Consider the following 124,283-nt stretch of genomic DNA (forward strand, 5'->3'; position numbering starts at 1 on the left):
TATGTCTAGCCTCTCTTTTATTCAAATTGTAAACGTGCCGAGCAGCCTGATGATATTTAGAATGAGTGCTATTTTGGAAAAGGGTATTGACCAACATAGTTAGAAGGCTATCTGCCTTTTGAATTGCCATCAATATGGGACCTGGAAGTCCACTATGAGAAATGGACATGTAAATATAGATCTTACCTGGATGCTTTCTCACTTTTCTGAAGTTTCTTAAAGAGCTGATATATATTAGAGGCTGCAAATTTTATTTGGGCTGTGGCAATTCTTTGTACCACACCTATTGAATACTGAATCAGATATTATATTTATGTCTCCTGGATAATAAGTAGAGCTAGAATGATGATACAATTCATTCTGCTGAGTGGACTGAAAAGGAGTTCTGACTACTCTCTTTATAGTTAGATCATGAGAGTACACAGCACAAATATTATGTGTGGATGCATCCGTGAAGATAGTTGGCCTTTAAGAGGAACTTTAGAAACTTTTTCTTCAAGAGTCCATCGCCAATTATGTAATAGTCTGGTTATTGTTAATGGAGACCCATGTAAAAAAATTGGAGCCATGGCTAATAAAATTTGCCACTCTGGGATGGTCTCACAACACACATTAATTTGTGTATTGGTATAAAAGGTGTATATCTTCTCAGGTCTTGTCCCAGATAATTGTACTGCTTGCTTAGTGGCCTTTAATAAAATTCTAGCCACAAGCACTGGGTAAGGAGTAAGGCTTTGTTCTGGTTGTGCCGGGAGGTTCACCCACTCTATCACACTGTCTCCTTGATGAAGGACTGCTGTGGGTGCCTCTTGTGTGGCAAAAACTGATATCTCCAAGGGTTTTTGAGTGACTCTTTCAACCACATTGGATAAAGCCAGTTCAACTTCTCTCAAAGCCTCTTGAGCTTCTTTTGTAAGCTGGCTGGTGAATTTAAAGCACTGTCTCCCCTTAAAATGTCATATAACGGTTGTAACTTAGGTAGTCAAACCTAACACTGGTCGCATCCATTGGATATTTCCTATCAATTTCTGAAAATCATTCAATATGTTTAGCTTCTCTGTTCTTAAGGACAGTTTTTGAACTGTAAGCACCTTAGGGTATACTTCATATCCTAAATATTGAAAAGGAGCATGTCTTGAATTTTTCTGGTTATGTATAATTTGTAATTCCTTAGTGTTTCTATGGTCTTTTGTAGACATCCTCTAACATTTGTTCTCAGGTGACATCCCAAAATGTCATCCATGTAATGTAATAGCATAACTTTTGGAATGCTTTTCTTACTGGAGCAAGAAGCAGCAAATACATTTGACACATAGTAGGGCTGTTTTTCATTTCCTGTGGCAAAACTGTCCATTCATATTTTTATAAGGCTCAGCTAAGTTACGCTGAGCACTGAAAACAAATCTTTTCATATCCTCCTTATCCAGAGGGATGAATAGAAACAATCCTTAATATCTAATGACCCAAAGGGCCATTCTCTAGGCAACTGAGTAGGAGATGGAAGTCCAGGCTGAAGAGTTCCCATAGTTTCCATCTGTTCATTCACTTTTCTTAAATGTTAACATCCTCCATTTTCCAGATTTCTTTTTTACACAAACACTGGGAATTCAAGGACTTAGAGAATGGTTTAAGTGTCCTTGGTCAAGCTGCTCCTGTACTATATCTAATAAGGCCTGAATTTTATCTTTACTTAAGGCCACTGCTCTATCCACACTGGTGTATCAGTTTTCCATTGGATAGGAACAGGTGAGAGTGTTGGAGGCCTTCAACAGCAGCCTGCTTAAAAACCAAAGTACTCATTTTTAACCCTAATCTGTAAAACGTCTTTCCCTACAGATTGATGGGGATTTTTCAACTATAAAAGGAGTAAAACTCCTGTTTTGCCTTCAAAGTCCATCTCATAGGGCAGCACTCAACTTCAGCTGCTATTGATCCTCCTACACTAGACATGTAGGTGTCTGCTTTAATCTTTGGCCAGTGACTGGACCAGCTGCCCTCTAGACCTCGATCTGCCAATTGTACCAATCCTTCCAATGGAAGGCCATTTATATAGATTGTGAGCATAGGTCGGTCAGTTGTTACAGCTGCTGTCCAGTAAATTGCTGGATTTTTTTTTATTGTACAATTAGCTTGTGAAGGAAATCAAAAATGCAGGTGGGCATAAATATAGGGATTGGGAATTCAATGTAATTGTTTTTAGTCATCTCCCAGAGTTCTTTTTCTGGGCATACTAGTTCAGTTCATTCTGTCCATTAGAAATGATTTGGTTGATCTCGTTGTTGAGGATGGCCTGATCCATCAGGACTGGTCACATCTAGTATTGTTGTTGAAGTATATAATGCTCTCCTGGTCCTGCCATTTCACTAGCATCAGTTCGTGTAATGTCTCAGGCCTTTCTGAAATCATCCTGTTGGTCATTTCTTATAGAACAGTAATATTCCATAATTTTCATATACCACAATTTATTCAGCCATTCTCCAACTGATGGACATCCATTCAGTTTCCAGTTTTTAGCCACTACAAAAAGGGCTGCCACAAACATTCGTAAATTGCTGGATTTTGTGATCTGGAATCAGAATCTGGGGGACTATTACCAAGCTGCTTATTAGGATTCTCTATGAGTAAACCTGATGCTACTATTTCTCCTGGGTGATAAGTCACACATTGTATGCCTGTATTGGTGACTGGGATATTATCTACACATTCCCCAGTTTCCCACATCAGTATGTGGATGGACACTGTTTTGTACGTACTCTCAGGAGGTAAAATGGTCAAGCCTACTGTGCCTGGAGGCAAGGGATCCATAAGCTGGAGAGGAACAGATTTCACCCCTCCAGGGGGTATCTCAGTTGTCTCAGCTGCATACAACTCTATTCTCCCTAATTGTAATCCCTTTCTTCCATCAGGTTGCTTCCTGGCTGATTGATTGTGTAATCCCTTTCTGCCATCATATGGCTTCCTGGCTGATTGGTCATATTGGGTCATTGGCCATCTAGGCACTCTCTGGGTGCACCATTGGCTGCCATCATGCCCCAAGTGTTTTTTGCCTGGGGCCCTGGGGCTGGGCCCCTCATCCCGTTTCCCTGAACCTGTCTACATTCTGAGGCCCAATGGAAGCCTCTGTTGCATTTTGGACATGGCGTACTGGGTCTTGTTCTCCCACCCTGCTTTCTCACTCTGCCTCTATACCAACACTGAGCTTTCAGATGCCCTACTTTACCACACTGAAAGCATTGACGTGTCTCTCTAGAAGTCCCTTGCCGGAAGGGACCCTGTCTATCCATGTTGGGACCTTGGGAAATCTGCATCATAGTCTGTCTATAAAAGGCATTTGCGCCCACTGTGGCACAGCGTCTTATGAACTCCTCTAAAGGAGCATCCTTGCGCAGTCCTAGTATAATCCTTCTGCACACCTCATTAGCATTTTCCTTAGCAAGTTGCCTTATTAAAACATCTGTTGATGGATTTTCCCCATTAGTTCTTGTGATAGCAGTCTGCAAACGTCCCACAAAGTCAGCAAAGGGCTCATCTGGCCCTTGCGTTATTTTTGTGAAGGCCTCACCTTTGTCATTTTTATTGTGAATCGAAGCCCACGCTTTGATAGCATTAGCAGCAATTTGCTCATATGCTGCTACTGAATAATTAATCTGTGCTGTGACGTCTGCATATGGACCTATACCTTGTAGTAGGTCATAGGTGATCGCAGCATGAACAGCATTTTGACTATTTTGTTGGGCTTGTATCCTACAGAACTCACTATATTCAGAAAGCCACATGTAATTTTGTCCAGGTTCTAGGCATACCCTTGCTATAGATTTCCAGTCATCAGGAGTCAAGATTTCAAAAGCCAAATTCTGTAATAGCATCTTAACATAAGCTGATGTAGCCCCATAAAGAGTGCAAGCCTTTTTAAGATCTTTAATGATTTCTATGTTAAAAGGGGCGTATCTTCGACTTTGTTGACCGGAGGCATTAAACTGGGAAATTACAGGAAACATAAGTGGCTGGAGCTCCCGGATGTCCACGCCCTTTTCTTTGGCCTTCATTAAGCCCTCTTGCAGTCTACTCAAAATTGGTGCTGTCACTGCCCCCCCCCCCCACTGTCCCTCCTCCCTCCATCCCGGAGGGTGGAGTTGGTGGAGGAGAGTCAATCACTTGCTCCTGAGGTGGGGCTGAAGCTGCCTCCTGAGGTGGAAAGTCACCACACCCTTGCTCACTTAAGTCTCCATGCCCTGTGGGGATATGGTCATTAATCTCTTCATTGTCTTCCTCCTTAATATCATGGCTACTTTGAGAAGGAGTAGAAGGAGCCACGGGTTTTTTCTTTCTTCTAGGGATAGGGTTTCTTAGTGCTAACTGAATTATATTGTATAAATAAAATGCCTTGATGGAAATTGAATGAGGACCATTTTCTCTGAAATACGTGGACATCTCTTGTCCAACCAGGGACCAGTTATCTCGAGAGATCTGCTCCTCCTCTACGAACCAAGGGGAGATGCAGTTTAATGTACCCACAAGTCTAGCTACCTGTTCCCAAGTTATAAGTAGCCCTTGTCTTTCTATCAGCTTAAGCATGCTTTCTATAGCACCACTCTTGGGTGGGGTTGGGGGCGGGGATGGAGAGTCTTTAGCTAGCATTTGTCCCATTTTAGCCAAAAAAAGATTACTGGTTTAGTTTTTAAGAAAATAAGTTCCTTATTTGTCTATTAACAATACTCACCCAAGTTCCTGGTCACCAGAGACTTCTTCAGTCCTTGGTTCCCACCGTTGGGCGCCAAATGTGAAGATCGTGTATTTTTAAATCAGCAGGAGTCAGGAATTCAGGTTAGGGGAAAATCGTCAGTCTTTATTCTCAGTGAAGAAGGATCGGAGGTGGAAGAGAATCGGTGATAGCAATGTGTGCAGCTGAGTCAAGAAGCTAGCTCGACCAGCAGCCACACAACCAGCAGCTCGGAGTCTCAAACCCAGGCCCAATCTCTCCCAGCTTCTCTTCCTGTCTCTCTCTCTCTGCCTCCACCCACCAAAATCGTCATTTCCTATACAACACATCAGGACTTGCACGGAGAGTGGGCAGGGACCATTCTTTATCCAATCATGTATATTAATAGAGTATAGCCCAATTACTATTTAGCCTCACGTACTTGGGACCTCAGTGCATCAACTCAAACCTCAGCCCATTACATTTGCCACTCTAGAATTTTTTAAAGAGACAGTGTTTAAAGGAATTTAGAAGCGTTTGGGGGAGAACGCAGGCTAGACCTTGACATTATTCCACCATATTGGCTCTGCCTCAGTAAATATAATAGGCTGGTTTTCAAAAAGTCAGAGAAAGTAGAGACCAAATTGGCAACATTGACTGGATTATGAAAAAAGCAAGGAAGTTCCCGAAAAAATCTATTTCTGCTTCACTGACTACACTAAAGCCTTTGATTATGGGGATCAGAACAAAATGTGGCAAGTCCTCAAAGAGATGGGAGTACCAGATCATCTTACTTGTTTTTTGAAGACCAAGAATTAACAATTAGAATATGGAACAACTTTTTAGTTTAAGATAAGAAAAAGAGTTTGACAAGGCTGTATATGATCATCTTATTTATGTAACATATAGACAGAGTACATGCTGTGAAATGCCAGATTGGATGAATCAAAAGCCAGAATTAAGATTGGCAGGAGAAATATTTACAATCTCAGATGCACAGATGATAGATACCACTCTGATGACTGAAAGTGAAGAAGACTTCAGAAGCTTCTTGAGGAAGGTGAAAAAAAGGATGTATAAAAACTGGCTTGAAGCTTAACATTTACAAAACTAAGCTCTTGGTTCTATCACTTCCTGGCAAACAGAGGAAGAAAAAATGGAAACTGTTTCAGATTTTATATTCTTGGACTCCAAGATCACTGCAGATGGAGACTATAGTCCTGAAATTAAAAGATGCTTGCTTCTCGTAAGGAAAGCTACGGTAAATACTAAAAAGCAGGGACGACATCTTTCTGACAAGATTCTGTCTAATCTAAGCTCGAGTTTTTCTAGTAGCAGCGTATGGCCGGAAGAGTTGGACTATTAGGGAAACTGAGCAACTGCAGAATCAATGCTTTCCAGCTGCGATGCTGGAGAAGATTTTTGCAATTCCCTTAAAAAGCAAGGAGATCAAATCAGTCAGTACTTGTAGAAATTAATTTAGATCATTTACATCAAGGTCGAATACTGAAGTTCAAATACTTTGGCCACATAACGAGAAGAGAAGACTCATTAGAAATGTCCTGATGTTGGGAAAGATTGAAGGCAAAAGGAGATGACAGAGGATGAGATGGAGACACGGTGTCATGTAAACAATGAACGTGAGCTTGGACAGATTTTGAGAGATAATGGAGGAATGGAAGGGCTTGGGGTGCTGTGGTCCGTGGAGTCATAAAGAGCTGGACATGAGTGAATGACTAAACTACAAGTTTAGTTGGAGCAGATAACTGAGGTAATGAAGGGCTTATGTGTTAAATTAAGTATTTCTGCTACTACTGTTATTGCTGTTGTTTTAAACTTGGCTCCATATCATCTCTAGAGTCAAATGCGAAATGCTGTTTGATATTTCAAGCCCGCCATATAATCAAGTTCCCTCTCCCTCCAGTTTCCTTACACCTTACTCCCAACCAGGTACTCTCTGATCTATTGGTGTGGATTCCCCCCAGTGTCTCAGTCATGATCCTTCATTTCTGCTGCAGAATATTCTCTGATCCCCACGTGTGGGATGTTCTCCCTGCTCAGCTGTGTCTCCTGGTTTATCTGGCTTCCTTCAAGCTCCAATTGAAATCCACCTTGTACAGGAAGCCTTTCCTTCTGAATTCTAGTGCCTTTCCTCCGTCAAATATTTGTTATAATATTATTAAATCATCCCCATAAATATTATAATTAGTATATTATAATATTATTGATGTGGATATTATTAGTATTATAACTGTAGTTTGGACATATTTGATTGTATATTGTCTCTCCCATTATAGTATGAACTTCTTGGGGCAGGGATTATCTTTTATCTTTCTTTGTATCCCCAATCTTAGCACAGGGCCTGGCACATAGTAGGTGCTTAATAAATGCTTATTGATTAATTGGCTGATTAAGGCGGAAATTTGTTTTGTTTCACTTTTCATACTTGTAGCAGGGAGGGAAAGGTAAGAGAATTTGGAGTTGAAAATGAGATAAAAAATGAATTTAATTTTAAAATATAACAAGAAAAGCTTACATTTGAAAAAAAATTAATTTAAATTAATTCTAAATTATTTGAATGGATAACAAATTGCATATTATTATTGAGAAGATATTTAATAAAGAATAATTAGTTAATAGAAATTTTAATTGTTTTAATTAAAAAAGAATAAGAATAAAGTATCTCTGTCCTATTATCTCTTTATGAAGTATGAAAGAAATTTCCCTGATTGAATTGAAAGAGGGGGTTGATGTTGGCTTCCTGAAGATTGCCATGATGGCCCTTCAAACACAAGTCTCTTAGACCTGGGAGCCATCAGCCAAAATTCAAATCAGGTCACTACTATGTGGAGTATGACTCCTGAGTCTTCCCTAGAAGAGAGGGGGGAATTTTCTCTCATTGCCCCAGCACTAACCGGGAGAAGTTCTGCCTCCCATATTTGTTCCCCTAATAGTTCTGACCACCTCCTCCTGGCTTAGCCCAACCAGTATATAGCTATGATTCTCCTCAGGAAGGAAGGCTCGATGGAGAAATCCAAAGGCAGTATAGCTGATAATTTTACGGATGAGGAAATACAGAAATATATAAAGTACCATAATTTAGTAATGTAAGTAATAAAGCAAGTATTTGAGGAGAGATTTGAACTTTGCTATTCCTGATTTCCAGTCCAGTACACTCTACTGCCTCTCATATAAGTCAGTAGTTATCATTATCAGTATTAATTATTAAATTATGAATATTGTTAATTCATGATTATATTATGTTATATTTATATCATAGATAATTGTATTATATGTAATATAATTATTTAACTTATAAGTATTATTAAATATTATTATCAATGAGAGCAGTGATGACATTGTTGTCATGAGCAGCATTAATCCCAGACTCCTGGGCAGCTCAGGAGTTTTGAGTTGATTCCCTTCACAAAAGTTTGGATGGGAGTACCCAAATCATTCCACACCTATGATTTCAAAATTAACAGTCCTTGGTGAATGGATCCCAAAGTCAGGAGGACTGACGATGGCCTGGGATGCGGCGGATCACCTCAGCATCTCAGTGTCTTGGCCAAGCTCTAAGTGCTCCATTGCCCGGCTTCAGCCTCCTTCAGGGCCTTTGAACAAATTGTTCTAATTCACCCAGTCTGTTGGGGGAAGTCATCCCAAGCTTGAGGTAGCGCCACTCTCCTTGCTCCCCAATGGATTTGAGGCTCTTGTTACCCTCAACCTGCTTTAATCTGTCTGCCAGGGAGATTTTCCCAGGGTGTGGCTACAGCTTCTTGGAGCCACAGGTGAGAGTTAAGTGCCAGGTGGACACCAAAAATGGATGAGCCGCCTCAAGAAAGGTTCCCAGCCGAAGTGCTAGTCCTCTGATCACTCCAAGAAGGTGTTTAAATCAACGTCTGTTGTCTCCCTGGGAGAACCAAGAAAAAGCAACCCCAGCCCCAGTCTTCAAGGAGCTTGCACCCTATGGGGGAGAGGAGTTTTGTGAATCAGTGCATTCAAGAAAAATGTAGAAGAGGTGGAAAGTGAGGGAGATCATTTTAGCGAGCACGGTGGCTTTGGTCAAGCTGGCCTTTTGTCCCAGAAGTAGCCAAATGTCCTCTGGTCCCTGTGGAAAGGAACCTTTTATATAAATAACTTCCTCTTGTTTCAGAAATTTACTCTCATCATAATTTGGGGGACAAAATTTATCATCCTGCACTAGCAGGTACTAGGAGGAAAGTTAGCTGAAATTTTATAATTAAGAAATAAAAAATGACTTCTAATTCCTAATGAGAAATGCCCAAGCTGTCTCAGAACTTGGGGAAACCCAGCAGAGTCCAATTTGCACCCTTGATTTGTGAAGAGGAGATTTCTAACTATACAGAAAAAGGATGGGAAGGATCCCATGGATGAAAATTCTATAAGAAAGTTGGCCCAAGAAGGATGGGATGGCTTCATGGGGTTCTGTGATCATTCTGGGACAAATTTCCTCCCCAGTCCTGCCTGCCTGATTTTATCTCTCCACTGTCCCAGTTTTGCCCTCTGGGGCGGAATCCCCTTCCCACACCGATAGTTTTTTTAGACAACAAATGGTAGCCACTATTTGTTATATTCATCCCTGATTTGCTTCTTTCTCTTTCCCAGTTTTTTGAGGCAGGGTGTGTCTGCCAGCACCCCCAGCACTCAAACAAGGCACTGAATACTATAGAATAATACCAATATTTATGCTGTGTGCCAGGTCACAGACCAAGAACTTCACAAATGTTTTCTCATTTGCTTCTCACAATTACCCTGGGAAATAGGAACTATTACTTTCCCTATTTTACAGGTGAACAAACTGAGGCACAGAAACTAGCAAGCATCTGAAACTCAGGTCTCCCCATCTTTAGGCTTTAGATGATCCGAGCTGGCGCCTCCTAGCTGTCTAATGTGATTGTAGGAACCAAATCCATTTTTTGCAAAACTGGCCCATACAAGGAGATGTTAAAGGAAGCTCAGAATGTGGCAGTCACCCCACTCAGTCACCCCACTCCACGTACCTGGGACTTTGGCCGCTCTGAGCTGCCTTCTGAGCCTGAGTCACGCTCTCTGCATCCCAGGCCATTTCCTAAATCTCTTCACCCCTTCCTTGCCTGTGGCTTTGCTTACCATACTTTAAAGCTGAACTCCAATAATAGTTTGCCCGGGAGGTCTCCCCTGGTCCCCTTGATTAGTATAACCTTCCCTCTCAAACCTCCCAAAGCATTTTGCCTACATTTCTTTCTAATGCACTTAAAGTTGTAAGTAGATCATAGAAATTGGCATCCTCCGGCAGCTGCCGCTCTCACAAGCCATTTGGGTCCCTAATCAACTGTGTCTCCCTTTCATGGTTTTAGAGGTATCCATAAGAAGGTTGGGGTGTCTTTCTGCCATTTGGCTCAGCTCTTCCCCACCCCCCATTCTTGTATGTTTCGTCTACTGTTAATGGGCGATGGATGCTCCAACATCATTTAACCGAGAAGCACCTCTTAGCTTTTACAAAGGGATCTTTGCTGAGAAAAGGTAGCAAGAACAGACACAGACATTTCCTGCAGCACTAGGGCAGCGGCTGGGGAACGTGCCCCAGAAAGGCCTAATAGACTATGTGAGTGTCACGCTTTTACAGAGTAGTTCCATTGAAGACACCTACCCTGTGGGGAGCTGGAAGACACTGCAGGTCCATTGACTGAAGCAAGACCTATATGGGTAACTCCAAAATTTACATATCTAGCTCTAATCTTTTATTATTATTATTTATTTTTTAAAACACGCATGGACAATTCTTCAACATTAACCCTTGCAAAACCTTGTGCTCCAATTTTCCTGCCCTTCCCCCACATCCTCCCCTAAATTATCCCTAATCTTTTAGGGTAATTAAGCAAGTTGGTGGGGAAGTGGGAAAAGGGAAGGGTGAAATTAATGGGAGTTTCTTGCAAGGCTGGAGGGGAACTGGGAGTGGCAGGGGCTTTGGACTGTGGAGGTAAAGCAAAGAAATCTGAGTTGGGGGTTGAGATGGTTTGTAAAATCCATTATATTGTAAAAGTTCCAACCAGGTGCTTAGGGGTGAATTTAGATGCCCCTAAGTGGCTCAAAGAACCATTATGAAAAATGATGGAAATTGGGCAGCAACTAGTGTCCTGGTCCTGGTGCATGGGGGCTGATCTCTTCCTGGGGAGACCTTGAAGAAGTCTGAAGAGCTCCTAACACCTAGAAGGTGCCCGACAAATACTTGTTGACTGATTGACTAACGCGATAGCATCATGTTCCAAAAGGCACTTTACAGGTTTGAGCATTGGACTGAATCCAATATGTGTAAATGTAAAGTCTTGCACAAGCACAAACCAATCAACTTCACAAGTAGAAGAGGGAGCAGGTTACTTGAGGATGTTCTGGAAAGTGGTTGGCAGTTTGGATCACTGCAATCTCAGTGAGTCAACAGTATAATATGGGAACCAAAAAAATATTTAATGCGATGCACCGAGAGGTGGAGCTTCCCAGAAGGTAGAGATGATTGTCTCAATGCCTTGGGCCCTGATTGGCTCTCACCTGGGAGTACTGGATTCAATTCTGGACCTCGTGATTAAGAAAGACTTTGAGAAGCTAGTGAAGAGAGGGCACAGTCCAGGACAGAAGAGGAGGGGCTGTAGAAACCGGGTACAGTTATCCTGGAGAAGAAAAGACCTAGGGGGGACATGACAGGTCCCTTCAAGTATTTAAAAGGTTCTTATGTAAAGGAGGGGTGAGCTTTCTTCTTTTGGGACCCTGAAGACTTGAGAACCAGAAGAAATAGGAAGGAGTTCCAAAGGGGTGAATTTATACCTCATGGACAAGAAAAAAGTTCTTTGCAGTAATGAGCTTCCCAAAGCTTTGTGAAGGTCTTCAAGCAGTGTCTGAACTACCCCTTGTTAGGTAGGCTGCAGAGGGAACTTTTGCCCACACCAATAGTGGGTCTTGTTGAAGATCCTTTCAATTATCACATTCTGTGAGTCCCACGTTACCAATTACCTGCTCGATATCTCCACTTGGACATCTCAAACTCAACGTAACCTATATAGCCTCATCTTCTTCCCCCAATCGACTAGTATTCATTTCTGCCACCATGTTGAAAATCTCAGGAGGTAATTTCAAGTTTCTTCTCCTTCCTGTAAAATGAAAGAGTCATTCATGTCTCTTCATTCTTTTCCTCCCACCCCCTCAGCTACCATATCTCAACATTTCTGCCTCCATGACATCCATATCTGTTCCTTTCTCCCATGGCCACCCCCTTGTTCAAATCCTCATTTCCTGAAATATTGCAATTGAATTGCAAAAACGAAAATATCCTTGAAATGCCTTCCAATGGATTCCTGTTCTTCAAACTCTTACCTTTACAATCAATCTTTTGTTCAGCTATTAAAATAATAATTTCTCTTTCTTTAGCAGAGGACTCAGAACATAGTAAGAAAAGTAAATGAATAAAGTAATAAATAAACTAATAAGTAAATATAAGTAAACTGATGAATATTTATTAATTTCCTAAAACACATATAATGATCAGCTCTCTTATACAGATCAACAAGGCTTTGGTTGCCTAGGGAGGAAAGAGAGAGACATTTTTATTCAGGGCAAAGAATAAAGCGCAAAGAGGCTCATTTTGACTTTCTTTGGAAAGGTGCTTCCCTTTTGCCAAGTTCCCATAACTGAGAGTCAGTGAAATATTTCAAATTTAGGATAGAAGTGGGGGCTCAGAGCTAACCTAGTTGGAAAGATACTTCCATTATTGCAAGATCTTACATCTGGGAGCCAGTGAAATATTTTAAATTTGGGGGAAAGGTGGGGGCTCAGAGCTACTTTACTTGGATCAGCCTACACGAGCCACATCTTAGGCTGACAAGCTGACATGACCACGTAGAAGGAGGGGAACAAAGGGAAAAGAAGGTGATCTCTTTCTCTGAGAAGGGGACACTTTCCCAACATGTCACTCAGTGCTGCTATGTGAGTGTGGGATCACCCAGCACCTGATCCTTCCTGTTGGATGGGATAACGGTAGCAGTTTGCAGCACCATTTAGTGATGGAAACATGGTCCTGATCATCCCTTGCTCTCCCTGAAGGACCTTTGGGTGCCCTATTACCTCTGGAACAAAGTTCCAACTGCTGTGTCATTTAAAGCTCCTCGCAGACCAGCTCCAAGCTGCGTTTCCAAATGTATTTAACACTTCTTTCTTTTGGGCACTCTCCATTCCAGCCAAGCTGGATTATCAGTATTCCTTGAACTTACCATTGCATCCATCATCTCCTTGTCTTTGCCCAAGCTGTGCCCCATGCCTGGGATGCATCTCTTCCAATTCTTAGCTTTCCTCGTAGCTCAAGGGCTCCCTCCTCCATCCTGTCCTAATTTCTGTATCCCCCCCCACCCCCAAAGCTGGCTTTACTATTTATTCCTACCTTAATTTACCTAGCATTTACTTAGGTTTCATATATTCTAGTACAGTGGAAACTCCTTAAAAAGCCAGGAGTTGTTTCATTTTTGTCTTTGGACCCCTCTCCCATGCCTGGCACACAGTAGGTGCTAAAATAAATATTTGTCGGATTGAATCAAAGAGCTTTTTAAAATATAAAACATTAGGTGGCCACACTCTGCGGCACAGAGAGAAGGACTTGATTGAGGCAGAATTTGAACCTAGGACCAGACTCACGTTTCTGTACTTTTCCCCAGTGCTTCCCTCTTAAAGCTTCCCTGGGGAGCCGGTCTCCGAACCTTGCGGTGCCCGCCGGAGGTCCTGCTTGGTATTCATGAGTCAGCTCTTTGTTCATTCAAAAGCCTGGGCTTGGGAGGCAGAGCTGTGGGCAGGGCCCGGCTTGTGGGGAGGATCTGGAGGACGGGCATGGGTTTGCCAAGCTACAAGAGTCAGTCTCCCCCGGGGAGAGATTGATTCTCGGGGCTTGGCAGGCTAAGCTGAGGAGTCTGACATGTCTGCAACGAAGGGAAAGAGCTGCGACCAGCAGCCGAAGCCCGAGCCCGGACCACAGTAGGTGCCCTCGGCAGAGGGAGTGGGTACAGGGGAGGGCAGTACGCCTGGGCTAGGAGGCTCACCCCTTGTCTGGGGCAGGGTGGCAAGCCAGAGGCCGCAGGGGGGCAAGCCAGAGGCCACAGGCTCTGCTTCAGGTTCAGGAGGTGCTGAGGTGCTGAGTCCAGATCCTGGCTCTACAAAACTCACTCCCAGGTGCTTTCCACCCTTGCCCCTGCCCAGGAGGCTGGAAGTCTGGCGGGGATTATTCATCTCATTTGAGAGAGGGGGAAAGGGAATAGAAAAGAATATACATTTTTCAGAGCAGTGCTAGACAGCTACACAAAAACTGACTATATATTAGGAAATAAAAATCTCACCAACAAATATAATAAACATGTCCTTTTCAGATCATAATGCAATAAAAATTACATTCAGTAATGGACAATGAAAAGAGAGATTAAAATTAATTGGGATTTAAATTGAAATTAGATAATCTAATCTAAACAATGAGTGCGTCAGAGAACAAATCATAGAAATAATTGATAATTTCGTTAAAGACTATGACAATAATGAGACAACCTCCCAAAATGTGTGGGATGCAACCAAAGTGATTCTTAGGGGAAAATTTATATCTCTAGTTGATTACATCAATAAAATAGAGAAAAAGCAGATCTGTGAGTTGGGCATTGCAATTTAAAAAAATAGAAAAAACCAAATTAAAATCTCCAATTAAACTCTGGAAATCCTGAAAATCAAAGTACAGACTAAGAAAACTGAAAGCAAGAAAATCAATGAACTAATAAAATAAAACTAAGAGCTGGTTTTATGGAGAGGAAATAATAAAGCAGATAAGCCATTGGTTATTTTATTTTAAAAAGAAAAAAAAGAAAATGAAATTACTAGCATCAGAAATGAAGAGGGTAAACTCATGAGCAATTCAGAGAAAACTAATACAATTGTTAGGAGCTATTTTGTCCAATTATATGATAATAAATTTAACAAAATCTAACTGAAATGAATGAATATCTACAAAAATATAAATTATTAAGATTAACAGAAGAAAAATAAAATACTAAAAAAATCCAATCTTAGAAAAAGACATTGAACAAATCATTAATGAACTTCGTAAGAAAAATTTCCCAGAACCAGATGGATTCACAATCAAATTCTATCAAACATTAAAAAAAATCCCAATATTATATAAACTATTTTGAAAAATCGGTGGAGTCCTACCACACTCCTTTTATGACATAAATTTGGTGCTGATACCTAAACCAGAGAGAACCAAAACAGAGAAAAAAATTATAGACTAATTTATCTAATTATTATTGATGTAAAGATTTTGAATAATATACTAGCAAAGAGATTGCAGCAATTTATCATAAGGACAATATTCTATGACCTAGTAGGATTTACACCAGTAATGCAGGCTTGGTTTAATATATTAGGAAAACTATCAGCATAATGGAACAAACATATCAACAGCAAAACCAACAGAAATCATATGATTGTCTCAATAGATGCAGAAAAACTTTGATAAAATACATCATACATTTCTATTAAAAACACTAGAGAGCATAGGAATAAATGGAGTTTATCTTAAGATGATAAGTAATATTTATCTAAAACCATTAGCAAGCATTATCTGTTGGGTTTTGTTGGTAGTAGATAGAAATGCTGATAATTTATATAGGTTTATTTTGTATCTTACGACTTTTCTGGAGTTAATTGTTTCTCTGAGTATACCATCATATCTACAGAGTGATAATTTTGTTTCTTCATTGCCTATTTTTATTTCTTCAATTGTTTTTTCTTGTCTTATGGCTATAGATAGCATTTCTAGTACAAGATTAAATAATAGTGGTGATAATGAACATCCTTGCTTCACTCGTGGTCTTACTGGAAAGACTTCTAGCTTATCCCTGTTACATATAGTGTTTGCTTATGGTTTTAGATAGATACTACTTATCATTTTTAAAAAAGGTTTCATTAATTTATGATGGAAAAAGTGCTTTTCACTTCCAGAGAAAATATCTGTGGTATTGAAATACAGATCAAAGCAGACTATTTTTTTATTTTATTTTTGTTTGTTTGTTTTTCAGTTGTTGGTTTGGTTTTATCCCACAAATTTTAGAACATGGTCTCATTGTCATCATTCTGAAATTAATGAATTTATTGATTGTTTCTATGATTTGTTATTTGACCCACTTGGTATAGATTATATATGTGCAATTATATAAAACACATTTATATTGGATATGTTATGAAGGAAAACACAGACCTAAAAAAAAAACTCATGAAAAAAATAAGGTGAAAAGTTACATACTTTATTCTGCATTCAGACTTATCAGTTCATCCCCTCTCTTTATATAGAATCCTTTTAACTGCCCTAATAAGGATAAAGTTCTTAGACGATACATGTACTATCTTCTCACATTGAAAAATAAACGATTTTACTTTATTGAGTCCCTTATGATTTCTCTTTCATCTTTAACTTTTTATGCTTCTCTTAAGTCTTAATTTTGAGCTATGATCTTTTCATCAAAAATGCTTAACAGTCCTCAATTTCATTAAATATTCATTTTTTTTTTTTTTACCTTTGGAGGATTATACTCAGTTTTGCTGAGTAGGTGATTGTTAGTCGCAATCCCAGCTCTTTTACTTTCTGGAATATCATATCGTAAGCACTTCACTCCCTTAATGTGGTAGCTACTAAATCTTTTGTGACCCTGGTTTATTTTCATCAATGAAGGAGAAACTAGGTGGTGCAGTGGATAGAATGCAGCACCTGGAGTCAGGAAGACGAATCTTCCCGAGTTCAATTACTAGTTGTGTGATCCTAGATAAGTCACTTAATCCTGTTTGATTCAGTTTATTTGTAAAAATGATCTGCAGACCTCTTCAGTATCTTTGTCAAGAAAATCCCAAATTTATTAACACAGAGTTGGGCAACTCATCAATCACAGCAACAAAATATTATCAGTGAATTTTTGTACCTCTTATTCCATTTGGCCATTTTGTTTTTTTAAGATGTTTTTTTCTTCCATTTTTTTGCGTGTGTACCTCTTTCCAAACTATTAATTGACTTTTCACAATTTTTTCCTTCTATTTCATTTCTTTATCTGTTTTTTCCTTTACCACTCTTATTGAATTTTGAAAATAATTTTTTAACAGTGCCAGGAATTTTTGTTGTGCCTATGTCCAATTCATTTTTTTCCTTTAAAGCTTTGCTTACTTTTTTTAGACTTCATTGTCTTTTTCTCAGTTTGTGTCTTAAAGTGTAGGGTACCCTGCTGTCTCTTTCTAAACAGTTGCCAGGTCCTTTTACTTTCTCTGGCCTGAGAGTTCCCAATATTGCTGCTGCTTCTGTCACCACCACCTAGTCCTACCATATGGGCTCCAGATCAGCCTTCCTGCCATGTCATAGATCTCTCTTTTTAGTCTCCTATGTTGTCTTGAGCTGGAAATATGTCTCATTTTGATTTTTTTCTTGGCTCAGCTATTCCAGAATTCAATGTAAAGGATTACTTAAAAGTCTTTTGGAGGAGAATGCTGAGTGCTTTCTCTTATTCTGCCATCTTGGCTCTGTCCCCAGAAGCCTTTTGCACCTTTTCTTATAGCACTATAGTATTTCATCACAATCACATACTACAACTTCTTCAGCCATTACTCAATTCAAGGGCATCGTCTCAATTTCCAATTCTTTGCCACCACAGAAAGAGCTGCTGTTAATATTTTTGTACATGAAGGTCTTTTCCCTCTTTCCTAATCTTTTTGGAGCATAGAGCTAGAACTACTATAGCCAATTCATAGGAGTATATCCTATGAGTTCTAAATATATCCAAATGATATAGAACCATAGGGGTATAGTTCTGGAATTCTCCAGAATGGTTGGTACAATTCACAGCTCCATCAACAATGCATTATTATGCCTATTTCCCCATAATCTCTCCCATTGTTGTCATTTTCCATGAGTGACATCTGATATAAATGAGGTTGAATTTAAGAGTGACTAATTTGAATTTTAAAAATTATTAATGCTGTGAATTTTTTTCATATAGCCATAATTTCTTTTTTCAAAAACAGCTTGTTCATATTCTTTTTTTTTTAATTTAATAGCCTTTTATTTACAGGATATATACATGGGTAACTTTACAGCATTAACAATTGCCAAACCTCTTGTTCCAATTTTTCACCTCTTACCCCCCCACCCCCTCCCCTAGATGGCAGGATGACCAGTAGATGTTAAATATATTAAAATATAAATTAGATACACAATAAGTATACCTGACCAAAACGTTATTTTGCTGTAGAAAAAGAATCAGACTCTGAAATATTGTACAATTAGCTTGTGAAGGAAATCAAAAATGCAGGTGTGCATAAATATAGGGATTGGGAATTCAATGTAATGGTTTTTAGTCATCTCCCAGAGTTCTTTTTCTGGGCATAGCTAGTTCAGTTCATTACTGCTCCATTAGAAATGATTTGGTTGATCTCGTTGCTGAGGATGGCCTGGTCCATCAGAACTGGTCATCATATAGTATTGTTGTTGAAGTATATAATGATCTCCTGGTCCTGCTCATTTCACCCAGCATCAGTTCGTGTAAGTCTCTCCAGGCCTTTCTGAAATCATCCTGTTGGTCATTTCTTACAGAACAGTAATATTCCATAATATTCATATACCACAATTTATTCAGCCATTCTCCAACTGATGGACATCCATTCAGTTTCCAGTTTTTAGCCACTACAAAAAGGGCTGCCACAAACATTCGTGCACATACAGGTCCCTTTCCCTTCTTTATAATCTCTTTGGGATATAATCCCAGTAGTAACACTGCTGGATCAAAGGGTATGCACAGTTTGATAACTTTTTGAGCATAGTTCCAAACTACTCTCCAAAATGGTTGGATTCGTTCACAACTCCACCAACAATGAATCAATGTCCCAGTTTTCCCACATCCCCTCCAACAATCATCATTATTTTTTCCTGTCATCTTAGCCAATCTGACAGGTGTGTAGTGGTATCTTAGAGTTGTCTTAATTTGCATTTCTCTGATTAATAATGACTTGGAGCATCTTTTCATATGACTAGAAATAGTTTCAATTTCTTCATCTGAGAATTGTCTGTTCATATCCTTTGACCATTTTTCAATTGGAGAATGGCTTGATTTTTTATAAATTAGAGTTAATTCTCTATATATTTTGGAAATGAGGCCTTTATCAGAACCTTTGACTGTAAAAATATTTTCCCAGTTTATTGCTTCCCTTCTAATCTTGTCTGCATTAGTTTTGTTTGTACAAAAACTTTTCAGTTTGGTATAATCGAAATTTTCTATTTTGTGATCAGTAATGATCTCTAGTTCTGCTTTGGTCATAAAGACCTTCCCCTTCCACAGGTCTGAGAGGTAAACTATCCTATGTTCCTCTAATTTATTAATAATTTCATTCTTTATGCCTAGGTCATGAACCCATTTTGACCTTATCTTGGTGTACGGCGTTAAGTATGGATCAATGCCTAGTTTCTGCCATATTAGTTTCCAATTTTCCCAGCAATTTTTATCAAACAGTAAGTTCTTATCCCAAAAGCTGGGATCTTTGGGTTTGTCAAAGACTAGGTTGCTATATTTGTTGACTGTTTTATCCCTTGAACCTAATCTATTCCACTGATCAACTAATCTATTCCTTAGCCAATACCAAATAGTTTTGGTAACTGCTGCTCTATAATATAATTTTAGATCTGGTACAGCTAAGCCACCATCATTTGATTTTTTTTTCATTAATTCCCTTGAAATTCTTGACCTTTTGTTTTTCCATATGAACTTTGTTGTTATTTTTTCTAGGTCATTAAAATAGTTTTTTGGGAGTCTGATTGGTATAGCGCTAAATAAATAGATTAGTTTAGGTAATATTGTCATCTTTATTATATTTGCTCGCCCTATCCAAGAGCATTTAATATTTTTCCAATTGGTTAGATCAGACTTAATTTGTGTGAAAAGTGGTCTGTAATTTTGCTCATAAAGTTTCTGATTTTCCCTTGGCAGATAGATTCCTAAATATTTTATATTATCAGTAGTTACTTTAAATGGAATTTCTCTTTGTAACTCTGACTGTTGGATTTTGTTAGTGATATATAAGAATGCTGATGACTTATGTGGGTTTATTTTATAACCAGCAACTTTGCTAAAGTTGTGGATTATTTCTAATAACTTTTTAGCAGAATCTCTGGGGTTCTCTAAGTATACCATCATGTCATCGGCAAAGAGTGATAATTTGGCTTCCTCATTGCCTATTCTTATTCCTTTAATCTCTTTCTCAGCTCTTATTGCTATAGCTAGCGTTTCTAATACAATATTAAATAGTAACGGTGATAGTGGGCAACCTTGTTTCACTCCAGATCTTATTGGGAATGGTTGCAGTTTGTCTCCATTACATATGATGCTTACTGATGGTTTTAAATAGATGCTGCTGATTATTTTAAGGAAAAGTCCATTTATTCCTATACTCTCAAGTGTTTTTAATAGGAATGGATGTTGGATTTTATCAAATGCTTTTTCTGCATCTATTGAGATGATCATATGGTTTTTGTTAATTTGGTTATTAACATGGCCAATTATATTGATAGTTTTCCTAATATTGAACCAGCCCTGCATTCCTGGTATAAATCCTACTTGATCATAGTGTATTATCTTGGAGATGATTTTCTGTAGTCTTTTTGCTAATATCTTATTTAAGATTTTAGCATCAATATTCATTAGGGAGATTGGTCTATAATTTTCTTTCTCTGTTTTCAGCCTACCTGGTTTAGGTATCAGTACCATGTCTGTGTCATAGAAGGAATTTGGTAGGACTCCTTCATTCCCTATTTTATCAAATAATTTATATAGCATTGGGGCCAATTGTTCTTTAAATGTTTGGTAAAATTCACATGTAAATCCATCTGGTCCTGGGGATTTTTTCTTAGGGAGTTGTTTAATTGCCTGTTCTATTTCTTTTTCTGAAATGGGACTATTCAAGCAATTTACTTCCTCCTCTGTTAGTCTGGGAAGTCTATATTTTTGGAGGTAGTCATCCATTTCACTTAGGTTATCAAATTTATTGGCATAAAGTTGAGCAAAATAACTCCTTATTATTTCTCTAATTTCCTCTTCATTGGTGGAAAGTTCTCCCTTTTCATTTTTAAGACTACTAATTTCATTTTCCTCCCTCCTTTTTCTAATCAGATTTACCAAAGGCTTATCTATTTTATTGGCTTTTTCATAGAACCAACTCTTAGTTTTATTAATTAGTTCAATAGTTTTTTTACTTTCAATATTTTTAATTTCTCCTTTTAATTTTAGAATTTCCAATTTAGTATTTGATTGGGGGTTTTTAATTTGGTCTTTTTTTAGTTTTTTTAGTTGCAAGCCCAATTCATTAATCTTTTCTTTCTCTGTTTTATTCAAGTAAGCCTCTAAGGATATAAAATTCCCTCTTATTACCGCTTTGGCTGCATCCCACAAATTTTGGTATGATGTCTCATCCTTGTCATTATCTTGAGTGAAATTATTAATTGTATCTATAATTTGCTGCTTCACCCAATCATTCTTTAAGATGAGATTGTTTAGTTTCCAATTACTTTTTGGTCTATTTCCCCCTAACTTTTTGTTGAATGTAGTTTTTATTGCATCATGATCTGAAAAGAAAGCATTTACTATTTCTGCTTTCTTGCATTTAATTTTGAGGTCTTTATGTCCTAATATATGGTCAATTTTTGAATAGGTTCCATGAACTGCTGAGAAGAAAGTATATTCCTTTCTATCTCCATTCAATTTTCTCCAAAGATCCAACATACCTAATTTTTCTAATATTCTATTTACTTCTTTAATTTCTTTCTTATTTGTTTTGTGGTTTGATTTGTCTAATTCTGAGAGTGCAAGGTTGAGATAGAGTCGGGAGTCTTATAATTTTTATTCAGTTTCTTTTATGTCTTTGATCTCAGATCTTTATCAGAGAAACTTACTGCAAAACTCTTTCCTCCAACTTTCTTTTCAAATCTTAGCTGCATTGATTTTATGTGTGCAAAAATTTTAAATTTTATGTCATCAATTTGTCTTTTATTTTCTGTTATCCTCTGCCCATCATTTGTTTGGTCATTCATTTTTCCCCCATCTCATAGTTCTGAAAGGATTTTTTCCCCCTTTTCTTCCTATTCGTTTATGATATGACTTTTTTATGTCTAAATCATGTTCCCACTCACAACTTATCATGGTATATGATGGGAAGTGTTGTTCTAAACTTAATTTCTGTCAGACTGCTTTCCAGTTTTTTAGTAGCTTTAGTGAAGTAGTAAGATTTTCCCCCTGAAGCTGGGGTCTTTGATTTATCAAAGAATGAGCCACTGTAGTGTTCAGACTGACTTTCTGTCAATAGTCTCACCAGTCTCCTCCAGAAGTCTGACAGTCTGACAGTCTCAACCAGTTCTTTCTGAATCTGACCTTGTCCCCAGTTTAAATACCCTATTACAATTACATCATTACAATATACTGAGTATAAGCCAATCTAGAGTGATTCTATCATTATATCAAACTAGAGTGATTATTTATATTATATTATACTAGATATATGTGAACTAGAGAACCATTATTTCATCAATTCCACTGAGTTAACACCTTGTTTCAAGTGTACTTCTCCATAGTTCCAGCCCTCTACAAGCCACTAAGTTTATGTGGTTTTGAATGCTACAGACCTAATCTGTTAATGTCATCTGTTGTTAATAATACTGGAGAGACATTAAGAACTGCAGGACATCCTGTCCCTTCTGTGCTGAGGATTATCCTGACATCACCAGGGAAATCTTGCTATGGCCTCGTCTCAGTCTGGTAGGAGGGAAAGAGCAAGGACATGCTGTCTTGCTCTGAACCTGAGGAGGGAGTTCACTAGGGACTTCATGTTCTTGGGGGTGGAGGGACATCTAATTTGCGACTCAAAATCTCTAGGTCCCACAGTTGGACAGTCGGGTAAAACTCCTTCCCTATGAGGGTTTCAATTTCCTTAGTTCTAAAATGAGAGACTTAAATGAAATGCTTTTTAAAGTCCTTCACAGCTCTGATGTTCTACATTCTAAATTCCTTTTCCAATATGAAATTTTATGTTCTAAGGACCACCTCAGCTCTGATAGTCTAAGTCAAATTAATTGTCTACTAGGTTTCTTCCTTCAGGTCATGCTCCCCAACCATGAGTGCCCCTCCCCACCAAAGCTCTGCCCTGGGTTCTCTTCCCTGTCCATACTCTCTAGCCTGGAGATCTCATCAGCTCTCAGGTGACATTCTCATGGAGTACTTATAGGTCTGAGTTGCCAGATGTCCTTTTCTCTCATTTGTGAAGGGCCCAAGAAGGTCCCTTCAGGCATGGTTTGGCTTCTTTGCTGTGCTTTTTTTGGAGCCATAGCTTTCTATCCAGTCTGTCCTTTACCAAAATGGACAATGACATTAACTGATCCCTGGATGCCTTAGGGCCATCAGTGGGAAAATAGGATGAAATAGCATCCTCTGGACCCCTGGAATCTTCCAAGGACATGCTCTGACAAAAGGAGTGGGGAGGAGGGGACATATTTCCTCTTTTGGGATTCCATCAGAATTCCATGCTTGATACAATCTCTGAAATGATTCTTATGAACTCACTTGTTAATTTGCAGATGTTCTCTAGGTTTCGAGCAAATTTTCCAGCTTAGTCAAATTCTCTTTCTAAGAAATGTCACTGGAGTTTCAAGTACCTTCCACAATTGGGCTAAAACCTCTGAATGAGATTGACTGATTGTTTACATCTGGTTAAGATCAATGAAATGTGTTTTTAAGTGCTCAGCGCAGAGACTAGTACATCAAGCATGACTAAGTGACTTGCACAGGGTCATATAGCTAGTAGGTATCTGATGTTGGATTTGAACTCTAGCCCTGGCACTCTATCCACTGCACCACTTAGCCATTCCTTTTTTAGACTATCAACAAACTTCATTTTGGTGGTTGATCTTCTAACCGTGAGGTTCTTGTCCAAGATCAATCAGTAGATATATTGCTGGAGAAAGAAGCTGCATTTCCGTGGAAGGATGGCCCCTAAGTCTTCCCTGGAGAGACAAAAAAAGGGAGTTGATGGGTTTTATGATATGCCTCTATAACATGACATTTTATGGGACATTTGATCATTCTATGTTAATATATATTTTTGCAAAAAGATAATCATGAAAAATGAAGTGGTTGAGAAATTCTATAAAGAAGAAAAAGACCCTCCAGATCAAATCAAAATACAAACTGACACTTAGCATGTAGCAAGTGATTAATACATGCTTGTTGACTGATAAATTGAATTTCATTTGCTTAGACTAAATCCAATGTTCAGTCATTCAAAAGCCCATTGGATTCTGACTCAATTATTCATTGTTGCAGCTATCCCTTGTGATTTTCTGTCATCTCTCATATCATTTATCCCTTTCTCTAAGTCATTGACAGAAAGCTGAAGCTACCCTATGCCAAGCCCAGGTTCCTGGGACCACCTGCAACATTGACATTGAACCATTAACAGTGTTTGACTTTCCACACAAATTAAGTCTGAGCTAATCAACTGGAAAAAATATTAAATGCTCTTGGATAGGGCGAGCAAATATAATAAAGATGACAATACTGCCTAAACTAATATATTTATTTAGTGCTATGCCAGACTCCCCAAAAACTATTTTAATAACCTAGAAAAAATAACAACAAAGTTCATATGGAAAACAAAAGGTCAAGAATTTCAAGGGAATTAATGGAAAAAAAATCAAATCAAGGTGGCCTCGCTGTACCAGATCTAAAATTATATTATAAAGCAGTGGTTACTAAAACCATCTGGTATTGGCTAAGAAATAGACTAGTTGATCAATGGAATAGCTTAGGTTCAAAGGACAAAACAGCCAATAACTAATTGTTACGCCCCTATGAACTACTCTAACCTGGTAGCTCCTCTTTGAGCTACTCTTAATGCCCGTTTGTCAACGGCACATCTAGGCCACACTTAATCCGTCTTCAGGCACCAACCCGGATCCCATAGAGACAGACCACCAGGAGATAGGGGTGAAGCAAAAGAGAACTTTATTCTTAGATAGCACATATTTATACTCCCTTGAGTTTCTGGGGGAAGGGGAGGTCCTCTAGGAACCTGGCATAATGGGATTGGCCTGAGAAGGAGGAGGGAGGTGTGCTAGGCTTTGAGAGCACTAAGGAGGGAGACGTAGTACCTGGGGTCAGACACCGCCTCCTGGGGCTATGCCCCACCTCCATGTAGGACTCGTCTGCACCTTGGAACCTCTCATCCCTCAGGTCCTCCCACATGCCTTGAACTGGATTCCTTGCTTCTAGAGGCTTTTTAACCCTTACATTAATAATCTAGTGTTTGACAAACTCAAAGACCCCAGTTTTTAGAATAAGAGCTCACTATTTGACAAAAATTGCTGGGAAAATTGGAAATTAGTATGGCAGAAACTAAACATTGACCCACACTTAACATCAAGATAAGGTCAAAATGGGTTCATGACCTAGGCATAAAGAATGAGATTATAAATAAATTGGAAGAGCATAGAATAGTTGACCTCTCAGACCTGTGGAAGAGGAAGGAATTTATGACCAAAGAAGAACTAGAGATCATTATTGATCACAAAATAGAAAATTTTGATTATATCAGATTGAGAAGTTTTTGTACAAACAAAACTAATGCAAACAATTAGTGTTTGAGTCCAGCCGTGCAACTAGTTCTTAAGTCCTCTGATTCTGTTCTAATCTAATCCAAATCTCACCATCTTCTCCCCAAGAATAGTAGGAGATATTTAACCAAAAAGCTTTGCTAAAATCTGGAGCAAACTTTTCACAGCCTTCCTCTCATCTACTGGCTTGGTAATTCTGTCCAAAAAGGAACTGAAGTTGGTCTGGCAAGATCTGTTCTTGAGGAAGCCATGATGGCTCTTTGTCATGATCACTTTCCTATTTGGATATTCACCTTTAAGAACCAACTCAAAACATCACTTCCTCCAGGAAGCTTTCCTTATAATCCTTATTATCCACATCATTAATGATCTCCTTCCTAAGGCTTGATATTGTACTTTGGGGATTTATTAGCATCTGTAATAGCATCTTATCTCCCTACTAGACCTCAGGCAACTCACAACACAGCCCAACTGCACAGGATTTTGGGACCTGATCCTTGGAAATCAGCATATTACACCCCCCCCCCCCCCCCGGAGTCTTTTTAAGAGTTTTCCTAAACACTTCAGAGAAGTGGAGGGCACTTCCCATGTCCCTCCACATGGGCAGGTCCCATGTCTTACCTTCATTTTATACCTCCTCCAGTACCCAGCATAGGATTCTGTACACAAAAGCAGGAGCTCAATAGATGACTACTGAAACCTTTCCCAATTCCTCTTCATTCAAACGCCTTCCTTCTATTGATTATTTTCTATTTATCCTGAAGATAACTTGTTTGTACATATTTGTTGTTATATTCTCTCTCCTATTCGATTATAAGCTCCTTGAGGGCAAGGTCTCTCTCTTTATATCCCCAGTACAGTGCCAGGGCACACAGGAGGTGCTTAATAAATGCTTATTGACCACCTAACTAAATTGAAATGAGATGAAACAAGGAAAGAGACAGTGAGAACTCTTCGTGGCCTAAGTAATGGAATAGAATATCTATGGAAGTCTAAGATTCCTGGGTGACTTCCTTATGGTGATTTCCTGCATTTTGCTCGTAACAGGGCTGGCAGTACAGAGAGTGTGGCCCAGTGAAGGGGACAAGGGCACATGCTCAGTTCCATTAATCACACATACACACAGCCCATGACATGTGTCCCGGGAAAAATACTGTGCAGTTGGGCTGTGCTGTGAGTTGCCTGAGATCTTAGACACAGAAGAGATATAGGGAGAATTTGCCGCTTCTCAGCATTGACCCAAAACATTGTCCTTTATTTCTGGTGTTTGTGAGGGAGGAGCCAAAAATGAGACCTGGTAATTGGCTAGAGGCAAATTCTTCATCCAAGCTGAGGAGAGCTGAGTGTTAAATTAATTATAATGATAATAAATTAAATATAACTTTTTGAGAATTAAAAAAAATCAAATGTGGGTAGTAGAATATTGACAAGATTGATGGACACATAGTTTATAGGGTTCCACAGCACAGTGGGGAGCTGTGATCGGAACATTCTGGGAATAAATCCTGAAAGCTGAGCAAGTTTTCCATCCTGCTACCTAACACATAGGAAACTTCAATAATTATTTCATTTCTATCAAGAGGCATGGAAATTTTCCCTGTTGGAAAGCCAATTTCCCATGATTCTTCAGTGTTTCCATATCTAGCCTTTTCAGTAGTATTTTCATCAATGGGAGGCTGCGGCTCAGTAGTATTAGCTAAAGAGCTCAGCAGAATAAGGCAGGGCTAAAGTCCTGATTGCAGTTACAAGAGGTTGCTGGGTGGTTACTCTATGCACATAGTAGCTACTTAGCACAGTGCTTGGCACACAGTAAGTGCTTAATAAATGTTGATTTAGTCCTTCACATCACTTTCTGAGATCTCAGTGATCTTAGATTGTAGAAAGTTTCTCTGGAGTGTTTAGGAAAACTCTTAAAAAGACTGGGGTGGGGTGGGGTGTAATATGCTGATTTCCAAGGATCAGGTCCCAAGACAGGGGAAAACCTCAAGCTTCTTGTAGTGGGGGAAGGAGAGGTCATCCCCCCGCTAAGGGGAAGTCCCTTCAGGTAGGAAGGGATTGGTAAGCAGCCATGTCCAGAGATTCCCTGGGAGGAAAAGGGGGTTCCAAAGAGGGCTCAACAATGGCGGATGGAGCTGGGTCATCGTGGAAGTGTGGTGAGCCCTCACTGAGTTCGGGCCACTCTCTGGCACAGGATGAATCCCTACGCGGGCACCCTGAAGCGCCTCCAGGACGCCTTCTACTCTGGGATAACCCGTCCAATAAAATTCCGAATTAGTCAGCTACGGGGCTTGAGCCGCTTCCTGAAGGAAAATCGAAACTTACTGCTGGATACCCTGGCCCGGGATCTAAACAAGGTGGGAAGGGAGGTGATGGCGAATAAAGAGGAAGGGGACTCTGGGGAGGGGACCAGAGGGATGGCCGGGTCCCCGGAAAGCAGGAGGCCAGAGGGACGGCCGGGCCCCTGGGAGGGCAGGAGGCCAGAGGGACGGCTGGGCTCCTGGGAAAGAGGCCAAACTGAAATGGGAAACTGGGCAAGTAATGGACTGGAGAAACCGGGGCAGGAGCTGGGTTTGAGTCCACACCCTCACTAAGGATGGGCCGACTCTGGGCCCTCTCTGGGATGATGGGCGGAAGGAATTTGGGGATTGTAGCAGATGACCTCGCGGTCCCCCCCAAGTCCTTGCCCTCCCAGCATCCATCTGGCTCCTCGCTTTCCCAGCCCAGTTTTGAAGCTGAGATTTCTGAGATTGTCTTATGCGAAGAGGAAATCCAGCTCGCCCTGAACAATCTCCACAAGTGGGTGAAGGATGAGCCAGTGGAGAAGAATCTGGTGAGTGGGGAGAAGGGAAGGGGAGGAGGGAAGGCCCGGGAGGACACCGGCCCCTGTGTCTGGGACCCTTGGGTCCTTCAGAGAGGGAGCAAAGGCTGGGCTGGGAGACCGCCCTGGCTTCCAGCCCTCAGGGATGCTCCCCCACGGGGGGACGTGTTGTTGCCCCAGTAACCAGGATGAGAACCCTCCCTCTGGCTCCCTTAGATAGTAATGAAGACTAGATGAGGAAAAGCGGATGGGGAAGCACTGAAAGATGACAGGTATCAGGCAGGAAAGGCCCCAGCACTCTGGAAGGGCCTTGGAAGTGAGGGCCTGGAGGCCAGTGTCCTTGCAGTAAGGACGGCCCACAGAAGAACATGTTGGGGGAGTGAGCCTCCCATCATTGGAAGTCACTACGTGGAAACCTTAGGACCATCTGGGTAGGCTCCAAGGGTGCTGTCTGCTCGAGGTAGGAGGATGCTGCCTCAGTTACTGGGTCCTGGCCCCTCAATCTGTCTTTCCCTCTCTCTCATCTCCCTTCCTCCCAAACTCCCACCGCCCAAGTGAGCAGCAGGGGGGGGGAAGGGGATGGCACCCCCGCCCCACCTTCCCTCATTTCTTCAGGGGGCTTTCCTGCCTTCGGGGCTGGGACGTCCATCTGGCCTGAGCTCGGAGAGCCCTCTAGCCCCTCCTCCCCCATCCCCAGGTCACCCAGCTGGACTCGGCCTTCATCAGGAAGGAGCCCTACGGCGTGGCCCTCATCATCGCCCCCTGGAATTACCCTTTGAATCTCTTGCTGGTACCTTTGGTGGGGGCCATCGCTGCAGGTGAGACCAGGCTCCAGGCCCCTTCTCTGAGGCAGCTTCCTCTCCTGAGCCTTCCTGACCTGGCCTTTACCTCTCTGACCTTCAGTATCTTCCTCTGTTGCTGGGATCGTTCCCGTTACCCTTGTGCTACCTACCCCATGGGGCCCAGAGGCCAGCAGGCCTTCACCAGGTAGTGTGGTACACTGGGTAGAGCTCTGGCCTTGGCCCCATTCACAGTGCTCAGAGACTTCCAGCTGAGAGTCATTTCTGCCTGTTCCTCAGTTTCCTTCTCTATAAACTAGAAAGATTGGACTAGACAATATCAGGCCCTTCTGACTCTAGGATCTCTTCAAGACCACTTTGTATCCATGGTCACATTTGAGTCCTATGGAGCTCCATTTTACAGATGAGGAAACTGAGTTCCTGGAGGAGGAGTTGCTTACTTCCCCAGGGTCCCACGACCAGTGAGGAACAGGACAGGACTTGACTCATTTCTACCTGATTCTAGGTTCATCGCTCTAACCCCTACCCCATGTTGTCTCCTGAAGTCTCATCCTTCCCCCAGATTCCCAGATGCTCCCGGTGCAAGGAAAGTGCTTTGTAAACCTTAGACTCTGGCCACGGGTTCTTTTTTTTTTTTTTAGCCAAGATATTTATTTATTTATTTATTTTATTTAATAGCCTTTTATTTACAGGTTATATGTATGAGTAACTTTACAGCATTAACAATTGCCAAACCTCTTGTTCCAATTTTTCACCTCTTACCCCCCACCCCCTCCCCCATGGCAGGATGACCAGTAGATGTTAAATATATTAAAATATAACTGAGATACACAATAAGTACACATGACCAAAACGTTATTTTGCTGTACAAAAAGAATCAGACTCTGAATTATTGTACAATTAGCTTGTGAAGGAAATCAAAAATGCAGGTGTGCATAAATATAGGGATTGGGAATTCAATGTAATGGTTCTTAGTCATCTCCCAGAGTTCTTTCTCTGGGCGTAGCTGGTTCAGTTCATTACTGCTCCATTGGAAATGATTTGGTTGATCTCGTTGCTGAGGATGGCCTGATCCATCAGAACTGGTCATCATCTAGTATTGTTGTTGAAGTATAGAATGATCTCTTGCTGGCCACGGGTTCTAAAGGCGGGGCTCCCTGCGTTCCCCCAGCACGCTGGTGCCCGGCTGGGCGGAGGACGTGTCTCGGAACTCGTAGTCCCGGCGGAGGCTCTGGGGAACAGCGCCACAGCGCGCCCGCCCCTGTCCCGGGGAGACTTTGGTTCTTGCCCGGAGCGGAGCAGGAGAGCGCCACAAACCTGGCCACTGTTCTCCCCAGAAGAGCATAGAATCGGAGCTCTCTGCCCCCGTCCCGCCCCCAACCATGAGGAGACTGGGAGAATGGCGGCTCTTATCTTTCCATCGTTTTCTGTTCCTTATCCCTTAAGGAGGAAAGGGCCCCTCAGGCCTGTCCAAAAACTTGACCCCTTCTCACCTAAAGCAATTCACCAAAAAAAAAAAAAACCATTCCCGGAATCCCATACGTCCAAACAGAAGTCAGGGAAGCCAATAAGAATTTATTAAGCACTTATTACATGCCGGGCTCTGTACCAAGCCCCAGGGAAACAAAGGGGGCCAAAAAGAGGTCCCTGCCCTCAAGGAGTTTAAAATTGAGTGAATAATTTACATTTATCTAGTGCTTTTAGATTCACAAAACAGCTTACAAATGTTATCTCGTTTGATCCTCACATCCACCCTGGGAGAGAGGTGCTATTATTATCCCCATTTTACAGATGAGGAAACCAAGGCAGCTGAGAGTCTCTTATTCAGAGTCACCCTGCTAGTGTTTAAAATCACATTTTAATTCAGGTCTCCCCAGCTCCCAGTCCAATATTCTAGGTGCTGCTCTAACTAGAGTGTCTGTCTACAAGTAGGAGCATATCAGATAATACAGAGGGAATGAATTTTCTGAGGGAGATGTGTCACATCAGCAGACAGAGACACAGAAACAGAGCAGATGGAGAGGGATGGAGAGACACACACAGAGACAGACAGAAACAGAGACAAACAAGAGACAGAAACAGAGACAGTGATGGAGAGACAGAGAGATAGAGAAGGATGGAGAGACATGCACAGAGACAGAGACAGAAAGAGAGACACAGAGATAGAGAGGGATGGAGAGACACACATAGAGACAGAGAGAAACAGGCAGACAAGAGATAGAAGAGACAGACAAGAGACCGAAGAGACAGAAACAGAGACAGACAAGAGACAGAAGAGACAGACAAGAGACAGAAGAGACAGAAACAGAGACAGACAAGAGACAGAAGAGACAGACAAGAGACAGAAGAGACAGAAACAGAGACAGACAAGAGACAGAAACAGAGACAAATAGCTAGAGAGGCATACACAGAGACAGGCAGAAACAGAAACAGAAGAGACAAAAACAGAGACAGAGAGAAAGGAAGAGACAAGAGACACAGTGAGAAATACACACACACACACACACACACACACACACACACATACACACACGCACACATACAGAGCACCCTTGATCTTACTCTAGGGGGAATTACTCTCAGTCTCTCAGGAGGCAAGATGGAACTCAGAATCAGGCAGAGGAGCCGTTTTCCCCTCCTCCCCCTCTTCCCTTCAGTCGTTCCACAAAGCAGCGGTCACTCCCAAGCATCTCCTTTCTCCAGCAGGAAGGGAGCCTTATGCAGAAGGTCCAGGGGGGAGACCCGGCTTCCCTCACCAGCCTTCTCTGTCCCTCTGTCTCTGTCCCTCTCTCTGTGTCCCTCTCTCTCTGTCCCCCAGTGTATGGGGAGGACCTCCAGCAGGGCTCTGGAAACAGGAAGTTCTTCCCCTTTGCTCTCCACTCACCCCCCTCCTCCTCGTGGCCAGGCAGTCTGGGAGATGCTTGGGGGTGATGGGGCCAGCAGAGCAGGGGAAAAGGGGGGCAGAGAAAAGGGCGGTGGGGCCTTCACCCCTGAAGAGGAGGGCCGGCCAGCCGGGATCAGAAGCCGCCTCTCACCCTCCCTCTTGGCAGGTAACTATGTGGTTCTGAAGCCCTTGGAAATCAGCAAGAGCATGGAGCGGGTCATGGCTGAGGTGCTGCCCCGCTATCTGGACCAGGTGAGGGGCCTGACTTAGGCCACATTCTCCCAGCAAGCTCGGGACTCCCCTTCTACAGAACCCCCAGACCTGGAGAGCCTCAGCTCCCGCCGGGGCCTCTCCCTGGCCTCCAAAGGAGGCAGATGTCAGGAGCTCCGACTCCCTCCCTGTTCCTTCTCAAGGGGACATTTGGGCTTTGGAGGAGGTGGCCAAGGGAAGGGGATCTGGCTGGCTGAGGGGGACTGAATGGTCCCCAATTCTGGGATGATCCTTGGATGGGAGGGTGTGAGGGGGCAGGGAGCCAAGTGTTTGGGCACTGAGGAAGCTCTAGCCTCAGCTTTTGCATCTGTATAATGGAGGGGCTGGAAGTCCCTTCAGCTCTGACTATATATTGTGCATGGTGACCATGTAGCTGAGCCAGACCCCCAGGCCCCATCCACTCTACCCCTCCTGTCCTCACCTCCAAGGCTTCTCTTCCCTTGGAAGGAGTCACTCTGGACTTTCCTCTGCCTCATCACACACCAGATGCATGAGTTCTCCCTCAGCCATTTAGGGTAGTTGAGTCCAAGCAGGAGTCCAGAGTTCTGGGTTCCAGTTCTGCCTCTCCTACATAATTCCTGTGGGACCTGTTTGAACCTTTGCTCAAGAGATAAATCTAAGCCCTAGATTGGATGATTATGTCCTGGCCTTTGGGCGATGGCCTGAGGGAGGAGATCCTGGACTCCCCCTCCAGGGTCCTCCAGGCCTCCAGCAGCTCTGTCCTGGCTTCCAGAACTGCTTCACCATGGTGCTGGGAGGTCCCCGGGAGGCCACACTTCTGCTCAAGAACAAATTTGATTACATCTTCTTCACAGGTGAGCAGCCCGTTCCGGGAAATGGGCCTCTGGCCTCCCCACCTGCCGGCCCCAAGAGGGCTCAGACTAGGACCTCGGCCCCTCCCTTGCTCTTCCTGGGTCCAAGGGCAGGGGGTGGGGGGGGGGAGAGAGAGCCCGGACAGTGCCCCTGAACCTAGACCTGTCATTGCCTGACTTTGGGGACTATGGGAGGGGGAGAGGTCAGGTTGGGGAATAGAGGGGCGGGTTCCAGGTCCCAAACCTTAGAGGCCAGCTGGTCCTCCCTCATTTAATAGAGAAACAGGACAGTGGGGGGAGGCCCCGCAGGACTCTGGGAAGGTTATTTTTCCCCGGATCTTTCTTCAGCAGCTCCAGGCTCACCCCCCCTCCCCCAAGCATTCTCACCACCATGAGGTGTGCAGAACCTGGCACCTCTGGGAGCATTTTCACACCTATTAGCTCAGCTGATTGACTGGGGAGGGAGGGAGGGAAGGGGGAGGAAGGGAGGGAGAGAGGAGAGAGGGAAAGAGGGAGGGGGGAAGAGAGAGAGGGAGGGGGGAAGAGAGAGAGGGAGGGGGAAGAAAGAGAGAGAGGGAGAGGGAAGAAAGAGAGAGAGGGAGGGGGGAAGAGAGAGGGGGGGAAGAAAGAGAGAGAGGGAGGGGGGAAGAAAGAGAGAGAGGGAGGGGGGAAGAGAGAGAGAGAGGGAGGAAGAAAGAGAGGGAGGGGGGAAGAAAGGGCGACCCCATTTGAAAGACAATGAAACTGAGGTCCAGAAAGGGGAAGCAGGACTCGGGGCTGAAGACTAACTTTTGGGGGTGAAGGGATCGTAGCTGTCAAAGCCGGGAGGGCCTTACAAGGACAGAGAAGGGGTGGGGGTAAGGAGGGGCCACCTGGCCACCAGTCTTAGAACAGCGGGCACAGGGCCCGGGGCCAAGGACGGGCTTTTCCTTCCCGTCCGTCCCCAGGGAGCCCCGCCGTGGGTGGATCGTCATGGCCGCAGCCTCCCAGCACCTGACCCCCATCACCCTGGAGCTGGGGGGCAAGAACCCCTGCTATGTGGACGACAACTGCGACCTCCAGAATGTGGCCAACCGCGTGGCCTGGTTCCGCTTCTTCAACGCGGGCCAGACGTGCGTGGCCCCGGACTACGTGCTGTGCAGCCCGGAGATGCGTGAGAAGCTGCTGCCCGCCCTGCAGCACGCGGTGACCCAGTTCTATGGGAAGGACCCCCAGAGCTCCCCGGACCTGGCCCGCATCATCAGCCCCAAGCACTTCCTCAGGGCCCGGGGCCTGTTGGGCAGCGGCCGTGTGGCCTTCGGTGGCCAGTCGGACGAGCAGGAACGCTACATCGGTGAGTGCTCCCCTCCCCCCTCTGGGGGCCCTGGACTGCTCGGGAGGAGTCTCCGGGTGACCAGGACCCCAGGACCCTCTGGCCCCTGGTCTCCATGGCTGGCAGCATGAGCTCTCCAATCCCCCCCCCCCCGCCCCCGATCCCTGTGGGTCCCCGGCCTGAGGGTCCGAGGCAGCCCCCACGGTGCTGGTGGATGTGAAGGAGACGGACCCGGTGATGCAGGAAGAGATCTTTGGGCCCATTTTGCCCATCCTGACCGTGAGTGGGGTGGAGGAGGCGATCGCCTTCATCAGGAAGAGGGAGAAGCCCCTGGCTCTGTTCGCCTTCTCCAATGACTGGAAGGTAAGGGTGGGGTGGGGAGGGGGGGGGTGGCAAAGTGGGGTCAGGGCCAACCCTGGGGGGTGGGACCAGAGAGATTATGGATGCCTGGGGGGTGGGGCCAGGCTGCCCACCTGACTCTGGGTGGGGCAATACTTTAAACTTTACTGTTAGCTCGGCCCCTTCCACCCCCCCCCCAGCACCCTTGGGTCCCCGGGCCTCAGTTTTGGGATGTTTGAGAGACCTTTGCCTCCGGGGGGCCTCCCATCCTGCCCCGGTGTAGCGCGTGCAGCGGCAGCTTCTCCCTTTTATCCCGTTGGATGCCTTGGGGGTGGGGGTGGGGCTCAGCGACCCCCTGCCTCTCCTGCTTGCTCCCTGTCTCTCCCAGGTGGTGAATAAAGTCCTGGACCAGACCAGCAGCGGCACCTTCGCGGGGAACGACGGCTTCACGTTTATGACAATCATATCCATGCCTTTTGGGGGCGTCGGTATGTGTCAGGCTGCTCAGCTGGCCATAAGCCCTGGCCCGAGGCCTGATCACTTCGGGGCCCTGAAGGACAGGACAAGGATAATTCAGTCTGTCTGAGACTCCAGGCTCAAGCTGGGGTCCCAAGCGCGGCCCCAATTCTATACTCGGCCCGAGCTCAGTCTATCCCAGGGCTGGGACCACTCTACCTTTAGGCTCAGGGCTTAGTCTGGGGCCATAGTTCAGGCTGCTCCTAGGATCAGGGATCAGGTTGGGGATGGGGAGGGCTCACCTCCCCCTGGATCTGGGGGGGCAGCTATAGTTGAGCTTTAATTAGGTTATCACCTACACCGAAGCATGGTGGACCCCACTTGATCTAGAGGGGTCCCAGCTAGAGCAGGGCCCTGTAGGGCCAGAGTGTGGGGCAGGAAATGTATGAGAATGAAAAGTGGATCCCCGGAGATCCCTGGGGGTCTGAAGAGGGACCTGGGGCCCTTGGATTGATTAATTGGTATTTATGGAAGATAAGTGGAGCAAGGAAGGTGATTTTCCTGTTCTCTAGGAAGCAAGCTTTCCCTCGCCCTTAGTGGTCCTGCCTCCTAGCTCCCCTTGCCCCATTCTTTAAAAAATCCCAAATCTCCCCTGTCCCCAGATCAGCCTTTCCTTAGGGTGTCAAGGGCTTAGATCAGGGGAGTCTGAGCTGGAAGGGTCTTTAAAGACCCTCTTGCCCACCTCCCTCATCATCCAAAAGGAAGAAACTAAGCCCTCCTCTCCTGAGAGCCGGTCCTCTTGTCCGTGGGCATGACCCTTAAAATGTTACGGTCTCCCCTCCTTGTCTTCTTCCTCATCATGGATTTGGAATTTAGCCAGAGCTTTCTAGAGAGAACACCTGATTCCCCTCCACTAAGACACCCGAATGAGGAAAATTTCAAATCCCATTTAAGGTTTCGAAGAGGAGGGAGGGCACAGTGAGGGATGGCAGAGTAGGTGGAGCCTTGGGTGATGGCCCAGGGTGGACCCAAATCCCTATTCCCTTCACTGACTGTGTGACCTTTTCATACCTCTGCTCCCTGAAAAACATTGGTCCCTCCTCAGCTCTGACACTTTATTCTTTATGTTTTCCTGTCCCTCTTTCTCCTGGCATTCTGCTTTTTATGTCCTAGGACCCTCCTCAGCTCTGCCCTTCTCTGTTTTAAAGACCCTTCAAGCTTTGACATTCTGGGTTCTCAGGTCCATCCCAACTCTGATTTTGTTTTCTGTGTTCCCTTCAAGAATGGACATTCTATGTTCTATGATTCCTTCCATCTCTGATATTCTGAGTTCTAAGGAGTCTCTCTGATCTGATATTCTCTGTTCTTTCCATCTCATACACACTGCATTCTGTCTTTAATGGGCTCTCCGGGCTTTAATGATTGAGTCTATGATGATTCTAGAATATTTCTGGGCAGGGGATACGGTCTGGCTCCAGAGGGAACAGACCTCTCTCCCTGAGAGCTGAGGGAAGGTAGCTGTCCATGGTCTGACCGATCCCCTGCTCAGCCAGATCCCTGCCCCATGTTGCAGGTCACAGCGGGATGGGCAAATATCATGGCAAGTTCACCTTTGACACCTTCTCCCACGGGCGAGGTTGCGTCCTTCAGAGCCCACATTTGGAGTTCATCAACAAGTTGCGCTACCCGCCCTATTCCCAGGGCCGACAGAGGCTGCTGGTGTGGCTTTTGAAGCACAAATTGAGCCTCCCTTGTTCCATCCTATGAACCGCCTCCATCATCCTGGATCTTCCCGTACTTGTAGGCTTGGGAGGGGAGGACCAGATCTCCTCTCTTGTGTTGGGTGTTCTATTCCCTGTCTCTCACAACCTCAGATACCCTGCCTGAGCCCCATCATGGTAATCTCCTTGGCCCTAGACCTTCCCCGATTAGAGAAGAAAGGGTGTTTTTATATAAAAGTTGCTATTAGCACACTTACAAATAAGATTGTAAGATCGCAGGTCCAGCTCTGAAAAAGAACTTGGAGGACAGAAGTCCAACTTTTTATGGATGAAGAAGCAGTCTTAGAAGAGCTAAGGGATGCCCCAAGATCACTTTAGTAGTAAATGACAGAAACCAAATTCAAATTGGGATCCTGGGCTTCCTCTCATTGCACCACACTAATACAATGTCAATACCCAATGTCATCCATCACATCCCCTTCAGGAAAGCATATTTTCAGGGTTGTAGGTCATCTCTCTGTAATGTCCAGACTAGCTTTCTTGAGGATCTCTCTGGAGTCTGAAGTCTGAGATTGAGCTTGAGCTCACTCTCACTTGAGTCTCTGCAGTCAGGCTGCAAGAAATAAGCCTGCTTATTTCAAGTCTTCTCAGTCCTTATATATCTTCGTACAATTACATCACTACAGCACACTGAGTGTGTATCTATTGTAGATCATTACATTACCATACTAAGTATATGTAAACTAGAGAACCATCATCTCATTAATCACACTGAGTTAACAGCCTGCTGTAAATATCTTTGCTTCAAGTATATTTTTCTCAGAGTTCCCCAATATCTGTGGTCCTCTACATCTCCCGCTTTCTTTTGTTTTAGAACACAGGTGGTCACACCCTCCCTGACTTCCCAGAAAGGGAAACAAAAACACCAAAAGGAAATGAGGAGTCAAACCAGATATTGGTAGCAGGTTTCCTCTGGACTGAAGGGTCTTACTTGAAACAGGTATACATAAATCCATCAGCATGGAAGTATTACACAAGCACATAGTAATACAACACAGGCTAGTAGTGATGTAACAAACAATGTGAATCAATATGAGGAATTACACAGATCCATAAGTCCTAGAAGGAGAGTATATGAGTAACAATCACACACATAACTCCTTCAGCAGCCAAGAGATAGTCAAATTGTAGAACCATTACATCATCATGCTAAGTACTAAGTATATTTAAATTAGGAACCATCATCTCATTAATCACACTGAGTTAACACCTGCTGTATCTTTGTTTCAAGTATACTTTTCTCAAAGTTTTCCAACACAGATCCTAACTCCTAATGACTTATGTGGAACCAGAACTCTGGAGTTGTCTCCTTGATCATGCTCCTGAGGAGCTTGGGATTACTGCAAAGAGATCATCAGTCACATGGCTAGTGGCAATGTCTTCCCTCATTTATCCTAACTCTGTGTACTCCTATCTATCTAATCCTCTACCCAGGAGTGATTTTTCCTTTAGCCTGTTTAGCCATCCATAGAGGAGCTCCTTCTGGAGTGTTGAGGATGCTCAGACTTCATCTGTATTTGATGCTTTTTACTTCATGGCTGTAATAAAGAATGTCTTGGCCAAACTAGAAACTTTAAACATGGAATCAGCTCTTAGACACTTATTGTTATGAAGTTACTGTCTGTAACAATTGCTACCCGGTAACATTAAACTTTGGATCTTTGGAGTAGAGACGAGTAGCCCATCCTTGGGCTCATCCTCAAAGCCTTTCTAACTTGAAAAGGTCTGCCTCTCACTTCAGCCAACAATAAATCAATTGTAGGATCCCACTGCTCCACGGAGGGTCCCTCATCTACTCAAATTCACTGTTTACAAGCCCACATCTCTAATGAATATCCTTCAACCAAGAGCAATATTGGACATGTGGCAGCAGAGTCAGAGAAAGAATATTAACTTGGATCAATGAGTCAACAAGCATTTATTGCTGAGTTAAGAAAGGAGTGAGAAGAAGAGGGAATTCCTGAGAATAAAAAGAAGAGAACGGAGAATGGAAAATCAAATGAGAATTTAGGATTTTTTTTTCCTGAGGCTTTTTTTTTTGCTCAAGGTCACACAGCTAGGAAGTGTGAAGTGTCTGAGGCCAGATTTGAATTCAGGTCTTCTTGACTTCAGGGCTGGTGCTATATCCACTGTACCACCTAGGATTTAGGGTTTTTAAGGAGGAAGGAGACATGGGTATATTGGTAGGCAACAAAGAAGGAACTGTATCTATGGAGTGATTAATGCTTAGAGTAGGGATGACTATCCCCAGGCTGCAATTGGAGATGATAGGAAAGAAAGGGATCAAGGGAGCATGTAAAAGGGCTGGTATCTCCCAGAACCTTTTCAAGTGAGACAGGCATGAAGGAGACAGTAACTAGGCTTGTGTATGCACAGTTTCTGCTCCTTACTGGGTTCAGTGTCCAGTGTTGGACAAAAGACAACTACATTTATGAAGCATTTCAGATTCCTGCTTCTGGCTTCAGCTGGAATCCTTATCAGAGGGGTTCTTCCTCCCTGGGACAGTGGACTTTGCTGGGACCCAACAGCTTGGAGCCCAGAGAGAGACTCGTTTATAGAATGTAACACCTTGAACTCTTTGGGGTTGAACTGCTCTTGCACCCCTGCCATTTTGTGTCTTATTAGGAAGAGTACATGAGATAAATTCAAGGTATCTGAGCTCACTCCATGGCCAGAATCAGAACTCAGTCTGGAACCAGGAGTAGGGCTTAGTCTGAGACTAGAACTGAATCTCAGTCAGGATCAGAATAGAGTGGAAAAGATAGACACAGAGCTCATTCTGTGGCTACAGCTGAGGCTGGTCTAAAACCAAAAATAGAGACACTGAAGAAATGAACCCAGTCCCTCATTCAAAATAAGTGCTAAATGTAAAGTAAGATGCTGAAACTCAGTAACTTATTAGGTGAGAACACACCTTTGTTTGAATCAGTCAAACAGAGATGTGAGATGTGAACCCAGCTAACACCTTTATTCAAGTAGCCATCAAGGTTAGACTAAGTGGGAAAAGCCTTGAAGGCATTGGGTGAACTGCGGTGACAATGAAAGAAAGTCTGTTCTGATTGGTTTAGGGAGAGTGATGCCGTGGGGCTATGTAAAACCAAGATGGAGTAGTAAGAGAAAGAAGGGACAGAAGAAGAGAGAAGGGAGAGAGGAGAAGGGGGAGGTAAAGAAAGAGGGAGAAATCGTCAAGCATCCTCCTGCTTAGTGGTTCGAGTCCTAGAAAAGTCCTTGAGATAGAATCACTTGAGGGGAGAAAGGGGGAGAGAAAATAAGTGAACCTTGATCTTTTTCCTCCCTTTGTTGTCTGGAGGAGGAGGACCTTGTGAGCATCAGAGTCTGGAATTTTGCCTTCCCAAATTCTGATCAGCATCATCTCTGAAACAATAACTAATTGTCCAGGTGACACTGGTCTAAACTGGTCATCATGGTGGGAAGCTCAGGCTAGTGAGCCAGAGCATTAGCCAAGTCCCCTCCCCAACCCCACCCTTAGGTGCTGAGGGGCTGAGGAGTTAAGCTGAAGGTCACACTGACCTGCCAGTATGAAGGGGAGGGGATTGGCAGAGTGGCCCAGAATCCCTCTGGGTCTCCACCAGGAGCTCCTCACCTTCTGGTATCAAGCTCAGCACTCAGTGTGGGGCTCTTCCACCACAGGTCTTCCTTCACAACTGACAGTGACTTACAATGGCCCACCCACTCAATAAATTCCAGGGGCTCCCTATCACCTGGTCCTCCATTTCTCAACTCCATGGCTTTGGGTCTCCCTCATTGCCCTTCTGGCTCCCCTGGACTCCTTCAAGACTTCTCTCAGAGCTTAACTCCTACAGCTGTTCATTGCCACCCCCTCCGAGATGACCTTCTGTTTACCTGCATAGATCTTGTGCATACGGAATTATTTGCAGATCTTCTCCCCGACTAGGGTATGGAGGAGAGGGTCAAAGTGTCCTGGCCATGGCTTCATCCCTACAGTTTTAGCTCCCTTCCTCCACTGCTTGGACCTCCCAGTCAGCAGGTTTTCCAAGTCACTCCCATTTTATAGGTGAAGAAACTAAGCATGAGAGAGATTGCCTGACTGTGTAGGTTCACACATCTTGTCAGAGGAGCAAAATTTGAACTCAGGCTGGACTCTAAGCCCAGTGTTCCATCCATTCTCCATGGTACCTTCGAAGTAGTAACACAGTAAGCATTTGAATGTAGGTCCTGTCATTCTAAATACAGAACTGTTTCTTTTCAATTTTTCAAAGTCTTGATTTCATCAGGAGAATGGGCATAATAATTTTGTAGGATTTATATCCTGGTTATTGTGAGATTCGTAATGTCTATCCAATTTAAAGCACTGGGGCAAGGGTTGTGTTTGCCTCTGCTTCCCGACTCGAGCAGCCAATCTCTATTGGTCTGTACCTAGGTATCCCTATGGATTAAGCTATGGGACCTCCGTGTAGCTGTGAAAACCAGAAGGGCTGATCAGAAACCCTCAGAAAAAAGGGAATCATTTTCCATCTATGGCTCTGCCCTTCTTTCCCTTAACTATCCACAGCAACCTTGGGCTGGTCAGTCTTTTTATTATTATTATTATTCAATTTTATTTTTAGCGCTGAATTCTCTCCCTCTCCTTCCCCCTTTCTTGCCCTTCCCATTGAGAAAGCAAAAACAAAAACAAAAACAAAACAAAAAAACCCAAAGCTAATTATAAATATGTATAGTTAAGCAATTTATTATTATTATTATTCAATTTTATTTTATTTTTAGTGCTGAATTCTCTCCCTCCCTTTCCCCCTATGTTGCCCTCCCCATTGAGAAAGCAAAAAAAAAAAAACGCTAATTATAAATATGTATAATTGAGCGATTTATTATTATTATTATTCAATTTTATTTTATTTTTAGCACTGAATTCTCTCCCTCCCCTTCCCCCTTTCTTGCACTCCCCATTGGGAAAGCAAAAAAAACAAAAAACAAAAAAAACAAAGCTAGTTATAAGTATGTATAGGTGAGCAAAACAAATTCCCATATTAGCCATGTCTTCTAGCCCCCCTCTCCCCATGCCTGAGAAAAGGTCTTTCCTCTGCACTCTGAGTCATTGGCTGCCATCAGACTGGAACAAGAAGTCTCGGGAATCGTGGCTGCCAGTGAGTCGATCTGCCTTCCCATGTGTTTCAGTTATTTGTCATTAGAATATTGCTGTTAGGGGATCACTGTTACCTAGCAACATGTTTATGTGGATGGTCTTCTTCTTTCTTTGGTGTTTTGGGGATATCAGCAGAGCAGCAGCTGGGTCAAACGGCATAACCACTTTTGGGTTCTTGTTGCGACTTCCTTTCCAGAATGGCCACCCCATGGAGGCTCCTTGATCGGGGGGACTTTCCCCCAGGGGCTGGTCACCCTCCATCTGGCCCCTGAGCCATCAAGGAGTGGACGCTGCCGGGGTCTCCAAAGGTGGGATGGAGAAGGTGCGTTTCTCCAGCTTTAGGAAGGCTACTCCCTTCTCATAGTAGGCAGCCTCGTTGATGAAGGCCGGGTAGATGGGGACGTCGCCCTCATAGAAGATCTCTTCCCCACTCAAGAGCTGGAAAATGGGCTCTCCCGGCTTCAGAGGAAGGAAATCTTTGTCCTGAGCAAAGGAGATGAGTGTCAGTGGAGATGCCGGGGCTGGACAAGCAGGCTCCAGGGCTGAGAGCGAGGCATTAAAAGGGCATTGAGGAGGGCTGGGAGTCAGGGGACCCTACAGAGACTGTGACTCACTGTGTGAGTTTCCAGAAGGCCCCCGACCCTCCCTGAGTCTTGGTTCTCTTTTCTATAAAAGAGCAGGGACTGACATAGGGAATCCCCTAGTGGGAAAACCCCTCTAATACAAATCAGCACCTTCTATGAACCTGATGGTCTTGGAGTTGCCAGGGACACGAAGGGGTTAAGTAGCTTGCCCAGGGTCTTGTTCTCATGTCTCCCTGGTTCTGTCTCTCTGCCCACTGTACTATCCTGTCTCTCCTTTTCCATAAAACTGGGATAATGGGTGGCTTGGCCCAGCCCATGGAGGGTGATTATGAGAGTGTCTTGGCAAGGTGCTCTGAGGACAGGAAATCACAAGGTCCCGTGCGAATGTGTTTTAATAATCTGGTTTTTTATACATGAGCTATAGTAATTCATTGGTATGTTTAACATCATTTCAATTTTTTCTGGATGGATCCTTCCACGAGCTCACCGTGCTATGAAGGGGATCCCAGGGCTTAAAAACAGCTGAAATCTCTGGGAGCGCGGTCTAACTGTTGGACCCATGGGTGACAGATCCCTCCCCCACAGTCTTCAAGGATGTGCCGGTGGGAAGCTGCTGGGCCCAAGGGCTGGGCTAAATCCAGAGGGATCCACCACCACGCTGACCCAATAGCGACTCATCATTCCTGGGGATTGCAGCTGTTTCACCAAAGCTATACACATGTATGTATGTGTGCATGTGTACATACACACAAGCACACACACTCACACACACTCACACTCCCCTCTATGTTTTATTTCTGTTTTACAAAAAGATGAAAACCTGAGCTGGCAATGTTAGCTTCTGCTCCCAAGTCCTCGTTACCTCTAAGGTAAAATACAAAACCCTCAGCCCGGCATTGAAGACCCGTCCTGCTGTACCTCTCTCCTGCTTGTAGGACCCTGGAAAAAAGTGACTTCATGTTCTTGAGCCTGTTTTCTCATCTGAGAACTAAGGAGCTTGGTCTGATTGACTCTGGAGGTCCCTGATCCCTTTAATCAATCATTCAACAAACATTTTATGGAATACCTACTATGTGGCAGGGACTAGGCTAGGCACTAAGTAGAACAGAGACAAAGATCAAATCATCCCTGCCCTCAAGGGGTTTACATTCAATTGGGGGACTTTTAGAACTACTTCTCTCCCCAATAAGATATTGATTCTTATTGTTTCATTTTTTAGTTCTTGTATCCTCATCAAGTGCCTGGTATACAGTAGGTGCCTAATAAATGCATCACTCCTCAACTCCTTTCCAAAGGAAACAGGGACAATCTAGGAGGCTCTGATCAGGCTAGACTGGAGTTGGTTTTAGTTACTCTGAACACCCAAGGAAACCAACATCATTAGCAGGACTTTGTATACTAGAATACTTCTCACTCTTTCCCCCTCTGATTCAAGTAGCCTAGAAATACTCTATAAGTCTCCAAGTCATGAAAAAAGTGTTCATGGGATTAGTTGCTTGAGTGCAATAAAAGTTCTGCAGGATACTAGCTCTTAGGGGCAACTAGGTGGTGCAGTGGTTAGAGTCCCAGCCCTGAAGTCAGGAGGACCTGAGTTCAAATTTGGCCTCAGACACTTAACACGTTCTGGCTGTGTGACCCTGGGCAAGTCACTTAAACCCCAAAAGATACATAGATATTAGCTCTTCAGTTTTAGTATGCTCCTCCAGTCTCCCTCCCTATATGTGAGCAGTTATTTCTCTCCATTTGTTTACATGGATAAATTTTCTGCATTTTTCACCGATAGGCTATGGTTGTTGGGGAGGGGGGAGAGAAATAGGAGATGGGGGGTGGGGGTGGGGGTGGAACTGCGTTTGCCCAGGTTTTTCCAGTTTCCACCTTGTCTCAGGTAAGCTCCATAGGACAGATGCAGCTTGGTTGGTCTTGGAGTCAGAAAGACTCCAATCTGTGTGACCCCCAGCCTCAGTTTCCTCATCTATAAGATTGCACTTCCCAAGGTCTGAGAAAACTAGAGCACGTTTATAAAACGCTTTGCAAACCGTAAAAGGTTATAGAAAAGTCCCCTGTTATTCTTCTTGTTAAAATAGAGTTTGTCCACAATTGGACATCGGCTCTCATCTCAGAAGGCCAGAGAGCCTAAAATGGCAGGCAACCAACAAGGTTGCCTAAGCACCTACTGTGTGCTAAGCACTGGGAAACAAAACCCACAAGCTGTTAGTGGCCTCAGGGAGCTCAGGTTCTCCCGACAGGAAGCCCTGACACAGCTAAACATCGGACAGCCGGGGACACTAGATTGGAGGGTGACAGCTTGGCAGCTGGGAGAAAAGCTCCTGGAGAAGGGGAGACTGGAAGGAAGTCAGAGGGGGCAAGTCAGGAGGGAGGGAGATGGGAGATGCGGGGTACACTGGAACAGAAGGTGGATCGGCGAGGATGCTGTGGAGTACTCGGAGGGAAGGAGCTGGTAATGAGGCCGGCCTCCCTTCTCAGCCGTTCCCACAAGCCTCAGCACCGGCACCCACCTGGAGCTGGGGGTGGACGATTCCCAGGAACTCTCCGTCGGGAGACCGAGGAAAATGCACGGACTCTATGAGCTTGTAAGCCACGATGTCAAAAGCAGGGAATGAGGTGCCTGTGGGACAGAGAACGGGAACATTCGAGGGGAGGAGCTCGGAGAGCATGTGACCCCGCCCCCTTTTACAGGTGGGAGGGGAGGGCTGGGCTGTGCTAGTGGATGGCAGTGCCCGGGGACCCAGACCCAGGTCCTCGGCAGTCAGCTCCCATGGCCTTTCCAATGGATTGGGCGGCTGCGGGGCTCGGAGGCTCCCCTACCCTCTACTCCCCCTCCCCCTTATGAGCACAAATAAACAGCTTGGTTTTGTGTGTATTAGATGGGGCGCTCTTTGAATGCAAGGTTTCTGTGGAAATTTCTTAGTACGCCCAGGATCTGGCACAGGGTTCTACACACTAGGTTAGTCAGCATTTGGTGAAGGACTCGATGGATGGATGGGTGGGTGGGTGGATGGATGGTTGGGTAGATGGAAGCACCCATTCCCATCTCTTGGGCCTACAGGAGATGAGACTCAGGCTGAATGGAAGGCATGAGGAGCTTCCTTTTCTCCCCTTTATCCTCCCCCCCCACTTAGTCATTTCTCCTTCCTGTTGTGGCAAGTTTCTGTCCTGGCAAATATTGAAGGCATAGGGTTAGGACCATCACCTAAACGATCCTGGGACAAGACAGGGTGCTAAGCCCTTCCTGTCACCACCTCCTAGCCTAGAGAGACCGGTGGAGCCCAGCCTCTGGAGGGACAGGGGGATACAAGGGGGGGAAGGGTTCCTGCAGGGAGGGAGTATGCCACTCACCCTGGTTGAAGAGGTCAATGAAGTCCAGACCACAAGCCAGCAGGGCCCTCATATGAGCTGAGACATCAGCTCGAAGCACCCCATGGGGCTGGGGGCCCAGCTCCAGGCCTAGGAAGAGAGAGTTGGCCCACTCACAAGGAACAGGGACCCGGCGTGTACATCTTGATTGCCCTATGACAAGGGGTTAGCTCCCCTGGCACCATAGGTCCCTCTAGGCTATCTAATACCTCATCCTCCCAGAGACATTAAGATCCCCTTCCAATTTCCACATCCCTCAGCCTCCTCCCCAGTTCAGTGACATGCCACCTCCTCCGAGAAGCCTTTCCTGCCTCATCTTCCCCTTCCCCAGTTAGTCCTTCTGCCCTGCTCCACCCTTGTTTATTTTGTATTTGATTTTCTAGAACTTACTTTCTAGGACATCCCAACAATAGAACAAACATTCCCTAAAGGCAGGTGCTCTTTTATTTCTATTCCTGAATCTCTAGCACAGAGCCAGGTACACAGTACTTGAATAAACATTTGTCCAATTGGCTCGAAAGGCCTTTCAATTGGATCCGGGAGGCCTCTCTCTGGGCTGGTGCCCCAGGATAGCAAGAATCGACATTTAGACAGACCTTTCCGGGAACATTTGTCTAGGGTTTTCTGATTTCCCCTTGTCTGGTTTGAGCCTCACTCAATGAACCTCATTTTTACAAAGGAGGGAACTGAGTCTCAGAGAGAACACTTGATGAACATCATCTACCTCTCTATCTGTCCAAAGTTTTGTCCACCCTTCCAAGAAGCCAAAGGCTTGCTCTAAAATTCTACCTTTGATGTTTATAAATTGTGTGACCCTCAACCTTATCTGGCCTCTGTTTCCTCATCTGTAAAAGGAGTGGGCTGGACTGAATGACATTTGTGGTCTTTTTTTTAGCTCCAGAGCTGTGACTACCCTCATCTTCCACAGAGAAACCTTGGCTCTCTCAACTCCTCTCCCCCAAACCCTCATCTCCTAGGAGCAAAAATCTCTAAAAATCTTTCTACAACCCTCTCCGGGACCTTCATCCCCCCTGGGCCCATCTCCTCTCATCTCCGACCCCCACCAAGAAAAAGTAAAGACCCTCATGGAATCCACATCCCCCAAAACATAGACCCTTAGGAGCCCCCAAATCCTCGGGCTCCGTGGGAAACTGAGAGCCCGAGGTCCAACCCATTTCCTACCAGGAGGCCCGTTTGCCATACCCAAGCTATTCTTGGCCACTGACATAAGGGAGTAATTTTCCTGTCCAGGCAGACCATAGAGATAGATTGGACACGGGGTCTGGGTGTGTTTCTGAAAGGAACAAAGGTGAGTCAACCTGTTGGTTCTCAAAAGACCTGGGCTGTAGACCCATGTGCCAGAGTCGAGGTGTCCAAATGGACGAGGGGCTCCCCATTTCTGAGCCTCTGTTTCCTCATCTGTAAAACTGGGTGATTATTTTTCTTTCAGGGTGGTGATGACTGGTTTGGAAAGGAAGAAGGTGGGGTTGAGGGCACTAGGAGAGGCAGAAAGTGCTTGATTGTCGAATGAATGAATGAAGGAATAAGTGCAGGTTTCCTGCCTCTCAAGTCCAAGGTTTTTCCTGTCCATTGAAAGGAAAGGGTAGGAAAAGGGAAGAGGAGGTATGGGAATAAGGGAAGGGAGAGCAGAGAGAACACTATATGACCTTATATATATTAATAGAGATTGGACTCCCCTGCTTTCCTCCCCTCTATGATGGTGGAACTGGAGTAGCCCTTTCCCAAGATCCTTTGCACTCTGAATCTATGGTCCTCAAGTTTGGACCAGCTCGGCCCTCATCCTCTGGGGGAATAGCCCATCGCAGAGGACCAGGGGTGGCTCCTCTCTGGCCAGACCCTGAAGGCCGAGGGGTCATGCTGTACTTGAGAGGGTGAGGAAATGTCACGGGAAGGGGACCTGGATATAGTGACACATGTGCATGGTGAAGACGTTCTTCTCAGAGTCTGAGATCAGGCAGGCTGCCATGTTGGAGGTCGTGTTGTGAAGGTCAAAGATGAAGTCGAAGGCATCAGCCGAGCCTCTTGGGCCAAATAGCTGGTTGATCTCCTGGGCCCGGCTCACCTCATAAAGGTCATCCTTTGTACCCTTGGAACTGTGAGACAGGAAGGGAATGAGGTCACCGTCTAGAAAGTCGCTAACCTGCATTCACACAGAACTATGGCAGAAGCCTCCAAGTCAGCATGACTGATTTCCTTTTCACCTAGTAAAAGACAGCCTCCTGTAAGGTCCTGGCTTATGGCTTTAAATGATAATTTGTCTCGTGCAGATCTGCTGTGATTATTGGTTTACAACTCGCTTATCCACAGATCTCTCACCTGATTTTAAATATGAACTGGAGAAGAAAGGGAGCTGAGATTTCCCCTTTCATTGGGAACCCCATTCCGTCAAGTGCTTGAGGGTCCTAATTTGGGATCTTTTATTTGGGATTTGATTTAGTCCAATGCATGTTTAAATGAGTTGCCCTTTAGGGTCTCGTGAAATGGGGGAAAAAGAGAGTCTCTCGGATGGGATGAGGGTCAAGCCAATACGACAAATTATGAATCATTGCTGGGGATTCTCATACCCTGAGACTAAAGCAGAAGGAACCTGGTTGTGGCCCTGGAAGCTGGGCACGGGCAGCTGCACAGAGAGGGAGCGGGGCAGCTGTAAGGAAGATAGGTTGCCACTTAATGCTTGTCATTGGTGGTCCTTCTATCAGGGTCAAGGAAAGGCCCGGGCACAGCCCGGGGCACACTCACAGGAGGAAGGCCTTTGTGAAGCTCCTATTCAGGTCCTGACTTATGTAGCGCATACAACGCTTGGTGGCTTTGGGGTTGGCCAGGAAGGGGGTGACCGTGAAGGTCCTTCTCTGCAGCTCGGAAGGGTCCTGCAGCCAGTGCTTCACCAGGTAGACCCCTGAGAGTTCATTCCCATGGGTCCCCCCCATCACGGCCACACGGTTCAGACGATGCCCCATGGAGGCTGTTGAGCACATCCTGGAGCCCGTACCTAGAATAGAAACAGACATGAAGAAAAGGGGGTTTACTTCTTGGATCCTCATCCCCAGAGCTCAAATGGCCTCAGGCAGCTGCTATGGAACCTTGTCGGGCAAATTGTTCCAAGCATTCTGGAAATTTGAACTGTTGTTGAAAAGTTGTGAGACTATCCTGATCTCTCAATATTATTACTAGGCTGATCCTATATGAACCTATATGTACACAAATATGGATAGCTGCTCTTTTTGTTGTTGCAAAAAACAGGGAACAAAAGGGCACCCATCACTTGGAGAATGGCTGAACAAGTTGTGATAAAAGAATATGATGGGATACTATTGACATTCTGTAATGTGATTGATTTAGAGAAACCAGGGAAGGCTCATCTACACTGTTGCAGATGGCAGGGAACAGGACCCAGAAAATGATGTATACAGTGATTATAGTAATGTACACAATTATAACAGGAGTGTGAAACAGACTAGCTAAGATGACATCATGTGGAGGCACCCCAACTCCCTCAGGGCACCTAAGAACTTTGAGGGAAGAAGGAACTGGTCTGGCTTTGGGAGAGCAGGTTACGGTCAGCATAAAGAAAAGCACTTTAAAAATCTTTTCCTTTTTAATTGAGTCTTTATTTAATTAAAAAAATGGAATTCACTGGGTTTTTTTTTTACATTTTGAGCCCCAAATTCTATCCCTCCCTTCTTCTCCGAGCTCCAAAAGACAGTAAGCAATCTGAGAAAGGTTATAATATGCAATCATATAAAATGTTTTCACCTTAAACATTTTGTGAAAGGAAATTCAAACAGAATGAAAGAATAAAAGGAAGAAAAGAGAGGAAGGAAAAGAGAAAGAGAGGAAGAAAGAAAGAGGGGAAGGGAGGAAGGAAAGGGGAAAGAAAGGAAGGAAGAAAAAGGAAGAGAAAGAAACAAAGGAGAAAGGAAGGAAAGAAAGAAGGAAGGAAGCAAAGAAGGAAAGCAATCATAAAAAGAGTTGCTATAAAAACTTCTGTACAAATAGGTCCTTTTCCATTGTTTTTTTAATCTTTTGGGGGTACTGTTGTCAGAGGATATGCACGGTTTTTTTTAAAGCTTTTTATTTTCAAAACATAGGTATGGATAATTTTTTACCATTAACCCTTGCAAAACCTTGTGTTCCAATTTCCCCCACCCTTCTTCCACCCCCTCCCCTAGATGGCAAGTCGTCCAGTATATGTTAAACATGGTAGAAATATATGTTAAATCCAACACATGCATAAATATTTATACAATTATCTTGCCGCACAAGAACAATCGAATCAAACAGGAAAAAAAAGAGAAAAATAAAATGACATGCACAGCTTTACAATCCTTTTGGTATCATTTCCAATTGTTCTCTAGAATCTCTGAATCAGTTCCCAATTCCACCAACTATGCATTAATGTCCCATTTCCACATTCTCTCCAACATTTGTCATTTTAGCCAGTCTGATAGATATGAGGTGGTACTTTGGAGTTTTTTTTAATTTGCCTGTCTCTAATTAATAATGATTTTGAGTATTTTTTTTCATATAACTATAGATAGCTTTGATTTCTTCAACTGAAAATTTCCTATTCAGTCTTGGTTCTTCTAAGCACTTTAGTGATCCAAAACAATCCCAATAGACTTTGGACCAAAAATGCCATCTGAATCCAGAAAAAGGTCTAAGGAGACCGAATGTAAATTGACACATGCTAGGTTCACTTCTTTTTTTTTGTTTTTTAATCTCTCCCATGTTTTTTCCCTTTTGTTCTGATTTTTCTCTCCCCGCATGACTCATAAAGCAATGTGTATTAAAAATAAACTTACCAAAAATAAAAATAAGAAAAGTCCTATTCATATTCTTTGACCATTTATCCATTGGAGATTAACTTTCATTCTTATAAATTGTATTCAGTTTGAGAGATGAGACCTTTCTCAGAGATACTCGTTTAAAAAAAAAAAAAACACAACTCCCAGTTTTCTGCTTTCCTTTTAATTTTTGCTGCATTGGTTTTGTTTGTGCAGAAATGGGGAGTTGGGCACAAATTATAGGGGGGGAGTGTTGAAGAAGAGAAGGAAGGAAGGACCTGTGTATAAAGAGATAAAAATCAGGGGATGGAAGAATAGAGAAATGGATACACAGGAGCAGGAGAAAGAGAGCCAAAAAAGGAAGGGAGGAATAGAAAGACAAGAAAATAGAGGGATGAGCAAGCAGGGGAGTGGCGGGGTGGGGGGCACAGAAGAATGGGAAAATAGAAGACAAAAGAAATGGAGAAACAGGCATTGAGGAAAGAGGGGACAGGAGGACAGAGGGAAAGGGTCTGGCTCAGCACTGACCTGGGCTTCGTCTGCCCACTGTCACTGGTGGTTCCCTCGGTGGGTGAAGTTCTTCTACTCAGGAAATCTTGTTCTTGAAACTCCAGGTTTGAGAATGGGGCCGAGTCTCCAGCAGCTGCTCAAAGTACACTGCATCTCACCAGATTGGCTGGGAGACTTTGGCCCCAGGATCTGTTCCTCCTTCAGTTGCTCAATGACCAGGATGGTATCCAGCCAAGTTTAAATGTCCTCCCCCATGTCTGAGTTCCTCTGCCAGACCGAAGGGAGCAGGAATGAGCACCGAGCAGAGCTTTCTCACCTCTCTGAGGGCAACACCTCTTTGTTATTTCCTCTCATCCCCTGGGTTTCTCCCAGAGGAGAAAACATATTAACCTCGGGGGAGGGGGGATGTGGGTGAATCCCAGTTTTTATATCAGATGAATGAAAAGAACTAAAAATGCCATCAAAGGGGTAACAAGGAACAAAGGCTGAGTGTTGAGAGAAGCATCTGGCCAGCCCTGAGCCCTTAACCTTCTCAGTGCTGCCTCGGCTGCCAAGAAAGCACCAAGCTCCACTTGAAGGAGCTTCTTCTTGAGAGTTCTCAGTACCCATAAGACCGCAGGCAAAGTGAAAAATCAGTGATGATAACAGGAGGAGGAGGGAGAGGAAGAGAAAAGATGGAGGAGGAAGAAGAGAAAGGAGAAGAAGAAAAGTGGAGGAGGAGGAAGAGAAAAGAGAAGAGGAAGAGGAAAGGTGGAGGAAGAAGAGAAAGGAGAGGAAGGAAAGAAAGAGTTAAGATGGAGGAAGAAGGAGAGGAAGAAGAGGAAGAGAAAAAGTGGAGGAGTAGGAAGAAGAGGAAAGGTAGAGGAGGAGGAGAAAGGAAAAGAGGAAGAGCAAAGGTGGTGGAGGAGGAAGAAGAAGAAAAGTTAACTGGACTTATGAGGTAAAAGAAATTCTCCTTAAAAAAAGAAAAAAGGTTGATTTCACAGCCAGCACCATGCCCATGCCCCCTGGACACACACCACCCAGTACAACAGTTACTTAAAGCTAAGAGACCCCGGGAGCACAACTCTCCTTACCCGCTGTGCCCGGCTCCGGAGCCCGGATGAGAGGAGCTCCCCCAGAGTCCCAAGCTCTGGTTCTGCAGGGGGATGGAGCAGCCGTGGGAGGGTTATGCCATCTTTTCCACAGCTCCCTTCCAGGAGAAGGGACAACATCCTCCAGGATGGAACATCGAGTTTCCTAAGGAGGCCAAGAGGAGCCAGAGCAGCCAGGCTTGGAGGCCCCTCTCCCTGGTCTTGCCCAGCGCAGAAGGGGCTCCCTTCCCCCCACCCCCAAGCCAGGTCTTTCCTGCTGGTGCTTATTGTGAGGTGGGGGGGGGGCTGAATCCCAGATTGGAGGAGGGAGGCCTCTGGCCCTGCCCGGTTTGGCCCGGTTCAGTGATTCCAGGTCACTCCCACCTTAAGGAGACCTTCGTCATGAACCCAGGGCAGCAAGAGGAGCCCACTGTGCTCTGGTTTCCAGTGCTTGGCCTGGAAACCAGTCTAAGACCTGGAACCGGGGCCCCTGTGATTCTGTGAGTCTGAGCTAGCCCAGCTTCAGATTTACGGGACCCCCGAGGGTTATGGTCTCTTAACTGTAAAATGGGGGTGAGCTTCCCTCACAAGACTGAGGATGAAAAAGGATAATGATGATGACAGACTTAGCTCAATGCCTGGCACATAGTAGGTGCTTAATACACATTTAATGACTGGCCGGACACCCTCCGTCCCTCTCTCCCTCTCACTTTTCCTTCCTTCCTCCCCCTCTCTTTTTTCTTCCTTTTCTTTCTCTTCCTTCCTCCCTTCTTTCCTTCTCTTTTCCCTTCCTTCTATACTTCCTTCCTTCTTTCCTTTCTCCCTCCCTCTTTTTTCTTCCTTTCTCTTCCTTCTTCCCTTTCTCTCTTCATTCTTTCATTCTCTTTCTTCCCTCCCTTCTTTTTTCTTTCTTTCCTCTTTTTTCTTCCTTCCTTTTTTCTTTCACTTCTTTTCCTCCCTCCATCTTTTCTCCCTTTCTTTCTTTCTTTTTCTTCCTTCCTTGCTTTCTCCCGTTTTCTTCCTTTCCTCTTCTTCTTCCCTCTTTCCCACCCTCCTTACTTCTCTCCTTCCTCCCTCTCCCTTTTTTCTTTCTTTCATTCTTTATCTCTTTTTTCTCTTCCTTCCTTCTTTTCTTTTTTCCCTCTCCTTCCTTTCTCTCCTCTTATCTCTTTTTTCTTTCATTTTCTTCCTTCCTTCCTTCCTTCCCCTTCTTTGCAGACAGGCCACCCTCCCCTTCCCTTTCTCGGCTCATGTCAGTCTTGCTCCCCAGCCCCCCACCACCCGGCAGAGCCCCAGCCCATCCATCTCCCTGCGGCCAGAGCTGCCACTGGCCCGAATGCTATTGAGCAGCAATATGAAGAGGTGTGAGAGAGAGCAGTGGGTGCGGGAGACAGGCTGGCAGGAGAGATGGATGAGGGAGGCAAAGAGAGGGCAGCAGGAGGGCCCCAGGCAGGAGAGAGACAGGAGGATTGAGGCAGGAGCCCACTGAAGCCAGAGCTGTCATCTCTCTCTCTCTCTTTCTCTGTATCTCTCTCTCTCTCTCTCTCTCTCTCTCTCTCTCTCTCTCACACACACACACACACACACACACACACACATATGGATACACACACTCAGGGAGCCCACATACACATGGACCAGGCAGTGAAGAGGATGCTGTACTGGGGTCAGAGCCCTGAGTCCAAATCCCACATTTGCAAACGTGTTCCAGTGCAGTGCAATCTCTCCTGAGCCATCTGTTCTGGGGTTCAGTTTCATCATTTGAGGTGACTGAGCTGAGATGACAGGTGTGATCTGGCGATACTAGCTGAGCCCTCCTACAAATGGCACGGCCTAGTCTGGGGTCAGGGTCCCTCACACCCAGGACTGCGAAATGTCGGGCACTGGAAGGGGAAGAGCTCTCCCCAACCTGCCCAACCTCCTCTGGCTCCCTCACTCAGTATCTCGGCTGGGTACTTGGGGTCAGCTCAGCCCGAGGCCAGGCAGGAAACAGGACGGGTCCCTCCTCCCCGGCTCCAAAGGAGACCTTCACACAGGAGCCCCATATAGACAAAGGTCTCTCTAGCTCCCAGCACAGGCCCTTTCCCACCCCCAAGGCCTGGCGGGAAGCCAGGGGGTCAGGGCCAGATTCCAGGGGAGCCAGCCAGAGCCTTTTCAGCCGGCCAGCCTGCAAAGAGAAGCAAAGGATTCCTGGTATCCAGGCCCCATCTGAAAGAAAGAGCCAGGGCTCTCGGCCTTCTGGGAGTATCCCTTTTGAGCTTTTCTTTCATCATCTGTAAAGCAGCCAGTTGTCAGTCAGTAAACATTGATTAAGTACCTACTGTATGCCAGGCACTGGACGAAATGGAGCACATAAAGATAAAATTCAAGGAGCTTGAAATCTAGGGAGGAAGTTGACCTGAGAACTACTAAGTATAAACAAGCTTAATTGAGCCAGGTAAATAAAGCTGGATCATCCTGGGGAGGCAGGGGCAGCAGAATGGGAATGAGCCCCTCCACTCAGGGCTCTGGGAGACCTTGGGAAAGTTACAGCATCTTTCCCCATCTCAGTGTTTTCATCTATAAAATGGGGATGATAAACTGGAAACGTTCTCCCATGAGGCTCAGGATAGCTTTTCAGTCTTTCACATTCAGGGATCAAGAAATTGCGTTTGAGCAGTGGAGAATGGGGGACGTCCTTAATGCAGTTCAGTGTCCTGGGCATCGGGGACATAGTGGCAAAAGTGACCCTGTCCCTGTCCGCAAAGAGCTTGGGGGTTGGGAGGAAGCAGAACAATAACTGGGATGAGGAGAACTCAGGGAGGGTACTGAGCTGGGTCTTAAAAGGAAATAAGCTCTGAGGAGGCAGAAGAGGAGGGGAAGGGGTCAGCAGGGGGAGGACAGCCAGAGGTCAAGGTGGGAGACGGTATGGCAAGTTTGAGAGGCCAAAGCCGGGCTGTGAAGCCGGTGAGCCGGGACCAGCTTTTGTTCCGTTTGGCGTTTTACTTCTCCATGTACATTCGATTTTTCCCTGTTTCCATATGAATCGTGTTGGGAGGGAAAAATCAGAACAAAAGGGAAAAACACAAGAAAAAAAAAACAAAAGGAAAAAAGTGACCAGAGTAAGTGTAGATTTACCTTCCACAGTTGTCTCTGGATGCCGATGGCGTTTTCCTTCCAAAGTCCATCCAAATCCAGACTGGGATTGCCTCGGATCACTGACCGCCGAGAACCCCGAGCCTTTCCTAGTTAATCACCGCACGTTCTCGCTCTCACTGTACACAGTGTCTTCCTGGCTCTGCTTGTTTCTCTCAGCATCCGTTCCTGTCAGTCTCTCAGGCCTCTCTGAAATCATTTTTTACAGAACAATAATACTCCATAACGTCCATATCCCATAGGTCATTCAGCCCTCCCCCCACTGACGGGCAGCCGCTCAGTGTCCAGTTTTTGGCCACCAAGATATTTGTGCCCATGTGGGCCCTTTCCCCTTTTTGACGCTCTCTTTGGGGTACAGACCCACTGGCTCAAAGGGCTGCAGAGTTCCAAATTCAGGCTGACCATTTATTAAACACTTACTGTATGCTGAGCTTTCTGACAGTCCCTGCCCCCAGGGAATTTACATTCGGGTGGGGAAGGTCTAGCACATGGAGCCCAGGGGAGCGCTTGATTTCTAGAGCAGTAGCCACTGGAGCCCGGTGAGCAGGGGGGTGACACCCTCTGCCCTGGTCTTTAGGAGGTCCCTAGTTGAGGGGTGGAGAGAAGGGATGGGAGGGACTGGAGGCTGGGAGGCCACTAGGAGGCTCCACTTTAAAGTCCCTACAATCCCCTGCTCACCGAGGCTCAGCTTCCTCCTTCCAGCTTCTTTTAGGCCAGTAAGAGCTCGGCCCTTGCGGGTCCTTACCCTTGCACTCAGTGCCAGCGCCCTCCTGCCCTTGTTTGCAAAGAGCTGTGGGTGCAGGATGCAGGACTGGGCTCCAGGACACTGGGGCTGGGTACATAGGTACCGGTTCTGGGCTGGCTTGGGCTCTAGGCACCAGGACTGGGCCATTTTGGGTTCTGGGGAACCAGGACTGAGCTGGGCTGGGCTGGGTTCTAGGGCACTAGGGCTGGCTGGGCTGGGTTCTGGGGTATAAGAACTGGGTCAGACCAGGTTCCAGTGTTCCGGGGCTGGGCTAGGCTGATTACCAGGCACCAGGACGGAGCTGGGCTGGGGTCCGGGCCACCGGATCAGTTGCTGGTTGCTCCCAGAGACAGGGGTCGGCTTCCCCCTCCAGGGACCCCCGGGGCCTTAAGGCAGCGTCCCTGTCACTATTATCTCCAAATCATCATCTGGAAATTGCTTGTGAGCAGGTCAGCTGCCAAAGAAGACAAGGGGGCCGGCCTAGTGGGACCCAGGAGGTGGGAGGAGATGAGGATGGGGGGGGGGGGCAGGAGACTGCCAGCATCCATCCACCATTTCTTTCCACGCTTCCCTTTGGACCACTCGCTCCTCAGTCCTCCTGAGCTCTCCAAGGGACAGCTCCTGCTCGTTGCCCTCCAGAAGCCTGTTGGTGGGGGCAACATCTGGGCAAGGAGGGGCGCCTCCCCCCCCCCCCCGGCAACTGGAGAGAGACCCGTCCTCCACCTGTGGAGATGAGCTCGGAATCTCCCCTGAAGAGCTGGGAAGGCTGACGGAGACCCTCAGAGACAGACGGACCAAGAGAAGGCACTCGAGAGACGGAGCAAGAGACAAAGAGACCTGAAGAGACACTGGGACCTCCCCCACCCTCACCCCAGGTTGCAGAGAGAGACCTGAGAGAACTGGGAAACCAGGCTCAGAGACAGAGTTTTAGAGAAGAGGATCCTGGGAGAAAGGACGCAGAGCAGGGGATACGAGGAGACCCCTGCAGAGACACTCCAATAATGGCAAGTAAGTCTTTCTGGGTGGGGCTCAGAGCTGTGGGGGCCCAAGAGCCAGAGCTGGTGGAGCTGAAGGTCTCTGAAAAACAGGACCGGATGGGGGGGCAGAGCAGCCAGAGGTTGGGGGCCCGCCCAAGGATAACAGGCTCAGGGGTCTTGAGCCCCTGGAATTGAGAGGCGCTGTCTGCTTTAGCTTTGAAGCTGGTGGAGAACACTCAGCTAAGGGAACTGTTGGGGTTTTAGGAAGAAGGAAGCCGGGGTCGGGGAGAATGAGATTGTGTTCTGAAAGACCCGAAGGCCTCTCCCAGGGATCGGCTTAGATCTGGCCACCCTAGAAGGCAGAAAAGGGCCGTTTTAGGAAGACAGAAACTTGTTCAGCATTGGGAAGGATTTCTGAACATTCAGAGCCTTCCGAGAAGTGGACAGGTCTACTTCTGAGGTAGTGAGCTTCCTGTTCCCAGAAGGGTTCAAGCGAAGTGGGGGGACGGCCTTTCAGACAGAGCGTAGATGGATGTGAGTGATCAGGGAGGTCTCCTGGAATGAGGGACGCCTGAGAAAGCCAGGAGGGCTAAGAGGAGGGGAGCCAGAGAGAAACTGATGAAGGACCCGAAGATGAGAGGCTCAAGGAGGTTTCCCAGGAGAGGGATTAGCTTGGTTCTGCTCAGCCCTGGAGGAAGCACTGGGAGCCCCCAAGCAGAAAAGGCAGACAGAGCTTTTGACCACCCAGGGGCCTCCAGGGGAGGCAAGGGCTCCTTCAGTGTGGATCCTCAAAGGGAGGCTGAGGATGTCAGAGGGAAGGATTCTTCTCTAGGGATCGGTTGCTCGGCTGGGAAAGGGGAAGGGATAAGCTCATTTGTTCCTATTTGTTTGTCAGTTGTGAGTTTCTTGGGGGCGGGGACTGTCTATCACCTCTTTTTGTGTCTCTGTTACTGACACAGGGTTGGGCACATAGTAGGTGCTTAATAAGTGATTATGGATTATACAGCACCTACTATGAACCAGGCACTGTGCTAAGCGCTTTTTACAAATATTATGTCATGATCATTGGTCCTCATGATTACTCTGCAAAGGGAGGGCTAGTCATATCCCCATTTTGCAGTTGAGGAAACTGAGGCAGGCACCAGTCGTACAACTTTTTCAGGATCACACAGCCAGGACGTGTTCAAGGCTAGACTTGACTTCATTTTGCTCTGTCCACCTGGTGCTGAGGGGAGGGGTCTCCAACTCTGTGGGGCCACAGCCCCATGGAGTGGGGAAAGACAAGAAGCTGGGCATTTGCCTCTGGAGCTGGATGAGACCCTGGGGCTCAGATTCCACCCTCCCATTTTACCGAGGAAGCTGAGATGGGAAGGACCCAGCCCGAGGTCCCACAGCTTGGGAGAGCTGGGATCTGCACCTGCAGAAATTCGGTCCGGACCGAGGCAGCTCGCCCGGCTCACTTCCAGCTCCAAACTCCTTTGGTTTTTTCCTAAAGGGATTTATAGGGTTCAGAGCCCGGGGGGAGAGTGTCTCTCTCGGTAGGATCCAGAGCCATGTGACATCATGGAAAGAACCCTGCATGGAGACTCAGGAGTCCTACTGTGGCCGCTGATTCTCAGGGTGACCAGGTGCGAGACCCTTCCCTCCTCTGGCCCCAGACTCTTTCACCATAAAATGACGGGGCTCAGCTAAGAATCCTCACAGCTCTAGGAGCTTAAAGCTTCTAGTTCCCAGGTTACTGAGAGAAAGACAGACCAGGAAGAAAGGGAGAAAGGAAAAAAGGATGGATGAAAGGAAGGGAAGAAGAAAAGAAGGAAGAAATGAAGGAAGGAAGAAGAAGGATGGAAGGAAGGAGGGAAGGAAAGGAGAAAGAAAGGAAGGAAGGAGGGAAGGAAGGAAGAAAGGGAAGGAAAGGAAGGAAGATTGAAGGAAGAAAAAAGAGGGAGATGAAGGAAGGAAGAGCAAGGAAGGAAGAAAAGAAGGGAGACATGAAGGAATTGATTAAGGTCACCCAAACTGAAGTGGGTCCCCAGAGTCAAAGTTGGCTCCTTCGATACCACACTGTTTCTTTAGCCTTCATATTCTCTGGGCCTCAGTTTACTCATCTATAAAAGGGATGAACATAACACTTGCCTTCTCAGTAGATAGGGGAAGGTAGAATTTGGAACCCAAATTTTTCAGAAGATAAATTGTATATATTAATTAATTGAGTGATCCATTAATTAAACAATTAATTAATTTAAAAGGGATGCAGCCACATGCCCCTCTTCCCTCAGAAGCCGGGACTGTGAATGAGTAAATCCTGTGAGAAGTAAAATGTGATGTGAGGAATTATGGTTATGGCAAGGACTCGCCCCCTGGGGGCAACTCTGCCATCCTTGGAGGAGAATCTGGAGGAAGGCGTTGAGAAAAATGCCCCAAAGCCCTCCGGTTTAAGTTCACGCATGTTTCTCTTCAGAGGGGCCCTCAGAGCCTCCCTCAGAATCAGAAACCTAACATCCCGGAGAGCAGCCAGCCAGCATCCGCTTGGAGAGCTCCCATAATGGCCAGCGCACGGCCTCCTGAGGCCATCTGCTGCGCTCTGGGTCACTTCTGATTGTTAGAGTTTCCTGCAGAGGAGTCTTGTGGGTGTAGCTCCAGCTTCTCTGGCTGGCTCTTGGATCTGTCCTGGGTGCGCAGGGATGGGGTAAGTGTGTGTGTGGGGGGTCACAACAGGACAGATTGCAGACATACTTAACACCCTATTTCCAACAGGCTGAGGGAGGCTCAGAACAGCCTAGGAGCAAGAGTAGAAACTGTCACCCAAGGCAGGCAGGAAGACAACAAAGAACAATTTCAAAGCAGGCTCAAGAGTTCAAAGGCAGAGGCCATCGAATTTCTGGGGGGGGGGCTAAGGCCTGTGCAGCAGGAGGAGGATGGATGCTCCCCATGGCCCCCCTGATTCAACAAGGAAAGGCCAATCACACTGTTTCTAGGGCAGGGACTTGGATAGAAAGTTTGAGGAAGAATTCCAGCCAGAAGGATACATCTAGAGAAAAGGATGTTAGTGCATTTAGTGTGAGAGGGGGTGAGAGGGGGGAGTCCCTTCTCTCCCCTCCCCATCTATCCCTTCCCTTCCCTTCCCTTCCTTTCCTTTTCCTTCCTTTCCTTTTCCTTCCCTTTCTTTTCCTTCCCTTCCCTTTCTTTTCCCCTTCTATCCTATTCCCCTCTCCTGCCCCTCTCCTTCCCTTCCTTTCCCTTCCACTGCCTTCCCCTTCTTTCCCTCCCCTCCCCACAGTGAGTGGGGTGTGATGGAGTGGGGAAAGGGGTCAGGGGTGTGGAGGTGATAGAAATTACAAATAGGAAAGCTATAAGGTCTCCTGCTGATCTCTCTAATGTCCCCAGAAATGCTGAGGGAGCTTTTTCTTTCATCCAGGTCTCTGATCACCCTTCACCACTCACCTAGAGCTAGCCCTACCCAATCCCTCAATTCTGCTCTTCCCAGGGTCAGTGCTCCTTGGGATTCCCCATTCTACATTCCCTGACCCTCCCTCTCCATAGCCACCTTTTTCTTTCAATAATAATAGCATCTTCCCTGAACCTCTCTTCCACTCAGACGCATTTGGGGCATATCAGTCAACATTTATTCAAAGCTCTAGCTATCTCATGAGCCCCCATTGGTGTGTCCCTTTGGCAGGTAACCAAAGGCCATATTAATTCAAAGAAAAAGCATTTAATAAATAGCATAACAATATAAATTCATAGGATATAAATATATAAAGCAACAGGTATAATATATATATGCTAATCCATAGTATACAGATAAATATATAGATATTTAATAAAAGAATATGGCAAGATGACCGTTTTGTGCAGCAAGAAAATTGCCTGTGCACTCGGGGCCAATAGGAGAAGAGATGTCCAAAGGGCATAACTAGAGAGCAGGCACCAGTGTAAGAAACAGCTTGGCCAGGGAAAATCGTATGGAATATGTGTGGTCAGGACACACGCACGACTGGGACAATTCATGCTTCCATGAGTGGCCAGAGAAAATGAATGATCTGCCTGAGCTGATTTCTCCCTCAAGCCAGAATCTGCTCTTTTCCATCTCGCTGCTGCTCACTTTAGGGTTTCTCCCAAGAGCCTTTGCTTTTGTTTGCGGCTGCTGCTCTCCCTGGTATCACGTGCTGCTGTTTGTCTATCCTGTGGCCTCTTCCCTCTCCAGAACCATTCCAGCTCTCTGGCTTGATAGCTCAAGGGCCAACTTTAGTTCTTACATAATCCAATCCCCCAACAAACATCACTCACTCAGAGCCCCTCCGAGGGCAAGGACATCTGTCTGACCACAGGCAGGCAGGAAGCGGCCAAAGCAGGGCAGTTTGAAATGTACATCAGCAGGTAGAATAGCATTTTTGACGATTATCTTGGCTTCCTTTGCCTGAATCTGAGAACAGCCTGATCTCTACAGTAAGCTGTTAAGCCAGACGCTTTTTTAAATCACTTTTTATATACCAAACATATCCATGGGTAATTTTTCAACACTGACCCTTGCAAAAACTTCTGTTCCAACTTTTCCCCTTCTTCCCCCACCCCCTCCCCCAGATGACAGAGAGACCAATACATGTTAAATAAGTTAAAGTATATATATGTTAAATACAATATATGTGCATCTCTATACAGTTCTCTTGTTGCACAAGAAAAATCGGATTTAGAAAGAAGGTAAAAATAACCTGAGAAGGAAAACAAAAAGCAAGCAAACGATAACAGAAAGAGTATAAATGCTGTGTTGTGGTCCATATTCATTCCCCAGTGTTCTTTCGCTGGATGTAGCTGGTTCTGTTTGTCACTGATCAATTGGAACTGAATTGGATCCTCTCATTGCCAAAATTAGCCATTTCCATCAGAATTGATCCTCATACAGTATCGTTGTTGAAGTGCATAATGATCTCCTGGTTCTGCTCACTTCCCTCAGCATCGTTTCCTGTCAGTGTCTCCAGGCCTTTCTGAAATCCTCCTGCTGCTCTTTTCTTACAGAACAATATTCCATAACATTCAGCACACAGTAGGGACTTCCTGCTCACTAGAGACCCATTAGATTATGAACTCCTTCCATTGATTTATAAGCCCCTTGAGGACAAAGACTTTCTTTCTCTCTTTTTGGTTCCCCAGAGTTTAGCACGATGCCTTAATAAATATTTGTTTATGGCTTAGTAAATGTTTGTTGGCCGATTCTGGCTCGATCTAAGTCTTTTTATCCCCATCCAGACCTTTAGCATCATGAGCCTTGTATCTTTGTATGTTTCCCTCTGGCCTGTCCAACAGTGGGTACCTCAGAGACGCTTCATAAAGTGACTTCAGTCACTTCCCCACTCTAGAAGGAAACACAGAGACAAAAACAAATAGCCCCCACCCTCCAGCCCACACTCTATGAAATGTTAGTTAGTGTGGCAGGGAAGGATGGGAGCTTTAAAAACTGGAGACCTCAGAGCAAGTCGGTGAGGAGTTGGGACCTGGGGGGATCCTGGAGGAAGGAGCAGGAGGTGGAGAGGGGGAGAGGGCTGAGGCGGGCTGGCCAGCTGGAGCATGATGGGAGGGCCCAGTGACACTCACAGAGGCCTGTTGCCCGGAGGATGCTCCGACACCAAAGGAACTCCGCTAATTCCCACGGGCATCCTTTCTCACAACTGACCTAGTCAGTCAAAGGGATCTGGGCTCTGCTGAGCCCAGGTGGGGGCGTTGGAAAAAGGCTCCGCTCCCTTTGCCCTCCTAAGTATAAAACCTTGCTAACCCTCCCTCTGGGCCCACCCCGGACGGGCGGCTGTTCTGGGAAGGGCTGGATTCCACAGGACACCTTCATCTCTTGGGGTCCGAGATGACTGAGACATGAATGACTGGAGGTTCAGCTGGTGGGGTGAGTGTGTGTATGTGTGTGTGTGTTTGTCTGTGTGAGTTTGTGTGTGTGTGTTTGTGTCTGTGTGTGTGTGTCTGTGTGTGTGTGTGTGTGTGTGTGTGTTTACGTGCTTCTCATGATCAGTAAGAAGCAATTCCTGCCCACAAGGAGCTTACAGTCTGTTGAGGAAGAAAACAGGTCCACAGGCTTGTGTTCTATTCTATTCAGAGTGAACATATGGGGCTTTGGAGGGGACAGGGGAGAGGTCAGGGCCCAGGCAAGAATTCTGTTGTGATGGAGGAAAGTACTTGGGTTCATCCTGAATGAAACTGGGGAGTTCGAGAAGCTAAACTGCTGAGGGAAGGAGTTCCAGGCCCGGGGAGCGACCATACAAAGAGGAGGCGGATTTGGGAACCCGGGTTCTTAGATTGCAGAGCCGTCCAAAAGGCATCTCCCTCCAGAGACCATCCAGCCTCTGTTCAAAGACCCCTAAAGCACTGGACTGAGCAGGGACTCCCGGCTGTGCAGCATCCAGTGCAGAAGTTACCATCCGCACCAGCACGTGCATCATGTGATACATGCTGTGATACAGCACGTCCCGTGGGATTCTCCCCTCTCCTCTCTTGTCCAGGGATGCATGGGGGAGGGGACGGCGAGGGCCTTGGGAGCCCTCCTGCCAAGTCCCAGCAAGATTCAACTGCCGTTAAGAGTGGCAGAACGTGGCTCCTAGAGATGGGCATCCATGGCAATCATAGGTTCTGCATGAACCAACCACCACAATAACCCCGGTTTGGTTCATGATTGTGGGATGGAAGGGACCGGGCCCAGACTCCTGGGCCTCTAAGAGCCGGCGTGGCAGAGCAGGAGCTCTGAGCGGAGAAGCCGGGGCTCTGATTTATCCATTACGGTTAATCCAGCACTAGTTGCTTGGCTCCCTCTCCTTTGGCTCGAGGATTTCGGTAATGTTTCGCTGAAATGTTAACTATTATCAGGCGGCCTCCCAGGGGTGTGAAGAGCAAATGAGAAATTCACACCGACCAGAGACAAGTGTGAGGAAGGAAGCTGAGAATTAGCTCAAAGAAAACCCTTCTCTCTGGCTCTCTGTGTGTCTCCCTATCTCTGCTATCTCTGTGCTGTCTCTTACCTACTTGCTTCTGTTCTTTGGTGTCTCCCTATTTCTGTTATCTCTGTTATCTCCCTTTTCCTGCTATTATCTTTCTGATCTGTTATCTCCATATTTCTGTTATCTCTCTGATCTTCATCTCCCCATCTCTGTTATCTGTATCTCCCTGTTTCTATTATCTCTTAATCTATTATCTCTCCCATTTCTGCTTTCTCCCTATTTCTGTTATCTCTCTAATCTCTCTGTTATCTCTTTGTTATCTCCTTATCTCTGTTATAGAGATTATTTTTCTGATCTCTTATCTCCCTATTTCTGTTATCTCTCTAATCTCTCTGTTATCTCTTGTTTCTCCTTATCTATTATAGATTATTTTTCGATCTCTTATCTCCCTATTTCTTATTCTCTCTAATCTCTCTTTATCTCTTTGTTATCTCCTTATCTCTGTTATAAAGTTATTTTCTGATCTCTTATCTCCCTATTTCTGTTATCTCTCTAATCTCTCTGTTATCTCTTTGTTATCTCCTTATCTCTGTTATAGAGATTATTTTTCTGATCTCTTATCTCCCTATTTCTGTTATCTCTCTAATCTCTCTGTTATCTCTTTGTTATCTCCTTATCTCTGTTATAGAGATTATTTTTCTGATCTCTTATCTCCCTATTTCTGTTATCTCTCTAATCTCTCTGTTATCTCTTTGTTATCTCCTTATCTCTGTTATAGAGATTATTTTTCTGATCTCTTATCTCCCTATTTCTGTTATCTCTCTAATCTCTCTGTTATCTCTTTGTTATCTCCTTATCTCTGTTATAGAGATTATTTTTCTGATCTCTGTTATCTCTCTAATCTCTTTGTCTTATCTCCCCGTCTGTTATGTGTCTCCTTATGTTATCTCTGTGTTGTCTCTGTTATCTACCTGCCTCTGTAATCTCTGTATCCCCCTACTTGTTATGTTTATCTCCCTATTTCTGTTATCTCTCTGATCTTTCTACTCTTTCTTGTTATCTGTTACCTGTGTCTAACTCCCCATTTCTGTTATCTCTCTCTTATCTCTGTTATCTCCCCATTTCTGTTATCCCTATAATCTGTTATCTCTTTAATCTCTCATTTATCTCTGGGTATCTCCCTATCTCTTCATTATCTTTGTTGTCTCCCTGTTTCAGGCATCTCTCTAATCCCTCTGTTATCCCCTTGTCTGTTACCTGTATCTCCCCGTTTCTGTTATCTTGTTATCTCCCTGTCTTTGTTAATGTCTGTATGTTATCTCTCATCTTTCTGTTATCTATCTCTGTGGAATCTATTTTCTCTTTGTTATCTCCCTCTCTCTGTTATCTCTCTCTCTCTCTCTGTCTCTCCCCCCCTCCCCCAGAGGATTTAGAGCAGAACCGAACCTTAGAGGCGCCCGGCTCCTGTCCCCCTCAGATGACCGGACCAGGTGCTCCTGGCCGGCTGAGGCTGGAGGGGCCGCTCTGTCTCGTGTCTCCCCCAGCCTTCATCTCGGCCGGCCTGAGCACGCTGCCCGCCTCCGAGGCTTACCCGCTGTGCGGCCCCGAGTGGGCAGCCCGGCCGGGCCCCCCCGCGGGGTGCGGCCCGGAGGCGGCCCCGCCCCGGCCGGGCTGGAAGAACCCCCACGTGTCCAACGTGACGGTGCAGCTGGAGATGAAGAGCCTGTGGGAGGAGTTCAACCGGCTGGGCACCGAGATGATCGTCACCAAGGCGGGAAGGTGCGGTGGGGGCGGGGCGGGGGGCGCGGGCCCTGCCGGGGCCTCGGGGTGACGCGCTCCCCCGCCCCCGGCAGGAGGATGTTCCCCACGTTTCAGGTGAAGATCCTGGGCATGGACTCCCTGGCCGACTACGCCCTGCTCATGGACTTCATCCCCCTGGACGACAAGCGGTACAGGTGGGAAGATGGCGGCGGGAAGGGGACTCCCCTGGGGTCGGGAGGGAGGGGTTCAAACCCGGAGGAGGGGGGAGGGACCAGCCTTGGCCCGAGGGCGGGACCGGGAGGGTTTGGGGCTAAGAATTTCGGCTCAAAGTCCGGGCCAGCTTGGCCCCCGGAGGGTTGCCGGGAAGCAGGAGCTCCCCCAGTAGAGGCTGGTGAAGCTTCCTGGCAGAGGGGATTCTGGAGGGAGGACTCTTACTCGGGTGTGGGCCGGGTTAGAAGCAGGTCCTTCCGACGCTTAGATTCTGTGCCTCGGTTTCCTTTTTTGCAACATTCCTTCCAGCTCTAAGTTCTACAACTGAACCAGCAACTCCCTCATTTTTCAAGGTGTAAACTGAGGCTCAGGAAAGAAAGGAGCAGGCCCACAGTCAAGAAGTTTCAGGCAGGACTTGGGATAACCACAGCCCCCATTTCTTTCTTCAAAGTAACACGGTCCCCTCTGGGACTGATGCGGATCCACTTTATAGATGAGAATCCGAGGCTCAGAGAGAGCTAGCAACTTCTCTACAGCCACACAGCCAGTAGCCAAGGCTAATCCAGGTGCCTCCAGCTGCTCCCAGTCCCCTCCCCACCATGGCATGGGGTCTTTCAAGGAATAAATGAAAGAAAGCGTTAGTGAGTGAATGAGTGAAATCACTTACCAGGTACTTAGATGTATCAAGCCCTGGGGTTATGACTGCAAAAGCCTCACTGTCTGTGTCACTTAACTTCCCTGTGCCTCAGTTTCCACATCTGTCAAATAAGAAGGGTTGGACACAACGACCCCGGAGGTCCCTCCCAGTTCTAGAATCATCCTGAGCTGGAAAGGACCATAGAGAACAGGTCTTCTTCTTTCAGAGGAGGAAACTGGTTCAGAGAGAGGCAGGAAACTTGCCCAAGGCCACCCCAGAGTCAGTAGGAAGCAGAATTCGAACCCCTGCCTTCTGGTTGTTAAGTCCACTGCTCTTCACACTCCAGCAGCCCTCCGGGGAGGGAGAGAGGGGCCTCCGGAGTTGGGGGAGGGAGCAGGTAGCCTCCTTACAGGAGCCAGCTGGAAGCCGGGGCTGGGGTCGGTCCATCCCCTCTGCGCCTCCATCCCCCAGGTACGCCTTCCACAGCTCCACGTGGCTGGCGGCCGGCAAGGCGGACCCGGCCACACCGGGCAGGCTGCATTTCCACCCTGACTCCCCCGCCAAGGGCGCCCAGTGGATGCGCCAGATCGTCTCCTTCGACAAGCTGAAGCTCACTAACAATCTGCTGGACGATAACGGCCACGTGAGCAAGGGTGGGGAGGTGGGGGGGAGGATGGGCCCATCGATGGGGCAAAGTGGGGGGGGGGTGAGCCCATCCATGAGTTATGAAGTAAGGGGGATGGGCTCCTCAATGGGTTTATGAGTGGGGAGGCATGGGCCCATCCATGGGTTATGAGGGGGGTTGAGCCCTTCAATGGGATGATGGGGCCCATCGATGGAGACAAGGGGGGGGACGATGGGCCCAGACTAAGCGATGGGCAAGGGGTGCAGCCCAGCTCAGTGAAGATGAGCCCCCAGGGGAGGGGATGCTCGAGATCTGACAGGACTCACACCCCTTCCAGGCTGGCCCCCTGGAGCCAAGCCCATTTGCCTCCTGCCTGTTCCAGCTGGGATGAGCACTGGGCGATACCACGAGGAAGGGATAAGGAGTAGGAACAAAGCAGAAGAGACCGGGGGTGAGGGTGGGGGGGTGGAGCAAGGAGGGGGCCAGGGAATGCTTGGGTCAGACAGAACCAGCAAACAGGGGTGATCTGGAAACGGAGTCACCCGGTGAGAGATGGGATGGAGCTGGGCAGGAGAATGGGGCTCAGGGCCTAGTGGATGAGGGCCAGGTGAGCAGCCCAAAGGAGGCTGAGGCTGAGCCTGGGGCTGAGAGGCAGCAGCTGGAGGCCAGCAGGGACCCGGGAGTGCTGCAGATTTAGTCACCAGAGCCCGGGCTCAATTCCAGCTCTCATCTTTACTAGCGGTGGGATTTCTGACGTGTCCTTCCTCACTCTCGCCTCGGTTTCTCCTCTGGAAAATGGGAGAGTCAAACAGATGATGTCCGAGGCTCCTTCCCTCTCGGAATAGAGGTTTCCCCATCATTCCCTTTTCTGTGGACCTGTGATTTCATGGCAGGGAAATCCTAGAATGGAAGTTCCTTTCCCTGGTGCAGACTGGCCATTAGTAACGTGTAATATTGGAGAGCCAGCTCAGGGTCACACAGCCAGGATCTTCCAGAGGGAAACTGCACTCAGGTCTCCCTGGCTCCTGAGGTCACAGCTCTCTCTATTATACCCTGATGCTCCTCCCCCCTGGAAAATAGGCTCCCTTAACTCCCCCCCCCCCCGCCAGTGGGGTCACTAGGCAGGCATCCCCTGCATTGGATAATCCTGAGGGACTGGGATTGTGGGAGATTCTGGGCTCAGATGGGGCACAGGGACAGGCCCGTCCGAGAAGGCAGGATCCCCAGCCTGGTGGTCCTCGAGTCCTGTCCCTGGGGTCCCTTCTCCAGGTGTCCATTGCTGCCATCTTCTAGGGTGGACCCCTGGGCCCACACCCCCTTTTCCTCTGGGTGATCTAGATTCCCCCCAGCCAGGGTGAGACCCCCACTCCCCAGTGGGGAGTGCTGTGGGGCTGCTCCAGCCACCGGTCAGCGGCCCCTCTCAGCCTCCCCTCCTGCCCGCTTGCCTCCCCCCCAGATCATTCTTAACTCCATGCATCGCTACCAGCCGCGATTCCACGTGGTGTTTGTGGACCCCCGCAAGGATAGCGAGCGCTACGCCCAGGAAAACTTCAAGTCGTTCATCTTCTCTGAGACTCAGTTCACAGCTGTGACAGCCTACCAGAACCACAGGGTGAGAGCTCCAGCCATCAGGCTGAGGGAGGGCAAGCTGGCAGTCAGGGGAGGAGGCAGGGGTCCAAGGAGTCTCAGCTCTTTCCTTCCCAGGACCCCAAAAGGGACTTTGCTGGCTCAAGAAAGCCAGATCCCAAGTCGGGCTTCTTGAGCCTCAGTTTCTTTTTTTGGTAAATTGGGAATAATGATCCTGTCCCACAGGGGATTGGAAGGAAACATGGAAACATTGAAACACTGCAGAAATGTGAGCTATTATCATTACTGGCTGTGTGGCTTTGGGTAGTCCCTGAACTGGACTTTGGTTTCCAATCTGTAAAGTTGAGGAGATCGCAGTAGATGCTCTCTCTCTCTAGCTGAGAGGTCAGAGGGATGGAGAAGTGGCATTTTGGGAAGCCCATCCACCCCTCTAAAACCTAGAACAGACCTCAGGAGGGAAAAAAGCCTCAGGAGGGAAAGATCCTGCAGTCACAGCATGTGCAAGGCCCAAGGACGGGACCTCAGATTGCTCTAGTCCACTGCTGTGACCAGAAGGCCATTCACCTGCACCCTTCCAGACGTAGCCAGAGATGGCCATTTCCACTTCAATTTAGCTCTGGTCCTCCGGAAGTCTTTCCCAACATGCCCAGTTATAACTTCCCCTTGGTCCAAGGCAGGACACGTCGACTCCCTCTCCCACTCCCCCTGAGTCCTCTCCAGGCTAAATGGTCCCAGTGCTCTAACCAGGCGGCATGGAATCAAAGCCTTCCACTACCTTTCTCTTTACCGAAGCCCTTCCTAAAATGGACCACCCAGAGCTACATCTGGTGGTGTAGAAGGGGCCTGAGGGCAGGGCAGAGGGCAGCAGGATTCACCTCTTGATGCTGCTCCAAACCCGCCCGGGTTCTCTGCTCTCTCTTCACTCACTAGCTCACAGTCCCCAGAATCTAGAGATCTTCAGACACATCCTGCTCTCGTGACATTGATTATTTGAACCACCCAAGACTTGACATTTGCTCCTAGATGATTTCAACATCTCACTAAATCTAGAATTCTGACATCCTGCCTCTGCTGTTCAGCGTTTCAGCTCTCCCTCCTAACTCGGCATCACCTACAAATGGGATAAGCCCCATCTCTGCTTCAGTTAATACGGAACATGCCCCAGAAAATTGGATAAGCCCATGGTCTCTGCTTTTATCAAAGTAGAACGAGCATGTACTCAGATCCCCATTGGGACCAGAGTACTCCCCTATGAAAATACTAAACCAGCACCAAACCCAGATCCCTAGAGCATTGGCCCTGCTGTAAGATTGCCGAGTCCCCACTTGGTCATCCCCCAGCCTCAGCGTCTCAGGAGAATACAGGAGGCAACACTCAGTGTCATGGGAGTAAGGAGTGGAGAATAGGGCAGAGGGAACAAGGATCGAGTCAGGGTTAGGGTGGAAAGGATCAGAGGCATCAGCTCAGTGCCTCTCCCTGCCCCCAATCTGCCAGGGAGCATGAGGAAGGAGGGGGAAGGGTCATAAGGGTGCTAGGACCAGTAGGATTCATTACCACCCCATCTTCTCCACCCTAAGTCAGAACTGATCTCTCCCCAGATCACTCAGCTGAAGATCGCCAGCAACCCCTTTGCCAAAGGCTTCCGAGAGTGTGACCCGGACACCTGGTAATAATCGCATCAGGCACAGACATCTGTCATGGCCATGGGCTCGGTGGCTCACTGATTCCGGGGGCGTGGGGCCCAACGTGGGGCTGCCCGATTCTGCCTGAGCTGGGACTCCTTAGTCTCTCAAGCACCCAGAGTCCTCCCCCATACCCCTCCCCCTCCCTCATCTCCCCTCTGAAGCAAACACTGTGCTCTTTGTTGATGCCCCCAGGCCTAGGGCCCCAAGGCCTGTGCTCAGCCCCATACCCCAAAGCAGCCGGCCACTGAAGGACCACCACCGGGAAGAGCTAGGTAAGGTGCTCTCCTCCAGGGGGCAGGGCAGGGGTCTGGGACAGAGCTCCAGACTTTGGAGGGGCTGCAGATCCTCCCTTCCAGGGCGGGGGGGAGGCGCCTTTCTTCCCAGGCCTGGGCAAGGCTGAATTCAGGGGTGGCTGCAGTGGGTTAGCTCAGTGGGGTAGAGCACGACGCTAAGGAAGCCACAGATTTATTCCCCGTTTGGTCTGTGAGTGCAGCTCTGCTCCCTGCCCACGACCCAGCCTTGATCCCCACGGGCAGCTCCCAGGGGGGACAAGATCTCAGTGGGTGCCTTGCTGATGTCCCAGGGGAGCCATTTTCACAGGACAATGAGGGAGCATTGGGAAGGGAGATGGCTTGGCAATACACCTGGCCCGGCTTCCACCCACACAGGCAGGCTGCCATTTTGAAGTGACTTATCCCCCCTCATAGAGGTAGCAAATAAAAGGGCAGGGATTAGACACTCCAAGCCCAGCGGGCAAGCGTCCCTGATGCAATGTTCTGCCTCCCCAATCTGTAAAATGGGCTGAAGAAGGAAACGGCCAAGCAGCCCATCTCTGCCAAGGAAACCCCAAAAGGGAGCACTCCTGGAAATGACCAGTACAATAACCGGGGCTCCAGGGGGCAGAGGCTGGAGCTGTGGAGTGGGGGAAGGGACGAAGGCAGGCTCAGGCTTCCAACCAGAAGTAGAACGGGCTAGGGAAGTAGTGAGCTCCCTGTCACTGATGTGGAGGGGATGCTCAGTGAGTCCTTAGCTCGGAGATCCCCAGGGCTTTCAGAGAAGGTTGCTGTCACGGTATGGGCGAGGGACTGACTGGGAGGGAGAGGGGAGGGAGAAAGAGGGGATGGGGAGGCAGAAAACTTGGGTTTGAGTCTCACCCCTCCTCCTCAGGCCAGGGGAGATAACTCTGGGTCTTTTTAAGGCTTCAGAGGAGTCGGGTACTTGGAGGTGTGGGCCGGGGCTTCCCAGGATGGGGGTGGGGGGGCTGAGGCTTTGGGGGGTGGGGTGAGGGTGGCCAAGGCTCCTCAGAGGGGTGGCCGAGGCTTCAGGAGGCCGAGTTTCTCCCAGAGCTCCCCTACAGGTCAGGGGTCCCTGGGGGTCTGGGTGCCCTGACCCACTCCCTCCTCTGGGAGTTTGGGGCCAGACTGGGCCATGCGGGCCGAGAGCCGAGGCCCACATGGAGGCCAGAGGCTTTGACTTGGCTCATCAGGAAACTCTCTTCCTCAGAGCTGGACAAGCACGGCCAGAGCTTCTGCCCCAAACTCTCCACCCCTGCCTCCCGGACGGGCCCCCAGCTCCACCGCCACCCAGCAGGCCCTGCACTGTCCAGAGGGCTCTCCGGGGCACCCGGCACCGTCCACCTGGCCCCAGAGGCCCTCCTGGCTCCCCCCGGCTGCCCATCCGTCTCCTACCACGGCCTATATGTCGGGGCCTCGGTCAGGACCCGCCCAGCTCCCTACCCTTTCCCTGAGACCAAGGTGCTGGGGAGCCAGGAAGCCCTCCCGCTCCGGCCTCCTCAAGGAGCCCTGGGCCTCCTGGCAAGCAGCCGGGGCCAAGAGTAAGCAGCTGGGCCAGTCCTGGGGCTGGATGCGAGAGTGGGAGCTGACAGCCCCACAGGTGACTTCCTGTAGAATCCCAGACCCCAGCTTGGCAGCTCCCCCCCCCCCATTCAGCTTCCTCCTACTTACTCTGAACCCTGTCTTTGCAACTTCCTATCTTATGTACGGGGCAAGTAAATCTCCCTCTCGCTTTCCCCTTGGACCCACTTTACAGATGAGAAAATTGAAGCCCAACCCAATTTCCCTGGGGAGAAGGAAATGGCCTAAAAAGACCCACATCCCTCTCCAATGCCTAGTCTTCTGGCCACACCCATTACCCACCTTCCCCAAAGACGGGGGCGAGGACAGGGACAGGAGCCAAGGGGGCCTTAAAAACTCCAGGTCACCTGATTTCCCATCTGCCTCTGGGGGCTTGGGCGCCTGGGGAGTCACATGAGGGTTGGGGAAGCAGCTCCTCCTCTCTCTCTCCGGCCTCCTGGAATTTATGCTGAAGCGAATGCGCAACATCTAACCAGTGGTTCTCAAAGTGTGGCCTAGAGAATCCTGGGGGGTCTCGGAAACCCTTTTAGAGGGTCTACACATTCAAAAATAGTTTTTCTTTCCAATATGGTAAATGTCTACAAATATAACCCAGATAAACAAAAACGCTTTGGAGAGATCCTCAGTCATTTTTAATAGGATAAAGATACTGAAAACAAGTTTGAGAACCACTGAAGCCATCCAGGGACCTGCTCCTCTGTGCCCTCTCCCCACAGTCTGAGCCCAACCCCCACCCCCTTTCCCCATTCCCCCCACAGCCAGGTTGAAGGGAAAACATCAGGGACCCAGCCCTACCTGCCCTAGAGGGAGATTGGGGAGCCCAACTCAGATCCACTGAGTCAGAGGTCATGTTCAGACACCAAACTTGACCTCCCAGACCTCCCTGAGGAATACCCCAAAGGGACTGCCTTTGGGCTAATGGGTAGAATTACAGCCCCACTCTCTGTCCCCCCAACATTTCCCAAATCTGTGGGTTAGAGCCCCAACATCCCCCAAGGCTACAGATTGGAGCCGCCCTGGGAGACCTCTGAAGTTGGTCTATGTGGGGCCCACGCCCTCCTCCCCTATGCTGAGCTCTGCTGCTTTGGGGAGGACCCAGGTCGGAGGGGACACAGGGTCTGGGGTGCGGGGGGGAGAGATGAGCCTCTGTTCCCTTCCTTGGCCATTAAACCACTGGCCTGAATGTGTGAAGTCATGAAACTGATTGTGGGTCTGGGGGGAACCTTTCTGCTCCCCTCCAAAGCCGAGCTTTACACGGCAGAGGATAAAGTCAGGACCTAAAATGTCTGGCCGCCCAAAGGAGCAGGAGGAAACATGGGGTGGCCCATGACTGTGACTTTATCCGGGTAAGAAGAAGCTGATACAGAAGCATCTCTTCCCCGACAGGTGCTGCCTGCTGCCTTCCCATGTTCTCCCAGGGGGAAGTGAGGGAGTCACTCACTAGTCACAACTGGAGGTGGGGCAGGGCCATGGCAGGCTTTAAGCACTGGCTTCCCACCATCACTACCCCACCACCACCATGGACTCTCCCCCGGGTCAGGCTTAGGGATGGCAGACTTGGGCTCTGGGGGGTGCACGGATCCACCTAGAATGTGCAGAGGAAGGCAGCTTGGGGGTGGGGTGGGGATCAAGGGGGGCTGGACCAAAGGAATAGCAGCCCTTCAGCTGGGAGGAATCTCAGGACGCTGGAAGTGGGGACGACCTGCAAGGGCGGGGAGGAGGTCTGGGAAACTATCCCCGGGGAGGAAAGAGCCCATTTCCCTTGGCCCCAGAGCAATGGAGAGTGGTGCAGCTCTAAAGAAAAGCTTCCTCAAACCAGTGCTGTCCCATAGTGCCACAGGGAAGGGGATGCCCGTGGTGGGAGGGAGGCAAGGGCCAGGGGCACAAGTGTTCAGCACATCCAGCACCGTGTGCCCGGACGCATTTAAGTGGCTGAGGCTTTAGAGAGGTTTCCCAAGGCACCAAAGCCCACCTGGAGGTGTGAGTTTAAGCAGGAGTAGAACCATTATGCAGACTCCAGTCATATGACAAGGTGCAGATCTGAGTGGAGATTTCTCCCATGGCCATCTCCTCCCTGCCTGTGCTGGGGCCCGGGGGACCCCAGGATTCAGGCTGGAAACCTGTTGACATGGGAAGGACACGAAATGCCCCCGGGGGAAGCAGGGATTGAGGCTGCCTTGGGGCTGGGGGGGGGGGCAGTGCCCAGGGGCCACGTGAGCCTTTCTTGTCCCGGGCTCGTCCTAAAGTCTCTTGGCCACGTCACATCCACGTGAGTAAGTGTATGTGGCCGGCCTCCTGCCAATTGTCCCCCCCCACCAGACCGGGAGCTTCGGGGGAACAGCGACTGCCCCCATAAGCTTCCTTGCATCCCCAGCACATAGTAGGCCCTTAATCAAAGCTTGCTGCCTTGCTTGCTTCTGAGGGGCCTCGGAGGTCATCCAAGATGACCCCTGCCCTTATCCAGGGTCACGGAGACAACAGTGCTGGCCCTCCAGCCCAGAGTGCTCAGAAGACCGCAGGAAGAGCTCTGGGAGGGAAGGGGGTGGGGCTCCCAGGAGCCCCCGCCCCCACCTAGGCATTCCGCCCCACCCCTCCGGGGTCTCTGGCCAGCCCCCTCCTAGTCCCGGAGCCCCGACGGGGCGGAGTCTTCGCCTCGCGGCAGGGGGCGGGGCCGAGACAAGTGGGCAGCGGCCCCCGAAAGCCCCCCTTCCCCTCCCCTGCGCCTCCCTTCGCGCCTGTCCTCGTGCACCGGCGCACAGGCACCGCCCTCTCGGCGCGGGGCTAGGGGTTCCTGCTAAGTTACTTTCTCAGCCAGAACCTTGGCCCCGCCCCCGCCCCGCCCCCGCAGCCATCTTACTCCGGCAACGGGCGCCGCGGGCCCAGGTCAGTGCTGGGGGGGAGGAGAGGGCTCCTCTATCTCCCCCCGCCCTTCCCCTGGAGAGGCCCCCCCCACCCCCGGTCCGCCGGCCCTGGGCATCGCGCCACCCCCGGCCGGGCCAAGGACCTGGGGCCAGACCTGTCCCTGACCTTGATAATGACCGAGTTTGAGCATGACGCCTCCCCCTGGCGCCCCTCCTCCCAACCTTCCCGCCTCGCTTTGCGGTTTCCACCCCTCTCCCCGGAAATAAGCTGACTGGAACTTGGAGGGAGGGGGCTGCGTCCCGGCACTGCCAGCCTCTGAGCCCCTCCCGGAGGGGGCAGCTCGGCTACTGGGTATCCAGGGCCATTGGGACCTATCGACTCAGCTCGTGTCCGAGGTGGGATTTGAACTCAAGTCCTCGGATTCCAGAGCCCGGGAGTACCCCCGCCAGAGCTCAAAGATCAAACGGGAGGGTCTTAGAATTCAGATTTGCTCGGGCTGGCAGAGACCTCAGGGAAGGACGCCGGGCCCGGACACCCCAGGCCGGAGAAAATGTTCGAGCTGGGAGGAGTCTTGGAGCATAAAATCTGCTCCTACTGTATACTTTCTAAATTTTGCTAGTAGCTTTCCGATATTTCATTTGATTCCCCCACAATAAACCTCGGAGGTCAGCGTTCTAATCATCCCAATTTCACAGATGTGGACATGGAGGCTTAAGTTTAGGGATTTCCCCAGTGGGAGCCAGCTGGTGTCAGTCTGGATTGGAACTCAGTTCCCTCTCGTGTCCTAAACAACACAGAACTGGATTAGAGGGAGACTTCCCAGTTTTACCCCTTCCTTGTGCAAAGAAGGCCATTGAGGGCCCCCAAAGTTACCAGGTCCAAGCCCTGTGCCTTGGCCCAGCCTAGTGATGATAGGTTCCCAGGGGACCCAGATCTCAAAGCCTTCCCTTGGTGAGAGGGCCCTTCCACCTTCAGCATCCCGTAAGTGTGGGCAGTGGGCAAGCTCCCATTCTCAGGGAGGGGCTTTGGAGACAAAAAGGAGAGGAAACAAAGAAAGAGAACTAAATACAAACTGGATACATTGTATTTGGGAGGAGACCAGGAGGACTAGATACAAACTGGATACATTGTATTTGGGAGTAGACCAGGAGGACTAGATACAAACTGGATACATTGTATTTGGGGGAGACCAGGAGAACTGGATACAAATTAGATACATTGTATTTGGGGGAGACCAGGAGAACTAGATACATTGTATTTGGGAGGAGATCAGGAGAACTGGATACAAATTAGATACACTGTGTTTGGGAGGATACCAGGAGAACTAGATACATTGTATTTGGGGGAGACCAGGAGGAGAAATAAATACACACTGGATACATTGTATTTGGGAGGATACCAGGAAAACTAGATACAAATTAGATACATTGTATTTGGGGGAGACCAGGAGAACTAGATACATTGTATTTGGGAGGAGATCAGGAGAACTAGATATAAATTAGATACATTGTATTTGGGGGAGACCAGGAGAACTAGATACATTGTATTTGGGAGGAGATCAGGAGAACTAGATATAAATTAGATACATTGTATTTGGGAGGATACCAGGAAAACTAGATACATTGTATTTGGGGGAGACCAGGACAATTGGATACTAACTGGATACATTGTATTTGGGAAGAGACCAGGACAACTAGATACAAATTAGATACATTGTATTTGGGGGAGACCAGGAGAACTAGATACATTGTATTTGGGAGGAGATCAGGAGAACTAGATACAAATTAGATACATTGTATTTGGGAGGATACCAGGAAAACTAGATACATTGTATTTGGGGGAGACCAGGAAGAGAAATAAATACATACTGGATACATTGTATTTGGGGGAGACCAGGAGAAGTAGATACAAATTAGATATACTGTGTTTGGGAGGATGCCAGGAGAACTAGATACATTGTATTCGGGGGAGACCAGGAATAGAAATAAATACACACTGGATACATTGTATTTGGGAGGAGACCAGGAGGACAACTAGATACAAGCTGGATACATTGTATTTGGGAGACCAGGACTGAAAGCTTGAAGGGGAGCCTCCTTCAGCCTCCTGAGGGAGCTGGGCCTTCTAAGGCCCAAAAAAGGACCCACCAGGCCCGGCTGGTCTGGGCGCTCACAGAGATGACCAGGGAATGTCCCCAAGAGGAACAGCGGAAAGATGCCGGAGATCTCCAATAGAGTATTTGTAAATTGTGCATTTGTAAAATTCTGGCAAAGGCTGGTTTGGTGAAAGCAGAAGGTGCCTGTCAGAGGCCCTGGGTCCTAAGGCAAGAAGCCTTCTGGGTCTTTTAGGTTGTGCTTTTTTTAGATGAGGTTGAAGTTCAGGTAACTGGAAGCCATTGGAGATTGGGGGCTATCCCGATCACTTTGGCATTGGTGTGAAGTTTGGCCTGAATGGGAGAGAGAAAGAGGCTGGAGGCAGGGAGGTCAGTTGGAGGCCACTGAAGTAGGGTGTCACTGAGAATTGGCCAATAGGGAGAGGGGGCTTCCCAGAAATAGGGAAGAGGACAAGTTCAGGCACCCATGGTGTGGATGCAGTCCATCCCAGGAGGACATTTATCATTTAGGCAGAGTGCCCTCCATGATCCCTGGGGACACAGACCCCATAGACCAGAAAGGAGGCCTTTAAGGAGGAGGAGCCCAAGGGCCAGGGAGAGAACCCAGCTACCACAGGACCCCGATTTGACCCCTGCTTCCCAATCCAGAGCTCATCCTACTGGGGCCTTCCTTCTGCTCCTTCTCATTAAAATGAGCCATTCCCGTGCCCCATGTGGTGGAGGGCACCAAGCTAGGGGGAGGTGAGGGCACCACTCACCGAGCCTCCTCCCTCCGCAGAGCTCCGAAGCACCATGCTGCCCACGCTGCGCCTGGCGAGCCGGCAGCCCGGCCCCTGGGGCGGGAACGGCCCCCCCACCCCAGAGGAGGCCGCCCGCCACTCCCTGTCCAGTGCCAACGAATTGCGCTGCCGACAACTGTTGGAGGCCACGACGGCCAGATACCGCCACCGGGAGGCCACGGCGGCCGTGCTGGTGCCCCTGTGCTTGGTGCACGGGGACCCGTCCCTGCTCTACACCCTGCGCTCCAGCCGCCTCGTGGGCAGGCACAAAGGGGACGTCAGGTACCCTGGGTGGGCCCCAAGTAGCAGGACTTCTTGGGTGGGCCGGCCCCCCCTTGCCACCCCCGAGCCCGAGGAGGAAGGCCTTAGGCGTGGGAGTCAGGTCCTGGGATTCTCTTGCCAACCTTGAGTCTCCCCCAAGTCTCCAGACCCAGGAGGTGCTTGAGACACTTGGGTCTCGGGGGCCGGGCCAGCACCGGCCGGATGGGGCATCCATTGTTACGGGAGCAGGCCCAGTCGGGGACCGGGGAGAAGCTCCTGACCCCCGGAGAGCGGGCCTGGGGGCGAGCGGCCTGTTCTTGGGTTGGGTCGGAGCTGAGGGAGGGAGCACATGCCCGGGAACACGGAACGTGGGAGGTTAGATCTGGGGGAACACCGAAGCACAGAATGCCTGCGATGGGTTATCGGAGAACCAGGAGAGGCCTCAGAACCCAGAATGCCAGGGCTGAGAGGGGCCTGAGAACCTAGAACGGTGTCAGAGCAGGGAAGGATCATGGAAGGTGGGATGTTCAACATGTCAGAGCTGAAAAGGGCTGTGAAGGCGGAACGTCAGAGTCTGAAGAACATTAGAACTGGAGGAACCATTCTGGGGAGGACGCAGAAGGGAGGGGCTTCTGATGCTCGGAAGGACGGGCCACGTCTCATATGGGAGCCGCCTCTTTCCCGGAGCTGCCTTTCCCAGGCCAGCCCCTTCCAGCCTCTTTGCAGCCCCCTCCAGTGGGCACTTTGCCCGTCCCCCCGCCCCATGTGCCCCCAGACCTTGCTGGCCCTGTATAAGGGGCAGGGGATGGGGGGCCTTCTCATGCTTTTGTGCCTCAGTTTCCCAGGGGGCAAATGTGACCCTCAGGACCAGGATATTGTGGACACAGCTCTCCGGGAGACAAGGGAAGAGCTGGGCCTGTCCATCCAGGAGGAGAACGTGTGGGGCGTCATGAAGCCAGTGGATGACGGGGTAAGCACTAGCCTCCCTGGGCTGCAGGGGCCTCCTGGGTCTGCGGCTGCCTCGGTCTCTCCAGGCCCCCGCGCTGAGCCACTCAAGGATCTGCCGCTGAGTTTCACGGTGTCTCTGGCTGCCCTTCCGGCCTGGACCTGGGCTCAGGAATCCCAGAGTTCAGGCACCGTGGGGTCCTGGCCAAGTCACTTCCTCTATGGCCGCCTGCCTCAGTTCCCTTTTCTGGAAGATGGCTTCCAAGGTCCCTTCCTGCGTCAAACTTGGGATTCTCCTTGTTCTGCTTACAGAAAAACTCCATCGTGGTCCCGGTCATCGCCCAGGTGGGGCCCTTGGAGTCTCTGGACCTCACGCCTAACCCCCAGGAGGTGAGTGAGCCCCGAGCCACCGTGGCCGGGATCCCTGCCCCTGCCCCCGGCCCAGTGGCCCCCCAAGCCCAGCCCTGCCCAGCGCACCCGCTCATGCTGCCATCAGAGCCCAAGGCTGAGAGAGGACGCCTCCCCCCCGTGGGGCTCCCCAGAACGAAGGCAGCTGTTTGGGCAGCGTGAGGGGAGCCTTCCTGAAGCTGGAGCTCTCCCAGCGCGGAACAGCCTGTCACAGCAGGTCGAGATTTCCCCTCGAACCGAGGCGAGGGACCACTTGCTAAGATGAATGTAGGGAATGTTTTAGATCAGGTATGGCCTCAAGGGGACCTTCTGCCATTGTGGCTCTGTGAACTAGCCGCTCCTTAAGACCTCCAGTGATGGGGAGCTCACTACCTCGCAAGGCAGCCCACCTTCCATGCTCCATTCAATCCAACGAGCGCGTATTAAGCGCTTCCTGTGTGTAAAGTGTAAAGCTCCCTTAGGAAGAGGGTTGGGTGTCTGCTTTATATTGGACCCAAATCTGCCCCCCACAAATGAGTGGAGGCCAGAGTGGGCACACCCGCTCCCTCCGGGAGATCCCCAGGGGCCTCTGTGCCTCCCCTGTGGCCCCTGGGGCCGGTACGTGCCGCCTTGGATGGTTGCACAGAACGGCCGCCCCCGTGCAGGCTCTGACGGTTCCCAGCATCCTTCCTTGTCAGGTGGATGACATTTTCACGATGCCGCTGGCCCACCTGCTGCACCCGCGGAACCAGGGCTACACCCACTTCTGCCGTCAGGGCCGCTACAGCTACACCCTGCCCATCTTCCTGCACGGCCCTTACCGTGTCTGGGGGCTCACGGCCATCTTCACGGAGCTCGTGCTGGAGATGCTGGTGCCAGGGACTTACCGGCGCAGAGTCCATTTTGCCGGGCAGCCGAGGAAAGGAGAGACCCGGGCCTAGAGGGCGGGAGGTTCAGCCGGAGCCACTGACGGCGGCCCAGAAAGGCCGCTGGGAACTCGGTCTCTTCCTCTTTTGCCTTTGTACCCGTCGAGAAGGAACTGCGCCAGCTGGGAAGTCCAACACAGGTGGGGGCCCTTTAGCCTTCCAAGGCCGCCACAAGCCGGCTTTCCACAGAAATCATGTCCCTGCGCAAAAATAAGCGGCCGTGGGAGGCGGGCAAAGCCTCCGCCCAGAAGGACGAGCGGGAGACGCCCTCCCTGGTGTCGGGCTGGCCGGCCCGTGAGCTCGCCTCATCTCGCATCCCCACTGGGGATTGCGATTCCTGGAGCCCGGACCATATCTCCCGACTCCACGGCTGTGCTTGGACCGGCCCTGGCGGTCTGCCCTCATCTCCTCGGCCTCCTGGCCTTCCTGCTGCCTTGGGACCTCCTACCGGAGGCCTTCCCACTGTCACCCTCCTATTGAAGGCCCTTTTCACTGTTACCCATTTACTGGAGCCCTTCTTGCTATCACCCTCCTACCTGAGGACCTCCCTGCTGTCACCCTCCTACTAGAGCCCTTCCCACTGTCACCCTCCTACTGGAGGCTCTTCTCGCTATCCCCCACCTTCCCCACCCTCTAGGGTCTTCCCCTTTTTGATTCCTTTCATTCACACTCCATATCTCTTCTGCTCCTCATTAATTTGCAATGCCCCCCCCCCCCCATCGATACATCAGCTCCTTGAGGAAGGGCCCGTTTCTGCCTTAAGCAACCACTTAATAGATGTTTGTTGACTGACTGACTGACTGGCTGGCTCTGGAGACTGTCCCTCCCTATCGAAAGCAATCCACTGAACTCGATTCAAAGTAATAAATGCTGCCTTCCTCGACCTGAAAAGTCGTCCCTGGTTCGTTACTTAGAACAGAAACTCCCCGAGGGGAGGGTCCGCTTTGTTCTTTGTGTTCTCTGGCTCTTGTTCTCAGCAGGGACTTGATAGATATTCCTTGGCTTGGATTCCCAGTCTCAGCAGCCCTAATAGATACCCACGGAGTCTTCCAAATGGGACCGACTGGCCCTGGGTCAGCCACACCCACAGGCCCTGGGTGGGCTTGTCCCACTGGCTTGAAATCCATCTGGCCCGGTGGGTTCCCAATCAGGAACTTCATCCGACCCGTTGCTGAGCGGGACCCTCCCATCTCTGGGTGAAGGCCTGCAGGGAGGGCCAGCCTTCCATTGCCCCATGGGACAGCTCCCTCCCAGCCACCCCAGGTTTCTTTTCAGACAAACTACCACTGCCCAGCTGTGTTTCCATGAACTTGTTCTTGTGCAGGTGATTTTTGGATTAAAGACACTTCATTTAACTCGGTCCCATCACTGTCCCAGGACAAGAGAGGTGGCTCTCGCTCTGAAGGGGAAGGAAAGTGGGAACCTCGGAAGGGACAAGAACCGGAGCTGGGTGGAGAGGTTTGGACAGGATTTCTGCCCCTTGCGATGAGGGGGCAGGGAGTGCGAGCAAGAAATGGGGAGATGAAGGAGAGCTGGGCAAAGCCCCACCATGACGGGGGCCAGCATCGCCCTTCCCACTGGGAGGCGCCAAACCCTGCAGAAGGCCCAGGGCCAAAGGGACAGAGAGCTGGAGCAGCTGGTTGGCTGAGAGCCAACGGTGACATTGTCCTCTCCCCTCCTCGGGGAATAATACCATTCCCAAGCTTGCCTCCGTCCTTTAAAGTTCATCAACTCTGAGTGCCGGATCGGCCCAGCAGCTCCAAGTGCGGATTCGTTGCTGGGAATACCCGGTGATAGGAAATAAGGGGGCAGCGAGCACAGACCTCGCTCTTCAGTGTGGGGGTGACAGGCTGGCTTACGTGTGAAAGAAAGCGAAGCTCAGTGATTTTCCCCAAGCAGGAGCAAATCAGAATCTGGGATTTTCCCTGGACAAAAGCTTAAGATTTAAGGGTGGAAGGAGAGTGAGGAACAGGAACCATCTCCTTCGTAGGAGCGAACAGCCAGGAATTATCGCTTTCCCCTTTTTTCTCCTGCCAGGCCCGGAGGGACCCATCTGACGCGAGGTGACAGCCACTGTGAGTGGGTCAGAGGCAGGACTGGAACTCCAACTAGCCCTCAACCAGAGACGCAGCTATTTTTGTACCACAGACTCCTTTAGAGGTCTGCCGAAGCCTGGGGACCTCTCACCGAATCGTGTATAAAATAACCGATAGAGCCCACAAAGGAAATCGCTTTTTATCAAAATACAGTTAATGAAGTGTTTTTAAAAGCAAGTCTACACACACAAGGTTTTTGCAAGTTGAAAACTAGCTTTGTGTGTATTGGGAAAATAAAAAAGCTATTAACATTTTTTTTCTAGTAAATTTATTTATTTTTTGTTGAGATAATTGGGGTTAAGTGACTTACCCAGGGTCACACAGCGAGGAAGTGTTAAGTGTCTGAGGCCAGATTTGAATTTAGGTCCTCCTGACTTCAGGATTGATGCTCTATCAGCTGCCTCCAATTTATTTATTTTTAAAACACATTACTTTATGTGTATGCCCACTCTTCCTCCCTTGTCTCTTGTTCTCTCTCTTTTTCCCTCCTCTCCCTCTCTTCATTCTCTCTCTTCTCTCTTTCCCTCTCATTCTGTCCCCACCCCCACTCTGTAGTAAATTTCTAAGGAAAGCCCATAAACAAAACAAAGGTGGGTCTCATATCTCTGGTCTCCCCAAAATGTGGGTCAAAGGGTCTCTTCTAGAAAAGGTATTCAATGTATACAGCAGGTATCAAGTCTGGAACAACAATTAATCCAGAAAATGCTCAAGACACAAAGGACTTGGAGACGAGGAGAGGAAACATAACATGTCTCCAGTCACCCATTATAGTCTTTATACTCCCTGAGGAAGCAGACAAGTTTGTGCAAATGAACACTGAATTAATTTTCATCTCAGATGTGCAACATCCGAGAGATTCCCTAGGGCCAGCTCTCTGACCAGCCAAGGCGAGGCTCTCTTTAGTCCAGGAGTTCCATGAGCGAGCTCTGTGGTGGTGGAGCAGAGGACAGAGTCCCTGCCCAGAGTCAGGAAGACAAATCTGGCCTCAACACTTCTCTGTGACATTGGGCCAGTCACTTCACTCTGTTTGCCCCAGTTTCCTCTTCCATCAAATAAAGTAGAGATGGAAATGGCAAATCCCTTCAGTATCTTTGCCAAGAAAACGCTAATTGGGGTCACGAAGAGTCAGAGATGACTAAAATAACTGAACAATGATGAGAATGGTTCTGGAAATGGTCCTCTTGTCTTGTTTTGTCTCATACCATGTACCATTCAAAATAAATACATGATTGAGACATAAATGACATCACAAGCAAATTTTGAAGTATGGATGAAATTACTTGCCAGATATATGGATAAGGGAAGAGTGCATCATTTTGATTAGATACACTTAAAAAGTTTTTGCACAAACAAAATCAATGCAACTGAAATGTGAAGAAAACTTGGGGTGGGGGGTGAGAGAATCTCCAGCATATTTATCTCATAAAAGTCTCATTTCTAAGATATATAGGGAACTGAATCAAATTTATAAGGATTAGGGCCAAACTCTAATGATCAACATAGTCAATGGATAGAAACAGACCATTTTCAGAGGAAAGCTATCAATAGCCATTAAAAAAAATGCTCTAAGTCACTAATAATTAGAGAAATGCAAATTAAAACAACACACTCCCATCTCACACTAAAATGACAGCAAAGGAAGGGTCTGTGAGAAAACAGAAATGTATTGTTAGTGGGGCTGGAAACTAGATCATTCTGTTTTTTTTTTTTTTTCTTTTTCTTTCTTTTCTTTTCTTTTTTTTTTTCCCTGAGGCAATTGGGGTTAAGTGACACAGCTAGGCAGTATTAAGTGTCTGAGGTCTGATTTGAACTCAGGTCCTCCTGACTTCAGGGCTGGTGCTCTATGCACTGTGCTTCCTAGCTGCCGCTAGTCCAACCATTCTGGAAAGTAATTTGGAACTGTGCTCAACAGTTAAACTTTGCATACACTTTGATCCAGCAATACTGCAACTAGGCTCCAGAGAAAACAACAAAAGAGGAAAAGGACCCAAATGTACCAAAAATATTTATAGCAGCTCCTTTCATGGTGACAAAGAATTAGAAATCGAGGGAGTGCCCATCAATTGGCAAATGGACAAGCAAGTTATTAGCCGGTGGGTTGGTTGGTGGCCTTTGTACTCGAGGAGGACCAAAATGATATCACCATGTTAGACAGGGTCTGGTTACAGTGTGTCCGACTGTATCAGACCAATACAAGCTTGGAATGCCATAGGGCGGACACAAATAGTCCCTATGGGCATTTGGGATGATTTCTCTAATTTTGTACATCTCCTGTTTCTTTGGGGCTACTTCAATTGGGGCTCTATGAGCCAAGTACCTTCTCTGGTGAGGGCACGGCACGCTGGGTGGTGCTTTGTCAGTGTCTCCCATGTCATACAATTGATTCTAAAGTTCTTAAGAGAGACCTCGAGGGTGTCCTTGCACTGCTCTTTCTGACCACTTTATGAGCTCTTGCCCTATGTGAGTTCTCCCTAAAATCATTTTTTTTTTTTTTTTTGGCAAGCATACATTTGGCATTTGAACAGCGTGGCCAGCCCAGCGGAGTTGTGCTTTCTGCAGGAAAGTTGGAATGCTGGGAGGTTTCATTTGAAAAAGGAGCTCAGGGTTGGGTATTTTATCCTGCCAAGTGATCTTCCTAAGACCATTCAAACGGAAGCGATTGAGTTTCTGGCACGCCGCTGGTATAGTGCCCAGATTTCACAGGCATAGAACACAATGGCTCTATAGACCTTCAGTTGGGTAATCACTTTAATCTCTCCTCTCCCACACTTTCCTTCAGTCTTCCACTCCCACAGAACTAGTTCTGGCAATGTGTGTATCAATCAATGTGGACATCGTGTTGTAAAAAATGAAAGGGATGGTTTCTGGAATACCTGGGAAGACAATTTACACAGGAAACAACTATATAGTAAAGATAATCAACTATGAAAGACTGGTAGCTGATCAATCATCCACCACAATTCCAAGAACTCAATGTTAAATCTTACAGATGACACGATGTAGTGAGATCAACACAAAGCTTGGAGACAGGGGACCTGGATTCCCATCTCAGCTCAGTCACCTACTTTCTTTATGACCCTTGTCCTCAGTGTCCCCATCTGTAAAATGGAGGGTTTAGACCAGCTGGCCGCTGAGATTCTTTCTAACTCTAGAGATTTAAGCTTATGAATCCATGATTTTTTTTTTTGGTTTTTTTCTGGTTATACATGTACATTAATTTTTTTAAAATACACATTTCTTTATGAATTATGTCAGGAGAAAATAATCAGAACAAAGCATGAAAAATCATGAGGGAGAAAAAAAAAACAGAAGAAAAAGGAAAAAAGTGAACATAGCATGTGTTGATATATACATTCAGTCTCCATAATTCTCTCTCTGATTGCAGATGTTTTCTAGGCAAAGTTTATTGGGATGGCCTTGGATCACTGAACTGCTGAGAAGAACCGAGTCCCTCATAGGTGATCATTGCACAATCTCGCTGTTACTGTGTACAGTGTGTTCCTGGTTTGACTTGTTGTCCTCAGCATCATGAATCCATGATTTTCTTTCTTTTTTTTTTTTTTTTTTTTTTCCTTTTATAGCTTTTTATTTACAAATATATGCATGGCTAATTTTTCAGCATTGACCCTTACAAAACCTTTTGTTCCAATTTTTCCCCTCCTTCCCCCACCGCCTCCCCCAGATGGCAGGATGACCAATACATGTTAAATATGTTAAATACAATATATGTATACATGTCCATAGTTATTTTGCTGCACAAGAATCAGACTTTGAAATAGTGTACAATTAACCTGTGAAGGAAATCAGAAATGCAGGCAGGTAAAGGTAGAGGAATTGGGAATTCTATATAGTGGTTCATACTCATCTCCCAGAGTTCTTTCGCTGGGTGTGGCTGGTTCAATTCATTCCTGCTCTATTGGAACTGATTTGATGAACTCATGATTTTCAAGGAAGGAAGGAGTAATTAGCAGGCCTGGAGAACCCTTTGCTCTCCATGGCTCACGAGTAGTTGCTTATGAGTTGTCTCCCCAGTAGGAAGGGAGGACGGCCCTGGTTTGACCCTTCCTTTGTATCTCTGGCACTTTGCAGAGTGCCTGACACTACTCGTTGACCCACTGACTGACCGCTCTGGACCCAGCCCAGTTCCAGAGCCTTAGACTATTGCTGTGTGACCGTGGGTCTCTCCAGGACCCCTGGCTTGTCAATGGGTGTTGTGAAAGGCGGGCCTGGACATTGTCTGCCCTTGGGGTCCCGCGCTGAGTAGATCAACAAGGCAGCCCCTTGGTTCCAGATTGGGACAAAGACTTGGAAAGGAGAGATCCGGAGCAGAGCGGATTCGGAGAGGGGCCAGCCTCCGCTGGGAGGCTGCAAGGGGCCTGTGGAGGGGAGGTGGGCAAAGTACTCACAGTACCCTCAAGAGTTAAGCCCTGGCAGAAACTGAGGATATTCCTGGACCATGGCACCGACGGCTAGGAGCTAGAGGCTGGATAGCTAGGGGGAGGGGCTTGAGAAGGGGGCGGGGGGAGGAAACTAAGTCAGCATCTCCCTTCTCCAGTCGGCCGCTGCAGCCTCCTCCCAGCCTCCCCCCCTCTCTTCCTTAACGCTTCGCGTCCCCCTCTCCTTTCCATTTCTCACCTATGTTGGCACTTAGCAAGAATAAATTACTTTGTAAAAATAGCTCCATTTCACAGGCGATCAGTAGAGGTGTTGGGGGAGGGAAGGTCGCAGACCACGGGGAGGGGGGGGGAGGGGGGGCGGGGCGTCGGGGGCATCCGGGGAAGGGAAGGGGCGGCTGGGTTCGGGCGGGGGCCAGCTCTCGCGGGCTCCGTGTTAGTCACACCCCTCCCTGTAAGGGAGCCCGTGCGGAGGGTGCGAAGGTCCCCAGTGCGGGGGGCGGGAGTCCGGCTGGCTGGAGGGGGGGAGGCGGACGCAGCTCGTGATCCGGGAGGGGGGAGCGGGGTCAGTGTGTGCGCGAGTGTGAGTGCGCCCGTCCCCGCGTGTCCCCGCGGCGCGGCGCCGGAGAGGACACGAGCGGTCACAGACGCGGGTCCCGGGGGGGGGTGGCGAGGGGGAGGCAGGCGGCGGCGGCGGCGGCGGACGTAGTTCGGACCCGGAGCCGGGGGCAGTCGGTCCCGCCGTGTCTGCTCGGCCGTCCAAGAACCAGGTGAGTTCCCCCGCCCTCCTCGCTCCCAGCAGCCCGGGCACAGCGGAGAGCGCACCCCAAGAGCCCCCCAGGAGACCCGGAAGCCCCCGATCCCGGGTCAGACCCTGCTGGGGCGCTCTGCCGGGGGCAGACAGGCCCCCCCAGAACCGGGAGCAAGACCCCCGCCTCTCCCCCACCTCGCCATCCCCACTGGGGAAGAACCCCTCCTCCCCCCACCTGTCGCCCGCGACAGACCTGCCCCAGATGGGGGGGGGGAGGGGGCTCCCGTGGGTTAAACCTCCCAACCTCCCCCTCACTGCAGCCCAAGAGACCACCCCCTGGGAAAGACCTCTCCCCAGAAAGGAGACTTCCCCTCCAAGGTCACCCCACAGACCCCCAAATACAAACATAGAAGCCCCTCCCCTCAGGAGGCCGATCCTCCCTAACAGCACGTGACCTTACCTGGGGTCTGGTCCGTTCACCTCCAGCCCCCAGAGTCCCATTCCCTTCCCTCCCCGCCCCCCTCCCCGCAGCTGATCTGACCGCTACGCTTGTCAGTCAGCACCTGGGCCTGGGACAGAGTCCCGAGGTCTTGTCCTCCTGGGGGGCTCCCCCGCAGTCCGGCCAGCAGGGGTCCGGGGTCACTCCCAGAGTTCCCCCTTCTGCCCAGTCCTTCCCACCGCGCTGACCTTCCCCACGGAATTAGCCCCTCCCTTTGTCCCTCCTCCCTCCCATCGGCCTCTCCCTTCTCTTTGGCCCCCTCCTCACATTTGCCCCCCCCTCCCCCGTTAAGCCCCCACAAGGCACCGGGAACTCCTTCCTAGGGACCCTCTGGCCGCCGCCCCGTGGCCATGGCCGGCGCCCGCGGGGAGAAGGTCACTATGCAGGAGCATATGGCCATCAACGTGAGCCCGGGCCCCATCCGGCCCATCCACCAGATCTCCGACTACTTCCCCCACTTCTACCCCTTCGCCCCCGCCCTGCTCCGGCCCCGGCCCGCCCCTCTGCGCGCCCTCCCCAGCGGCCCGGCCCCGGAGCCAGCCTCGGGCAGCCTCCGGGAGGAAGCTGGGCCGCCCGCAAAGCCCCCCGGGAGCCCCCCGGGCCCGGAGCAGGAGCAGGACGGAGACTCGGATGACAGCAGTGAGTGCTCGGGCCCTGGGGTCTGCCAGGGAGCGGGAGGGGGAAGGGAGGGAGGGGGAGGGAGCCCCAGAACTCTGCCCTCCCTCACCTGGGCTGCAGCCCCGCGCCCAGCTGGGACAGGATCATTGCTGTCTCTAACGCACATCCCAGACACGGCCCCAGCGGGGCTGCTCTTAAACAGCTGGGCGGGCGCACGCACACACACACACACAACATACTCCTACACAATCTCACACACACACACACATCACACACTCACTGACAGACACACATACACACTGACACACACACAATGACATAGAAACACACACTGACACACAACTCACACACACAAATCACACACACACACACTCACTCACTGACACAATGACACTCAGACACACTCATACTGACAACTCACACTCAGACACACTCATACTGACAACTCACACTCAGACACTCACTGACGCACTGACACTCATACACTCATACTAACACATTCACAATCCAACACAACACACTCACAGCACACACACACTGACACACTGACACACTGACCCTCAGACACCCCGCCCCCCCCAGGCACAGCTGCTCCCAGCTGCAGGTGCGGCAGGCCTGCGTCAGAGAGAAGGTGACCCTCCCTTCAGCCCAGCCGGTTCCCTGGGGGAGGGGGGCCACATCGGCAGATCCCAGGCTAGAGGTCACATGGCCGCGGGGAGCTGGCTCAGGAAGGTCCTGGGCATCCCTCCCCAGTCCCTGCCTCTGAGGCCCTTCCAACTAAGAGCGTGTGGACACGACCCCGGCCCAGGTGTAGACCTGAGTTCTTGGTAGACCTGGCCCCGCACCCTGTCCCCTGCCGGTTTCTGGTTTGAGCCAAAGCCCTTCCTCAGCCCCCAGTCGGTCAATAAGCATTGATAGAAACGCCTACTGTGCGCTCACCACCGGACAGCCGGAAAGCCTGGAAGGCGGGCTAGGGACGGGATAAAGAAGCAACCGTGGCGGAGGGAAGGCGCTGGCACTCCGGCAGATTGAGGAAGGCTTCCCGGAGACGGGGGACTTCCGTTGGGAGCTCCAGGAAGCCAGGAGAACCTGGAGCTCACGGCCGGCCCCCCTCCCTCCACAGCCGCCCTGGGCTCCCTTGAATTCACCCTCCTCTTGGACCAGCAGAACTGCGTCCTGCACTGCACGATCCATGGAGCCAAGGTGAGAGGATGGGCCGGGGCGGGGGCGGGGGCGGGGACTGGGGGCGTGGGTGGGGCCAAGGCTGGGGGGCGAAGGGGGCGGGGTCCGGGCCAGGGCGGCAGCAATTTTCCCCTCCTGCCCCCTCCTCCCCTCTGGGAAACTGTCCTCCAGGGCCTGAAGCCTTTGGACTCGGGCTCCATCGACACCTTTGTGAAGGCAAACCTGCTGCCGGGAATGAGCAAGGTAGTGACGGGGAAGGGCTGGGGAAGGGGGAGCTGGGGGGGGGGGGTCGAGGGGAGGAAGCCGAGAGCAGGAAAGGAAGGGACTCGAGGGAGCCAGGGCCCCCGGGGCTGGCGGGGAGCCCCCACCCTGCCCGCCCTCCAGGAGCCTCCCGGATGTCAGGGAGCGAACGGGACGAGTGCTGGAGCAGGTGCCCTTCTCACAAACCCCCACTGTCCCGCACCAGTCCAGAGAGCACGTTAGGGCACAGGCTGGGGTTGTCTGCGACCGAGGAAGGCCCAGGGCCGCCAGGTGGCGCTGTAGCGCCTAGAGCATTAGCCAGAGCCGGGAAGAATCCTCTTCATGAGTTCAAATCCAGCCTCAGACCCGCCCTGGCTGTGGGACCTGCCAGAGTCACTTGCCTCAGTTTCCTCATCTGTAAATGAGCTGGAGAAGGAAATGGCCAACCGCACGAGTATCAAATTCAAATTCGAAGACGTTTCCTCCCGGGGGGAGAGCTAAGGCAAACCTGGACACTGGACGACCGCCCTGCCCGCAGAGGCCCAGAGTCAGCCCGAGGGTTTTCCCCCTGGGGCTCTAGGGCCCCAACAGCAGCACGTTAAGGAAAGCTGAGCAGGAGAGGACCAGCGCTCCCTACTGGGCTGGAGAAGACTGTGGGGCCTCCCTGGGTCACAGGGAGAAGACCCAAAGAAATCAGGGACCGGCAGGACAATGAAGCTGAAGCTCAGCCACTCTGGCCACAGCATGAGAAGGGGGGAGCCCTGGTGTTGGGAAAGGCCAAAGGCAAGAGGAAAAAGGGACGGCGGAGGGGGCTGGATGAGCAGCAGTGTCATGGGAGTGACCAACGGGAGCTTGGACGGACTGGAGGGAGTGGAGGCTGGCAGGGCCCGGAATGCCGGGGCCGAGGGGCCAGAAAGTCGGACAGACGAGATCCGGGAAGGCTTCCCGAAGGAGGTGGACTTTGGGGCTGTGAAGGATGAGTAGGACTGTGTGGTGGTGGTGGTGGGGGGAGGGCTACAGCATAAACACAGGATGAAGATGGGGGAGAACAATGAGGAAGCGAGTGGCAGCTGAGGTTGGATGGGGATGTTGGGACCTCGAATGTCAGAAAAGGAGAGGGCCTTGAAAAGTTCTTGGGCGAGAGGCAACATAATAATCATAATCTCACATTCAAATAGTATTTCCAAATTTAAAAAAAATGGGGTAGATAGTATGTTATTGTTCCCATTTTACATATGAGGAAACTGAGGCTTTGAGAGGCTAATAAGCCCAAGGTTTCGCAGGTAGCGAGTGAATGCTAAGGCAGGATCGCACCCAGGCCCTTGGCTCCAAGCTCGTGCCCTTGACACAATGGTTGGGAAGGCTGCGGGATAAGCCGAGAGCAGAGGGAGCCGCCAGGGCACGATTAGGATAGTTCGGACAAGCCACCAGCGGCGGGGGCCTCCCGGACTCCTCCTGATCCTGGTCACGGGCGTGGCCTCGAGCAGTGTAGACGGGGAGACGGGAAGGGAAGAATATGGGGAGTGGTCCCGCCTGGGCAGGGGAAGGCCCCGCTCTGAACCACACGGAGGGCGGCAGGCAGAGGATGGTCTGCTTATTCAGGACGAGCTCAGGTCACCCGGGCTGGAGGTGGCAGCGGGAGCTGGGCCCGGGGCCCCTTCACAGCCACCCTGCCCCTTCCCTCCCAGGCAAGTCAGCTGCGCACGCGGACGGTGCGGGCCAGCCGGGGGCCGCGCTGGGACGAGACGCTCACCTACCACGGCTTTACCTGCCAGGACGCCGGGCGCAAGACTCTGCGGTGAGCCCCCTGCCGCCCGCCTTGGGCCCGGGCCGGACCTGGCAGCCCCCCCCCCCAGGTCCTTCACCCTGCCAGGGGGCGCTCAGTCAGCCTTCCGGCTTCCTGCTGGAGCCCCCCTGGGCACAACGTTCTTGGATGGCGCTCCCTCCCCCACCCCTGGCCCAAGGTGGGCAGTGTATTCGCACCTACCAAAAATGAGGCTGGAGCCGCCTCCTGGGACTGTTGGGGAGACGTGGGACCAGAAGGGAAGGGGGCTGGTCCTGGGGACGGTCTGGCCTGCAGCAGGGAGAATGAGGGAAGGCCCGGGCCCTGGGCAAGCTCTAGAGAAGGCCTGGGCCAGCTGGGGTGAGGGGGACCCTGGCAAAAGCTCCGATGCCCAGAGATCCCTCAGGGCCCCCAGCCAGGCTCCAGAAGGAAACCGTCTCTGTTGAGCACTTGTAGACCCGTGCCAGGGGGACTGGGGTGTGAGACATGAGGCCGGCCTAGGGCAGCAGATAAGATGGCAGAAAGGGGCATGTGCCCCCCCCAAGAGGGCACCATGGAGTGACCGGGGGTAGCCGGGGGCCAAGGGCTGTAGGCCCTTCCCAAAGTACAACCTGATTCAGCTGTAACTAGGGTGAGGTGATTAGGGCGTTTCTCCAGGGTGCCAAAATTTACAGGGGGCACCAGCAGCATTTTCAGTCCTTCAGATACATGGAAACACTTGACAAAAAATTAGTTAAAAATGGGGAGACAGCAGGGGTCCACTTCCTGATCCCTGCCAGGTGGTAGCTCCCTCAGCGGCTGCCTTGCCTCCCAGTATTCTGGTTCTCTCCGTTCTTCCTCCTCCCCTCGGTTCCCTGCCAACAACTAAACTGAAAACGAGGGTTTGCCCTTTTCTCCGGGTGCAAAAATTGCCAGCTAGGGTTCTACTTGGAAGCCCTGAGAAAGCTGGGAGAGATGGCAGACGTGAAGCATCGGGATGAAGATGGGCCAGGGATGGAGGGAGGGGGGCTGTGCCCGGAGACAGTAGAGGGGCCCCCAGCCTGGGGGAGGGGCCAGGAGGGTGGAACCCGGGAAACCGGAGCAGTGACAGGGCCGGGGTCGGGGGGGGCAGGCTGTGCGTGTGCGAGGAGTCGCGCCTGCGGAGGCGGGCAGAGCCCCTGGGGGAGCTGCGGGTGCCCCTGAAGAAGCTGGTGCCCAACCTGACCCGGAGCTTCAACATCTGCCTGGAGAAGAGGCGCCTGGTGAGAGTGGCCGGCGGCCAGGCGGGGTGGGGGAGGGTGCACCCGGGAAGGGGAAGGGGCCGTGACCTTCTGCCTTGTGGGGTTTCAGAGCAAGAGGCCCAGCAGCCTGGACACTGCCAGGGGCATGGCCCTGTATGAGGTAGGTCCACTGGGGCTGGGCCGGGCAGGGCTACACGGCCCCGTGACCTTGCCACAGTCCTGCCTCTCTGGGTTCTGGGGCTGCCCCCCTCATGGCCCCCCATGAGCTAACTCTATTTCAGGCAGGAGCCTCAGGGCCTTCCTGACTAACCTTGGAGTGTCTGGGGGGGGGGGGGGAAGGGGAGGCAGCCCAAGGCAGGAACCCTGAGACCTGGACGGTTGTAGGGTCAGGACGTGGCCGGGAACAGGAGGCGGCTGCAAGGCTGGTGTGGCGTGGGGGGAGCAGGGAAGGGGGGGCCTGGAAGGTCAGGCCGTGTTCTCCGGAGCGGACTGTGGGGAAAGAAAGGAGGGGCCGGGCCTCCCAGGGTGACACAAGGCCTGGTTAACAGGCGGGGAATCTGGCCCCCGTCCCCCACCCAGGTCATCCAGAGGCCGGCTCTGTGAGCGGGGGCTGGGGGGGGGCAAAGCCCTCCCCTTGTCCCCAGCTGGGTTATAATGCTTTTGGGCAGGGAACAAACCAAAGGCAATAGGGTGTGTTAATGCTCGCCTTAGAACCGGGCCTGGCAGACGGGACTTGGAACTGAGAACGCCAGATCTGGGCGGGGCTTTAGAATGGAACATGCAGCTGGGACCTCCTTGCCGGTGGCCTCCTGTAGAGCCCCCCCCCCCCCACCTGGTCTGGCCCCTGTGGAGCCCCTCCATCGTCTGCTCCTCAGTCTGCTCAGTGTCCTACTGGCTCCAAGACCAGGGTCCGTCTCTAGCCTCCCGCCTGCCCTCCCTTGGAAGCCTCTTCCTTTAGGGCTCGGCTTGAGGAACTGGGCACTGAAGGGCATCAAGTTCACTGGCAGATGGGGAAGCTGAGGCCCAGGGAAGGGAAGCCCACACGGGGAGGTACCCGGCACCTGCCTCTCTTCCGGCCTCCCCCCAACGCCTACTTCTGCGGTCCACACTGCCCCCTGGTGGGTAAATCGTGTCCCTGCCACTCCAGGGCAGAGCCAGGCCATGAGGACTGGCAAAGAAAGGTAGGATGGCACCTGTCACTCATGTGACCGGTTCCCCTGGAGACCCCTGACCCACCCCCTTCCTCCGGCCCCACAGGAGGAGGTGGAAGTGGTGGGGGAGGAGCGGGGCCGGATTCTGCTGTCCCTCTGCTACAGCTCCCAGCGGGGGGGCCTGCTGGTTGGGGTCTTACGCTGCGCCCATCTGGCCCCCATGGATGCCAACGGGTACTCGGACCCTTTTGTGCGCATGTGAGTGAGCGGGGGGTGCTGGGAGCCGGGTCATGGGGATCCAAACTCCCCCCAGGCTGCGGGCAGAACTTTCCCCACGGGCAAAAGGCCTCCCCTGCCTCGGCCCCCCCCATCTGGGCGCTCCCCAGCCAGCCCCGGTTCTCGCCCTCAGCTTCCTCCGACCAAACGTGGGTAAGAAGTCCAAATACAAGACGACGGTGCGGAAGAAGACCCTGAACCCGGAGTTCAATGAGGTGAGTGGGAGGCCTGGCCGGGCACGGGGCCCTGCCCCCGAGATGCCCGGGCCGCCAGTGACAAGGCCGTGTGCGCAGGAGTTCTTCTACGCGGGCCAGAGGGAGGAGCTCGCCCAGAAGACGCTGCTGGTGTCGGTGTGGGACTATGACCTGGGCACGGCCAACGACTTCATCGGTGAGGGCAGGGGGGGGGCCTTGGGGCTTGGCTGACGGGCACACTCCCCCAGGCGGGGTGCAGCTGAGCATCAACTCCACCGGGGAGAAGCTTCGGCACTGGCGCGAGTGCCTGGCCCGCAGTGACCGGCGCCTGGAGCTGTGGCACCCACTCGACGGAGCCCCCCCCAAGCTGGGCGACTAGGCCCAGAGGGGACCTCAAGGAGCCAGGCGGAGGAGCCCCGGCATGGGCCCTTTTGGGGCGGCTCCCCCTCCTTTCCCTGCACTCTCCAATAAACACTGGTTCAATGCAGGAGGCTCTGCTGTGCCCATTTCTCAGGCTGTGGGCCCCCTCGCCCATGGGGCTGACCCGGCCGAGCTCCCGGGGCCCGACGAGCAGAGCCACGTTGGGATCCCCCTCCCTCAGGCCCCTGCACCCAGGGAGCAGACAGAGCTAAATAGAGACTCAGGAACGGCCCGAGGGCAGCCCTGACTTTATTCACACAAACCAGGACAGGAAGGGGGAGAGGGGTGGCGGGCCCCGGCCTAGGCTGCCTGGCGGGCCGAGTAGCCCTTGGCAAAACGGTGCATCCGGTCCTCAAGCTCGGGGCGAAAGTGGCGGATCAGGCCCTGCTCGGGAGGAACGAGAGGGAACTCAGGGGCACAGCACCCCCCCCCCAAAGGATCCCCTGCTCCCACCAGGGCCCCTCCCGACATTTTCTGTTCTCCCCCCCCAGCCCGGGGGCCATCCCCGGCTCTGCCCCCAGTACCTGCACAGGCCAGGCGGCCCCATCACCCAGGGCACAGATGGTGTGCCCCTCAATCTGCTTGCTGATCTCCCAGAGGGCATCGATCTCAGACACGCGGGCGTCCCCCTTGACGAACCGCCACATCACTTTGTTCATCCAGTCCACACCTGGGGCGGCCGGGAAAAGGGGTTCTGGTAGCCTCCCCCTCGAGCCCTGGCCGACCCCCCGGGCCCCCCCACTCCTCACCCCGGGCCTGGATGCTCACCCTCCCGACAAGGAGTGCACTGGCCACAGCTCTCGTGTTTGTAGAACTCAATGAGGCGGGCGATGGCTTTCACGATGTCTGTCTGAGGGGGTAGGAGGAGTGGGTGCTGAGGCAGGGGCCGTGCGGGGGCGGGACCCCGGGACAGCCCCTCCCCCAGGCTGAGGGCAAGGTTTCAGGCAGCGGGGGTCCAAGGAGGCCCTTACCGATCGGTTCATGACGATGACGGCGGCTGTCCCCAGCCCCGTCTGCGCTTGGATCAGCCCATCGAAGTCCATCAGGACCGTCTCGCACACGGACTTGGGGATGAGAGGGGTAGAGGAGCCCCCGGGGATCACCGCCAGCAGGTTGTCCCAACCTCCGGTCACACCACCTGGAGGCCAGAGCTCCGGTCAGCCCCCCAGCCCCGGTGCTCCCTCCCCCGGCCCCCAGCCCACGCACCCTCCCCTGCTCCTGCTGCCCCGGCCTCACCCGCGTGCTTCTCGATCAGTTCCTTGAGCGGCACCGACATCTCCTCCTCCACGGTGCAGGGGTAGTTGACGTGGCCCGAGATGTTAAAGAGTTTTGTGCCCGAGTTCCGCTCCCGGCCAAAGCTGGCAAACCAGGACCCGCCGCGGCGGCAGATGGTGGGGGACACGGCCACGGTCTCCACGTTGGCCACGGTGGTGGGGCAGCCGAACACGCCTGCCGACGGAGAGAGGTCTGGGCCGCCGGCCCCACCGCAAGGAGCCCGACCCCTCCCTCCCTCTGCTGGGGGGCAGTGCCCTGGGCACCCTGGGGTCAGGGGTCCCTAGAAGGCCCAGACAAGCCTTCCCCTCCGCCGCGCAGGGGCCAAGGGCCCTGGATGAGGGCCCACTGCTGGGGCCGGGCCCTGAGTCCTCCCACAGCCTCCTGGGGAGCCCCTCCTGCACATGGAGCCCCGCGGCGACTGGAGGCCTTTCCCTCTGCACCCCCGAGGTGGGCACGTACCCACATCCGCAGGGAACGGTGGCTTGAGGCGGGGCTTGCCCTGCTTGCCCTCAATGGACTCGATGAGCGCCGTCTCCTCCCCGCAGATGTAGGCCCCGGCCCCGCGCACCACAAACACGTCGAAGTCGTAGCCAGACCCACAGGCGTTCTTGCCGATCAGCCCGGCCTCGTAGGCCTCCCGGATGGCCACCTGGGGAGAGGGGGAGGGACAAGCGCGGTGAGAGGGGCCGGGCACGGTGAGAGGGGCCGGCGCGAGGAGGTTGTGAGCGGGGGCTCGCGGTGCGGGCGCCCTCACCTGCAGGTTGGAGGCCTCGTTGTAGAACTCGCCCCGGATGTAGATGTAGGCAGCGCGGGCACCCATGGCCCGGCCCCCAATCAGACAGCCCTCCACCAGCTTGTGGGGGTCGTGCCGCATGATCTCGCGGTCCTTGCAGGTCCCCGGCTCCCCCTCGTCCGCATTCACCACCAGGTATTTTGGCCTGGGGGAGTGGGGATGGGTCAGCCAGGGTAAGCGCCCAGCACCCCCTCCCACGTCACCCCCGCTGCCCATCCCAGGGACATGGGCTTTCTCTGGCTTCTGCCGGCTCTGCCAGCGTCTCCGCTTCAGCCCACACGACCTGGCTGCCCCCTCCCCCACGACCACCAGCCTTCCCAGCCTGTGCCTGAAACCCAGCTCAAGGGGGAGCACCTGCCCCCACAGAGGGCACAGCCGCCCCCCTCCTCCCACTGGCACAGAGTGAACTCCTGCCCCCAGGAGGCCCCAGAGCAGTCTTGGGGGGAAGGGAAGCCACAGGCCCCATGTGCGGCTGGGGGGCCCACCCCGTGGCACCAGGCTGCTGCCGCCGCCAGCCCTACCCTCCCCCCACCTGCCGTCGGACGGCTTGTTCATGAAGCTCCACTTGAGGCCGGTGGGGAAGCCGGCCCCGCCGCGGCCCCGCAGGCCCGAGGTCTTGATCTCGCCCAGGATCCAGTCGGGCCCCTTCAGCAGGATCTCCTTGGTCTTGTACCAGTCACCCCGACTCAGGGCCCCTTTGAGCCTGTGAGGGGGAGGGGAGAAACGGATGAGCCCGGAGACATTCCTCCCCGGCCCCTCCCCCCGAGCCAGGCCCCAGAGCCCTTCAGCACCTCCAGTCGTGGCGGCCGTAGAGGTTGGTAAAGATCCGGTCCTCGTCCTTCAAGGACCCAAATGTTGTTTTCTTGGGGGTCGCCTGTGGAGAAGAGAGGCTCGGGAGGGCCGGGTCCAGGGCCCCCCACAGAACCCCTGGGAAGCCGGCGGTGCAGGGGGGTGGGGGCTGGGGTGGGGGGGCCCGGGAGGAAGCCCCCCCCTTCCAGCCTTCATTCCTTTCCTCCTCCCCCCCACGGCCCCATCACTCGCACTCAGGTCAAGACTGAAGCTCCAGGCAAAGCTCAAGGTCCACCGAGAGGGGTCAGCACAGGGGACACAGTTCAAGGTCAAATGGCCCTGGGGCAAAGGAAGGAGCCGGAGGAAGGCTGGGAGGGCGAGGTCGCCTAAGGTCGCACTATGTGGGGGGAGGGGGCGTTCCCCCCCCCCCAAGAGCCGAGGTCCAGCCCAGGGAGCGGCCGGGCTCAGCGGCCACTTCCCACCAAACTACTGGCCCCTGCGGGGGCTCGGCTTCCTGCCCAGGCGGCTCCCAAGGTCCCTTCCGTACAATAACCCCACTAATAACAAGGCTCGGGCGGCGCTCGGGGTTCACTTTCCAAAGCTGACGCCATGTGATCGCCTGGGCCATTGCACGGATGAGAAAACGGAGGCTGAGGCTGGGTGACTTGCCCAGGGTCACGGGGGAGGGGGGGGGGGGGGGGGGGGCTCCGAGCTCAGCCCCGTAACCTGCCCCCGCCCCCACTGCCTGTGGTCCCCAGGAAGCAGATGGGAAAGGGGGGGGGGGGGCCTGATAGCTGGACCAGGGCCAAGGTGCCCACTTAGTAACCAAGAGAGGCTCCTCCCATTGACAGCGCCGAGCCCCGCCCCTCGCCCGAGCTCCCCCGTAAGCCCCGCCCCTGCCCCACTCCCAGACCCCAGTGACCCCGCTCCCGGACACCGCACGACCCGGTAGCCCCGCCCCAGGCCCCGCCCTCCCCGTGGCCCCGCCCCCTCCCCGCCAGGACCCAGCCGGACGGACTTACCGTCCCCACCTCCTGGAAGGTGAGCCGGGCCAGACTCCTGGAGGAGAGCGCCCCCCGCACAAGCCGCTGCGCCGCCAGCATCGCGCGGGCCGGAGAGGGAGCGCGGCGGCGGCAGGAGGTCCGAGGTTTCGCGGCGCCGCTGCCTCCCGAGGCGCGGACCTTCCCGCTGTCACCTTCGCTCCGCGGACAGGCAGAAGCCGGGGCCGCGGCGCAGGAGTTTAACGTCACACGCCTCCTCGCGCGCTGGCGTCACGGGGCGCAAGGCTCCGCCTGGCGTCTTCCGCCTGCGTCGCGCCGTTCTGTCCCGGGGCCTTCTGGGAATTGTAGTGTGGCCTCTCTCCTGGCTGTGCGGGCTCCTTGGCAGGTTCTCCCGCCCGCGCTCTGAGGCTCCTCCTCCCGCCCGCGCTCTGAGGCTCCTCCTCCCGCCCGCGCTCTGAGGCTCCTCCTCCCGCCCGCGCTCTGAGGCTCCTCCTCCCGCCCGCGCTCTGAGGCTCCTCCTCCCGCCCGCGCTCTGAGGCTCCTCCTCCCGCCCGCGCTCTGAGGCTCCTCCTCCCGCCCCTGCCGGCCCCCTAGTTTACATCTGTTGGCGGAAAATGAGGATGGAGCCAAGGTTACGCTACTATGGAGCCCCTTGAGAGCATGGGGAGATAAATAGGGATAATGGTAAGGCCCCCACTCCAGCTCACGTGCGGAAAGCGAAGGCCTTAGAAATGGCAGCCATTGGTAATAAATGCGGAGATGTGTTCCAAGGAGTTGTCATAGCCCAGGAGATCGTGAGGACAGGTCTCCAGTGCAAAATGCGTATTCAAACATGTATGGCCATGATTAAATGAGGAGGATGCCTCATCAGAGGGGACAATTGTGAGCTATGACATGTTAGGAATCATTCTTGTTTGAAAGTATAAGACCTGCAGGGATTTCTAGGGCTCGAGACCACATGAACTGATGCTTTGAGGAAGGCCAGTGGAGACCATTGTAAAGGATGCAAGATGTATGGGATCAGTTCTATGGATGTGGTTCTTGGAAAGGAGGTTTAAAAATTCAATTGCTTTCAGTATGGAGAGGTGCCCACAGAGGGAGGATGTGGGAGAAATTGTGGACACACCGAATTTTACAGTCTTTTTGTTGCTGATTGCAAGATTTTCTCATGCATATTTTCCTTTGATCTGATAAGTTTTTTAATCAGGAGATCCAAGAAAATTGTACATGTGTTTTAATGTTTTTAATAGTATTAAATTATTGTTGCTGTGCGAGTCCTGGGGAGGAAGGGAAATGGGAGAATTTGGAACACAAAGTTTTACAAGGGTCGATGATGAAATATTATCCATGCATATGTTTTGAAAATAAAAAGTTTTAATAAAAGAAAGAGAATTGATGTTTAACTATATGCATTATTGTGCTGAGGGAGGGGAGTGAGGGGAAGAGAGAGAAATTTGGAACACAAAGTTGAAGGAAGGATATGAAGGAATTATCTGAGTATTTGAAGAAGAAAATATTGAAGAAAAGAAGAGAGAAAGGAAGGAAGATGGAGGGAGGAGAGGAGGGAAGGGGAAGAGAGAGAAGGAAGGAAGAAAGGAAGTGAAGGAAGGAAGAAGAAGGAAGGAAGGAAAGGAAGAGAAGAGAAGAGAAGGAAGGAAGAGAAGAGAAGAAGGAGAAGGAAGGAAGGAAGGAAGGAAGGAAGAGAAGGAAGGAAGGAAGGAGAGGAAGGAAGAGAAAAGAGAAGGAAGAAGAAAGAAAGAAAGGAAGGAAGGAAGGAAGAAGGAAGGAAGGAAGGAAGGAAGGAAGAAGGAAGAGAGAGAGAAGAGAAGGAAAGGAAGAAGGAAGGAAGGAAGGAAGGAAGGAAGAAAGAGAGAGAGAGAAGGAAGGAAGGAAGGAAGGAAGGAAGGAAGGAAGGAAGAAGGAAGAAAGGAAAGGAAGGAAGGAAGAAAGAGAGAGAGAAGAAGAAGGAAGGAGAGAAAGGGAAGAAGAAAGAAAGGAAAGAAGGAAGGAAGGAAGGAAGAAAGAGAGAGAGGAAGGAAGGAAGGAAGAGAAAGAGAGGAAGGAAGAAAGAAAGGAAGGAAGGAAGGAAGGAAGGAAAGGAAGAAAGAGAGAGAGAGAAGGAAGGAAGGAAGAGAAAGAGAGGAAGGAAGAAAGAAAGAGAGGAAGGAAGAAAGGAAGGAAAGAAGGAAGGAAGGAAGGAAGGAAGGAAGGAAGGAAGGAAGGAAGGAAGGAAGGAAGGAAGGAAGGAAGGAAGGAAGGAAGGAAGGTCAGCTATTATCAATCCTATCTCCATGGCAGTCCACGCTGGAGTCAGGGATGAGCTGGACTAAGGGAGTAGAGATGCCAGAGGCTGCTTCTGTGTGGGTAAGGTAAGTGAAAAGTCTCCAATGACACCAAAGCACCAAAGTTGTATGTCTGCAGGACACGGACAGTAGTCCAGATGTCCTCAACCGGAAGTGGAACATGAGTGACCAGGCAGGGAGGGCAAGATTGAAAACAATGTCCAGAATAGGACAGCTGCTCAGAGTTCATCCATGGATTCGAATTCCAGAAGAGCATCTTCCCCCTGCAGACAAGGATGTGACCCTGTATATGATAATAAATATTTATCGATTACGTCCCCTTACCATCCTGTGGGTTCTCAGAGCTTTGCTGGACTGTCATCATCTAGAAGGGGGAATCCTGCCTTCCTGATGCTCTGGTTTCTACTGAGAAGTCTCCCTTTTTTCCATAAATACCCCTCCCCACAATTCCTGCACTGGTCACACATCTCATGCCCTGCAGCAAACATTTGCTAAGCACCTACTCTGTGCCTCTCCCTGTGAAGGTTTTCCTGGAGGCAGCCTTGGTCTCAGTTGAAATAAATAATTACTCCATTATGGCAGCCAGCTGGTAAAAATGCAAATGTTTATTTCTCATTCGCATTATGAACATTATATTATGAACAATGCCCTGTATTAAGAATACAACCATTAAAATCAGTTGAGATCCAAGGAAACACATCAAATAATGGCCAGTTTTTGTAGGGTTTCCTCATGTAACATCCAACTGATCCTTCAGGGTTTCTCTCTCACTTCATAAGGACCAAACACAGGAGCTTTCTTTGGGAGGTTGTGACCAATCAATCAGGGAAGGGGAATGGGACCTGTCAGATGTTCAGAGTAGTTTTTCTGTAATTTCAATTTGAAGGGCTAAATTGCATATTTGAATGTTACAAATTCCACAATAATCGAATACTTACGAGAGTGAGAATGTCGCAAACTTGCAGTTTTCTCAACCTACTACATTCCATCCTTTTGTGACTTCAATAGGAGTACTTTCTGCATGATTTCTGCATGTACGCCACTCATCACACAAATCACACACTGTACACAGAACATCTGGTCAAACAGCAACATCATAAACACGTGTACACACAAATCAGCCTCCGGGTCCTGTTACTAATTGCAGATCAGGTGCCAATTAGCGCTAGTTGAGTCTACTCTAGAAGGTCCCTATACCAGTGAAATCATAGTTTAATCAAAATCAGTCAAAACTTGAGAAGTAACACAGCGTTGAAGTAGAATCCTGGGACATGAATTCAAATCCTACTTTATGAGAGTGAGAGTGGACAAGTAGTCATTCACTTTTCTGGGCTTCCATTTCTCCAACCATGACCTCTTTGGGGCAAAGCCAGATGGTGCAATAGATAGAACACCAGCCCTGAAGGGAGGAAGTTCCGAGTCAAATCCAGCCTCAGACACTTAACTTCCTAGCTATGTGACTGGGCAAGTCATAAGTGACTCTGAAAAACTTGGGAATTTTAACATTCATGATAGTTTGAGCTATTTTTCTATTCTCTCCTCTTTGCTTCCTAGATCCATTTACTTGAACCAAAACAGGGACAAATCATTTTTTTATTATAGCTTTTTATTTACAAGACATATGCCCGGGTAATTTTTCAGCAGTGACCCTTGCAAAGAAAAACAAAAAGCAAGCAAACAATAACAGAAAGAGTGCAAATGCTATGTTGTGGTCCATACTCATTTCCCAGTGTTCTTTTGCTGGGTGTAACTGGTTCTGTTCATTACTGATCAATTGGAATTGATTTGGATCCTCTCATTGTTGAAGAGAGAGCCACGTCCATCAGAATTGATCATCATATAGTATTGTTGCTGAAATGTATAATGATCCTGCTCAGTTCACTTAGCATCATGTAAGTCTCTCCCGGCCTCTCTGTATTCATCCTGCTGGTCATTTCTTACAGAATAATAATATTTCATAACATTCATATACCACAACTAATTATTCAGCCATTCTCCTATTGATGGGCATCCATTCAGGTTCCAGTTTCTGGCCACTACAACAAGGGCTGCCACAAACATTTTGGCACATACTGGTCCCTTTCCCTTCTTTAAGATCTCTGGGATATAAGCCCAGTAGCAGCACTGCTAGATCAAAGAGTATGCACAGTTTGATAACTTTTTGAGAATGGTTCCAAATTGCTCTCCAGAATAGTTATATCAGTCCACAACTCCATCAACAAGGTATCAGCATCCCAGTTTTCCCACATCCCCTCCAACATTCATTATTATCTTTTCCTCTCATCTTAGCCAATCTGAGAGGTGTATAGTGGTATTTCAGAGTTGTCTTAATTGGCATTTCTCTGATCAATAATGATTTGGATTACCTTTTCATATGAGTAGAAATAGTTTCAATTTCATCATCTGAAAATTTTCTGTTCATATCATTTGACTTAACAAATCAATTTTTTAATGATCTTGAAAAGAAGATACTAACAAATTATCACTCAATAATAGGTGAGCTAGGGGAAAGGAATACAAACTTTAGTAACTTTTGAGACATTGTTCCAACTAGCTGGTCCTATTTACAATTTCATTAACAATGTACTAATATGTCCATTTTCCCAGAACCTCTCCAACATTTGCCATTTTTCTCTTTTGACATCTTTGCCAACCTGATAAATGTGAGATGAAACTTCAAAATTGCTTTAATTTGCATTTCTCTAATTAATGATTTAGAACTTTTTTTATATGGTTAGATAGCTTGGATTTTTCCCTCTAAAACTACCTATTGATATCCTTTTACCATTTATTAACTCTAGAGTGGCTGATGGTGCACAGGGGACCATGAAGCCATAGAGGAAGGGAGAGGTAATCAGCCCCTCTCAGTGGTTTACTCATTCTTAGGTCCTTTACAAATTTTATCTTCTTTAATCCTCTCAACAACCCAGAGAGATAGCTGCCCTTCTTCTGCCCATTTGACAGATGAGAGCCCCGAGGCAGGCAGGAATTAAGGGATTTGCCCAGTGTCTCACAGCCAGCAAAGGTCTGAGGCTGCCTTTGAACTCAGGGCTTCCTGACTCCCTTCCCAGCCCTCTCTCCACTGAGGTTCCCCCTAGCACAGGTCAGTGCCCTGAACTCCTTCCAACAGGGGACCTAAGTGATTTCCAGAGAAGGATTAAAGGCTTCCATGGGGCGGATTGTGTTTCACCCCATTTTATCCGTGTTCATCCCACTTTTTTTAGGTGGTTTTAGGTGGCTTGTTTTGGTTTGGGAGAGTGGGCAAAAATGCAGCCTGTCCCCTTCCCGTCCCCTCCCTCTTTCTCCCTCCCCCCCCCCCCCCCAGCACAATAAACAGAAACAGAGTCAGCAAGAAGGCTGAGGGAATCCAGAATTCATTCTCTGATAAAGATTGTCTACGGAAACTAGAGAGTCTTCTGGCGGCAATTGGCTTAAAACCAGCCCCTCACACCACAGCCTGAAATAGGCTGGTAAAACAAACTAACAAACAAATTAATGGATAAATGGATAAATAAATAAATAGGCTCAGAACAGACAAATTGTCCCTGTCTCTGTGTCTCTCTATCTTTAGATAGATAGATAGATATAGATAGATAGATAGGACAGACAGATGGATAGATAGATAGGTAGGTAGGTAGATGATAGATAGAGATGAAATCTTTACTAATTATTCTTTGATCTGGTCAACAAGTAAATTCTGAATCTACATCTTTGCCTGCCTTTGTATTTATACTTCTACCTCTGTCTCTGTCTCTCTGTCTCTGTCACTGCCTCTTTCTACTCTTTGGGACTTTCCTGTAGATGTAAACTTCTAGTTGACAAGGGCTACACCTGCCCTTCTCTGGGGGTTCCCCTCTGGGATCAGACTCTGCTCTTCCTCCTTCTGCCCCAACTGCATGGAAGTGGGGATGTGTCTTTCACTGCTCTTTAGGGATAAAATCCTCTCCCAAATCTCTGCCCACTGCCAGCATCAATCACATCCCTCCACAGTAGCAGCCCTCCAAGTCTCCTCATGCAGAATCAGACTTTCCTTTCTGCCCTGGGGCACCTGGCTGCTGGGACTCTGGGAGCTGAAAGTTGGAACCATTGGGGAATGACTAGGGATTCCCTGGTTGTTGGTCAGTCACTTCAGTCATGGCCGACACGCGGAGTCCCTGTTTGGGGTTTTCTTGACAAAGACACGGAATGGTTTGTCATTTCCTGCTCAAGAGCATCTTTAGATGGGGAAACCGAGGCAAACTGAGTAAAGTGACTTGTGCAGAGTCACAGAGCTGGTGAGAGTCTGGGGCTGAATTTGAACTCAGGAAGATGACCTTTCCTGGCTCCAGGCCCAGCACTCTGTGCACTGTGGCACCACCTAGTGCCCTGGTATGGACTAGATGACAGGACAATTGCATACACTCCAAGAGATGCAGAGGAAGTTTTGAACAAACTCCATCCCCCAAAGCCAGCTCTGCTGCAGCCCCCCCCACCACCCCCCTATCCCCTGCCCCCTCCTTCTGGGTCTGGGTCTCCTTCCAGGAAGGGGAAGCAGGTCCTGCCTTGGGGTGGGGGGGCAGCCCCAGGGTTCTTGGCTCTCAAACTGCCCCCCATCCCATTCTGGGTAAGAGGAGACTTTGAGGCTGCTCCTATGTAGGAGGTGATTCACGTTGGCAGTGGGAGGATATTCAGGGGAAGGTTTTATCTCCTTAGGGAGGGGGAAAGGTATGTTCCCACTTCCATGCAGTTCTTTGCTGCTCTTTTTTTTACCCAGGGGATAACAAGATGAGGGAGAGAAGGGAAAAGAGAAGAGGGTGCAGGGAAAAAGAGAAAAAAGAGACAGAGACAGGGAGACAAACAGTGACAGACAGAGAGACAAAGAAAGAGAGAGAGACAGAAATAAAGAGAGAGCTCTAGCAGACATCTGGATAGTCCCCCTTCACTACTACATAATGTGTCAATACCAGGCTTATAATCTGTTTCCTAAACTTATCATCTCTTTTCTCTTTCTGGCCCAGTGGGCTGCAGGATCTTCCACTGGGAAAATCCCTTCCCTTCCCCCTTCTCTGATTTTGGCCCAGAGGCTTTCTGCCCTACTGAGCTTCTCTTGGCTCCTGAATTAACTCTAAGGAGGAATATCCCCTAGTCCATCCCTTCACTCGCCCCTCTGACCCACCCCCTTCCTTTGGAACAAGGAGGGCCCCCCAAGGGTTCGGACTGGCTTTTGTCCAGATCAGTATTCTGGTCCTCTTTTAAAACTCCTTTCCCTTTTTTCCTTTAATTTTGGGCGCGGAAGAACTTGGGGGCGTGGGAAAATTTTGAGGAGGCATCTGTGCCCGAAGAAGGAAAAATTGGCCAACAAAATGTGGGGCAGGGAAAAAAAGGCTGGGAAATCTGGGAGGCTCTGTGGGGATACCCATCTTGGGGAAAACTCAGGGGCGGCCCAAACTGGAAGTCTCCCAGGACCTATACCAACTATTAGGAAGGGGAGGAACCCTGATAGGCCGGGCACAAGGCCCCTTGGTCTTCATCCTCCATCCTTCAGAATTCTTTTCCTCTTTTCATCTCCCTACATCCCCTTCCCCCCACCCTGGGGAACTCTGGCTTCAGAGGCTCAGGGTGGAAAAGGACAAAGAAATCCCTCCCTCCCCCCCCTACCATGTGGCACCTGAAGGAAAATCCCCCCCCCCTTTTAAACTCTGGTCAGGCGGTTCAATGTCAGGAAATCAAAGGAGGGTATGGAGGGGACAGTGTTCCTTTATCCTCCCCCTCTTCCCCATGGAAGGTGGATATTTCATTCCTCTCAGGTCCACAGGCCCCGCCCCTGTCCCTTCCCCTCCCAAGTCAGTGGCACACAGGAAGTTTTGCTGGGCCTTTTTTCAACCGAGGGGCCGGGGCCCTCACTGTTTTCCATTTCATTAATGTGGAAGCAGTGCGGGGTTCCGTGGCCTTAGTCGGTCGGAGGAAACCGGGTTACATAGGCGACACAAGGGAAGGCTCCAGGCAGCGGGGCCCAGGGATCTGGTGGATCCACAAGTCCCAGGTTTAATCCACAAAAATCTGCCAAACCCAAGAATCACCAAGGGGAGGGGGGGAGGGCGGGGCTTTCTGGGGGCAGTCTGGGCTCGGGCTCTCCGGTCACAGATCCCAAGGTCCTCACAGAGCCCCAGCTGCCTTGAGGGCCCCCTTTCCTCAGGGTTCTGTGTGCCCGAGACTCACCGTGGCCTCACCTGATTCCCCGAGAGCTTTGCCTCCTTGGGACCTGCCTCGAAGTCTTCAAAAAAGTCAGCTCTTTGGACAGATCCTTCCCACATAGTCTGACTTCCACAGCCGCAAAAACCAAGGCCCCACAGCTCCAGGAACAAGTCTCCCCCCACCCCCCAGGGTTGGGCCCCCAAGGGAACAAAAGGATCCCAGGCAGCGGGGCTCCAACTTCCAGTCTGGGGTCCTCTCTGCCCAGGCCCCCAGGCCTCCTGTCCACTCACATCTGAGTGATCAAGTTGGTTTGCCACCCCTCCCCATCCCTCAGGGCCAAAGCTGTAGCTTCTCCCAACATCTTCCCATACAGCCCCTGAGCAGGGGCAGGTATAAAACCCGGAACCTTCCCTCCCCATCCCCCACCTCAGGGCCCCAAATCACTCCTCCTCCCCCAAGGTGGAGCCCCCATATCACTCCCAGGGGAAGCCTTCTCTGGGCAACCTGGCCCTTCCCCAGGGGCCTCGGACCCATTCCCCCCCTCCAGCCTTGGCCAAGCTCTGGTCCCCTCCCGGGCTCCAGGCCCTCCGAGGGAGGGTGTTCCCACAGGCAGGCAGCCCCTTGGTCAGGGGCCCTGGGGCCCCAAAGCCCCACCCCAACCTCAACAGTTTAAATCCCTTGGTTTTGTCATTTTAACTACCCCCACCCTCTTCCCTTCCCCATAAAGCTCCCCTGACCCTTCTTCCTTCACCCCAATAACCTACACAGGGCTTAGTATACAGCTGGCACTTAATAGATGCTAGCTGAATTGGATGGAAAGTGACTTTCCTCTGGGCAGGGACCTTGTCTCCCTTTTCCCTGTTTTCTGGCCTTTCTGAGCCAAGATTGAGCCCCCCAGAGGGGGCCGGTGACTGCCGGATTGGGGGGATAGCAGGAAGGGGCAGTGGGGACTAGATGGGAGAGAGGGGGGAGGGAGGCAGGAGGAGGACCAGGCGCGGTCCGGGCCGGACAGGCAGGGGCTGGGCCCAGCAGGCCCCAGGGCCCTTCTCCCCCCCTCCCCGCCTACCGAGCTGGCGCCCCAGGTATCTCAGGATGGCGTTGCTCTGGTAAATGGTGAATTCCTTCAGGTCAACGAGGTCCTTTTCCTCTCGGGGCAGAACGGGCAGGGCTGGGCGCGCGTCCCGCCGGCAGTGCCCGCGCAGCCCCCGCGCCCCGCCCCCGCCCCCGCGCCCCGCCACCGCAGTGGTCACTCACACAGCTGCTCTTCAGTTCCGCCGCCTGGCACGGGCCGGGCCTCAGAAAGTCGTTGTTCCAGGTCTGGTTCTGGTCCTCCAGGAGCATCCGGATGGCCTCGCATCGGCCTGGGGGGACGTGGGGGTCACCCTGGCCATCTCGGGGACGGCAACGCGGGCCGGGCAGCCCCTCCTGGGACCTCCCCTCCCGGACGGGAGGAACCCGGGCCCAGGGAGCAGCCCGGGGAGGGCTTACGGTTCCCTCCCGCGTCCCTGCGGGGAGGGGGGCTCCTCTCCAGAGCCCCTGCCCCTCCCGGCCGGGCCGCCCTTACCTAGGATGCGAAGTAGGTGAGGGGTGTAGGGAAGACACTAGGGAGAAAGAGGGAGGTCGGGGCCGCGCCCTGGCCCTCCCCGAACCCATGCCCCGTCTCCCCGGCGGCCCTCCCGGGACAGTCCCAGGCTTACTCTCCAGAGATAGCGGCCCACAGGCTGGCAGGGAGCAGGTGGTGGCCCAGGGCTCTGTGCTCAGCTTTAAAAACCCGAACCCCGCCCCGGCCCCGGCTCCCCACAGGCTCGTGCTCACCCCACCCCGGATCCCATGCTCCCCCAACCCCCCCGATCTCTCCTCCCCCTCTCTTGCACCCGCTCCCTCCCCCACTGCTTTCCTGAAAACTCGCTCCCTTCTCCCCCTCCCCCCCACCCCGGCCCAGCTCCTGCCCCCAGGGCAGCTACATCCCGGGGCTTCCTCCTCCCTCCCGTCGGCCCAGCGCCGCAGAGACGCGGGGGAGCCCGCCCTGAGGCCGTGCTTGAGTCAGGGCTGGGAGCTGCCCAATGCCAAGAGCCGGCACCCAGGGCCAGCCCTCTGAGGAGGGGTCTTGCTAACCAGTTCTAGGCCTTTCCTAGAAAAGGGGGCATCCCCTGTGCTTCCTCATGGCTGCCCCTCACTTTCTAAGGCACAGACCTGACCCTGGCACTCCCTAGCTCCAACACCTGCAATGGCTCCCTGGCTTCTACAAGTTAAGGCTCCCTAGCCTGGCATCCCAGGCCTCGTGCCCCTGGCTGCTGCCTGCTGTTCCAGCCTTGTCTCCCCTCCTCCCCCTTCACCAGCTCCATTCTGCAGTTCTCCCATCCAGCCTTTCCCTGACCTCCCTTCCCAAAAATGGAGATCGGCACAAAATGGCCCAGACGCCTCCCACCTGCTCATTGCCCCATCTCAGAGTCATTGTGGGGAAGCTTTCTCCAGGCCCAGAGCTCCCAGTGCCCCCTCCCTCCTCAGGTTCCCTCTTGGTGCCTGATTTGTCCGTCTTCTCTCCACCACCTGCTCCCCCTCCAGCTGACTTCTGGCAGCGACCCTGCCCAGCCCGGAGGAGACACTCCATAACCTGGACAGAACAGAGAAAATGGGGGAAAAAGGGACCTTAGAACGTGGAACTGTCAGGCTTGGGAGCGATCTTAGGTCTGGAAAGGTCAGGTGAAGAAGGGCCCTGAGCACACAGAACAGCAAGGTGAGAACAGTCTTTGAACCTGAAAGGTCAGGGCCCGGAGGGGCCGTAGCCCCTGGGGCAGCAGAACTGGGGCAGGGGGTCTTAGAACAGAGACTGTTCCCCCTGAGAGCCTTCCCCTGATGGTGCACAGGGGACCATGAAGCCCAAGAGGGAGGGAGAGGGAATCAGCCCCTCTCTGTGGCTTACTCATTCTTCCGTCCTTTACGAATCGTATCTCTCAACAACCCAGGGAGATAGCTGCCCTTCTTCTGCCCATTTTACAGAGGAGGGCACTGAGGCAGAGAGAAGTTCAAGGCCTTGCCCAGTGTCTCACAGCTAGCAAAGGTCTAAGGCTGCCTTTGGACTCAGGACTTCCTGCCTCCCCTCCCAGCCCTCCCTCCACTGAGGTCCCCCCTAGCACAGGACAGGGCCTTGAACTCCTTCCAACAGGTCATGTAACTGATTTCCAGAGAAGGATTAAAGGTTTCCATGGGGAAGATTGGGTTTCACCCCATTTTATCCGTGTTCATCCCACTTTTGTTACGTGGTTTTAGGATGGGTTCTTTTGGTTTGGGAGAGAGTGGGCAGGACTGCAGCCTGTCCCCTTCCCATCCCCTCTCTCTTCCTCCCCCCATTCTCCCCCCCTCCACCCAGCACAATAAACAGAAGCAGAGTCAGCAACGAGCCTGAGGGAATCCAGAATTCATTCTTGGATAAAGATTGTCCAGGGAAACTAGAGAGTCTTCTGGCGGCAATTGGCTTAAAACCAGCCCCTCACACCACAGCCTGAAATAGGCTGGTAAAACAAACAAACAAACAAACAAACGAATTAATGGATAAATTAATAAATAGGCTCAGAATAGACAAATTGTCCCTGTCTTTCTGTCTTTTTTCTGTGTTTCTCTCTGTCGCTCTATCTCTAGATAAATAGATAGAGATGAAATCTTTACTCATTATTCTTTGAGCTGGTAAACAAGTAAATTCTGAATCTACATCTTTATCTGCCTATGCATTTATGCTTCTACCTCTGTCTCTGTCTCTCTGTCTCTCCCTCTTTCTGTCTCTGTCTCTGTCTCTCCTCTTTGGGACTTTCTTGTAGATGTAAACTTCTAGTTGCCAAGGGCTACACCTGCCCTGCTCCGGGAGTCCCCTCTGGGATCAGAGTCTGCTCTTCCTCCCTCCTTCTGCCCCAACTGCATGGAAGTGGGGATGTGTCTTTCATTTCTCTTTGGGGAGAAAATCCTCCTCCTGAATCTCTGCCCACTGCCAGCATCAATCACACCCCTCCACAGGAGCAGCCCTCCAAGTCTCCTCATGCAGCATCAGACTCTCCTTTCTGCCCTGGGGCACCCTGGCTGCTGGGACTCTGGCGAGCTATAGGTTGGAATGATTGGGCCAGGGGAATGACCAGGGGTCACGGCTTCCTGGTTGTTGGTCAGTCATTTCAGTCGTGGACGCCACGCGGAGTCCCTGTTTGGGATTTTCTTGGAAAAGACACTGGAATGGTTTATCATTTCCCGCTCAAGAGCATTTTTCAGATGGGAAAATGGAGTCAAACTGGGTAAGGTGACTTGTCCAGAGTCACAGGGCTGGTGAGAGTCTGAGGCTGGATTTGAACTCAGGAAGATGAGCCTTCCTGGCTCCAGGCCCAGCACTCTGTGCACTGTGGCACACTGAGTACGTGTGAACTCACTGTGCTGAATACTAAGTATATGTGGGAATTAGAGAACCATAATTTCAGCAATTCCACTGAGTTAGCACCTCATCGTAAGTACCCCTGTTTCAAGTACACTTTTCCAGAGTTCCTGCTCCCTACATCCCCCCCAAAAGATCTCAGTTTACATCAATCCCCCCTCCAGCAGTCTCCCAAATGTATTTGGGCAAAGGGACAAAGGTGTCATGTTCAGTAGATGCTTCAAGCCGGCAAGGGGCATATAGCTGGCCCTACTCAGTGGGCTCCGGCCCGAAGAAGGGAGCTGAGTGAGTTGTAGGAAGCAGCAGCAGCAGCAGCATCCGGTGCTGACTATCAGAATCAGATCTCAGGTGATTTCAGGTTGACCATGTGGTTGGAAGTTCATGATTCAGTCTGGAAGAAGCAACTCTCACCAGTAGATTAAAAATATAAGGACTAAATATGAGTAAAAGAGAAAGAATAAACAAAAGTGTGTTGATATGGAGGTTACTAGGGACAGTAACCAAGAACCAGAAACATACCCAGAGGAAGGCTGGGGGGAGGGGGAGATGAGGCGATCATAAATGCCTCTCCCCCAAACAGCTTTCCTAGGATAGATGCCTAAGAATGTTTTCCCCACATCCTTGCTTTTGTTTCCTCAAAGGGGTCGGTGCAATAGGTAGAACGTGTACCTTTGCAAAAACTCTAGAGCTTTACAAGGGAGGGCTTTTACCCGGTTAGTACAGGTGTTAACAAAACAGAAAGTAGTTTGAACCCCCTGCAGGAGGACAGGCCCTTTCCAGAATCTACTTGCTTGGGAGCTACATGAGGGAATGAAGGCGGCAGGAGTTGGGGAATTCGAGTTGCCGTAGTCAGGGGCAAACACTCAGCAACATGGGCAGCTGGTCTGTGAGCCTGCTTCCCTTCCTTTAAGAAACAACAGCCTCACGATTATGAGTAATCAGGATCATAGAATGACATCAAGAAAAGGTGGTAGAGAAAATGCCAGGAGCAAAGTTCTCATGATGAGAAAGGAGGAAGGAGATTATAGTACGAGAAAGAAGGACGCGGACCATTTCACCCTTCGTTTCCCAGAGTGCTCGCGGGAGCACTCTGAAATACCTGCCAAGTAAACCTGGACTATTTATAGCTTTGCAAGGAGCCAGGCAGGCTTATGATCTCTTTTGGCAAGAACCTTGATACATTCTGAGCCTTCTCAGTCCTCCAGGGAGAAGCTTCTACCCAATTAATAAAGGTGTCCACAAGGACTTGGAACCAATCACCCTCCCCCCCCCCCGGGTCTGTGCCCCTTCTCTGAACAGGCTTCAGGAGAGGGGGAGGTTTAACAGCTAAAAGTTGGCTTAAGGGTTGTAATGCTGCGGAAACTGAGGCAAGATAGAGATTAGAGAGGTTTTTAATATTTTATTTGAAAGGGAGAGATTTACTGGGACCAAATGGATCTATGGTTTGGTCCCAGGGCTGAATGAGACTGTGGTCTCCAAGAATCCAGCATCCAGCAGAGAATGTGAGTTCTCCGTGACATATTTATACACAGTAGCTAAACAAAGGCAGGGGAGTGGAGTCCAAACTCTGGTGAGCGGGAATCTCCAGGTAGGAACCATTAATCTAGTTCTGACAGGTTGGGGGTAGGACCATAAATTCTTACTAACTGGGAGGTAAGGAAGTGTCTGGCTAGAGACAGAAAGTCTGGACTCCCCCTTTTTGAGTATACACATTGACAATTTATCAAGTTTTTATGAAATAGGATTTCTCTGGGTTTGTGGACAGCTTGTAGTAGCTGTCGAATTTCTCCTGCATATTTAATGGGAGAGTTCTTTGCTACCAAAAGTCCCCATTCTTTCCATATAGCCCTGTGAGCATGCAAAATAAGGAAATCATATTTGGATTCAGTATAGCTGTTCACTCTCGTTCCCTTCCCCAGTTCCAAAGCTCTGGTCAGGGCAATGGGTTTGTTTTCTGGGCAGAAGTCTGGGGGGGGGGGGGGGGCTTAGGGTCCAGAGCACTACTGAGGTTCACTCCAGAATAACCTTTCTTTCTTTCTCCATCTTCAAGAAAGTTCAACCCATCTGTAAACCATTCACCATTTGGGTTGTCAAGAAGACGGTCCCTTCAATCAGGTGGGCTGCAGCAGAGAAACACTAAAGCTTCCTCACAATTATGGATAATTTCTCCCAGTTGGGTCGAGTCAGGGAGCAGGGCAGTAGGATGAAGAGTGTGACACCCCCAGAGAGTAGACAGATAGGGTAGCCTGATACCTGGCAGGCCTCCCACCAGCAGCCACTGGTGCCCTTTGGCTTCAAAAATGCTCTGGACCTGAGGGGTTAAAACCTCCAATGGCCATCCCAAGATGAGTTTTGAGCCCTCTTCAAATGGAAGGGCCCGGGCAGTCTCTGCTCTGAGGCAGGAGGGCCATCCTAGGGAAACCAAGTCTAGCTTCTTTGAGAAGTAAGCTACAGTTAGGGGTCAGGTCCCAGAGCCTGAATTAAGACCCCCAGGGCCTGACCTCCCCTTTTATCCACCTACAGAGTGAAAGGCTTCTCTAACTTGGGCAGGGCTGTATGGGAGGGGTATCAATACCTTCAGAGTTTTAAAAGCTTTAGCCTGATCAGGTTCCCATTCAAGAGGAAGATTATCAGGGCCTGGAATGGGATCCTAGAGGGGCTTGGCAATAATCCCAAAATCGGGGATCCAGATCCTGCAGAAGCCAGCCGTGCCCAGGAAAGTGGGGAGCTGCTGCTGTGAGGCAGGGTCTAAGAGCTAGAAGTGGGGGTGAGATTGTGGCACAAACATCGGCCAGACTGGCCGGCCAGGTGGGCTTTGGGTAGCCCCAAAAGGCTAGAAAATGTAGGGTTTTCATGACTGCCTTTGGGGATTCCTCTCTGGTGGGACTGCAGAGTAAAATGTCATCCATGTACTGGATAAGACGGCTGCCGGGCCAGTGCCAAGTGGGGAGGCTCTCCCAGAAGCCTTGGGGCAGAGCTGTCCAAGGTACTTGGTGGGAAAGTTCCCTGGATTCCCCCATTCAAAAGCAAAGAGAAACGGGGAGTCCTTATGCCAAGGGTAGACAAAAGAAAACGTCTTTAAGATCTAGGGTGGAGAACCGTTCTGTGACTGCTTCGGTAATTGCCCTGAGGTCCTGCCCCATGAGAAACTCCCCATTGGTGTTGGAGACTTTGGAGTGTGACAAGGAGACTCTGGAGGTCTGATAACAGAAAATCGTGTCCCCAATTTCACTATTAAATCGGGCCCCAATAAGGGAGCAAGATAAGAGGGAATAATAAGAAACAAGGGTTTAAATGACAGGTCACCAGGCGAGGGCAAGTTTCAAAACAGTTTTTAAGTTCTGTTGCAATCCACATTCTATTTGGGGGCGGGGGGTAAGAGAGACCGGAGTGAGAAGGAAGGAGAGCCCAAAGCACAAAGAAATGTCTCACTGGTCATCTCCAGGATGACCCGGGAGCTACATGACATGTCTTACTGACCATCTCCGGGGTCGCCAGGGTCCCTCTGTCATGGTGGAGCGAGGGGGAGCTTCACCAAGCCCCAAACTCCTGTTGGAGGGTAGGGTACAGGGGGGGCAGTTTGCCCCTCTACTCAGTCCCTCCTTCAGTGCCCCTCAGGGCAGGGACCGGGGAGGAGAAAAAGAGGGCCCAGTCCTGGTATCAGAGGGATTGAGGAATGGGGGCTGGGAAGTCTCGGGATCTGGTCCAGGTGGGGGGCATAAAGTTAAAGAAATATTGTCAGACATAAGGTCCTGTTCTGGAAGGGATTCAAAAGCCTCCTGATAAGAACTGCATAGGGGTCCCAGAGGAGCAGGAAGGAGGGAGTTTGATTTCCCTTTAGCAATTTTAAGAGCATCCTGCAGTGCTGTTTAAGCTTTTTAGTATAGAGACCTTTCGAGCCGAATTTGTCCCTGTTTTTTGCGAGATTGTCCCAGTTTCCCACAAACCTTAGATTTTCCAGATTCTATGGGGCCTGATCCTTCTCTAGACATTCCTAGAGATGGAGAGCTGAGAAAATGCTCCCTCATTAAGGGGAATTTTGGGAGAATCCAGGAATTCCCATTTCAGGCCTCCCTGAGAGAATTCTGTTCGAGCATGGAGCTCTAACTCCCAAATTTTCCCGATAATTTGGGTCATCCCAGCTATAGAATACACAACAAGAAAAGGCTCAACCTTGGCCAGATTCTCTGGATCCCAGTACAGGCTACCAAATGAGGAGGTGTGAAAATTGAGGGCAACAGATACTTTGCAAAAAAATTCAAAAACCCAAAGTCTGTTGGCAAGAGGGAATTTATTCCCACTAAGAACACAGCTTTCTAGTGAGCAAAGAATGCAGGCGGGATAGCTTGATTAGTGAGTGTTCCTGATTAGGAATTAGCAAATTTGGGGTTCAGTGTCAACTTTTATTTATCCTTCTGAGGCTTTTGGGGTTTTTTTCCCAGACCCCCCAAACAGGGAGTAGTTCCAAGGAGTAATTTCCAATTCAGTAGAAGGTGTTGATTTTGCCCCTGGCCAAGATCTCCAATTAAATGAGACCACTTAACCTGGGAAGGGTATTGTCTAGGAAAGGTGTTTGAGGCTCAGGAACACCCTTCCCACCCACCCCCAAAGGGGGATGCAGTTTTAGGGCCCCCCAAAGGTTAAAGGGGACACAATTTACATCATTTCCCCCCCAAAGATCTGTTTCCATCACCATGAAGCCAAAGAAGGAGGGAGAAGGAATCAACACGTCTCTCTTGCTCACCTTTCCCAAGCACTTTACCAATTTTATTTCCTTTAATCTTCTCAAAAAACCAGAGATCACTGCTCTTCTGCCCTTTTTACAGAACACAACTGAGGCAACCAAAGTTAAGGGACTTGCCCAATGTCTGAGCTTTGGGTCTGAGGCTGCCTTTAAAATCAAGGCTTTTTCTGATTCCTCTCCCCTCCCTCCCTCCACTGAAGTTCCCCCTAGCCCAGGTCAGTGGCCTGAACTCCTTCCAACAGGTGATGTAACTGATTTCCAGAGAAGGATTAAAGGTTTCCATGGGGAGGATTGTGTTTCACCCTATTTTATCCATATTCATCCCACTTTTGTTAAATGGTTTTGGGCGGTTCTTTTGGTTTGGGAGAGAGTGGGCAGGACTGCAGTCTGTCCCCTTCCCATGCCCTCCCTCTTCCTCCCTTTCTCCCAGATCCAATACAATATTCAGAAGCAAGGAGTGGCAGAGTCAACAACAAACCTGAAGAAATCCAGAATTCATTCTCTGACAAAGATTGTCCAGGAAACTAGAGATTCTTCTGGTGGCAATGGGGTTAAAACCAGCTTTTCACACTGATGAGGGCTGAGGGAAGCAAAGAAGAGGTTAGGCAGGAATGGGTGACGTTCAGCTGCACGGTTCCGGGGAAGGAATTTCGCTAAACCCAAAGACCATTTGGGTTTTTGTTTTTTGTTTTTTGTTTTTTTTGAATTTATTATTTCTTTTTATTTACAAGTTATATTCATGGGTAATTTTACAGCATTGACAATTGACAAACCTTTTCCAATTTTTCCCCTCCTTCCCCGCACCCCCTCCCCCAGATGGCAGATTGACCGATGTATGAATCTTTTTCTGTCATCTTAGCCAATCTGACAGGTGTGTGGTGGTACCTCAGAGTTGTCTTAGTTTGCATTTAGGTGATTTGGAACTCTTTCATATGAGTGGAAATAGTTTCAATTTCATCATCTGAAAATTGTCTGTTCATATCCTTTGACGATTTCTCAATTGGGAAATGGCTTGATTTCTTATAAATTAGAGTCAATTCTTTATATATGTTGGAAATGAGGCCTTTATCAGAACCTTTGTCAAAATATTTTGACCATTTGGGTTTTTAGATCAAAGGAGACATTTTGTGGGTGATTTTATGTAATTTTACAGGGCTGACTCGGGTCAAGCCGAGTTTTACTCTCATTGACACCACAAGCTAAAATGGGTTCCAAAGGCAGAAATTGTCCCTGTCTCTCTGTGAGTCTCTTGTCTCTCCTCTCTCTGTCTCTGTCATTCTATCCTAGATAAATAGAGATGAAATCTTTATTTATTAGTCTTTAATCTGGTCAGCAAGTACATTCTGAATCTATATCTTTGCCTGCCTATGTATTTATACTTCTACCTCTTGCTGTCTCTTTCTGTTTCCTAAACACACCATCTCTTTTCTCTTTCTGGCCCAGTGGGCTGCAGGATCTTCCACTGGGAAAATCCCTTGTGCTTCTCCCTTCTCTGATTTTGACCCAGAGGCTTTCTTCCCTACTGAGCTTGGGCTCCTGAATTAACTCTAACAGGAATATCCCCTCGTCCATCTCTTCACTTGCCCCTCTGACCCACCCTCTTTCTTTGGAATAAGGCAGGGGCCCCCAGGGCCGGATTCCAGACTGGCTTTTGTCTCAGATCAGTGATACCTCAGGTTCATTTACCTCCTTGAATTAAAACCTCCTTTCCCTTGCTTCTTCCTTTAATTTTGGGCACTTAAGGAAGGACTTAGGGAAGGCTGATGAGAAGAGTTTTGAGAGGCATCTGTAGACGTGGAAGAGAGAAAAGACTGGCCAACGGAATGGATGTGGGGCAGGGAAGAAAATAAAGCTGAGGGGAGAGTCTGGGAGCTCTGCAGGAGGCCAGATGAGGGACCGCTTAGGGGAAAGGCCCAGGCAGCCCAACTGGAAGTCCTAGGAACCTATGGCCAACTGGAGCTGGAGGGAAGGAGGAACCCGGATGTATGTCATCAAAGCCAACCTTGGGTCTTTCTCCTCCCATCACTGTCAGAATTCTGTTCTACCTTCCCCTCTCCTAGCAATCCCCTTCCCTTCCCAACCCTGGGGGATTCTGACTTCAGAGGATTCAAGGTGTGAAGAGGACCAGGGAAAATCCCTCCTGCTGCCCCCTATCATGTTGGCACCTGAAGGAAAATCCCACTTGCCCCATCCTTGTTACAGCTCTGATCAGGAGGGTTCAACGTCAGGAAACCAAAGGAGGAGATGGAGGGGGGTACCAGTGTTCCTTTAGTCTGCTTCCCCATCTTCTCCGGGGAGGTGGATATTTTGGGGTTCACTCTCAGAGCACACAGGACCCCCTAGAATCCCTGTCCCTTCCCCTCTCAAGTCAATGAGCACAGCAGGAAGTGTTTGCTGGAAAGCCTTTATTGTAAGCTGAGGGCATGGGGGAGCCCTCACTATCTGCCATTGCAGTTGATGGGGAGATCAGTGTGGTGGGAGCCTGATAGGTCTTGGAGCCCTGAGGAAAGAACCGCTATACAAAGGCGTGGTGTCCAGCAGTTGGGGGCTAGGGATCTGTGGTTTGCAGTATCCAGCAGGTTGTAACTAAAGAAATTCAAAAGGGAGAGGGGACCAGAGCGGGTCAGCCAAGGGAGCAGGGAGGAGAGGGCAGTCTCACCTGTTCTGGGGGCAAGAGTATGGGCTCTGGGAGTCTCCCAGGTCTGCAGATCCCAAAGGTCCATCACAGAGCCCCAGCTGCCCCCTTAAGGGGCCCACCTCTTCCTCCAGGGCTCTGTGCACCCAGAGACCCACCTGGTCCCCCACAATAAAGGCTTTGTCTCCTTGCTTCTGGCTCAAAGTCTTCAAAAAGCTTCAGCTCTTTGTCCAGGGCCTTCACATACTGTTTCTCCTTGTCATCCTTGCCAGTTTGGAGGTGTATGTTTGAGTTCACTTATGTTTTTCCCATCACTCATTTATTTTGGAGCATCTTTCATCTGGTTGTTGATTCTTTGAGTTTCTTCTCTTTTGGAAGCTCCTCCAGGTCCTGTTTCCTTCTCTTTCCGGGAAGGGATCTGAGGCTTGCCTCCTGTTTGTCCTTCCCTATCAGTCTCAGGGACCATCCAAGACTTCTCAGAGCTGCTTTGGTGGCGATTTGGGGACTCTAAGTGACTCCCCTCATTTCCTTGAGCTGCATTTTGCCTTGCAAAGGGTTTGTCAGGTTGTGTAAATGAGATGTTCTCTTTTACCTTCTGTGTCACCCAAGTCCCTTAAGGAGGAAAGAATTCTCTTCCTGACTAAAAATCTGCCAGGTATCGCAGCCCTTTCCTTCTTTCCTGCCCCTGAAATTGGATTATTGTAGTAGTAGTAAGGTTCTTTAATTAGTAAGATTACTAATATTACTAAGATTCAACCTGCAGAGCTGGGCTGGACAGCACCTCCCTTCTAAAGCCCCAGGAGTTAAGTGAAAGTTTGTGCACAGTGTTTGCCTGGTGACCCCCTTCCCCCACTCTGCTCCCATTACTGCAGAGATGGAAGAGGACCCCAGCCCTCAGGGGCATTCTGGAGTCTGTGTCTTAGGAGCTGCCCGATGCCAAGAACCCCGCACCCAGGGCCAGCCTTCTGAGGAGGGGTCTTGCTAGCCTGCTCTAGGCTTTTCCAAAAAGGGGGGAATCCCCTGTCCTTCCTCAAAGATGCCCACTCATTTTCCTAAGGTACAGACCTGACCCTATCACCCCTGAGCTCCAACACCTTCAATGGCTCCCTAACTTCTATAATTTAAAGCTTCTTAACCTGGCACCTCAGGCCTTGTGTCCCCTGGCTCCTGCCTGCTGTTCCAAGCTGGTCCCCACCCTCACCAGCTCCCTTCTGCAGCTCTCCAATTTTTTGCCTGCCTTTCCCTGACCTTCCCTCTCCTTCCCCATGACCTCTATTTCTACAAAATGGCCCTGGAGCCTGAAGCAGACAGAAGTTCGAGGCCTTGCCCAGTGTCCCACAGTTGGCAAAGGTCTGAGGATGCCTTTGAACTCAGAGCTTCCTGACTCCCCTCCCAGTCCTCCCTCCACTGAGGTTCCCCCTAGCACAGGTCAGTGCCCTGAACTCCTTCCAACATGTGATATAACTGATTTCCAGAGAAGGATTAAAGGTTTCCATGGGGCAGATTCTGTTTCACCCCATTTTATTCTTGTTCATCCCACTTTTGTTAGGTGGTTTTAGGCCAGGTTCCCTGGGTTTGGGAGAAAATGGCCGGACTGCAGCCTTTCCCCTTCCCTTCCCCTCCCTCTTCCTCCACTCCATTCTCTCCCCCACCCAACACAATAAACAGAAGCAGAGTCAGCAACAAGCCTGAGGAAATCCAGAATTCATTTTCTGAATCCAGGGAATCAAAATTTCCAGGGAAACTAGATAGCCTTCTGGCAGCAATTGAGTTAAAACCAGCCCCTCACACCACACATTAAAATAGGCTCAAAAATAAATAAATAAACAAGTAAATGAATGAATGAATAAATAGATAGATAGATAGACTTGGAATAGACAAATTGTGCCTGTCTGTCTCTGGGTGTTTCTCTCTGTTGCTCTATCTCTAGATAAATAGATGGAGATGAAATCTTTACTAATTATTCTTTGATCTGGTCAACAAGTAAATTCTGAATCTTTGCCTATGTATTTATACTTCTCCTCTCTCTGTCTCTGCTTCTCTGCCTCTCCCTATTTCTCTCCCTATTTCTTTCTCTGTGTCTGTCTCCATCTCTCTGTCTCTCTCTGCCTCTTCCTGTTTCTCTCCCTGTTTCTGTCTCTGTCTCTCTCACTGTCAGTCTCTATCTCTGCCTCTGTCTCTGTCTCTGTCTCTTCTTTGAGACTTTCTTGTAGATGTAAACTTCTAGTTGCCAAGGGCTACACCTGCCCTGCTAAGGGGTTTTCCTCTGGGATCAGAGTCTGCTCTTCCTCCCTCCTGCTGTAGCAACTACATGAAAGTGGGGATGTGTCTTTCTTTTTCTTTTTTTATATCTTTTTATATGCAAGTTAGATGCATGGGCAAATTTTCAGCATTGACAGTTGCAAATCCTTTTGTTCCAACTTTTCCCCTCCTTTCCCCACCCCCTCCTCCTGATGCAGGTTAACCAATACATGTTAACTATGTTAAAGTATAAGTTAAATACAATATAAGCATCCATGTCCAAACCGTTATTTTGCTGCACAAGAAGAATCGGACTCTGAAATAGTGTACAATTAGCCCGTGAAGGAAATCAAAAATTCAGGCGGACAAAAATAGAGGGGTTGGGAATTCTATACAGTGGTTCCCAGTCATCTCCCAGAGTTCTTTCGCTGGGTGTAGCTGGTTCAGTTCATTATTGCTCTGTTGGAACTGATTTGGTTCATTTCATTATTGAAGAGGGCCACGTCCATCAGAATTGATCATCATATAGTGTTGTTGTTGAAGTATATAATGATCTCCTGGTTCTGTTCATTTGCCTCAGCATCAGTTCACGTAAGTCTCTCCAAGTCTCTCTGTATTCATCCTGCTGGTCGTTTCTTACAGAACAATAATATTCCATAACATTCATATACCACAATTTATCCAACCATTCTCCAATTGATGGGCAGCCACTCAGTTTCTGGCCACTACAAAGAGGGCTGCCACAGATATTTTGGCACATGCAGGTCCCTTTCCCTTCTCTAAGATCTCTAAGACCTGCTGGGTCAAAGGGGATGCACAGTCTGATACCTTTTGGGGCATAATTCCAGATTACTCTCCAGAATAACTGGATTTATTCACAACTCCACCAACCATGCATCAGTGCCCCTGTTTGGGGGGGATGTGTCTTTCACCTCTCTATGGGGATAAAATCCTCCTCCTGAATCTCCTCCCACTGCCAGCATCCATCACATCCCCCCACAGGAGCAGCCCTCCAAGTCTCCTCATGCAGCTTCAGACTGTTCTTTCTGCCCTGGGGCGCCCTGGCTGCTGGGACTCTGGGAGCTGTAAGTTGAAACGATTGGACCAGGGGATTGAGCAGGGGCTCCCTGGTTGTTGGTCAGTCACTTCAGTCATGGCCGACACTCCGAGTCCCTGGTTGAGGTTTTCTTGGCAAAGAAACAGGAATGGTTTGTCATTTCCCTCTCAAGAGCATTTTTCAGATGGGGAAACCGAGGCAAACTGGATAAGGTGAGTTGTCCAGCGTCACAGGACTGGTGAGAGTCTGAGGCTGGATTTGAACTCAGGAAGATGACCCTCCCTGGCTCCAGGCCCAGCACTCTGCACTGTGCCGCCACCTAGTGTTCTGATAAGGACTAGATGACAGGACAATTGCATAGACCCCAAGAGATGCAGAGGAAGCTTTGGAAAAACTGCATCCCCCAGACTCGCTTCTGCTGCAGCCCCCATCACCTGCCCCCTCCTCCTGGGTCTGGGTCTCCTCCTTCCAGGAAGGGGAAGCAGGTCCTGCCTTTGGGGGGGAACCCCCAGGTTCTTGGCTCTCAGCCTGTCCCCCTCCCCTTTGCATACCCTTGATGGCTGCTCCTGAGTATGCAGGTGATGAATGCTGGCAGTGGGGGGAGATTCAGGGGGAGGTTTTATCTCCTTAGAGAGGGGAAGGACATGGTCCCAATTGGGTTAAATCCCAGCAATTGGGATTTAAGGTGCAGCCCCTTGGTAACTATCAATTTATATATATATATATATATATATATATATATATATATATAAATCCCAAAAAGGAGAAAGAGAGAGACAAAGACGAGAATATTAGAGAAAAGATAAAGAGAAGAGATACATAGAGAGATAAAGAGCACACAGAGACAGAGAACATAAGAGATAGAGAAAGACAGAGAAAGAGAAGAGACACACAGAGAGACAGAGACACACACAGAGCCAGAGACACGAAGAGCCAGAGACACACAGAGAGAGACAGAGACACACACACGGAGACACAAACACACAGAGAGAGAGAGAGACAGAGACACACAGAGAGACAGAGACACACACAGAGAGAGACAGAGACACACAGAGAGACAGAGACACAGAGACACACACAGAGAGAGACAGAGAGATGGAGGCAGAGCTAGAGCTGGACAGGAAGACAAAGAGGCAGATTCAGAATTTATTCTTCACTAGATCAAAGACTAATCCCAGCATTCCACGTCTGTGTCCGTGATTCATCCATCTGTCTGTCCCTCCATCATCCTCCCGCCCTGTCTCTACCTGTTGC

The 124,283-nt window shown here is 49.8% G+C and overlaps 6 protein-coding genes across 12 annotated transcripts; 4 read left to right on the forward strand and 2 right to left on the reverse strand.

The window, feature by feature from the left end:
- Window positions 1–13,623: 13,623 nt before the first annotated feature.
- LOC100933346 (aldehyde dehydrogenase family 3 member B1-like) lies at window positions 13,624–37,587 on the forward strand. Of its 2 annotated transcripts, XM_031942095.1 has the most exons (10): window positions 13,624–13,711; window positions 27,592–27,754; window positions 28,120–28,230; window positions 28,916–29,036; window positions 32,069–32,154; window positions 32,906–32,998; window positions 33,936–34,317; window positions 34,493–34,659; window positions 35,024–35,123; window positions 36,665–37,587. In XM_031942095.1, exons 1-10 carry the CDS (start codon window positions 13,653–13,655, stop codon window positions 36,856–36,858), a joined length of 1,476 nt encoding a protein of 491 aa, XP_031797955.1. In that variant the 5' UTR covers window positions 13,624–13,652; the 3' UTR covers window positions 36,859–37,587. The 2 variants fall into 2 exon arrangements, with proteins under 2 accessions (XP_031797955.1, XP_031797954.1); XM_031942094.1 differs by lacking the exons at window positions 13,624–13,711; window positions 27,592–27,754; window positions 28,120–28,230; window positions 28,916–29,036; window positions 32,069–32,154 and having other exon boundaries at window positions 32,913–32,987; window positions 33,932–34,317.
- A 4,174-nt stretch (window positions 37,588–41,761) lies between these two features.
- On the reverse strand, window positions 41,762–51,438 carry ACY3 (aminoacylase 3). Its single transcript, XM_023506597.2, has 7 exons — window positions 51,287–51,438; window positions 48,714–48,963; window positions 47,872–48,067; window positions 47,157–47,247; window positions 45,936–46,043; window positions 45,095–45,204; window positions 41,762–42,477 (listed from the first exon to the last, which is right to left on the reverse strand). The coding sequence occupies exons 2-7, from the start codon at window positions 48,947–48,949 to the stop codon at window positions 42,271–42,273; spliced, it is 948 nt and encodes a 315-aa protein (XP_023362365.1). The 5' UTR covers window positions 48,950–48,963; window positions 51,287–51,438; the 3' UTR covers window positions 41,762–42,270.
- Window positions 51,439–65,607: 14,169 nt separating this feature from the next.
- TBX10 (T-box transcription factor 10) lies at window positions 65,608–73,044 on the forward strand. Its single transcript, XM_031943616.1, has 7 exons — window positions 65,608–65,909; window positions 65,984–66,085; window positions 67,210–67,381; window positions 68,820–68,975; window positions 70,549–70,616; window positions 70,828–70,907; window positions 72,139–73,044. The coding sequence occupies exons 1-7, from the start codon at window positions 65,608–65,610 to the stop codon at window positions 72,471–72,473; spliced, it is 1,215 nt and encodes a 404-aa protein (XP_031799476.1). The 3' UTR covers window positions 72,474–73,044.
- Window positions 73,045–75,312: 2,268 nt separating this feature from the next.
- NUDT8 (nudix hydrolase 8) lies at window positions 75,313–83,114 on the forward strand. 5 transcript variants are annotated; one of them, XM_031941740.1, is made up of 7 exons: window positions 75,313–75,392; window positions 78,263–78,545; window positions 79,362–79,494; window positions 79,782–79,859; window positions 80,555–80,922; window positions 82,107–82,240; window positions 82,820–83,114. In XM_031941740.1, exons 2-5 carry the CDS (start codon window positions 78,277–78,279, stop codon window positions 80,795–80,797), a joined length of 723 nt encoding a protein of 240 aa, XP_031797600.1. In that variant the 5' UTR covers window positions 75,313–75,392; window positions 78,263–78,276; the 3' UTR covers window positions 80,798–80,922; window positions 82,107–82,240; window positions 82,820–83,114. The 5 variants fall into 5 exon arrangements, with proteins under 5 accessions (XP_031797600.1, XP_031797595.1, XP_031797597.1 ...); XM_031941735.1 differs by lacking the exons at window positions 75,313–75,392; window positions 78,263–78,545 and having other exon boundaries at window positions 78,552–79,494; XM_031941737.1 differs by lacking the exons at window positions 75,313–75,392; window positions 78,263–78,545 and having other exon boundaries at window positions 78,552–79,494; window positions 82,160–82,240.
- A 4,650-nt stretch (window positions 83,115–87,764) lies between these two features.
- On the forward strand, window positions 87,765–95,781 carry LOC100934382 (double C2-like domain-containing protein gamma). Of its 2 annotated transcripts, XM_031941654.1 has the most exons (11): window positions 87,765–88,042; window positions 88,846–89,161; window positions 90,264–90,343; window positions 90,494–90,565; window positions 92,251–92,360; window positions 93,457–93,586; window positions 93,675–93,725; window positions 94,823–94,974; window positions 95,126–95,207; window positions 95,286–95,382; window positions 95,435–95,781. In XM_031941654.1, the coding sequence occupies exons 2-11, from the start codon at window positions 88,873–88,875 to the stop codon at window positions 95,563–95,565; spliced, it is 1,194 nt and encodes a 397-aa protein (XP_031797514.1). In that variant the 5' UTR covers window positions 87,765–88,042; window positions 88,846–88,872; the 3' UTR covers window positions 95,566–95,781. The 2 variants fall into 2 exon arrangements, with proteins under 2 accessions (XP_031797514.1, XP_031797515.1); XM_031941655.1 differs by lacking the exon at window positions 87,765–88,042 and having other exon boundaries at window positions 88,819–89,161.
- Window positions 95,782–95,815: 34 nt separating this feature from the next.
- NDUFV1 (NADH:ubiquinone oxidoreductase core subunit V1) lies at window positions 95,816–99,733 on the reverse strand. Its single transcript, XM_031941656.1, has 10 exons — window positions 99,486–99,733; window positions 98,466–98,548; window positions 98,207–98,377; window positions 97,636–97,819; window positions 97,341–97,530; window positions 96,843–97,055; window positions 96,578–96,744; window positions 96,375–96,456; window positions 96,131–96,276; window positions 95,816–95,990 (listed from the first exon to the last, which is right to left on the reverse strand). Exons 1-10 carry the CDS (start codon window positions 99,564–99,566, stop codon window positions 95,907–95,909), a joined length of 1,401 nt encoding a protein of 466 aa, XP_031797516.1. The 5' UTR covers window positions 99,567–99,733; the 3' UTR covers window positions 95,816–95,906.
- Window positions 99,734–124,283: the final 24,550 nt, after the last annotated feature.

Source organism: Sarcophilus harrisii, chromosome 6 (assembly GCF_902635505.1).
Source record: "Sarcophilus harrisii chromosome 6, mSarHar1.11, whole genome shotgun sequence".
NCBI lineage: Eukaryota > Metazoa > Chordata > Mammalia > Dasyuromorphia > Dasyuridae > Sarcophilus > Sarcophilus harrisii.

What these genes read in the sequence shown, in the direction of transcription:
- LOC100933346 (XM_031942095.1), top strand. Translation starts at nt 13,653, where the DNA reads ATGTCTGCAACGAAGGGAAAGAGCTGCGACCAGCAGCCGAAGCCCGAG. An exon ending in GGTGGGGGCCATCGCTGCAG is followed by an intron (nt 29,037 to 32,068) that starts GTGAGACCAGGC and finishes CCCTCTTGGCAG; the next exon opens with GTAACTATGTGGTTCTGAAG. An exon ending in TGCCCCGCTATCTGGACCAG is followed by an intron (nt 32,155 to 32,905) that starts GTGAGGGGCCTG and finishes CCTGGCTTCCAG; the next exon opens with AACTGCTTCACCATGGTGCT.
- ACY3 (XM_023506597.2), bottom strand. Translation starts at nt 48,949, where the DNA reads ATGTGCTCAACAGCCTCCATGGGGCATCGTCTGAACCGTGTGGCCGTG. An exon ending in TTCACAAAGGCCTTCCTCCT is followed by an intron (nt 48,068 to 48,713) that starts GTGAGTGTGCCC and finishes CCTGTCTCACAG; the next exon opens with TTCCAAGGGTACAAAGGATG. An exon ending in TCGTCCACCCCCAGCTCCAG is followed by an intron (nt 42,478 to 45,094) that starts GTGGGTGCCGGT and finishes TCCTTTGCTCAG; the next exon opens with GACAAAGATTTCCTTCCTCT.
- TBX10 (XM_031943616.1), top strand. Translation starts at nt 65,608, where the DNA reads ATGACCGGACCAGGTGCTCCTGGCCGGCTGAGGCTGGAGGGGCCGCTC. An exon ending in CTGGACGACAAGCGGTACAG is followed by an intron (nt 66,086 to 67,209) that starts GTGGGAAGATGG and finishes TCCATCCCCCAG; the next exon opens with GTACGCCTTCCACAGCTCCA. An exon ending in TGCTGGACGATAACGGCCAC is followed by an intron (nt 67,382 to 68,819) that starts GTGAGCAAGGGT and finishes CCTCCCCCCCAG; the next exon opens with ATCATTCTTAACTCCATGCA.
- NUDT8 (XM_031941735.1), top strand. Translation starts at nt 79,036, where the DNA reads ATGGAAGGTGGGATGTTCAACATGTCAGAGCTGAAAAGGGCTGTGAAG. An exon ending in TGAAGCCAGTGGATGACGGG is followed by an intron (nt 79,495 to 79,781) that starts GTAAGCACTAGC and finishes TTCTGCTTACAG; the next exon opens with AAAAACTCCATCGTGGTCCC. An exon ending in TCACGCCTAACCCCCAGGAG is followed by an intron (nt 79,860 to 80,554) that starts GTGAGTGAGCCC and finishes CTTCCTTGTCAG; the next exon opens with GTGGATGACATTTTCACGAT.
- LOC100934382 (XM_031941654.1), top strand. Translation starts at nt 88,873, where the DNA reads ATGGCCGGCGCCCGCGGGGAGAAGGTCACTATGCAGGAGCATATGGCC. An exon ending in GCACGATCCATGGAGCCAAG is followed by an intron (nt 90,344 to 90,493) that starts GTGAGAGGATGG and finishes ACTGTCCTCCAG; the next exon opens with GGCCTGAAGCCTTTGGACTC. An exon ending in TGAACCCGGAGTTCAATGAG is followed by an intron (nt 95,208 to 95,285) that starts GTGAGTGGGAGG and finishes CCGTGTGCGCAG; the next exon opens with GAGTTCTTCTACGCGGGCCA.
- NDUFV1 (XM_031941656.1), bottom strand. Translation starts at nt 99,566, where the DNA reads ATGCTGGCGGCGCAGCGGCTTGTGCGGGGGGCGCTCTCCTCCAGGAGT. An exon ending in TCATCGTCATGAACCGATCG is followed by an intron (nt 96,457 to 96,577) that starts GTAAGGGCCTCC and finishes CTACCCCCTCAG; the next exon opens with ACAGACATCGTGAAAGCCAT. An exon ending in GGGCCGCCTGGCCTGTGCAG is followed by an intron (nt 95,991 to 96,130) that starts GTACTGGGGGCA and finishes CCTCCCGAGCAG; the next exon opens with GGCCTGATCCGCCACTTTCG.